The 141944-nt window shown below is 37.9% G+C and overlaps 11 protein-coding genes, 1 long non-coding RNA gene, 1 other non-coding gene and 2 pseudogenes across 22 annotated transcripts; 9 read left to right on the top strand and 6 right to left on the bottom strand.

Annotated features, from left to right (window-relative positions):
* Window positions 1–367: 367 nt before the first annotated feature.
* LOC147923600 (small nucleolar RNA R71) lies at window positions 368–473 on the bottom strand. The gene has a single exon (XR_015587861.1). It is a non-coding gene; the product is annotated as a small nucleolar RNA R71 (small nucleolar RNA).
* Window positions 474–11374: 10901 nt separating this feature from the next.
* On the bottom strand, window positions 11375–12932 carry LOC104757762 (uncharacterized). Of its 2 annotated transcripts, none has more exons than XR_762517.3 (4): window positions 12584–12932; window positions 12288–12506; window positions 11936–12098; window positions 11375–11702 (listed from the first exon to the last, which is right to left on the bottom strand). It is a non-coding gene; the product is annotated as an uncharacterized LOC104757762 (long non-coding RNA). The 2 variants fall into 2 exon arrangements; XR_015586033.1 differs by having other exon boundaries at window positions 12288–12514; window positions 12584–12917.
* A 3191-nt stretch (window positions 12933–16123) lies between these two features.
* Window positions 16124–18448, bottom strand: LOC147923599 (putative phosphoglucomutase, cytoplasmic 2). 3 transcript variants are annotated; one of them, XR_015586516.1, is made up of 8 exons: window positions 18001–18389; window positions 17787–17899; window positions 17362–17444; window positions 17090–17153; window positions 16921–17002; window positions 16614–16840; window positions 16452–16492; window positions 16124–16361 (listed from the first exon to the last, which is right to left on the bottom strand). XR_015586516.1 is itself a non-coding variant. In XM_087494605.1 (7 exons), exons 2-5 carry the CDS (start codon window positions 17888–17890, stop codon window positions 16746–16748), a joined length of 345 nt encoding a protein of 114 aa, XP_087350731.1. In that variant the 5' UTR covers window positions 17891–17899; window positions 18001–18448; the 3' UTR covers window positions 16124–16361; window positions 16452–16492; window positions 16614–16745. The 3 variants fall into 3 exon arrangements, 2 of the variants coding, with proteins under 2 accessions (XP_087350731.1, XP_087350730.1); XM_087494605.1 differs by lacking the exon at window positions 17362–17444 and having other exon boundaries at window positions 18001–18448; XM_087494604.1 differs by lacking the exons at window positions 17362–17444; window positions 17787–17899 and having other exon boundaries at window positions 18001–18426.
* Window positions 18449–23410: 4962 nt separating this feature from the next.
* On the top strand, window positions 23411–26993 carry LOC109129924 (uncharacterized). The gene is made up of 6 exons (XM_087496492.1): window positions 23411–24334; window positions 24400–25668; window positions 25773–25969; window positions 26135–26206; window positions 26248–26806; window positions 26868–26993. The coding sequence occupies exons 1-6, from the start codon at window positions 23411–23413 to the stop codon at window positions 26991–26993; spliced, it is 3147 nt and encodes a 1048-aa protein (XP_087352618.1).
* Window positions 26994–27369: 376 nt separating this feature from the next.
* Window positions 27370–30353, top strand: LOC104759677 (NAC domain-containing protein 16). 2 transcript variants are annotated; one of them, XM_087494603.1, is made up of 6 exons: window positions 27396–27635; window positions 27728–27902; window positions 28158–28435; window positions 28537–28878; window positions 28994–29591; window positions 29828–30353. In XM_087494603.1, the coding sequence occupies exons 2-6, from the start codon at window positions 27728–27730 to the stop codon at window positions 30184–30186; spliced, it is 1752 nt and encodes a 583-aa protein (XP_087350729.1). In that variant the 5' UTR covers window positions 27396–27635; the 3' UTR covers window positions 30187–30353. The 2 variants fall into 2 exon arrangements, with proteins under 2 accessions (XP_010480881.2, XP_087350729.1); XM_010482579.2 differs by having other exon boundaries at window positions 27370–27902.
* An 11294-nt stretch (window positions 30354–41647) lies between these two features.
* LOC104757765 (NAC domain-containing protein 17) lies at window positions 41648–44325 on the top strand. Its single transcript, XM_010480547.3, has 4 exons — window positions 41648–42243; window positions 42360–42904; window positions 43015–43564; window positions 43806–44325. The coding sequence occupies exons 1-4, from the start codon at window positions 42057–42059 to the stop codon at window positions 44159–44161; spliced, it is 1638 nt and encodes a 545-aa protein (XP_010478849.1). The 5' UTR covers window positions 41648–42056; the 3' UTR covers window positions 44162–44325.
* Window positions 44326–48459: 4134 nt separating this feature from the next.
* LOC104757766 (choline-phosphate cytidylyltransferase 1-like) lies at window positions 48460–50485 on the bottom strand (annotated as a pseudogene). Its single transcript, XR_015587464.1, has 6 exons — window positions 50334–50485; window positions 50140–50235; window positions 49987–50029; window positions 49755–49906; window positions 49585–49665; window positions 48460–49067 (listed from the first exon to the last, which is right to left on the bottom strand). The product of XR_015587464.1 is annotated as a choline-phosphate cytidylyltransferase 1-like (transcript).
* Window positions 50486–51763: 1278 nt separating this feature from the next.
* On the top strand, window positions 51764–54146 carry LOC104757767 (putative oxidoreductase At4g09670). Of its 2 annotated transcripts, XM_087497063.1 has the most exons (3): window positions 51789–52133; window positions 52190–52303; window positions 52383–54146. In XM_087497063.1, the coding sequence occupies exons 2-3, from the start codon at window positions 52226–52228 to the stop codon at window positions 52977–52979; spliced, it is 675 nt and encodes a 224-aa protein (XP_087353189.1). In that variant the 5' UTR covers window positions 51789–52133; window positions 52190–52225; the 3' UTR covers window positions 52980–54146. The 2 variants fall into 2 exon arrangements, with proteins under 2 accessions (XP_010478851.2, XP_087353189.1); XM_010480549.3 differs by having other exon boundaries at window positions 51764–52303.
* A 79-nt stretch (window positions 54147–54225) lies between these two features.
* On the bottom strand, window positions 54226–55581 carry LOC147923598 (uncharacterized). The gene has a single exon (XM_087497065.1). It carries the CDS (start codon window positions 55532–55534, stop codon window positions 54290–54292), a length of 1245 nt encoding a protein of 414 aa, XP_087353191.1. The 5' UTR covers window positions 55535–55581; the 3' UTR covers window positions 54226–54289.
* A 3533-nt stretch (window positions 55582–59114) lies between these two features.
* Window positions 59115–87127, top strand: LOC147923597 (uncharacterized). 3 transcript variants are annotated; one of them, XM_087493922.1, is made up of 8 exons: window positions 59115–59575; window positions 60724–61587; window positions 61809–62390; window positions 62484–62624; window positions 62718–62858; window positions 62937–63634; window positions 63718–63838; window positions 63937–64754. In XM_087493922.1, exons 1-8 carry the CDS (start codon window positions 59573–59575, stop codon window positions 64603–64605), a joined length of 3219 nt encoding a protein of 1072 aa, XP_087350048.1. In that variant the 5' UTR covers window positions 59115–59572; the 3' UTR covers window positions 64606–64754. The 3 variants fall into 3 exon arrangements, 2 of the variants coding, with proteins under 2 accessions (XP_087350048.1, XP_087350047.1); XM_087493921.1 differs by having other exon boundaries at window positions 59278–60356; XR_015585770.1 differs by lacking the exons at window positions 60724–61587; window positions 61809–62390; window positions 62484–62624; ... (2 more) ...; window positions 63718–63838; window positions 63937–64754 and adding exons at window positions 86463–86542; window positions 86868–87127 and having other exon boundaries at window positions 59436–59575.
* Window positions 87128–100405: 13278 nt separating this feature from the next.
* LOC147923596 (uncharacterized) lies at window positions 100406–105719 on the top strand (annotated as a pseudogene).
* Window positions 105720–106261: 542 nt separating this feature from the next.
* Window positions 106262–110517, top strand: LOC104757770 (somatic embryogenesis receptor kinase 2). The gene is made up of 12 exons (XM_010480553.3): window positions 106262–106516; window positions 106607–106920; window positions 107376–107508; window positions 107594–107665; window positions 107882–108025; window positions 108193–108264; window positions 108348–108419; window positions 108683–108795; window positions 108944–109075; window positions 109166–109507; window positions 109604–109998; window positions 110083–110517. Exons 2-12 carry the CDS (start codon window positions 106821–106823, stop codon window positions 110395–110397), a joined length of 1890 nt encoding a protein of 629 aa, XP_010478855.1. The 5' UTR covers window positions 106262–106516; window positions 106607–106820; the 3' UTR covers window positions 110398–110517.
* LOC147923595 (uncharacterized) lies at window positions 110505–113835 on the bottom strand. The gene is made up of 6 exons (XM_087495832.1): window positions 113579–113835; window positions 113225–113357; window positions 113014–113117; window positions 112609–112780; window positions 112191–112331; window positions 110505–111894 (listed from the first exon to the last, which is right to left on the bottom strand). The coding sequence occupies exons 1-6, from the start codon at window positions 113626–113628 to the stop codon at window positions 110701–110703; spliced, it is 1794 nt and encodes a 597-aa protein (XP_087351958.1). The 5' UTR covers window positions 113629–113835; the 3' UTR covers window positions 110505–110700.
* Window positions 113836–117046: 3211 nt separating this feature from the next.
* LOC104757771 (protein EPIDERMAL PATTERNING FACTOR 2) lies at window positions 117047–118119 on the top strand. 2 transcript variants are annotated; one of them, XM_010480554.3, is made up of 3 exons: window positions 117047–117306; window positions 117411–117475; window positions 117718–118119. In XM_010480554.3, the coding sequence occupies exons 1-3, from the start codon at window positions 117210–117212 to the stop codon at window positions 117919–117921; spliced, it is 366 nt and encodes a 121-aa protein (XP_010478856.1). In that variant the 5' UTR covers window positions 117047–117209; the 3' UTR covers window positions 117922–118119. The 2 variants fall into 2 exon arrangements, with proteins under 2 accessions (XP_010478856.1, XP_010478857.1); XM_010480555.3 differs by having other exon boundaries at window positions 117048–117306; window positions 117721–118119.
* Window positions 118120–134719: 16600 nt separating this feature from the next.
* On the top strand, window positions 134720–141547 carry LOC104757772 (putative 1-phosphatidylinositol-3-phosphate 5-kinase FAB1D). The gene is made up of 13 exons (XM_010480556.3): window positions 134720–134943; window positions 135372–135537; window positions 135632–135665; window positions 135767–136354; window positions 136485–136629; window positions 136714–137067; window positions 137193–137948; window positions 138061–138395; window positions 138541–138667; window positions 138874–139029; window positions 139149–140444; window positions 140553–140825; window positions 140919–141547. The coding sequence occupies exons 2-13, from the start codon at window positions 135489–135491 to the stop codon at window positions 141177–141179; spliced, it is 4374 nt and encodes a 1457-aa protein (XP_010478858.1). The 5' UTR covers window positions 134720–134943; window positions 135372–135488; the 3' UTR covers window positions 141180–141547.
* Window positions 141548–141944: the final 397 nt, after the last annotated feature.

Raw genomic sequence — 141944 nt, 5'->3', positions numbered from 1 at the left:
CTGCAAAACATTGGTGATGGGGATGCACCGAACACTCATACTCAGCGTGCTGGAATCGTCCCTCCTGCCGTGCAGAACAACAACTTCAAAATCAAAAGTGGTCTGATCTCCATTATCCAAGGAAACAAGTTCCACGGGTTGCCTATGGAGGATCCACTCGACCACTTGGACGAGTTCGACCGTCTGTGTAGTCTCACCAAGATCAACGGCGTGAGTGAGGATGGTTACAAATTGCGCCTTTTCCCATTCTCCCTCGGAGACAAGGCTCATCAATGGGAGAAAAACATTCCCAAGAGATCAATCACCACCTGGGATGGTTGCAAGAAAGCATTCTTGGCCAAGTTTTTCTCCAACTCCAGAACAGCACATCTCAGGAATGAGATTTCCAGCTTCACTCAGAAGAGCTCAGAATCATTCTGTGAAGCATGGGAGCGTATCAAGGGTTACCATAGTCAGTGTCCACACCATGGTTTCAGCAACGAGTCACTGCTGAGGACTCTCTACCGTGGTGTACTACCAAAGATACATATGCTGCTTGACACTGCTTCTAATGGTAATTTCCTGAACAAAGACGTTGAGGAAGGATGGCAATTGGTGGAGAATCTCGCTCAGTCTGACGGCAACTACAATGAGGACTATGACCGCACAGTTCACGGTGACGCTGGGTCTGAGGAGAAGTACAAGAAAGACCTCAAGAATGTCAATGAGAAACTTGACCGTATCTTGCTAAGCCAGCAGAGGAGCGTCCACTTTGTATCTGAGGATGACCCTTTCCAAGTTCCAGATGGGGAGGGCAAGCAGACTGAGGTGATCAGCTATGTTCAGAATCAGGGTGGATACAACAAAGGTTACAACCCCTACAAGAAGAACCCCAATTTGTCTTACCGAAGTACCAATGTTGCTAATCCACAAGATCAGGTGTACCCGCCTCAACAACAACAGAAAGGTCAACAAAAACCTTTTGTGCCTTACAATCCGGGATTCGCTCCAAAACAACAGTTCCAGCAGGGTTACCAAGCTCCCTCAGGACCACCGCCAGGATTCCGCCCTCAACCAGTTCAGCCTACTCCAGCCCCATATCAAGAAATGAAGCAGATGATGCAACAACTTCTTCAGGGTCAAGCTAGCGGTTTCCATGGATACTGCAAAGAAGTTCGCTGACCTTAGTCAGAGGATGGAATGTTCCTACAATAATCAGAACGTCAAATTTGAAGCTCTGAATTCGAAGATAATGTATATGGAAGGCCAATCTGCTTCTACTTCTGCCCCAAAGTCTGGCCAATTCCCAGGGAAAGCTGTTCAGAACCCCAAGGAGTTTGCAAATGCAATTACGCTGAGAAGTGGAAAAACATTGCCTCCCAGGCAAGGAGTCCCAAACGTCACTGCGGACAGTGAGGAATTCGATGGGGAGGGTTTTGTTCAGGATGACGTTCAGATGGAGAACCCAGTCGAAGCAGACAAAGATCCAATCGAGCCAGTGAAGCAGTCCGAACCTGAAGCTGTTAAGTAACCTGTTATTCTTGATGACAAACCCGCGAGATTCATCCCTCCACCGTACAAGCCTCCTCTACCATTTCCAGTGAGGTTTAAGAAGCAACTTACTGAGAAATACAAAGCCTTGTTTGAAAAACAAGTTAAGGAGATTGAGTTGAGGATGCCATTGCTGGATGCATTCGCACTTGTTCCTAAATTCCTCAAGGATTTAGTGATGGAGAGATCAAAAGAATTTCAAGGCATGGTGGTACTAAGTCTTGAGTGCAGTGCAATCATCCAGAAGAAGATTGTACCCAAGAAGCTCAAAGATCCGGGATCATTCACTCTACCTTGTTCCCTTGGACCTATGTCTTTTGATAGGTGTTTATGTGATCTTGGAGCTTCAGTTAATCTGATGCCATTCTCTATGGCTAAGAGGTTGGGGTTCACAAGGTTTAAAGGTTGCGATATCTCCTTCATCCTTGTAGATAGATCAGTGAGACTTCCACATGGTATTTTAGAGGACTTACATGTCAGGATCAGAGACGTGGAAGTGCCAACCGACTTTGTGGTTCTGGAGATGGATGAAGAACCAAAAGATCCGCTGATCTTAGGAAGACCGTTCCTAGCGACTGCTGGAGCCATCATTGATGTCAGAAATGGCAAGATTGATCTTAATCTGGGAGACGACTTCATTATGAAGTTCGACATCAAGGATATTTTAAAGAAGCCAACAATAGGAGGACAAGTCTTCTACATTGAAGAGATGGATAAGTTGGCTGATGAGCTGTTGGAGAAACTAGCTGAGGAGGATCATCTCAAAACTGCTCTAACCAAGGATGGAGAAGAAGGGTTCCTGCATGGGGAGACCACTTGTTACAAGAATATGCTAGACTCCCACAGAGAAACGGACGAACCAGAGGAGTTCGAGCAGTTGTCTGACGCAGAAGAGGTATGTGTAGTTGAGACAGAGAATTCAGAACGTGAAACCTCCCACTCGACCGACGTCAAGACCCGACTCGAATCACCGCTTGAGACACTGTTCGGACCGCACTCGACCGTGACCGCTCTGACGCCCATGCTGACAACTGGTCGGAACTGAAAGCTCCGAATGTAGAACTCAAAACTCTCCCTTGCAGACTCAGGTACATTTTTCTGGGAACCAATTCTACTTATCCTGTCATTGTGAATGCTAGGTTGAATGATGATGAATTGAAGTTGCTTGTAACTGAACTTAAGAAGTATAGAAGAGCCATAGGTTATTCTTTAGATGATATCAAGGGAATCTCGCCTAGTCTTTGCACACATAGGATCAATCTTGAAAATGAATCTTATGCTAGTATTGAACCCCAAAGAAGATTGAACCCTAATCTGAAAGAGGTGGTGAAGAAAGAGATCCTAAAACTGCTTGATGCTGGAGTTATCTATCCTATCTCTGATAGTACTTGGGTATCTCCAGTACATTGTGTACCTAAAAAGGGAGGAATCATTGTTATCAAAAATGAAAAAATGAGTTAATCCCAACGAGGACCATCACAGGACATAGGATGTGCATTGATTATAGGAAGTTGAATGCTGTATCTAGGAAAGATCATTTTCCCTTACCTTTCATTGATCAAATGTTAGAAAGATTAGCCAGTCATCCCTACTACTGTTTCCTTGATGGGTATTGATGTGATCACGGGTTTGGCTCCTGACCGAGACGACCGAGACGCCCCGGACGGCCCCGAGACGCATGACCAAGACGCGCCGAGCAGGATCGAGGTTTTGCACCGTGCAAGTGACAACGTTCGGCCAACGTTCCAGTGAACCTCCCGAGAGCAAGACAGAGACACTTATTGGGTATTTCAAGACCAAGCTCCCACCCTACACACCAAGGACCCAAGTTTAGCATCACCACTAAGTAGCATTGAGACGCAACCAGCTTTGGGAAGCCATACTCGCGAGTCTTCACCACCACGCTAGTGTGAAGACACCCCTAAGCCATTAGAAGGAGCTGTACTCTTTTTCCTACATTGGGTTTGTCCCAATGGGTTTACCAAAGAGGTTTTAACGAGGCAGCAAACTCTAGTGCATCTCCACTTCGATCCCACTTGGCTCATGACTTGGAAACACTTAGTCACATGCTTGGGAGCCAAGAAAGTGAAGATTCTATTGCCACGCCTCAATCAATGACGTGGTGACCTTATCCCCCTTCCTTCTTTTAAATTTAGTCTAGACTCTTCTATGACCGTTGCTTTTGGTCATTGCTTTGATTTACTTTTGCTTTTGCTTTTGGCCATGTGTACGGTTTAGATCATGGCCACGGTTCTAGGGTTTTAGTGTCTCCATTTGTAAGCCTTCCTATATAAAGGCATTAACCCTCATTGTAAAAGCCAGACTTGTATGAAATAGAAAATTTTCCTCAAGAGAGATTCTTGAACTTGTCTCCATCCTTTCATTAGTCAATCTGGGATTGTCTAAGGGAAAGAACCCTAGCAAACCTTGAACCGGGTTCATGGTTTGTTAGTGACCGTATCAAGAGAAGAGCCAGCCCTCTTGTGTCGTCGTTCAATCCACCTCTATCCATCGTCCATCCTCTCTCGTTCCACCTTTCACAACCTCGAGTTCTCTTCCATAAGCTCTCAAGTTATCATCGATTCACCTACGCAACCTCGAGTTCTTTGCCATCAGTCCTCGAGTCTTCCATCAGTCCATCTCACACGTTTCCACCCTTGCTCCCACCGAGTCCTGCCGATTAGCCGCATCCGCTTAGCCGCATTCGTACGATCCGACAAGGCTTCACGTCCGTTCTCGCAAATTGTTCGTTGGAATCTCACCAAACCTTGTTTCTGTCATTTGAATCCTCTCTGGATTCGAATCCTTGAAGCTTGGCCGAGGAAACTTCCGCTGATCTGAACTTGACCGAAGTCCCAAGACTCCATCAAACCGCAACCGAGTCCGCGGGTCACATCAGTTAGTATCAGAGCACTAAAAGCTCCTGACTCAAACGTTGTGTCTTTTGGTTAAAGTTTGGATCTTGCGCTTTTGTGTTAGTTGTGTTAGCTTAATCTAATCTCGCGTGTGTAGTTTGTTCTTTGGGTTTAAATTGGTCTTGAGTTGTGTTGTCAGTAGGGTCGTTTGTTGTCGTTTGCTTTAGGTTGTTAATTTCCTGTTCGTTCTAGCTTGTTCTTGTTTGTTCTCGTTGCTTTTTGTTCTTGCTGTTCTTGTTGTGTTTTTGGCTTGTTTTGTCTAGATCTTTTTAGGTTGTGCTGCTTTTCGTTTTGTTGTTATAGGTTGCTAGATTCGTTGTGTTGTGCTTTTGTTGCTCTTTTGTGTTTTTACCTTGTCGTTTGGTAAATAAAAGGGGTAAAAGTCATTTGGTTAATACCACTTGTTTTTTACTCTTTAATCTTTTAGCCAAGGTTTTTGAAATTCAAAAGTGGTCAAAGCCGCGTTTGAATTATTGTGTGGTCTAGGATTAGCGTCCTTTTTGTGTGTTGAGAGATTAGCCACCTCTAAAGTGCTTTTGGTCAAGACCACAAAATGTGGACGTGGATAGCTCCCTATGCACCTTGTGGTCCATAGGTGAGTTGTCACCTTGGTTTTAGTATCTTTGCTATCCAACCGTTGGATGCTCTTTACTTTTGGCTTTGATAGATTAGGTCGTTTGTCTTTCTTAAGTCTAAGGTCTCATTCATTAGGTCGATTGCTAGTTAGGATGCATCATTTGTGTTTAGTCTGTTTCATTTGTCTTTCGGTTTAAATTGTTGCATTTGTGGTGTTGTTCTTCTTTGTCTAGGTTGTTAGCTTGTTTGTTCATCCTGTTTGTATTTTGTTCATCCTTGTTTGCATCTTGATTGAATTTGCTAGAGTTTTGTTTTGCTTTTGTGTTCTTGTTTATTTTGGTCATAAAGCAATTTTTTTCTCTTAGTGTTTTGCTTTTTGCTTTTCTTTTGCTTTTGCTTTTGTTAGTCATAGGTTTAAAATTTGATGTGTTGTCATCAATCATTGGTGAAAACACAAAAAAAAAATCTATTGTTGGTCCTATTGAACGCTGGTTCTCACGCGTTTTGTGTTTTATCTTTGTGTGCGAGGTTTATTTTCAAACCAAACCGCGTGGAGGAATCACACGCCACCAACAACCGTACGGACCAAGCCGCATCAACGTTCGAACCATTTGGGGTCGTGTAGCCGCATCAGCGGATCAACCTCTGGCCACCGTCGGCTGTTCGTCTCATCCGCCTTATCACCGTCAGCCCGTACAACCAAGCCGACCGCACCGTCAACGACTTCCGACGGCCGCCATACCCTCGACCCAAAACCGTTTCCAAGTTCTCAAACAACATGCGACGCTTAATCCTATACTGATCTAGCATGGGGTTTGATGGAGACGAGTCCAAGGTGGGATCGTGGTGTGATGAAGATCTTGGCCTGGAATCGGAGCAAGAGGCCACCAGAGATGAACATTGGTCCGAAGAGGACTACGGCGAGGAGTCAGATCAAGAAGAACTCGAACGTGGATCGCCAGACTGTTATTGGCCATCTATGTCACGAGCTACTCGCGTTGATGAGCCAAGGGTGAGTCTTTATGAAAACTCCGATAGCGATGACTGGGTGTCGAACTACAAGAAGCCAAGGCCCCAATCCGTAAGAAGAAAGGAGCCAACTCCCAAACCACCCAGCACAGCGGACGCTCTGATCTCTCTCCAACACACGCTTCGAGATCTCAATGACAGGCTCGACCGGATTCAGTCGACAACAACTCGTCAACGGGTCGAGAGAAGCTCGAGTGTCCACCAAGGCCGCAACTGAGGCATCCCTACCTGGTCTCCTAGTATGCCACGCGGAAACAGACTTCACGGCGCCAGTGCCATGAGCCACTGCCTACACCGGCTCCGCGATCACGGCACCATTCGGCCTTTGTTGAGCAACCAAGCCGGACGTATGCGCGTTCAGTTCGGTACCGTGAACCAGTTCGGTACCGTGAACCAGTTCGGTACCGTGAACCAGTTCCTATACTGGCTCCGCGAACAAGTCGTAACTTGGCCTATGCCGAGAGGTCAAAGACTTATGCGCCCCTAGCTCAATACCGCGAGCCGCCAGCACGATACAAGGAACCATCCCAGGAGGTAGTCAGCGCCGCGACCATACCAAGTCTGGGAGTATTAAGGAGTTATGTGTCGACAGTTCAGCACCGTGAGCTGCCCACACTGTGCAAGGAACCGGCCAAAGGAGGAGTTCGAGCTAAGGACAAGCCAAAACCGGAAGCGCCAAGAACGAGCATCAGGTCGTGTATCAAGCTAGCTGATGACGTCTCACCGATGAAGCAATCTGAGCATGAGTCGGATTATAAGGAGCACGTCTAAGGAGCAGGCGGGTTCGTAAAGACGCCAGCCGAACCTCCCAAACACCAATCTCATACCTTCGGAGGAGCTAGTATTGATCATCACGCGGACCGAGACCAAGTCATCACCGACTCCGACCAAGACCAGCTTGACGCTCAGCCGCCATACCCGGAGCAGAACGTGGAGCAAGAGTACTCTTTCAGGACACGTGACAATTCTCTGGGCGAGGCCAAAGAGGAGTCAGGCTGTGTGTTTAACGCCATGCTTGTTAAAAGGAGGTTTTAAACAAGTTGAAGCATTGAACACAGCCATTGAAGGGGCTAGCCACTCGATCTTGATCATGACGACGTCAAGAAGTGCACTCCACATGGGAGACGTCTATACCGCGCCATTACTCTCCACTCTTGACACCAAGGACGTTAACCCGCAAGATTATATGGCGATGTATTTATCCAGCCTTGCCGCGGACCAGACTTTCGTGTGGCATCCTAGAGAGCGCCAACAACCTACCGCGGCCTACGAAGGGAACGGCACAACGAACATCACTAGCCTTACAAGGGGAGTTCTATCTTTTTCTCTTAAGGCTTTACTATTCCCCTTTGATCCCGGTAAACTTAAAACCGCAAATGAACTTGTGATGCTACTGATTTGGACTTTCTTATGTTGATCCAGGTGAAAAGCAAAGTTTTTAGGTCAAAACTTCTACAAGAGGGAGGGAATGATGTGATCACGGGTTCGGCTCCTGACCGAGACGACCGAGACGCCTCGGACGGCCCCGAGACGCGCCGAGCAGGACCAAGGTTTCCACCATGCACGAGACAACGTTTGGCCAACGTTCCAGTGAACCTCCCGAGAGCAAGACAGAGACACTTATTGGGTATTTCAAGACCAAGCTCCCACCCTACACACCAAGGACCCAAGTTTAGCATCCCCACTAAGTAGCATTGAGACGCAACCAGCTTTGGGAAGCCATACTCGCGATTCTTCACCACCACGCTAGTGTGAAGACACCCCTAAGCCATTAGAAGGAGCTGTACTCTTTTTCCTACTTTGGGTTTGTCCCAATGGGTTTACCAAAGAAGTTTTAACGAGGCACCAAACTCTAGTGCATCTCCACTTCGATCCCACTTGGCTTATGACTTGGAAACACTTAGTGACATGCTTGGGAGCCAAGGAAGTGAAGATTCTATTGCCACGCCTCAATCAATGACGTGGCGACCTTATCCCCCTTCCTTCTTTTAAATTTAGTCTAGACTCTTCTATGACCGTTGCTTTTGGATATTGCTTTGATTTACTTTTGCTTTTGCTTTTGGCCATGTGTATGGTTTAGATCATGGCCACGTTTCTAGGGTTTTAGAGTCTCCATTTGTAAGCCTTCCTATATAAAGGCATCAACCCTCATTGTAAAAGCTAGACTTGTATGAAATAGAAAATTTTCCTCAAGAGAGATTCTTGAACTTGTCTCCATCCTTTCATTAGTCAATCTGGGATTGTCTAAGGGAAAGAACCCTAGCAAACCTTGAACCAGGTTCATGGTTTTTTAGTAACCGTATCAAGAGAAGAGCCAGCCCTCTTGTGTCGTCGTTCAATCTACCTCTATCCATCGTCCATCCTCTCTCGTTCCACCTTTCACAACCTCGAGTTCTCTTCCATAAGCTCTCGAGTTATCATCGATTCACCTACGCAACCTCGAGTTCTTTGCCATCAGTCTTCGAGTCTTCCATCAGTCCATCTCACACGTTTCCACCCTCTCTCCCACCGAGTCCTGCCAATTAGCCGCATCTTCTTAGCCGCATCCGTATGATCCGACAAGGCTTCACGTCCGTTCTCGCAAACTGTTTGTTGGAATCTCACCAAACCTCGTTTCTGTCATTTGAATCCTCTCTGGATTCGAATCCTTGAAGCTTGGCCGAGGAAACTTCCACCAATCTGAACTTGACCAAAGTCCCAAGACTCTATCAAACCACAACCGCGTCCGCTGGTCACATCAGGTATAGTGGATTCTTCCAAATCCCTATCCACCCAAATGATCAGGAAAAGACAACATTTACTTGTCCTTATGGCACTTTTGCCTACAGACGCATGCCATTTGGCTTGTGCAATGCTCCTGCCACCTTTCAAAGGTGCATGACTTCGATTTTCTCGGATTTGATTGAGGAGTCAGTGGAAGTGTTTATGGACAATTTCTCTATATACGGTTCCACTTTCTCCTCCTGTTTGTTAAATTTGTGCAGGGTATTGACGCGATGTGAGGAGACGAATTTGGTGCTGAACTGGGAGAAATGCCACTTCATGGTTTAGGAAGGAATCGTTCTTGGACACAAGATTTCTGAAAGAGGAATTAAGGTTGACAAGGCAAAGATTGAGGTCATGGTTCAGCTTCAACCGCCTAAGACAGTGAAGGACATCAGAAGTTTTCTGGGACATGCTGGGTTTTACAGGAGATTCATCAATGACTTCTCAAAAATTGCAAGACCTTTGACAAGGTTGTTGTGCAAGGAGGTTGAGTTCGAATTTGATGCAGCATGTTTGGAAGCTTTCAGCAAGATCAAGGAGGCCTTGGTTTCGGCACCCATAGTACAAGCTCTGAATTGGGACCATCCGTTTGAGATCATGTGTGATGCTTCAGACTTCGCAGTTGGAGCAGGTCTGGGACAACGTATTGACAAGAAGCTTCATGTCATATACTACGCGAGTCGCACCTTGGACGAGACTCAGGGGCGGTACGCCACCACAGAGAAGGAACTCCTAGCAGTTGTGTTTGCATTCAAAAAATTCAGGAGTTACCTTGTGGGTTCGAAGGTCATAGTGTATACCGACCATGCTGCTCTGAGACACATTTACTCAAAGAAGGATACTAAGCCGAGACTGTTGAGATGGATCCTGCTTCTTCAGGAGTTTGACATGGAGATTGTCGACAAGAAAGGCATAGAAAATGGAGTTGCGGACCACTTGTCAAGAATGAGGATTGAAGATGTTGTTCCCATAGATAATTCAATGCCTGAGGAACAACTTCTGGTTGCCCAAGTTTGTGAGCAAATGCATGACACATAGCTTGACAACCTTAGAATCAGATGCATGGCGATCACTTCTGAGCCTGCACCCTGGTATGCAGATGTTGTGAATTACAAGGTATGTGGAGAAGTTCCTGATGACATGGATCCCTACAGGAAGAAAAAGCTTTTCAGAGAGGTCAACCACTACTTCTGGGATGAACCCTATCTGTACAAGAGAGGTTCTGACGGTATGTTCAGAATATGTATAGCATAAGGGGAAGTGCAGGGAGTGCTTGAACACTGTCAAGGTTCCACCTATGGAGGTCACTTCGCCTATTTCAAGACAGCTCAGAAAGTTCTTCAAGCAGGTCTCTGGTGGCCAACCTTGTTCAAAGACGCTCACAACTTCATCACCAAGTGTGACGCTTGTCAGAGGATGGGAAACATCACAAGGAGAAACGAGATGCCCCAAAATCCAATCCTAGAAGTGGAGATATTTGACGTTTGGGGGATAGACTTCATGGGACCATTCAACCCCCATCTAATGGGAATGTCTATATTCCGGTGGCAGTTGATTACGTTTCTAAGTGGGTCCAATCCATAGCAAGCCCTACCAATGATCACAAGGTTGTTCTGAAGCTGTTCAAAAGTATAATCTTTCCAAGGTATGGGTGATCAGTGATGGTGGAACTCACTTCGTCAACAAAGTTTTTGAGAGCATGCTGAGAGAGTATGGGGTCAAGCACAAGGTGTACTGCGTATCACCCTCAGACCAGCGGACAGGTTGAAGTTTCGAACAAGCAGATCAAGGGCATCTTGTCAAGGATTGTTGGAGTTTTGAAGAAAGATTGGTCTGTCAAGTTGGACGAGGGTTCATGTAGTTTGCACATGCATATTAGGATTGCATTTAGGTTTATTCATATAGGGTTGTTGCATTTAGCATAGGGGTTGATGATGATTGTAACCTTGTTAGCATGCTGGATTCAATAGGATAGGATCAAGGCCCTTGTTCTTAGTTCTTTGATGCTTGTTGATTGAACCTCAAAAGTTAAGATTGAAGCATGTTTTGAATTGATATCATTCCCTATCTACCTGAACCTAATCCTGACTTGCAATTATCCTGTTATGCATTGAAGTCAAACTCATGGATACCATATACACACTTGGATTGTCTTTCACATTTTTAGCACCCTTGTTAATCCAAGTAGCTGATTCCCATCTTTGGAACAGTTCCCCGCACCCTTAACCAACAGTTCTTTCAAGCCAATTGTATTCTTGAGTGTCAGGCCTTTTTCCGAGTTGAGCTTGTTAGAAAGTGTTAGGTTCTAACCGACAAGATTAGGATCCTGTGTAGTTCTAGTTCGCGTTATCCGGACTAGTAGGACTAGGTGAGAACTCAATTTTGGGTATTGGGTATGGATTTTTGCAGAAAAGTGAGTGTAAAAAGAAAGTAAAGGGTAGAAAGTCTTTAGGAGGGGGATGTGTTTTCAAGGTTTACAAGTCTAGTAAATGATTTGGGTTTAGCAAAATAATGAGTTATTGGTTATGGGCATAAAACGAAAAGATTAGACAAAGAAAAGAAAGTAAAATGTTTAAGATGTCTAGATTCCTTAGAGCATCACCATTGGTTGCATTTAAGCAACGTTGTTAAAAACATTAATTTGAATAAAAGTGAATAAAATTTGAAGTTAACAAACTTCTTAAGAAACTTTCTATTTTTATTGTCCATTGGTAGTATCTAAAAATGTGGTCATTATTTTGGTCATCCTCGGGAACTCCTTCTTGAAGACAGACTTGTTAACAGAGAGCATAGGCTTGTTTTGTCTTTTTCTCTTGGTGGTTCCGAGTACCACACCTTGGTCCTTGTCAGCTGCCTGGATGGTCACTGTCTTCTTGTTGGCCAAACCTGTAATCATATCAAAAAAACTACAAATTAAAATAAAGTCTATAGATTCTTATACAAATCCAATCATAGACTTCAATTTCAATCTAACAAACCCCAACCAATTCAATAATTCACCAATTACATTTCCATAGACTTAGGCATTGACTTGTCTTCATATAAGCAACATTCTATCACACAGATTCAGAAATCAAAAATTGAGATAAATCTAGAGTGAACAAGAGTTGAATCAATACCAGAGTGCTTGTAAGAGTTGAGGTTGATGAGGTGTGTTTTTCTCTTTGCTGAACTGAACCTTGGCATTACCTCTGCCGAACTGCTTCACCAAGAAACAGTTGTTTCTCTTTACGAGATCCCAGACCAGCTGTCCTCGAACTGTTGTCATTTCGAGCTCCTTCACTAATTTTTGCAAAACGAAAATATTTATTAACATAACATATATGAAACGATCAATCAAGGGCTTAAACAGAATAAAGAACAACCTATAGCATGCAAAAACAAAATCCAACAGCTAAACATGCACATCCTATATGAAGATCTGCATAAACGCTATGTTAAAGAGAGTAAAGTAGGCTCAGCAAAAATCACCTTGTTGTAGAGTATAACTCCAGAAGAGAGTATACGACATTGATAGGTGCAAAGGTGTTGATCGGAATGATCACTCAAAGTTTGTAGCAGAGCAGGAGCAGGAAGAGGAGAATCTTCGTATATGACTATCTGCTTGCTGGAACCAGAGGCGTTGGCGGAGATTGGGCTGCCTCCAGCGTCGGACTTGAGCCTTTTTGGCGGCGGAGTTCTTTAAACAACCTAGAACTCTAATTTTGTTAACATCAATTCCCAATTCGCAATTAACAACGTAGAGAAGTGTAGAAATTGGATCATACCTCATTAAGATTAGACTCCTGCTTGGGTTTCCCGAATACTCGATTCATCATGTTCAAATTCACCGAAACCCACACGAACACAGGCCACTAAAAATTTCAGATTTGGCCATCATACTGATCTATACAAGCCAAAAATCTTCCTCAATCAAGCCAAAAAATTCAGATATTGATCTAGATGGATGTATGAAGAGTATCTTCCTCAATCAAGATGAAACTCTTTCTCGATGATGAAAGAGAAAAGATGACACCGATAAACAAAAAATAAAAACACTGCTTTTTTTTTTCTTCTAAAACTTTACTCAGAGGCTGACACGTCTTAGGTAAGCATCGTTGCTAAAATGTCTAAGCTAAAGATCGATTGTTAAGTAATTAGGATTTTTGATTTATTTTTTTAGCTTTTTAAGCAAACAATTTTGCTTAAATGCAACCAATGGAGATGCTCTTAGAAGAAAAGAAAAAGAACCTTACTGACAGTAAAGATTTCCCAATCCGCTAGAATGATAAGAAGTGAACATCTCCTAAGTCCAAGTGTAAAGAATGAAAGAATGGGTTTGAGATAATGTTTGTGATGAAGGGTAGAACCAACTTCGGTTTGGAACGTTCTTTGGGTAGACAGGGCGCTGCTCTTGTATGTATCAGTTGGTTTCAACCTTTAGCCTTCTCTTACGCTCAACTCCTTTTCGTGAGAGAAACTTGTTCTGAATTGATGAAACCACTTGAGAAGGAGACCATCTAAGTCTCTAACCTTTTACCCTAGCCAAATGAGTTCAACGACATTGCTTAGCTCGATTCACGGTTCTCTGTTAATGAATGTTAAAGGGAATGATTGATAGGATTGCATATGTAGAAAAAATATAGAGTTCCTTCACCATGCATCATAGAACTAAAAACAAGGACCTTGATTCTAACTATTTTATTTACATTTTTAGGTTCTGAGACCCCATCTTCACACATCTCTTTCATACTCTGTTCTTGATTGTTTGCTTGAGGGCAAGCAAAGAGTAAGTTTGGGGGAGTTGATATGTCTATATTTTGCCTCTCCTTAGCATATATTTATCATGCATTTAGCTAAGATAACTCATTGGTTTGCATCATTTTCTAGTCCTTTCTATACACTGTGCATGTTTAGGTAGTTCTTGCACCATCCTTACATACATTGTGCATTTTGGAGTATTTCAGGTATTTAGAAGGCGTTAGAAGTGCATTGCTCGACTCATCCGCTGCACAACACTCCCGGAACCATCTCTCGAGCCAATCTCACAACACTTCCAGGAAGCGTCAACCGAGCCATCTCCAGGAAGCGTCAACCGAGCCATCCGTTCAAGCCCTTCAACTCGAGTGGGATTTAGCTTTCGATGTCTTCATCAAAGTTTTGGAGAATTGAGTTATCTTTCTAACTCCGTTTATTTCAAGCCAATCGAAGGTATGGTTCAAGAGTTATCATCGTTTTAGTGGATGCGTATACACCACGATCGAGCCATGCTCTCCCGCCACGCACTCCAGCTTGTTTGATCGAGCCATGCTCCCCCGCCACGCACTCCAGCTTGTTTGATCGAGCCATGCTCCCCCGCCATGCACTCCATCTTGTTTGATCGAGCTATGCTCCCCCGCCACGCACTCCAGCTTGTCTGATCGAGCCATGCTCCTCAGCCGTCCGTCCAAGCCATGATGACACTGCATTCCATTCGACGCGCACGGACTCGATCGCACATATTGGGAAGAAAAACGTTTGGTTTCACACGGTTCAGGAGATTACCGAACCGACGCTTTACCTTGTCGTTTTAAGTTTTAGGGCTTTCCATATTTTCACTATAAATACATTTTGTTAAGTCTTGATTGAGACATCTTATCTTTTAATCTCGTATTGTTTCCCTTCCCAGAAGGTTTAAACCTAGCCACAAAATACGTTCTGAGACTTGCATTCCGATATCGTTGAGATTTATTGAGATTTTGCATTTGATTGCTTCTACAAAGTTGTTCATCTTATTTTTAATTATCTACCTAATAATGCTTGTTTCAATGTTTTCTGAGTTTGTATCTTTGGTGATGATTTCTGGATCTGAGTAGTTTGTTAGTTCTTGAGGATGGGATAGATTAGGTGGAGGATCTTAGGATGTAGAATGTTTAAGCTTTGATTGTATGATTCCCTTCTGGACTAGAATTAGAAATACTAGTTTCTCTCTGATCAATTGGGACTAGGTTCGAGACATTTCCACACCCAAAAGGTGTTTGATGAAATGTCTGACCAACTAGTGCCAGAGACTTACGTTCCTAGCCTAAGAGATTAGTTGTCTAGGATGTTTGTTGACGTGAATGAACTTGTTTGTCATGCCTGCTCGACCATGTTTCTCTAGCGAGAGCTAGGTATGGAAGTGGTTGAGTCTGAGTAGCTTTTGTCAAGAGATTGGATTAGCTAAGTTGTGATGTTCATTGTTCAGGGATAGTTTGCTTGTGGTATGTTAAACAATCTGTAGACTAGGATACTCCACCGACATCAATTACTCCCATCCTTAGGACTTTTATCTTTTTAATTGATATTACATTTCCGAGACTGTTTCATTTGTTCATGCTTAGAATCGTTTTCGGTTTCACTTATTCTTGTTCGCTTCTTGTCATACATTTTTGTTTCTGGTTCTGTGACTCATTTCCGTTTTGTATTTTGACCATTCTAGGATTGTTAGAAAATTACTCTTTTTGAATTGGCTTAACTTGTGACTTCTTGATTGCATCTTGAGTGACTAGCATCATCCCATTTGGATTGACACCTTAAGGACTACAACTACATAAGGTTAATTGAACCTGCTAGGATAGACACACAAAAATCTTAGTATCAATATTTGTGTTTCTTTACCCAATTATCGGAAACAACAATTACCGGAACTGGATCCATAAAAGAAAATGAAGAAGAATGAGGAAATTAATAATAATGAGTGTAATTAAGAAGTTAACAACGAGGAGAAAAACAAGGGGAAAAACAAGGTGAAGAACACTTTTGAACCAGTTGAAGAACAAGAGTCGAAGGAACGACGTTTCGTATTTCCGGAGAAGATGATGACATGGAATGCTGACATGGATGATGCGTTCGAAGTGGCAAGTCAGCCACTAAACGAACATGTAAATCCACTAGTAAAAATGTGTAGCATTGTTACAGAAAAAAATGTGGGTATAAGGCTTTTTTTGTAGCTAAAAAATGTTTGTTACAATTTTGTTACCAAAATAATTAGTAACTATTTGGTAGTAGCAAATGTTTTCAGTATAGCAAATTGTCGCAAACTGTTACAGTTTAGTTACAACTTATCTGTAACTAATTGATACAAAAAGTTACAGTTATTTGTGGGTATTTGCTACTTCTTGTTTCGGTTATTTACGTAGTAATTAGCTTCAAACACTCACAATTTGGTTGTCTTTGATTAATGACAGATAGCGACATAGTTCAGTGTCATAAACTTGTGACTAAATGTGACCATAAATTTGTGGAATATTAGATACACTTAGCTTCGAATTAAATTGAAAAGTTTTCTATCTAGCACGAAAAACAAATTATGTGAAAATATGTTAAAAATTAAATTGCAAAACATACACAATTACAATTAATGTTAAACCTTAGTTTAATATCATACATTCAAATAGAAGATATATAAATACATTCAAAAAAAGATTTTCAAACCAGAAGAGTTTTGACTTGAGCCCCATTAGTTGTGCATGTCTGCTGTTCTTTAACCTCGAGAGCAAGCTTCGAGACAACATGCTCAAGTTTGGTTCCAACCAACATGACAAGCTTAAACAACAAACAAATACAAACACATTCTCTTAGTGTTAGTCTTATTAATTTCAAGTTTTTTACTTATTCTTGCTTTTGTTTACTTACAATGGCAGGGATGAATGATAACTAAAAGTACATATTCAGGCCTGCAATGAAATCATATAATTAGTAAAGATAAGGCAGGAAATCATATAATTAGTAAAGATAAGGCTTAAATATGGAGATACAAATGGAATGCACTTTGTCTTTATGTAACCGATGACTTACCATGAACATTTATGCAGATGCATACTATAGCATAAATCCAAACTTCAGGAAGTGAAGATTGTAACTTAACCAAGAGCCCCATGATTTCTTTAGCTGCAGTTGCGTCTACATTCTATGGATGACATATTGCGTCTACAGTCTATGGATGACATATTTATTGTGAGCCAGTATGGATAACCAAGCAAGAACTGCCCAAATCCCATCTTTCTCACGGATATGATCCGAACCTAAGGGAAAAGGTTGTTTGTGAGCTGTGTAAGGTTCTTAAAGTTGTAAGACATGTGATGAACTAGCAACAGAAACTAACCAGTTCCAAAACTCTCTTCTCCACATACAGAACACATCCCAGCATCCATAAGATTGCAAAAAAAATTCCAGCCTGTTGGAACCTGGAAGATAGATATATTAGAAAAACGGACCAAGTTACGTAATTCCAGTAGATGGAAGCTAGAGAGAAGCTGCACAGTGACATGTACCTCAAAGAACTTCAGACCTAAGGTTTTTGCAACGACATCAAGGGCAGCTGAGGTCGGCATGCTCCTTAAATACAAATGTGAAAGTTGAGAATTAAATGAGAAGATAAATATTGGATAAATATTGAATTAAACGACATCAAGGGAAACTGTTTAAATGAGAATTAAACAGTTGAATAAAGAGTATTGGATAAACTTAATTTCTAAGAAACGCCTACCTAATTCCTACAATGCCATGAAACTATACAGCTTAAGGTAAAAGCATGGGAAGTTACCATCCAAATGAGAAAACGATCGTGTATAAAAATGAGTCAGTGGATTTGATCTGCTAGCAAAGATAAAGAAACTTTTGCATATTCTGCATAAAAGCATCACCACACTCAAGCGAGTTCATGAATGAACAACCTATATATACTGAACATAGTCCTAGTTTCATGTTGTTCCATAAGATAAATGAGTCATCATGTGCCCTCAAGATGAAACCCATCAAAGAAACATACACAAATGTTAATATCGATGGTTTTCCCTCAATATGTAAACTGAAGATATAATCTATCGACATATACTAAAGAGCACAAAATATTTGAGCTGAGCATTGTAAATTAAAAACCTTTACTAAGGCTTACAAAAACAATGAACACATCTGAAACTTTGAAACTAAATCTCATTATATCAAAATATAAAGGAACAGAGGACTAACCCCGCAAATTCTTTGCAATGAAATCGGAGAAAGACCTTAAACATCTGCTTAGACCGTTCTAAAGTCTCATCGCCTAAGCGGAGCTTAAACCAATAACCAAACATAGTCCCAATCTAAGAAAAACGAAGAAAACAAACAAAAACTAATAAACCAGCATCGTAAACTGAAACAAGTAACTTGAGAAGCTGATAAAGACATAGAAGAGAGAGAGAACCGTGAGAGAAGAAGGATGGCGAAGAAGAAGGCGTGGAGGCTCCGTAAGAAGGCATCGGAATCAGTATCAGTCTTAGATCCAGAATCTGAACCGGAGAGAAGCGGAAGCGACACCAGTGATTTTACCTGGAACAACGGTTGTGGTACCTGTTTCAAAAGAGATAAAGAGAGGCTAACAGAGAGACTCATTCTTCTTCTTAACTCTCTAGTCAGATCCATAAACGGAAAAGAAAAAAAAACAGAACGGGTTTCGGATGAATCGGGTGGGTTTGGTGGTAGCTGCGGCGGAGGAAGACGACGAGAAGAGAAGAGAGAGGAAATCTGGAGACGATGAGAAGAGGAGATCTGAAAAGGAAAGGAGATTTAGAGACGAAGAGAAGATATGGAGACGAAGAGGTGAAATTACAAGGAAAAAGAAAAATAAAAAATGAAAATTTTGTGTTTTGGTTAAGCCATTAAATTTTTATTTTTATTTTTATTTTTGATTAGATTCACAAAAATGTAAACCTAAATAAAAAGATGTTTTGTGTTTTGGTTCACTTAAGCAGAAAATGATGTTTTTCATTACAGATTAAAATCATAGATAAATTTTCTTTTTATATAGATTCATAAAAATGGTTTTGTGTGTTTGGTTTACACTTAAGCAGAAAAATGTTTTAAGCAATGTTTAAAATGTTTAAGGGTGAGGAAAATGCTACAATTTCCTACATTTAGTGTTGTGTGTCACAGTGTTACAAAATTTTGTGTCACTAAGTATGTAGCATTTTTTCTACAAATTATGTATGTTACTATTTGTCACTATGTAGTTACACTTAGTAACTAATTAGCTACAATAACTATTAACTTAAAATTTCTCACTAATTTGTAACAGTTTATAGATATTATTTGTTATTAATTTTTTGTAGCAAGAAAATGTAACTATATGATACAAATTTACTAGTGATCAGCCTAATTAAATCAGCCATCAAACAAGATTAAAACTCAGCCGCTTAATGTCATAACTCAACTGAAAATTTGTAACTCAGCCGTATCGTTTAATAAGTCATCCGTAACTGAATGATATTCTAGTAATTAATCTTTTGCTACTAAGTCAGCCGTAAAATGGCGGAGTTATCCGATAAGTCAGCTTATGATGGCTGAGTTATAGTGATTAACCATAACTCAGCCATAACGACATCTCATAAGTCAGCCACTGTTCATATCTCAGCCAATCGGAAAAGGTTAATTCAGCCGTGTCGTAGTGATAACTCAGCCAAAATTTTGACAATTCAACCATCGGGTAAAAACTTAGCCGTAAGTACGGCTGAGTTATAGCATAACTCAGCTAGATTTCATTAAGTCAGCCGTAACTCTTGGCTAAGTTATGCTCTAAGTCAGCTGTCCGCTCTAACTCAAATGTTTTTTCCATAAATCAGTCGCAACATACCATAACTCAGCCGTCATTACCTCTGTAACGCGTTACGGCTGAGTTATTTAATTGACGTCAGCAATTTCTGACGTGGCAATGACATTTTATTAATTACATTTTTTTTTGTAACATAAAACAAGTACACACTGGGTATTTTGAAAATATCTGAAATATCTTAGTAATAAAAGATGTTTTGTTGGTTCTGGTAATATTACCTAAAATATATAACATTTGAGTAAATCTTCCTTGTTGTATTGAAAAAAGTTGTATCATCTATGTAACCAAAGTGATTTCAAACTAACAATATATAAAAAAACACTCTCAGTTCTAAAAATGCGGTGGTGAATGAGGAAAGACTTAGGTTGTTGGTTCATAAATTTTAATTGATTTATTATTCTACATATAATTTAGAAATTCTCACATATTTTAAAATTAGTCATGTGGATTTTAAAATAACCAGATTAATTACCATCGTAATTGAGTTCACAAGCTTAGAGAGGGTGATAGGAAGGGGATCAATGCATGGTTGGGCGAGGGTGAACGGCTGATTTCATCGTTTTATATAAATAACTTTGTGTTAAGGAAAACGAGATGGTATTAAAAGCTCTACAAGACTCATTTCAAGGGGAAAGATGATCAAACAAAAACACGAGTATGGAATCTAGACCGCAAGAAGAAATCTACTTAATTTGGAGGAAGTTATAAAATGTAACATTACCACATATTATGAAGTGTAACATTGCTTCTCCATGGATTAATAGCTCCTTAACTAATTACAAGAGATGAGTTAGTGTTTCATGCTAGAGACGCTTTTCCAAGCATAGATAAGTGATGCGCTATGTTGCATTTTGTAAGCACTTTAGACTTTACAAAACCTGCATATTATCCGAGTGGTATTAATCTCAGACAATGTATCCGGCGATAAAGGCAACTAATAACCATCAGAATTGGTCAAGGTGTTATCAGGTAAATAACTAGGTTTAACAGATGGGGGGATGGTCATCGAATAGCAGTTTCTACTAATAAAGTGGCTAAAGATATTGCGAAAAAAATTTCAATATTTTTTTGTTTCACGATCAATTGTTTTTTAAAGCATCATTGTTTTTTTTTCTTCTTTGTTGTAATTTATTTTAGAGTCGATGTTTGCTTCTTAAAAAAAAAAAAAAATTATTTTTGACTAATGACCATTCTGCAAATTTTGTAATACAAATTTATTTTATTTATACCTTGCGATTATGTAAGGTGATATACAGACTCGAGTCATATTTGGTTTTCTTTAAAATGTTAGTTTGATAAGTATTCAATTAATATAGTAGGATTCAACTTAATTTAGGTCAATAAACTAGTAACAACTAACTTTAAATCTCGGCAAAAATATTCTCTCTCAAGGGCGATAGAAATGGCGACGGTACATTAGGGTTTTGAAGCTGGGGTCTGATTTCTGTATGATTCGGGGGTTTCTTTGGCATGATTTGGGGATCTCTCTGGTGGATTTAGGTATCAGATTGAATGGGATTAAGAGATTTCGATCACGAGATCCGCTGGATATCGGTGATTACTTCTTCCTCTGGGTGTGGCGATTGCTGTTTTCGGATTTGATCTTGATTATTTGGGATCTTCAGAGATCCCTTATTACCAAGTTTGATCTATTTTGGAAGGCTGGGGGCTATTATATCCCGAGGTTTCATTGTTCATCTGATTCGATCTATTGGTATTATTATGGTAGAGATATGGAATCGCTGGTGGAGCGAGATCTCGACGGCTTCTATCGGGTTGTTTTTGGAAGGTTGAGATCTGAGTTTCCTTGTCGAGAGTGTGGTGGCGATTGTTTCTCTCTGTCTCGATTTGGTAATGAAGTCCGGATGGTACTTAAAGAGGTTGTTTTGGTTTTGGGTATTTTGCATATCTCTCTTGTCTCTCTTCTTCTCGACGACCCTTCAGTTTCAGTGGTGAGCTTGAGGTTTGTTGACATGTCAGAGAGCGGTCTTGTGGGAAACGGTTCGGTCGATCATATGGCGGAGGCGGTGAGACCTCGATGGAAAATCAAAATTTCATATTTTGATAATTCGGACCTCATCGCAGGATACTCGAAGACCGTGGTGGGTCGGTGCTTCAATCCTAAATTACAGGACATGAAGGCACTGCTTATCATGATGCCAAGGATCTGGCAGGTCGAGGGTAGGGTCGTGGGTGCTGAATTGGGTTTAGGGAAGTTTCAATTCGATTTCGATGAAGAAGCTAACCTCGTTCAAGTTTTGAAGAAGGGTCCATACCATTTCGACTCTTGGATGCTCTCTCTGGTCCGTTGGACACCGGTGGTGGATCCGGCTTATCCTTCGGCGATCACGTTCTGGGTTCAAGTGTCGGATGTACCAATTCAGTTCTGGGCAGAGCCCACTTTTCGTGATATAGGTTCTGGTCTGGGGATTGTTGAGCGAGTCGATCTTGATCGTGGCAGAGTGCAAGTCACTATTGACGGACTCAAGCCGATCTGCTTCGAGGTGGACATTGAATTCTTCAATGGTGAGATTACAATTGTCAAGTTGGATTATGAGTGGTTGTATGGCTGGTGTGATCATTGCTTCAGTCTGTGTCACGACGTCTCCGTATGTCCTCTGCTTAAGAAGCCGCTGGTCCATGGGGGTAGAATGGATGTTGGGGTGGGACAAGCCCAGGGTAATGCTTTAAGTTACAAGGGAGCTGTTCAGGCTGAGGCTAAACGGGGAGGGGGTCATGGTAAAGGGGGTCATCGGGGTCCCAATTATGGTGGTGCAAAGGTTCGTCCAGAGCGTATCACGGGTTGCTCTTCGCGCACTAAGGATGCTTCTGGAATGGGTTTACCGCAAGATGTGCGGGGAAAGCAAAAAGTCTCACGGGGACAGGGTCAACCAAGTGTTGATATGGGAATAAGCAAAAATCCAATAGGTGTGATTTTGTCTAAGCGGGGTCAGCAGGAGTTGGCGAATCAGCAGTCGAGGACTGCTAAGAAGGCATTGTTTCAAGATAAGGGTGACGTGGTGGTTCAGAAGGAGTCCGCTGCAGGCGGGGAGGGGGATGCGGAGGAGGGACATCTCTTGTCTTCTCCTCTCCAAGGTAGCGATGAGGGTGATGATTCACTGCCAGTGGGTCCTGTGGTGCGGGTGCAGGGAGATACGATGGTTCTTGCTGTGGTTCCTCCGGGGGAGCAACCTGTACATCAGAGCTCAGCTCAAGAGATCTCGAGGGACAAACTCCAAGAGGTTGGTGTTATGCCGTTGGGTGTTGGTTTGCTTCCGGTTAATGTAGATTCGGTTGAGGGTAGTGTTCCCACTGCGGTTGCATCTCCAGATTTAGTGGGACAGTTTGGTTCGCAGAGACTCATTGTCAGTCCTTCAATGGAGGTTGAGGGGTCTTTGGCTATGGAAGAGGCGGAAGAGATTGGGGTGGGAGATGGTCAGACTGTGGAGGTCACTGGTGGGGAGGTGAATACTGACCAAGATATGGGAGAGGTTTCAGAGGAGGAATTGGGTAAGGAGGGTGTGGAGGGCGCCCAGACTGCCTCAGTCAAGGTCAATGTGAGTGACAAGGGAAGGAAGGGGAAAGCTGTGGTGCTGCGGGGTGTATGTGCAAAGAAACGTAATGCGGCACTGTTGTTGTCTCCGAGGACTCGTCCTCCGCAGGGTTCTGTAATGGGTACTGGTGAACAAGCCTCTAAGGCCCAGGAAGGTGTCAAGGGAGGCCCAGGTGGGGGAAAGCCACCAAAGCCAAAGCCAGTTAAATGAATGTACTAAGTTGGAATTGTCAAGGTCTAGGGAACAAAGCTACAATAGGAAACCTTAGGGATCTATGGTTTCAACATAGACCAGACTTTTTATTCATTATGGAAACAAAGCAACCTTTTTCTTTTTTGGAACAAGTTGTAGGCCATTTTGGCTATAAAAATTTAAAAACTGTGGAACCTGTTGGTTGTAGTGGGGGTTTGGCCCTTTTTTATAATAAAGATGATTTTAATGTTGAGATTTTAATGGCATCTAATAGGATGATTGATGTAGAAGCGGTTTACAAAGGAAAGTCTATTTTTTTAACATTTGTGTATGGTGATCCGGTTCCTAAGAACCGAGATTTGGTGTGGGAAAGATTGGTACGAATTAGTTCCTCTCAGACAACTCCTTGGTTTATTATTGGCGATCTTAATGAAATCACTGGTAATCACGAGAAAAGAGGGGGGCGATTACGTCATGCTTCCTCTTTTCTCTCTTTCAATGGGATGATCCAGGATTGTGGATTTATAGAGTTTCCCTATTTGGGGGATTGTCTCTCCTGGCGTGGGTGGCGGGACAAAAAACCGATAAGATGTCGTTTAGACAGGGCTTTGGGAAATGAGGACTGGTATGATTTATTTCCGGATACAATCACGGAATACTTGCCCAGGGTTGCCTCCGATCATATGCCTCTACTTGGTTGTATTGGGGCCAAACGGCCGAGGGGACGGCGGAACTTTATGTTCGACTGTCGTTGGGTCGGTAAGGAGGGGCTTATGGAGGCAATTTCCTCAGGATGGGGTGCACCACCGGTCCGGGGGTCACCGAGTTTTGTTAACAAGGTGGTTAGTTGTAGGAGAGCGATTTCCCGTTGGCGGAAAGAACAGGCACCGTATGGTAGGGTGTTAATCGAGGATATTAAAAAGGAACTGGAGGCGGCCCAGGCTGATGATGCAACATCCCCTGAGGTAATCGCTGAGTTAACGGGTCGCCTGAGGGAGGCATATAAGGATGAGGAGATGCATTGGTATTTGAAAAGTAGAAACCGGTGGATGCGGGTGGGTGACAAGAATACTAAGTATTTTCACGCCCAAACCAAACAAAGGCGGGCTCATAATAGGATTGTCGGTCTTTACGACAAGCATGATGTTTGGTCTATGGATGACGTAACGGTTAAAGAAACCGCGGTATCATATTTTGCGACCTGTTTTCCACTATCAATCCGTCAAGTTTTGACGAAGTTTTGTTGGAGGTCAAATCCGTTATTACGGCAGTGGATAATGAACGATTAACGGCTCCGGAAACGGAGGCGGAAGTCAGAAAGGCGTTATTTATGATGCATCCAGATAAAGCTCCAGGCCCTGATGGAATGACTGCTTTGTTTTTCCAGAAGGCATGGGAAGTGGTCAAGACAGATCTGGTTTCTCTGGTTAATAGTTTCTTTGAGGAAAACGCCTTCGAGTCGGGGATGAATCAGACACATATATGCCTGATTCCCAAGGTCACAAAACCGACCCGAATGGCGGAGTTACGTCCGATTAGTTTATGCAATGTGGGATACAAGGTTCTATCAAAGGTTTTGTGTAATCGTTTGAAGACGATTTTACCTCGTTTAATCTCAGAAACTCAGTCTGCCTTTGTTCCTGGTCGTTTGATCTCAGATAACATTCTGATTGCTCAAGAGATGTTTCATGGTTTGCGGACTAATAACTCTTGTAAGGGAAAGTTTATGGCAATTAAGACGGATATGAGTAAGGCATATGATAGAGTGGAGTGGGGTTTTCTTGGGGCTTTATTTCGCCGAATGGGTTTTGCGGAAAAATGGATTTCATGGATAATGTTCTGTGTCTCCTCGGTTCAGTATCAAGTTTTAATTATTGGGCAGCCACATGGTCAGATTATACCTGAGAGAGGATTACGGCAGGGGGATCCCCTATCTCCTTACCTGTTTATTCTCTGCACGGAGGTTCTAATAGCGAATATTCGAAAAGCGGAAGCGGATAAGCGGATCACGGGGATTAAGGTGGCCAACAAGTGTCCCCCTATAACGCATTTGTTGTTTGCAGATGATAGTCTCTTCTTCTGCAAGGTAGATAAGGATCAGTGTGGAGTTGTTTTGGATATTTTAAAGCAGTATGAGGCTGCTTCTGGACAGCAGATAAATTTTGCAAAGTCTTCACTCCAGTTTGGACATACGGTTGATGATCCAGCTAGATTGGAGATGCAGGGGATTCTGGGAATTTCCAATCTGGGTGGGATGGGTTCATATTTAGGTATACCAGAGAGTTTGGGGGGGTCTAAGACGAAGGTCTTCTCTTTTGTTCGGGATAGGTTACAGAGCCGCACAACTGGTTGGACGGCTAGATTGTTATCAAAAGGGGGCAAAGAGGTTATGGTTAAGTCAGTTGCGACTGCTGTCCCGAGTTTTGTGATGTCTTGTTATCGTTTACCGAAAACAATCACGTCCAAATTAACAAGTGCAGTTGCTAATTTTTGGTGGAGTACCTCTGGTCAGGAGGGGGTATACATTGGTTAGCTTGGGACAAACTCTGCAGTAGCAAACAGTTAGGTGGTTTGGGTTTCAGAAATGTTGATGATTTCAATACGGCATTACTGGCTAAACAGTTATGGCGACTGATTGAGTTCCCGGACTCTCTGTTTGCCAGAGTTTTTAAAAGTAGGTACTACCGGAATTTGAATCCAATGGAACCTTTGCGGTCCTACTCCCCTTCCTATGGATGGAGTAGTATTGTCTCTGCTCGCTCTTTGGTGAATATAGGGCTTATTAAACGGGTTGGCTCGGGAGATACCATTGATATATGGTCAGATCCCTGGATTCCAGCCCAATCCCCAAGACCAGCATTATAAAACGGGTCTCCTGTAGATCCTAATCTTTCCTTATCTCATTTTATTGATCCTTCCACGCGCACTTGGCGACGGATCGCCTTATCGAGCATTTCGATTCTGTCGATGTTCCTTTGATACAGGCAATTCCTCTCAGTAGTTATCCGAAAGGGGATTCCTTGGGGTGGCATTTTACAAAGTCTGGCAGATATTCGGTTAAATCAGGGTATGACACAGTGTGACTGGGTGTTCCCAGCTTTTTCAAAGCATTTGGGTCGGGGCCGGATATTACCACTCTCCTTGCCGGGGTTTGGCAAGTGCGGTGTCCACCAAAATTAAAGCATTTCATGTGGCAAGCTCTTACTGGTTGTATTTCTGTTTCGGCGAATCTGAGACGGCGTGGTGTTGCATGTGATGTTGGTTGTTCGAGGTGCGGGGCGGAGGAAGAAACTGTTAACCATGTTCTTTTTCTTTGTCCTCCTGCACGTCAGGCCTGGGCTCTGGCTCATGTACCGGTGGGTCCGCATCATTTTCCGACAGAGTCAATTTATGCTAATGTGGATCACTTTATAGGACGGAACAACCCGGGTTCACAGGTGGATTTTTTCCCTTGGCTTATGTGGTATATTTTGAAAGCACGCAATGCCAAGGTTTTTGAAAACCATACGGAACACCCTGATGAGGTAGTACGGTTGGCCGAAGGGGAGGCGGCCTCTTGGTTTCTGGCTCAGACAGAGGAGGGGGATTTCGTGGGACCGTCACCTCCTTCCTTTTCTGCTCGGACGCCTCGTGGATGTCCCAATTCCCTTTCTTCGGTGTTTTCTGGATATCGATGTTTTGTTGACGGCTCTTGGAAAGAGTCCGATGTTTTTTCAGGTGCATGATGGTGTTGTACTTCTGTACAACAAGTGTCTCCTCTTCTCGGAGCTACCAATTACAGGTGCAGTCTTTCCCCGCTACACGCTGAAGTTGAAGCTTTTCGGTGGGCCATGCGCTGTATGATTGGACATGATTTTCGGGAGGTGACTTTTCTCACGGACTGTTCCGACTTGGTGAAGATGGTGTCTTCTCCTCAAGAATGGCCGGCCTTTGCACCATATTTAGACGACATAAAGATGGACAGGGAGGAGTTTTCTTCTTTTTCTTTAGTTTATGTCCCGCGTAATGCTAATGTTAGGGCAGACTCTTTGGCACGCCAAGCGCGTGTAAGTGCGCACCATATTTTGTTTGTAAACGACTTTCCACCAAATTGGCTCGTTTGAGTTAATTTTCTTGTTGAAAAAAAAAAAAAAAAAAAAAAAAAGTAGGATTCAACTTGATGTTGGTAAAACATCCTAAAAGTCAAATAAATAAATAAAACTGTAGGCCACTTGGACGTATGCCAAAAAGCCCAGCAGATTCTCCGAAACTTCGTTTAGTCAGAAGCTGACACATAAAAAAAAAACCAAACCAAATCATTCCTTTTGACTCAATCCAAAAAAAAAACTTTCTTCTATCGCCGATCAAAAAAAACCCTAGAAAATCTTCATCAATCCTCGCTCCCTTGTTCCGTTCGATCGCCGCTGTTCTTCTTTCACCGTGTTATGTAGGTTTGATCTCGTTTGTCTCCACTGATAAAAACTCGTGAGAGGCGAAAGAGAAAGGGTGTGTGTGTTCTGTTTTTTTTTTTTTTTTTTTTTCTTTTTTTAAGGGTTTACTTGTCGTTGACCCCAATCGATTCTGATTGTTTATCGGAGATGGCTGATTCGTGTTTCAAAGCGGGTAAGTTTAGCGCACCTGGGTTTCGATTTCACCCGACTGATGAGGAGCTTGTTGTTTATTATCTCAAGAGGAAGATCTGTGGTAGAAAGCTTCGTATCAATGCCATTGGTGTTGTTGATGTTTACAAAGTCGATCCTTCTGAATTGCCTGGTAACTTTTTGCAACCTCTTTGTACCTAATTTATGTATCCTGATCAATTAGGTTTTGGGTTGTTGATGATTCGTTGATTATGTGATTACTAGTAAGCCTCTGTTATTGCATCCGTTTGAGTCTTCTGATTTTGAATATTATAATCATTTCCTCTGTTGTTTTCACAATGTTTGGGTTCCCAATTTGTTTCATGTTATGCAATATTTATTATGTATGTTGGAATAACTTCTCTAACACGGCTGAATATACGTACAGGTCTGTCGATGTTGAAGACGGGAGATAGACAGTGGTTCTTTTTCACTCCGAGGAATAGGAAGTATCCAAACGCAGCTAGGTCAAGTAGAGGCACTGTAACTGGGTATTGGAAGGCTACAGGGAAGGATCGAGTCATTGAGTATAATTCAAGATCTGTAGGACTCAAGAAGACTCTTGTTTTCTATAGAGGTCGGGCTCCTAATGGTGAGCGGACTGATTGGGTGATGCACGAGTATACAATGGATGAAGATGAACTTGGGAGATGTAAGAACGCCAAGGTATTATCATATATCTGTTGCTCTTTGTCAAAATTATATCTTCTGGCCTCAGTTCATTATGAATTTGTAGTTAACTAAGCTTCTTTTTCTTATTTCTTCAGGAATATTATGCTCTTTATAAGCTGTACAAGAAAAGTGGGGCTGGTCCCAAAAATGGTGAACAGTATGGTGCTCCGTTCCAAGAAGAAGAATGGGTTGATAGTGATAGTGAAGAGGGCGATAACGTTGCTGTACCGGATGATCCTGCTGTGGTCCACTATGACAACTGTCGTCGTATGGATGATCCTGTGTTCAACTATGACAACTGTCGTCGTATGGATGATACTAAATTTTGCAATCCTGTCAATGTTCGGTTACAGGACATCGAGAACCTTCTCAATGAAATTCCAGATGCACCCGGGGTCACTACAAGACAGTTTAACGGGTTTACTGGTGTTCCTCAGGTCAGTTTCTTCTCTCATGCTATGAGTTATATTATGGTTTTGCTACCAACATATTATTGGCTAGGCTTTTTTTATTTTTGTGCTTCCTTCACTAACTGAATACTTGTATTTGTAGGGTAATAGCGCCGGAGAGATACAGAGCACATTGCTGAATAGTTCTTCTGGAGAGTTTGTTGACCCCCGGAACACTGGAGTGTTCTTGCCAAATAACCAGCCATATAATAGGCAGTCTAGTTTTCAGTCCGGTCTGAAGTCAGAAAATTCATTTGAGGCTACCTCTGGTATGGCACCTCTTCTAGATTTTGAGAAGGAGGACTTCATTGAAATGAATGATCTTCTGATCCCTGAACTCGGAGCTTCTTCAACTGAGATATCCACACAGTTCTTGAACAATGGTGAAGTCAGTGACATTAGTGAATTCGACCAATTGTTCCATGACATTTCCATGTCTTTGGATGCAGACCCTGTTTTTCAGGGAACTTCTACAGATATGTCTTCTCTGAGTAATTTTGCTAACAACACATCAGACCAGAGGCAGCAATTCCTTTATCAAGAGTTGGACCAGACCCTTGACATCCAGCAGAATAACTTCATGCATCCTAGTACAACTCTTAATCAGTTCACTGACAATATGTGGTTTAAAGATGGTCAGGCTGCTCTCTTTGACCAACAACCACAATCTTCTTCTGGAGTATTCACTTCACATTCAACAGGTACTTAAAAGTCTCAAACTCATGCTCATCTTGGAGCATTCACTTATGTTGTCTGCCAAGTTATTTCCCATGAAGCAAAACTGCTTTTTTTTTTTCTGCATTTGTTTTTGAATTGAACAAAGAAATGTATATACGGATTACTCATAATACTCTGGGTATCCCCTTTTGTTTAGATCTTGAAACATAGTAACCTATAGGCCTTTTCACTGATACTTTGTGCATACCAATTTGCTTAGGTGTGATGCCTGAGTCTATGAATCCTACTGTGAGTGTAAATGCTCAAAACAAGGAAGGCCAAAATGGTGGTGGAACAAAGAGCCAGTTCTCATCAGCTCTGTGGGAATTATTGGAATCGATACCTTCAACACCAGCCTCTGCTTGTGAGGGTCCTCTTAACCAGACCTTTGTGCGTATGTCTAGCTTCAGCCGCATCAGGTTCAATGGAACGTCAGTGACTAGTAGAAAAGTCACCGTAGCAAAGAAGCGTATCAGTAACAGAGGTTTTCTTCTGCTATCAATTATGGGTGCTTTGTGTGCCATCTTCTGGGTGTTCATAGCCACCGTTGGAGTTATGGAAAGACCCTGCCTCTCGTGATCTAGGCTCTTGATTCAGGATAAGTTTAGAAGAAAGCATATCGACATTAGTGGTTATGGAATCTTTGATTTATGTATAGAGTTTGAAAGAGCTAAGAAAAATAATTTTTAAAGGGGTTTCTTTTTACTTTTCCTTTCTCAATTCACGATGCCTTTGATTTGCTTGCATATCTTATGGTTTTATCATATCAAACGGCCTCGGCAGAGACGTTAATTCCCATATAGGTGTTCAGAGCCACAATAATTTGAAGTTTGTTAACTTTTCTTTGTTTTTGAAGTCAAAGTATATTAGGTGATAACCCGTGCTGTATATTAGGTGATAACCCGTGCTACAGCACGGGCAAAAACGTTTATTATATTTTTAAATTCTTAATACTGTATGAGTTACATCTATGTTAGTTATTTTATATTGATAGTATAATTTACATGAGTATTTACTTTGGAACCCGAAACCCTTCTATTCATATCTAATTACCTCTGGTCTCTATACTCCATTTCCCACCATATGTAATAATCTCTCTCATATCTAATTACCTCTGGTCTCTATACTGCAGGTCAATTGGTGGCAACTTGTCCTGTGGGAAGGTTGTTAAAGGGTGGGGACCAGGGTTCGAGGAACGCCTGGTGCACCAATAACCTACTGTGGATTTGGATGAATAGTTCCATTTGCCCAGTGAGGGGTTAGGATCGATGCCCTGCAGGGCCAGCTTGGAGTCTGTTGGACGGCTAGTGGTGGGCTAGCAGGGTCCACAGACGGTCCGTTGGGGCAGCTAGCGGTGGGCTAGTGGGGTCCGCGGGACGGGTTGTCACATAAAAATCGATTTTTATGTGACAACCCGTCCCGTGGACCCTGCTAGCCTCACTGCTAGCCCGCTAGCCTCACTGCTAGCCGCCCAAACGGACCCCAAGCTGGCCCTGCAGGGCATCGATCCTAGCCCCTCACTGGGCAAATGGAACTATTCATCCAAATCCACAGTAGGTTATTGGTGCACCAGGCGTTCCTCGAACCCTGGTCCCCACCCTTTAACAACCTTCCCACAGGACAAGTTGCCACCAATTGATCTGCAGGTCAATTGGTGGCAACTTGTCCTGTGGGAAGGTTGTTAAAAGGGTGGGGATCAGGGTTCGAGGAACGCCTGGCGCACCAATAACCTACTGTGGATTTGGATGAATAGTTCCATTTGCCCAGTGAGGGGTTAGGATCGATGCCCTGCAGGGCCAGCTTGGAGTCCGTTGGGGCGGCTAGCAGAGAGGCTAGTGGGGTCCACGGGACAGGTTGTTACAATAACCAAACAGAGTCCGTGTTTTTTTCACGTGTATACTAAACTATTAAAAATATTTCTCACAGTTTGTTTAAGGGTGTTAACCCAAATATCATATTTGAGTTTGGAAACATATTTTATGCCCATAACTTTACTATTTTAAATAATTTTCGATTCGACAATATTTTTTAAAAAAGTTTGGCTAAAAAAAGTAGAAGAATTACATAAAATCTTTATTTGAATATTTAATTTATATATAGTTAGTAGATCATAATTCTCAAAAACTCTCAAAATATTTTTAAAAATACACAAACTCTCAAAATACCCATTTTAAAGTAGTTTTTTACATGTCATATAGTCTCGTCCTATCCCGTCTTGTCCATTTCATACTGCCAAAAATTTTGTGTCCTATAACCGTTCTTTTTGAAATAATTACCTTTTAAACAATATTTATTAAAACATTTTGGTTAAGAAATTCTCAAAATTTTCAAAAGTATACAAAATTCTCAATATACCTGTCTCAAAGTAATTCGTTATTGTCATATTTCATTTTTAATATGAATCTGATAATTGAAAAACTTATAAGATTTATTTTAGGAATATATATATTTTATATTTAAATGTTGAAACTATCCATATCTATAACAAAATAGCTGGTTGAAAAATGTCTAAATAATGTAGGCTAGTCAAAAGAATGATCTTTGATTCCTGATTTTCAGAATATACGAAAACAGTGTGTTTAAATATAAATTAATATTTATTTTCTTAACTACAAAATCTACAAAATCCCATTAAATGCAAATGTGTTTTTAAATTAATTTTAAAATTTTAAAAGTTGAATTATTATTAAAATAGTTAAAAGACATTCACCCATTCGAAAATAAACATCGATAGAATTGGATGCAAAGATAAAAAAAAAATTATATGAGTCAGTTAGACCAGCGCGTTAATCTGAATTCAAAAAATAGCAAATATATGTGTTTACCTTTTGTAGATTAATTAAATAGTCATGATATCAACAACATTAACATGCAATTATTTACGAAACAATGTCATGTTTTGTAAAGTGAATACTCATAATTAAATAATTAAATTAAAAGTTAAAATTAGATTCCAACTTCCAAGTACCCTACAAAATAATGTGATAATTTGAAAAAGGATCTTTGCTTATTCAAATTAACCAAGTGAGTCAATTAGATTTTAATACTTGGAAGATAATTTGAGATAATTTGAAAAAGATCCTTTTAACTAAATTATTTTGAATAAGCAACTCACTGAAACAATGTCATGTTCTTGATTTGATCCTTTGAATAAGGATGTGCAAAGATAATTTGAATAAGCAAAGATCTAACAAAGCCAAATAAGCCAACTTTTACATAAACTTTTGTTTATTGACTCACTTGGTTGTTAATTTGTTATGCGAATATATATATTTATTTGCTTACGATAGATACATGAACTAAAATTTAATAAGTTAATTTGTTACTACAGACAAATATTATTAATACCCAAGAGATAATAGGGGACAAATATTATTAGTGTTTATAGAACAAATGCACACACACTAAGCAGGAAGAAGATAAATTTATTGATAAATTTGCTTAATAAATAGTTGACTAAATTTGATATATGATTGGAATGACCAAATTTTTGGCAGAAGCAACATCAAAGGCATCCGTCGCAATTACTATCGGGGGAACATTTGGTGTGACAAAGGTTGAAATAGTTATCTTCCCTCACGACTCACCTTAAATTTTTGGCTCCTCGACTCACACATCCCTGCTTTCACAGTGACAGCATACCTTAAAAATCATATAAACCATAATAATTTAATTTTTTTATATATTATTATAATTAGCAAAAACCTTGTCCACGTTGTTGACGTTTTTTTGTTGTTGTGGTCTTCATCTTTATCACCTCTCGGTATATTAGGCTTTTTCATGAATTTTGTCTGCTTATGTTCAAGAGAAATACAAAGAAATAATAAGAAAAATATAACCTAAACAAAAAAAACTACCAACATAGTTTTAAATAGGAAATGAAACTTAACTACGTTTATGCTTTTTGTTGTCACCTTGTTTGCAATCTTTTTTAAAATGTTGGGTTGCTTAGTTAGTTTGTACTTGCCAAATAAAATACTAAAACCACATGCATTCATATAAGATATCATTAGAGTTATGAAAACATGTTTCTGTCTAACTATGAAAACATTTGTATATATATGTTTCGATAATTGAAACCGAACCTTTCTAACTCATGGTGTTGGATATTATAATATGGTTGGACATCGACAGCAACCATTTACCATTTACCAAGTTACCTGCACACACACAATAACATATTATTAAAGATAATCCGGACAATGTAAAAGCATGATTATGTGCTAATGGTTGAATGTCATAACATACAATAAAAAAAACCTGATCTTACTCACCATTTTTTCACATTCGCATATAAGATCAACATCTGTAAATTGCTAATATGATATAAGTAGAGTAGGAAGTAAATTGCGAATGTGAGCCGGTGATGGAAGAGTCAGGAATAGGAGGGTATATATAGATTTTAAATAAGGGGTAGGTTTTCTAATTTTTTTCAATAATTTGCACACGCATTTAATCCAGTTTATCAAATTTGGAACTGCTACCAAGTTAAGCGGGATTATGAAAATATATTTTGATAGGTAATTAATGAATTGATTGAATGCAAAGCTATACTACAACAGATTTCTCGAAATTTTAGAGGCATATGAAATCGAATATATATACCTTTATAATTTGAGTAAATAGTCAACGTATATATATTGTTAGTTAAAGAATATCTTACGTATATGGAATGAAATCACTCATACGAATCAATCATGAAAATAGGATACAAATTTAATTTGAATAACAAATAAAAGAAAAATCTTATTTACTTTAAAACGTTAAAATATAGAAATGAAAAATGGGATAGTATGGAAATATTAGTAACAACTTACTAAAAAATGCCTGAATCTGTTATGCGTGAAATTTCAGGAAGATATCTAAATATGAATGATAAAACAACTAATCACGGAATCAGTTATATTCGGGATTTTGAAATTATATACATTCCTATATTTTTGTAAGAAACTCAGATATCAAGATCAAATTTAAAGGTAATATTATGGGAATATGGTAATTTAAATAATTTAAATTATATTTGGAAGCATACATGGAAACTATAATATTCATGTTTTGGAAGCATATATGGCAAGTGCTATATTTGATCTGTGTAATCCGCTTATTTGTGGAAATAAGATTTTCTCACTAATTCTCAAAAAAATCGTAGTGGGATAACTATTGAAAACAACAAAAATTGTAGCTAAGGTGCATCGAACTTGGCACCTTCCGGAATATTTGAGCTTCATTGGACCAATATACTATTAGAATTTTCTCAGCAAAATACACAATGTATTGCTTTTATTTATTATTTAGACGTGAAAAAGCCATTTTAAAAGATCCGACCCGGGATCCGCGTGTTTATCCGTTTAGGATATGAACAAAATTTCGTTTTTACCCTTAATGAAGATATATTATTTGGTTATAGTTTCAATGGCATACCCTTGTAATTTTTTACAAAATGAAGGTTTAGTCCATAAACTGTGTTTCAAAATAATAGTAGGGATGTGAGATGACAACCTCAACCTATATGGTATATGTGAGATACTGAGATGTCACTACATTACGGTATATACGTCCCCACATTAGATTGTCATTGAATTATTCAAGAGAAGCCTTCTAAAACTAATGTCCAATTTCTTAACTCTTAAATTATCAATACGTACACCTCTGTTTCACAAAAGCACTTTTTGACATATTGCGGACGTTCAAGCAGAGTGGAGTCCAAAGATGACAAATATGAAATATGCAACGATTTAACGCATTAATTTAACTCCCAATTTTTCTTCAAAGCAGAACATCACTTGATGACAGTACTTGAGAATGGTCCCTGGTACAACCTCTGGATGGTAACGATGGATCGATGGTCAAGACGGTATTTACCAAACTTCTTAACTGAAATCTCTTTTTGGGTTAAAATACTCAACATTCCAGATGATTATAGATCTGAAGCTGTGGTTAGAGAAGTAGGAGGAGTTATTGGTCATATCGATGAAGTCAGATTTCACGAAGCTTCTGAAGACTCTAACGGCGAGGTGTTTGCACATGTTAAACTGAATATCAATGATCGACTAATATTTGTCAGGTATATTGAGTTCGATCCCAGCAAACCGCCTGTCATGATCAGATTCATTTTTCTCAAGCTTGGCAAGTTCTGTTTTCGTTGTGGTTCTTTGAGGCATGATCAATCGGTTTGCGAGTTTGCTGTCCCAATTCCACAGATTGATGATGAAGCAATCCGACAAGCTTTAGAACCTTTGAATGAAGATGAAAATATGCTTGAAAACAATGAATCTTCATCCATAGCTAACAGAAATAGGAGACAACAAGTCCAGCACAGACCAAGCGAATATGATGACATGTCTGTAACCCCGGATTTTCTTCCCATTACGATCAAAGAGTATGGAGCAACCTCTAAAATAGCAACAGAGGATAAAAGGAAAACCACTGCAGAGGATACTGATCTGGAAGATGAAGTATTTGATACAATCATCAAAGAAGCACCTTTAGTCACTCAATCGCAACTACAAGAGGATATTCTAGCCCATCGAGATACAGAAACCCCAAAAGCTACTGTGAACCAGGGTGTCCCAGCTGCTAATGAAGAAATAGAAGAGGCAATTATTCATACAGAACGCGGTCAAAAGAGGAAGGGAGATGATATATTGGCAGAAGATCAAGCATCAACATCTAAACCAAAATTTTCAGGAGAATTTACTTTCTAAGGGGAGGGTGGATACCCCGAAACCACCCCAGCTAGAATGAGAATACTGCATTGGAATTGTCAGGGGCTAAAGAGGAACCCTCTGACAATTCCTTATCTAAAAGATATCAGGAAGTCTTCTAAACCTGATATCTTGTTCCTCATAGAAACAAAGAACGGCTTTAAGTTTGTGAATACCCTATGTAAAGATCTTGGTTTTCCAAACAGTTTCATTCTCCCTTCAGAAAATTATACAGACATGTACATCTCACAGCCGGGTTCACCAACTTTCTGCCTAACTTATGTTTATGGCGACCCGGATCAGAAGCACAGGAACACAATGTGGGACACAATGTCATTTTGGGCAAAAGCAGGTTTGTACAGAAGTAAGCCAAGGTTAGTAATAGGAGATTTTAATGATATCAAGAGTAATGGTGAAAAAGAAGGAGGCCCTCTGCGATCTGAAAACTCGTTTAAAGCTTTCCGTCAAATGTTAAACACATCTGGTCTTCATGAATTAACGACGATGGGTGGAGTTTTTACATGGTGTGGAAATAGATGATACTCACACTCAATCCGATCAAGAATTGATAGAGCAGTAGCCTCCGCTGATTGGCAAGATTTATTTCCAATGGCCTATGTACAACTATTGGACTGGGTTGGATCTGATCATAGACCGCTACTAATCCATACAGGTGACAAGAAATGGAAAGGTTGTACATTATTTAGATATGATAACAGATGGAGGTTCAACAAGGAGATCCAAAAAGAAATTATAAAAACATGGAACTCTGACTGTTATTATCTTTCAGGTGATCAATTCCATGAGGCTCTCAAAAGATGTCGATCCTGCTTATCCAGATGGAAGACGAAGAATAACAACAACTCAGCCAAGAAAATACAAGATCTTAAGAGCAAGTTGCAAAAAGAGTATAACTCCAGTCCCCTTGATCTTAATCAAATTAACCTGTTAAAGTCTGCCTTAACACATGAATACAGGATGGAAGAGGAATATTGGAAAACAAAAAGCAGGATCCAATGGCTTCAAGCAGGAGATCGCAATACGAACTTCTTTCACACAAAAACAAAGCAAAGAAGAAATCATAACAGAATCACAGCACTTGCTGATGCACACGGTAAAATATGGACCACTGAAGAAGGTATCAGTAAAGTGATTATTGATTATTTTAATACTCTATTCAGCTCGAGTGGAAACAAAAGACACATTGATGCTATTTTGAAAAATATCAAACCTCGAGTCACTGCTGAAATGAATAGAGATCTAACCAAACCTATTACAGAAAAAGAGCTCTATCAAGCGGTTCACACTATGGCAAGAGAGAAGGCACCAGGACCAGATGGATTCAATCCAGGATTTTATCAAGATCATTGGGCTACAATTCGAACAGGTGTGTATAATTTTGCAAAGCTATTCTTTGAAGAGTGTAAACTAGATCCGCAAATGAACAAGACTCATATATGCTTGATACCAAAAATAGAACAACCTTCTCAAGTCAAAGACTATAGGCCAATCAGTCTTGCAAATGTAGCCTATAAAATTTTATCAAAAGTTTTAGCAGATAGACTTAAACCTTGGCTAACTAATATCATATCTGCAAACCAATCTGCTTTTATTCCAGAGAGATTGATCACAGATAATATTTTAATAGCCCATGAGCTAATTCACTCTCTGAATACGAAGAATCTAGTCCAACCTTATATTGCAATCAAACTGGACATCAGTAAAGCTTTTGATAAAGTTGAATGGCCTTTTGTTGAAGCAGTTATGAAGCAGATGGGCTTCTCTGAAGTATGGTGCAATTGGATCATGAAGTGCATCACCACAGTTTCATACTCGGTGCTCCTAAATGGCAAACCAACTGGACTAATATATCCTTCTCGAGGCATACGCCAAGGTGATCCCATATTGCCATATATTTATTTATTATGTACTGAAGCTTTATCTGCAATGATTCAGGAAAGCATTAGATTAAAAAGTCTCCATGGTTTCAAGGCAAGTAGGAACGGTCCAGCAATCTCACATTTACTGTTTACAGATGATTCTTTGCTCTTCTGCAAAGCCACAGACCAGGAATGCACAATAGTACTCAACATCTTACAACAGCACGAAAAAGCTTCAGGTCAGAGCGTTAATTTTCAAAAATCTGCTATTATCTTTGGTAAAGGCTTAGATTCGGGAAGAAAAGAGGAACTTAGTAGCATATTAAAAATTCAAAAAACTAAAGGTTTTGGCAGATATTTAGGATTGCCTTAATTTATTGGAAGAAATAAAGCTAATGCATTCTCTTACATGGCTCAGAGGGCAGAACAGAAAATGGACAACTGGTACACCAAGCTTCTCTCCCCTGCAGGCAAAGAGGTGCTTCTCAAATCAGTTATTACTGCGATCCCCTCTTACAGTATGTCTTGTTTTCTCCTACCTTCAAAAATCATTAACCAAATAACTCGGGCAATGAGACAGTTTTGGTGGTCAGCCACAAAGGATAAGCATAAGATTCCCTGGATTGCTTGGAGCAAAGTTACTGAATCTAAGAAGTTTGGAGGCCTAGCGATCAGAGACTTAAAGGACTTCAATATAGCTCTTTTAGCTAAACAAAGCTGGAGGATCCTCCAACATCCATCCTCACTAATGGCTCGAGTTTTCAAAGCAAAATATTTTCCAAAGTCAAACCTACTAAACTCTACATCCAAAGCGAACTCGAGCTATGCTTGGAAAAGCATCTACCAAGGTACAAAACTTATATCTCAGGGAATCAAATATATGGTAGGCAATGGTAAACAAATAAGTGTTTGGCATGACCAGTGGCTTCCAATAGACCCACCTAGAGCTGCAGAAGGACCAGGAGCTAGTATTTATCCAAATTTAAAAGTTAGTGATTTATTATCACAAGGTAGCTGGAACAATAGTTTGTTACATAGCATCATTGATCCTGAAGACATAACGCATATCAAAAAAATTCTTCCTTCTGTAACAGGAGCAAACGACACTATCACTTGGATTCATAACAAAGAGGGGCATTACACAGTGAAATCTGGGTATTACATTCAGCGTAAGTTCTCTCAAAACAATTCTTCCAATCATAATAATGCTTCTTTCTCTACTGCACCATTTGAGAAACTGTGGAATCAAAATCTGCCTCAAAAAATCAAACACTTTTGGTGGAGATGTCTACATAATGCTATACCAACTGCAGAAAAACTAAAAAAGAAGAGAATACTATCAGATGATACATGCCAGAGATGTGGTGAGGATGTAGAAACAGTCAATCATCTCCTATTCCATTGCAGAATAAGTAAGGAGATTTGGAACCTGACCACAAATCCACAAAGCACAGGTTCTTTATTCCCTTCATACTCTGTTATTCAAAATATTGAGCAGATGTTGAGCCTAAATAAAAACCATAGAAAGGATGTAAGCTTATTCCCTTTCATTGGTTGGCGTATCTGGAAAATGAGAAACGATCTCCTTTTTAAAAATAAAAAGTGGTCCATCCCAGATACTATAAATAAGGCTATGATTGATTTGCAGCAATGGAAACAAGTTTCAACTCCTAGCAATGAAGTTCTGCCAAATCTGCAAACTACAAACCATAGGAGTTATACAACATTGTTACAAGAAAGCCCCACCCAATCCATCTCTCACCAAAACAGCGAGTACTGCTGTTTAGTTGATGGATCATGGAATTCACAAAAGGATAATGCAGGAATTGGATGGATTTTATACAACAAAAGGGCTCAGATTATACTCCGAGGAATGGCATCTATTGCTCCTATGAATTCACCAATTGAAGTGGAAGCTGAAGCTTTAAGGTTAGCAGTTCACGCGACTGGGATACGACAAGGTCATGTTTTGTGGAGATGCTGAGACGCTATATAGGAAGATAGATCGATGCTTAACTGATCAACACAGGTATTACCAAGCTGATCACTCTCCTGTAGCTACCCAAGTGCAAGATATAAAGAACATTGCTCAATCTTATGAAGGCTTAACTTTTGTAAAAATTCCACGTAAACTGAATGTTATAGCTGATAATCTAGCAAAGAATGCTAGAATAACAAAATCAAAGTTTGTAATATCTTGGAACAATGTATCCTAATCTCTATCAATACAATGTTTTATTGCCGACAAAAAAAAAAAAAAACTCCCAATCATTTATAGCTACTCTTTCTTTATTCAATACTAGTATCATTTTCTCTCTTTCAGACATATTGATTGTGACACTCCTCTCCCATACGGAGAAGGCGTGTTACTTTCCTACAAACTCTAGTATTTAATGATCACATCCATCATCCCAACACATTCATAGTATTTAATGATCACATCCATCATCCGAACACATTCATAAACTTCTTATTTAAAATCCTTAAAAAAAAAAAAAAAAAAATTCATATAACATCTTTACCTGATAAAATTTGGGAATATAATTCCCAATAATAAACTTTTTCTTCACCAAAAATATAACGAATCGTACGTGGTAAAGTGGTTCATTACAAATTGACAACGCTATATGTTATACGTGTAAAACATGACACGTTAATTGGTTCGTTTCAAAGGCTTTTTCACATTATTTACATCCAAGTGTTGGAAGAAAAACGACCTAATTCGAAACAAAATATATCAAACTAAACCGGACCGATTCTCATTTCATATATATAGGTTGGAGTTGTCGGAGATCATGCATACGTTATATATATATATATATATATATATATATATATATATATATATATATGTCATAATGTAAATGCTGAAAAAGTATCTTTACAAGGATGATGAAATGTTGGCTAAAAATCCTGCAAATCTTAGTCCAAAATGACCTTAGGAATTTTACAAAAGAATTTATATAATGCTGTTCTCATTACATGAACTAGAGTAGCAAAATTGTTTGTCTACATGACTACATGTGTCTTATTCATAACGAGAGTCGATGGATAAACACTCGGTGAACCGTGAACATATCAAAACTCGAACGACTATACATATTTAAGCTCTTTGAATTCAAAAAATGGTATAGCATTTCAGGATGTTAGATATCATTTGAATGTTTGTGGTTTTTGAAGTAGTTTTTCGCTTTAGTTTTGCAATAACTAATTTTGTAGCCATTCATGATTTTTTAAACGTCTTGAATTTAGTTTTTGAGTGTGTTATAAAAATTTCGAAAAAACAAAAATTAAAAAACTACCATTCAAATTTTTTTAAAAAAAATTACACCAACAACAAAAAAAAATCAAAATCTGAAAACAATTTTTAAAACTACAATATTCTTCATGCAGTCAATTCATAATTAATGGGCTGGAACAAGTGTATATTGAGCCCATTAGGCTCTCAGAAACTTCGTTAGTCCAAGTGATTCGCGAAGGCTGCTAAGTATAGCACCGAAGCTGAAACATCTTCTTTCTTCTCAGATAGCCAACCAAATCTCATTTCTCCTTCTTAACCATTTTTGTTCTCTTCTCTTCTCTGCTGGCCGATCAAACCCTAGGATTATCAGACCGTTCGATCGCCGAGGGTTGTTCTCACTGTCATGTAGGTTTGATTCTTCTTCTCTTCTGGATCTTGAGCTACGAAGAGAAGAAGAGATCTGAGGTCTTCTGCGAGAGAGAGAGAGAGAGAGAGAGAGAGAGAGAGAGAGAGATAAAGATTCGCTCCCTCGTTGACCCGATCGGTTCTTTTTTGCTTTCTTTAATCATCGCTTGGGGATTTTCAATTATTTTTCGAGGGATCGGTCTCTGATTCGTTACGTAGATGGCGGAATCATCTCCTGATTCGTGTTTCAAAGGAGGCAAATTTAGTGCTCCAGGTTTTAGATTTCACCCGACTGATGAAGAGCTTGTCATGTATTATCTCAAGAGGAAGATTTGTAGGAAGAGGCTTAGAGTTAACGTTATTGGTGTCTTTGATGTTTACAAATTGGATCCTGAGGAATTGCCTGGTAAACCATTTCATCTCTTTTTTCTTAAAGCTTGATTATTTGGTTCTTGTTGGCTAAAGGAATGAGATAAAAAGTTGCATCAACTGATTTCATTTTTGTGTATTTCGTTGACACAGGTCAATCAATGTTGAAGACGGGAGATAGACAGTGGTTCTATTTCACTCCAAGGAGTAGGAAGTATCCAAACGCAGCTAGGTCAAGCAGAGGCACTGAGACTGGGTATTGGAAAGCAACGGGGAAGGATCGAGTCATTGAGTATAATTCAAGATCTGTAGGACTCAAGAAGACTCTTGTTTTCTATAGAGGTCGGGCTCCTAATGGTGAGCGGACTGATTGGGTGATGCACGAGTACACGATGGATGAAGATGAACTAGGGAGATGTAAGTACCCCCAGGATTACTATGCTCTTTATAAGCTGTTCAAGAAGAGTGGCGCTGGTCCTAAGAATGGTGAACAGTATGGTGCTCCTTTCCAAGAAGAGGAATGGGTTGATGATGATAATGAAGATGACAACACTGTTGCTGTACCAGATCAACCTGTGGTTCGTTATGAGGATGAGAGGAGACTTTTCAATCCTGTCAGTCTTCAGTTGGAGGATATCGATGTGCTTCTCAATGGTATCCCAGATGCACCTGGTGTTCCTCCAAGATGTATTCCTCCGGTCAGTTTCTTTCTCTCTTTGAATGAGAAAGATGATTTTAGTACCAAGGTCTTGTTTTACATGTTCATTTCGTTGCGGTTTGCTCACTAAATGGATAATTGTTATTGCAGGTGCACAGTGAAGAAGAGCTGCAGAGCACGTTGGTGAATAATTCTGGTAGAGATTTCTTACCAAACAGCCAGCCATACAACAGGCCCTCAAGTTTTGACTCTTTAGAGACCACTGAAGCCACGTCAGTACCTCTGGTGTTTGAGAAGGAGGATTTCATTGAAATGGATGATCTTCTGATACCTGAACTTGGAGCTTCTTCAACTGAGAAAGCCGCACAGGTCTCCAACCATGGTGAATTCGGAGACTTTAATGATTTTGACCAATTGTTCCATGATGTTTCCATGTCTTTGGATATGGAACTTATTGATCAGGGAACCTCTACAAATCTGACTTCTGTGAGTAGTTTTGCTAACAACACAACGGACCAAAGACAGCAATTCCTTTATCAACAGCTCCAGAACCAGACTCCTGAGAACCAGTTGAACAACATCATGGATCCTAGTACAACTCTCAATCAATTCACTGACGATATATGGTTCCAAGATGATCAGACTGTTCTCTTTGATGAACAACAAGCTTTTTCTGGATCAGTTGCTCCACCCTCATCAGGTACTTAGACTCATACTTGTCTCGGGGCACTCACCTTTGTTGTCTACGAACTTAACTTATTTCCACTAACCACGAATATATTTTCTGCATTTTTCTTTGACATAAATCAAGACATGTATATATTATACTCTGGCTGTTGTTATTCCTTGATTATCAAACCCTCTTGTTGATATCTTAAAACGCAATAACTTAAGACTATGCCTTTCCACTGATACATTGTGAATACTCCTCCTTTACTTAGGTGTGATACCTGATTCCACCAATCCTACTATGAGTGTGAATGCCCAAGACCAGGAACGCCAAAATGGTGGTGGAACAACAAGCCAGTTCTCATCGGCTCTGTGGGCATTAATGGACTCAATACCTTCAACGCCAGCCTCAGCGTGCGAGGGTCCTCTTAACCGAACCTTTGTACGTATGTCTAGCTTCAGCCGTATCAGGTTCAAGGCTAATGGAACGCCAGTGACTAATACCATAGCAAAGAAGGGTATCAGAAACAGAGGTTTTCTTCTCTTATCAATCGTGGGTGCCTTGTGTGCCATATTCTGGGTTTTCATGGCCACCGTTCGAGTCTCAGGTAGAAGCGTCATCTCTTGAAAGACTCATGGTGGTTTTCTTGAACTCTTAATTACACAGGCAAGCTAGAAGAAGAAATCATGGGATTATTAACCTATTTTAATATATGAAGCTTTGAATTATGTACAGAGTTTGAAAAGAGTAAAGAACCGATAATTCTTGATAAAGGAGTTTCTTTTCTTCTCGATTGTCGTTGCTTTTTTTCCTGCATATCTTCTTATCTTCTGGGTTTCAATATTGACAAAGCCTCGCAAGAGAAGTTTACAGAATCAACAGAGACCGTCTTGTTTTGGTTTTATCAAAGGATGCTCTGGAAGAGGTACTGTGAATCGTGAAGCAAACTCTTGTATTCATCCTGTTGAAGTCTGCTGTGGTTTGAAGAGCTTCAGGCTGAGCTCTGGTGATCTTTATCTTGACGACGGTGATTGTGATCCCGATTGGTGGAACTGTTACTGAGGAAAGAGAGTAGGATACGAAGGAATCTGCAAGCTTGAGAAACCAGAGAGCAGATACCGACAAGACAACCAACCGAAGTTTCCTCTGTCCTACTCATTGCAGCTCCCCAAGAGAAGGCTTAAAGCGTATTTCCTCCCGTCTCCTACCTCTTTTTGTTATTGATCGCTGAGGCGGTTTGCCTTACAATAGTCGCCGCCACTCTTGAATGAAGTTTCTAGTTGCGGAGTCGGCTACATTTAAAAAATCTCATGTGGAAATTTTATAGGATCAGATAATGTTTTAAGTGATTTAAGAAAATGGAAGTATAATGTTTCTCTTCTCGCCAATTCTTTTAAAAATGTTACGCGCAATTATTTAAATATATTTTTAATGTTATAAGTTGGAAAAATGAGAAACAAAATCTTTCTTTATCGATTTTTTACATACAATTGAAATTTATTATAGACTAGCAATTGATCCGTGCTACACGCGGTAGTTAGATTAAATTGTATTTTGGGTTTTGTTGCTTTTTTGGTTACGTAAATTCATCTTTACGTTTGTTTTTATATTTGATTTTGGTTGCTTATGTTGTTTTGTTGAATATTTTTTATAGCAATAGGTTTTGCATTAACTATAATTTAGTTTACTGTTTTTTTTAGTAGAAGAATAGGATTATTTGTATAACAATTAGCTCAATATGAAAAAAACAGTTAATATTTTTAACAGCACTAAAGTCCAATAAAAATCGAATGAGTTGGTATTTTGTCAAAATATGAAAATTGTTAATTTTTGTTAAAACTAAATAAGATTTTAATGTTGGTATATGTATAATTGACTAATTACAGTTAGTATTGTGTATAAACTGATTAAGTTTAAATATGTGTAAGAATTTTTTATTTTTTTTTGACCGTATATATGCATGTTGCTTTCTTGTTCTGCGAGGATCTTTTCAGCAAAAGACCTTCATAGTTTACACGCTGAACTTTTATCCCTTTTAAAAAATAGTATTTCACTAACATAATGTTAAAAAAAAACTAAATTGCTATATGTATAGAATAAACCTTAAACTCATTAGTATTTAGTACTTTGTGTCCCTACGTTCAAACTCGATTTTCTTTGTAATCTTATTCTCCATGTCATGAGTTTTTATTTCGCGGACGTTAACTACCTGAGGAATGATATCTACAAAATCACATTGATTTAGGAACATAAAAACTGAATTCTAACAAAAAATTATACCATTGAAATTATCATTACGAATATAAAATATTCTCAGTCAAAGCCGCATCATTTAGAACATCTTGAAAATCCACCAAATCCAAATACATGTTATTAGACAGTGACGCACATGGAATGATAAATTTCAAAACTATTAATATAAGCTTACTGAAGTATCGGATAAAATCATTTTCATAGTTTCTCCAGAGTAAGTGATGTGTTGCTTCCAAGTAAGAATGTTTTGATCTTTAATTCTCCAGCTATGAATGTTTTGAACGGTTTGATGGATTTTAAATCGGTTATTCGAGGAAGCGTAACCATCCCTTATATATTAAAAGAGAAGTATTCTCACACAAAATGCTGATGTGTCGCATTTACAGAGCTCCAGACACTATTTCCTTTATTTGTTATTAGTTTTTAATAATATTTACATCAGTTTTCCAAAAATATAACTAACACCTAAATTTAAATTCTTATATTTTATTTTTAACTTAATTATACAATATCCTTTAATTGCATTTTCATAAAATCTTTAAAATGAATTTTAAGAACTCTTTGTTCATATGATATGATAATATAATATTGATATTATAATAATTATCATGGGTTAAATTTTAGTTATTATACAAAAATTTTATATTATTTTTAATATACTACACAATCGAATTTTAAATATCAATTTCCGATAAATATTATAGATTTTGTATATAAAAACTACAGTAAAAACATTTAATAATTATTTTATACCGCACATAGTGCGGGTTGTTACCTAGTTTTCGATTGAAGTCGCAAACAAAGTGAAGAAAGTATGAAGGTATTAGCAAATACGTGATTAAGCAAGTAATTAAATCTTTACCATATATATTTTTGGATTTGAATCAGTTAAGAATAAAATTTATTAGATTTCTGCAAAGATTTCGGATTTATAATTAGTATGGTAAGTTTTTTTTTGGGGTAAACCCACGTTTTTAAACAGGTAAACCCAATAATGTCACATTTAACCTTCTCGCTGTTGATTTCTGCACATTGTCGTCGGGAGTACTTTTGTCCGAAGGAGAAGTTATACTTCTCTTTTACTAATATAGAGATATAATCTGAAGAATTTATTTTTGGAAGGAATTTATTTGGATACATTCTCAAGTAATATGAAAATTTTTTAATTTAGAAATAAATTGTATAACAGTAAATATTCTCAAATATACTTGAGAATATATACAAAATCTTTTCTTATTATTAATATATAAAGTTTTCAACACTAATAAGTAGAACTTATGAAATTTACATGTTAACATTAGACCTAAGCCTTTAACCATAAACTAAATTAAATATCGATCAAATTGTAATTCAAATAGACATAAATTTTAAAATCCAGCAATAATAGTAGGGATGATAAAGTACATTATTCTCTGCAATTAAAGGTTCATAATTACAACAACCGATTGAACATACTAATAAAAAGGAAATGTAAGATTACAAAATAAAATTAAAGGTAGCATATTTGGCCAGTACAACTACTAAGTTGAATCAATCTCTTCTTCTTCTGTTCCCTCATAATCCTCATCATCTGATGTCTCATAAAAACAAACTCTGAAAAAAAGGAAAAATAATGTATAAATTAAATCACATATGAAATTGATATTAAAATTATTCAATCAACATACTATGAACTTACAGTGCGGGATCTCTAGTAAATTCTTCGACTTCGTCACCAAGAAAAATATATGAACATCTCATTTGAGACATTAGACAATGAGTAAACAATGAAAAGTAAGATTAGATATTATATTTTAACATTTTTATCTGTTTTTTATAATAAACTTAGAATAACAGGATAATACCTTCAAACAAAGAGCTTCTCCAAAACATTAGCATACACATTATTGGTTCACTTTTATAGGTAGGGTTCGCAACTATTCTATCCCATTTATAAATAAATTCCAAACATGTTTCACCTACTGCAATATAATCAATCTCCTTGCCACTTAACAGGAAAAAAATGAGAAAATAAATACATATATTTATGATCCAGTAATGTTTTTAAAAATTGTGAAATAAAAGACTAATTATAAATAATTTTTAAGATAAGTAAAATTACTTACTCGATGTCAATAACAGTAAAAGGAATAACATTTTTCTGACCATTGTATCCACCTTCATAATCAAGAAAACTAATAAAACGACCTTCTCCTACTCGTATCACCATTCCACAAAAATCTACAAAAAAAAATAAAAAAAAGGAAGAAGATAAATCAGAAGCATACGGTGAACATTAAACAATTAAACAACAAACTCTTAAAATTTTAAAAATTGTAAAGCATTATAGGGTTTATTAATTTACCAACACAACAGTTTCTCTCATCTGGTGTAGCATTTTGAAACTTTGTTACATCTGTTAAATAAAAAAATTTGTCTTGAAGACCTGGGAGGTCTTGGTCTGGGCTATTTTAACCTTTTCTTTCTTCACAAGTTCATAGACGATTTAGCGACTGATGAGAAATTTTACTTTCTAATAAAGTCATCATATTTCTAACAACATTTTTTTTAATCTATTATTCAAAAAATAGACCGTAAAAATCTTTTGGAAATCAACTATCCCTAGTAGGGATTTGGGTAATGAGCACCCAATGGTTGACAAAAAAAAAGAACAGAAATCAATAAAAAAAATATAAAAAAACGAGTCGAGTTGGAACTTGGAAGATGATTACAACGATGTTTTTACTTCGTGGGACACACAAATCATTTGACTTATCCTGTTTCAGACAATTGCATTGTTACTTCATAACGCTTTGCCCATCATAAAAAATAAGAAAAAATACATGAAAAAACATGCGTATTCAAAAATCAACAAAGATGAGACAACTCTCACCAAAGACAACCACGCACGTTCGTTTGTTCAACACACACACATATCACACTCTCTCTCTCTCTCTTTCTAAACTTTGATATTATATGTTAAGTAGATGTATTTCACTGATCCAGAGAGAGAGAGAGAGTGACAGGCTAAAGGGAGTTCAGTAGAAGTGGCCATAAGTAACTAACCTGCGGTTTATGGAAGCCAAATTTGTTTCTTACTTGTTCTCTTTTGCATCCATCTTAACCGTGTGCTCTTTCTCTTCTTCCTTTATTTCTTCCTCGTCATAGAACTGTTCATCATCACTACCCATGTCATGGTCGAAGTATTCTTCATAGAACTGGTCGTCTGTGTCATCTCGTGACCGTTCTCCAGCCTGTCTACTGACTTTTGTCGCATTATACTGTCTACAATTGTAGTTCCCTATCAACATTTTACACATTTGTCAACTTTAATCAAAGGTTATATATAGAACATAGTATTAACTTATTAACGTATGTCTCCAGTTAATCGTGTCTTCATGTTTGTTCAGTTAAGATCATATTAATAGCTAAATCATGTTTACATGGAGATTTCAAGAGCAGCAACTACACATGATCAAGCTGCTACTACAGGGATGAAATTGTTTAACAACTTGATATTGCCAGGCACTGCTACTATACTCGGTTTGGTAATCCTTTTGAGTATTTTGAAAATTCAAACGTGATAGGATTACCAGACCGAGTATAAAATGTCCTAAAAGAATTGAATGGGATTTAAGTTTTGAGAATTTGGACTGCAAACGTGACACTGTAAGAGTGGTTTCCACACAGTCACTGAACAGTCAGAGACGAGACCTTGTACATTATGAAATACAGCTTATCTAATAGAATGCAATACAGTTCAAACGATGGACATATGATAAATCAATTAAGTAAATGGAAGTTGAGAGAAGACATGCCTTTTCTCCCACTCTTTCTTGTTGTTCTTTGACCCTCTCCTGGAGTTTCTTTAGCCTCATATTAACTCTAAGTCTCTTACCCTGTAGCAAATTAGACCTCAAAGTTGATTACTCCAAGAGAAAATTTTACAGAACAACAAAAATGAAGAGGTAAGAAACTGATGTCATGCCTTGACAAAGCTAACTCCAAGATCTTCCCTTGAATATCCTCTATCCAAGTCATGACATACTGGTTGTAGTCTTTCACTATTCTCATTATTATGTCCGAGGTTGATATTCCTTCAGTTCTCATAGTTTCCTTAAACCTCCCAACTTTCTTAACCTGCAACAGATGCTCAGTTAAACTTAAAACAGAAATATGAAAGTGCCAAAAGCAGGAGTATGATTATTCTCCAGACTCACAAATTCATAAACATCCTTTCCAGCTCTACTGGAATCAGCATACCTGTGTATGATAATTATAAAAAGAACGTTACTGTCGTTCTAGAATCATCTGTATAGAAAGAGCAGATAATAATCAAAATTGGGATTAGCAAAAAAGACATATGTTCTTACGAAAGTGCATCGTGGGCTACATAGTCAATATGGTGCTTGTCAAGAAACTCCTGGTTGACCACCCATGGTGCATCTGGGATGACTTCATCCACCCACCTGATTGATAAAACAAACGGGATCCTCAAAATCCATTATACTACCACTTCCATGGCTTCTTACTATTAAACACAAACATAGGAGAAGACAATAATTACTTGCAACGCCGAAGTGATTCATATCGCTCTTCAGCAGTCATTACAGTCCTTCCCTTGTACTTATGGGTAGTTTCATCGTTGCAACATCCAACAAGAAGGTAAGTGTTTGGAAACCTACTCAAGTAAATCCCAAAACCATTATTCGTATACATCTCTCAATTCTCAATTAACCTCAAAAAAACAAAATTGAAGCACGAGTCCAGAAACATCAGCTACCGCAAAATTTCCAATCATAAACTAAAATCATAGGCCACAAGGACTTGCACATAACATATTTATGCAGTAATATCAATCAACACAGACCAATTTATCTCCGAGACTATCTACTAACAAAGATTCCTCTAACTACACGACTTACGATGAACCCAGACTCAATAGATCGCATACAAATGACACTGAGACGGCGAATAAAAAAAAAAGACAAAATCAGGGATGCGAATTTAGAAATCAAAGAGACGAAGACAAATATATGAAGCATGACATTGGAAAGGAATACATTATATAGATACACGAATTAAAGATAGCGTTGTGGGTCTTCAATTGAAAGAGCGAGCATTGAAGGGAATGAATTACAGTAAGAGAAAGACATTACCATGGAGATCAAAGAGAGCGAAGACAGCGAAAGGTTGTGGAGGATGGAGAATTGATTTCATAAAACAGGATGAAAGAATGAGAAGGGCACAGACGGTTCAGATCCTCAGCACCGTCGTCTGTGGAGTATCGTCGCGAGTAGTCGCCGGCCAAAAAAACTGGGCTTACTCGATAATGTGTCAAAATTGAGATAACGGATTGGGCTTCAACACAAATGTTTTAGTCCGCAAAATATGGATTTGAAATGGGCTTACGAAATAAAAAGGTATGCTGATGTGGCAGCACCGGAAGGGTGAGGAAACTATACTTTATATATATAGATATTCATATTTGATGGATTTTTACACAAATAAGCAAAATTATTCAGAAATGAATTTTTATTAATTTATTAATAAATATTGATTCGTATTCCTTTCGTTTATTTTTATTTGTCGTTCTGAACTTAATTTTTTGTTTTATATTATTTATCGTTTTGTATTTACGATGCAACTTTATGAATCAAATTTTCAATTTTACCCCTAACTTTCAGCTTATTAATTACTATATCAAATTAAATAATATATTAATGAGGGATAAAACAGATAATTTAATTATTTTCTTAATACGTGTGAAATTGTTTAGAACGACAAGTAATATAAAACGACAACGTTTAATATGTTCTACTAATTGACAGGTTTACCGTTTACCTTGTAAATCGAAGAAACAATGTAACAATAGTTTAATCAAGAGGAGTGAAAGTAACAATAATTTATATGATAGATTAGAGGTAAAAAAGTATACACTTTTGTATTCACAAAACTTATTAACTATATAACAAAAATAATTTACCAATTAAAAATAGAAATTAGCCGACAAAAACAAATTAAGTGACCAGAGTCTTCTTTCACTCGTCTTGCCGGAAAAAAAAAATTGATGTAATAATGTCCGGCGACAACCCAATTCGAATCGGACTCTTAAGCTGCACCAAAATCGTCCGTAAACTCTCTCGAGCCATCAACCTCTCTCCAAACGCTACTATCTCCGCCTTAGCCACCTACACCAGCTCCATCGAAGAAGCTAAATCGTTTGCTGAATCTAACAACTTTCCTCCGAACACGAAGATCCACGGCTCCTACGAGTCGCTTCTAGAAGATCCTGATGTAGACGCCGTCTATTTACCTATTCCGGCTAGTCTCCACGTGGAGTGGGCTGTACGCGCCGCGAGGCAGGGTAAGCATATACTTCTTGATAAGCCTGTTGCTTTGAACGTCTCTGAGTTTGATCAGATTTTGGAAGCTTGTGAGGTTAATGGTGTTCAGTTTATGGATGGGACTCAGTGGATGCATAATCCTAGAACTGCTAAGTTCATGGACTTTATAAAGGATTTTGAGATTAAAACTGTAAGTCTTAAATTAGTAACTTTAAATCTTAGTTTCTTGAAATTAAGTACACAACGATGGTGTTCATATACATATGCAGGTGCATAGTTGTTTCTCATTTGCAGCAAACGGAAACTTCTTAAGAAATGATAATCGTGTGAAGCCTGGTCTTGATGGGCTTGGAGCTCTTGGTGATGCTGGATGGTACACAATCCAAGCAGCTCTTGTTGCCAACAACTTCAAACTTCCAAAAACCGTCACTGCCTTGCCCGGTCCTGTCTTAAACGATGCGGGAATCGTTCTTTCTTGTGGTGCATTGTTCGATTGGGAAGAAGAAGGGATTACCGCGACGATCTACTGTTCCTTCTTGGCAAATCTAACGATGGAGATAACCGCGATCGGTGCGAAAGGTACGGTCAGTGTTCACGACTTTGTTATCCCGTATCGGGAAACTGAGGCTGCGTTTACTACAAGCAGTGGAGGTTGTTGTCTTAGTGAACACAAAGTCATGACCGAGCTTCCACAAGAGGCGTGTATGGTGATAGAGTTTGCTCGGTTGGTTGGAGAAATCAAAAACAGAGGAGCTAAACCGGATGGGTTTTGGCTGAGCTTTAGCCGGAAGACGCAGCTGCTTGTTGATGCCGTGAAAGAGTCGATTGATAATAACCTTGAACCGGTTATTCTCTCCGGACGGTAAAGAAAGAGCTCAGATACTCAAAGAACAAGATGCGTTTGAGAAGATTTTCCTGCATTATAGTGGACCGTAAGGAAATTTGCTTCAGGTATAATAACTAAAAGGATCTCTGAGGTGATTCTCGATATGCAGAGTGCAACAGATGATGGTTGATGGGCGACAAATATTCACAACCCCTACAAGAAAGACAAAGGGAGATGCGGAAAACATTTCCTAGCAATTCTGAAAACGATCTTGTGGGGTTGGAGGAGAATGTTAAGATATTAATTTGGTGGAGGAAGGTAGCAATCAAATAATTTCTATAACTGGGATGGGTGGTATTGGTAAAACTATTCTGGCTCAACAAGTTTGTTTAATCATGAGATGGTAAAAATTCATTTTAATGGAGCTGCGTGGGTGTGTATAGCAAAAGAGTGTTTACAACGAAATATGTGTGGCAGACGATTTTTTGCAGAAGCTTAGTCCAAAACATGATGAGCATAGAGACGCATATATGACTGCACAAGACAAACTATCTCAACTGTTGTAAACCAGTAATTGTTTGATTCTACTTGATGATATGTGGAACGAAGAAGACTGGGAAGACGGTGAGGATAATAAAAAATATATCAGTCCAGAATTAGGCTGAAAAAGAAAAGAAAGAGTGAGAGAGAAGATGAAGAAAACAGAAACTCAAGAGGTTATCTTGCATAAACAGAATTCAAAGCTTCAACAAAGATGGATTGAGATGAAGGCTGATGCCAAGAACAAACTGTGAAGTGCCAAACCAAGAGGAAGAAATCTGTGCCTGAAGCAGAACAAGGAAGAAGGCACCAATGCAAGCTTGGTTGCAGCATCCAAGATGAAATGTAGGCAATGAAGCCTTGCATCAAAGAGGAAGCAAATGAAGGTGGCAGCAATGGTGTTGACAAGCTCCAATCCTTTGAACCTGAAAACGACAAGGAGAAACTGAGGGTTCAAGGAACGACTACGGTTAAGAGAAAGCCGAGGTGATGCATGGTTCAAGTCAAAAGAGTCCTAAGCTAAAGCAAAGGAGGTGATAGTTCCGAGAATCGCAAAAGAGAAAGCTATGATAAGTACATAATGCATAACCTGAATGTTAATGATTTATATATACCTTGTGATAATTAAGGTTGAAGAAGCAATTGCAGATATGAGTTAGAGATGACATATATATATATAGTGATCGAGAAGAATTTTATTAATTTATCAAATAATAAACAAACAAGAAGAGAAGTAACTTACCAACTTTACAAACATGGATTTGCGTTGGAGCAGAACGCACAATACAGCTCCAAAAGAATCAGTGGCTCCTAGCTAGGTATCAGTGATGAAGCAAACCCAAAATCTATCCCGCAAAGATCCCAAGCACCTTCTTTGTTGGTGCAAACTTCCATTGGATCCACCGGAAGATAGTCCCCGGAAGAAAACCCTGACGGATGGAGCGCAGAAACACCAATATCCCCCATCGGCATGGAGTTTTCTCTTGTTGATATACTTAACTTTTTTTGTTTGATCCCAAGTAAGTGTGATTCAAGGTTAATGAGAGGGTTCCTCAACTCGTCACCCGACAAACCCTTGAGATTCGGGAAGTCGTAGAGATCGGAGGCGTTATTCTTCCTCTTGTAATCATTTAACCCACTGAACTTTCCAACGATCTCTGGTATGCCTCGTGGGTTATCTTGAGGCTCAGGGTAGACATAAAGATCGTTGTCAGGGCCGTAACATATGAAACCGACAGAGTTGCCGCAAAGAACAGAGAGCTCTGTTGCTTTCTTCTTAAAAGTAGGAAATATCTGTTTAAAAAAGTTCTTCTTCGCCCTCTTCAGATCATCATCATCATCACCGGGCTTGTTTGGATTATCATCACGAGGAGCAATCTTAAAAGATAGAGAAGACGAACCTGACTCTGATTGGTTTTGCAGGTCGGGAGGTTTTACACGAGAGTTATCAGTGGCCGGAAAATAATCGCCGCAAGACAAACCTAACGTGAGAGGAGAAGAATCCGAAACCTTGGAAGCAGCAGCAGTAGATCCCAAGCTGGAAACAGTTTCGTGAATGCCACGGGAAACAAAACCCGACTCTCCAAACCCTAATCGATCATCCGAAGAAGGCGCCACCTTGCGGTTTGAGATGATGGTGGCGGCGTTGTCTGAAACCCTAAGATGATCATTGGGCTTCTTCAAGATTCCTCTTCTTGTTAATATACTCATCTTTTTCTGCTTGATCCCAACTGAGTTGGAGTTCAGCTTAGCGAGATGTCTAAGCAATTCTTCATTCGACAAACCTTTGAGATATGGTAAGTCGAAGAGATCGGAGGCGTGACTCATTCTCATGTGATCGCTCAACGCGTTGAACTTTCCAACGATTTCCGGTAAGGCTTGTGGGTTATCTTGAGGCTCAGGCCAAACATGGACATCGTTGTCGGGACCGTAACAGATGAAGCCAACAGAGTTCCCGCAAAGAACAGAGAGCTCTGTTGCTTTCTTCTTAAAAGCAGGAAATATTTGTTTGAAATAGTTCGAGGACTTGTTTGGTTTCTTCCCGCAAGGAGCCATCCTGAAAGAGAGAGAGAGAGAGAGAGAGAGAGAGAGAGAGAGAGAACTCGTAAGAGAGATTTAAGATGATCAACTACAGGGTTTGAAAAGTTTCGATCCTAATGTGTGAATGATGGGAAACGAAAGGTTCTGTAGTATATATAGAGAGAGACTTAACTCAATCCCATTAGATTTTCCTTATTTTTACACATTAAGGTTTTTACTATGTTTCCTTTTTCATTAGCTAAAGAATATATATAATTTCCTATTTCCACACGAATATGGACAGTATTACCTTTTACTTTTAAAGCTTGAACGCTTTTCTTTCTTTGCTATAATTCTAAAGACATTATTGTATAGTTTTTCTATAATCTCCAAAATTATTGGAAAATTGGAAATCCTAAAGATATTAGAAAATTAGAAAAACTTAGCTAATTTTTTCCCTTTTTTTTTTTGGGTCACCAGTTTAGCTACTTGTATATTTCTAAACTAGATTAGAACCTGCGGTACACCGCGAGGCAAAATTATTTATAACTCAAATATTTAAATTATAAGTTGTATTTGTTGGTTAAATATGTTATAATTATATTATAATTTTTAAATAAACCATATAATACTGCAATATAATTTATTTTTTAAATAAACTATTTATTTAATCAATTTAATTAGATATGTCTATTCTCTGATAATGACAGTATTAACAAAATAATGAAATGATATTTTACCTGTGTAACACCGAATTAATGATATTTTTTAATTTATATAAATATCGATAAAATCAGTCTCACTATATTACCCCGTCCCGAGATATTTTAACTCATACTATATCATCTTAATTTTTAATATTTATTGTGTAGCTACGGTATAACATTTATCATATTTAACTTTTTAAAAGTTTTAAATATTTTCATATTTAACCTTTTAAAAATCTTTAAAACAAAGAACCGGAATAAACCAAATAAAAGTTTTTAAAGTTTGAATGCCTGATAAATCAAGGTTTCTACTCATTTGTATTCAGAATCATTTTGGTCTCTTTTATAGTATGACTCTAAACCATTGCCCAATTTATATATTGAGTAATATATGTCCGTTTTTAAAATTTTGTATTACATCATATGAAGGAAAAAAATCACAATTTTTATTAACTAAATGTATTATAGAATAATTCAGGATAATTTAAATATAAATTCAAATAAAAATGAAAGGGAATCATATTTATGTTTGAATGAGGTAGAAAAATTTCTTTATTTTTTAAATCTTACCTATAATTAATTTTGAAGTTTTGGTAACTAATATTAAAATCAATGCATTAATAAAAACTTTTCAAAAAGTATTTTTGAGCAAAAACTGCTGCAAAAATACTAGTATAGATTTTGTGATGATGATTACTCACCGGTTAATGAGATGAAGGACACCGAATTGGTTTGCTCGAATTATTTACACTTTTGAACCAAATAAATAATAATATTTACGTATTGCCCCAAAATTGAAAAAATAAACAGAGCAGACCATATCTGATCACAGTCGTAACTATTTCTTGCCGTATTTAGGGAAGATCAATTTTCATTTTACAGCAAGGAATATTGAAATTTGGGTGACAAAAGAAAATATTAAAAATGGGGATGGAGAAGCTGTAGTGTGGGTGAATCTGATGAGTGTGTAGGTTCCTGAATGGTCGAGTTTAGATGTCAGCTACTACCCGCCAAGTAACTTCGTCGACGAAGATAAAAGTCTCATGAGCCTTGTAATATGTTGTTATAACGAGGAGGGAAAAGCTTGTATTTATATCGCCAAGGGAGATAAGTTCCGTGAAATTGAAATAAAAGATTTGGTTGGTCAGTATCGTCCTCGTCACTGTACCTACCTATTTTCCAAGTTTGGTGCAAGTTCCTACGTTCACGATAAGCGGTAGGGGTATAACCCAACAGCAGAAGGTTGAAGCTCCCGAGGGGAGTACAAGTGAGCGTTAGAGTTGGAGGCAGTGCCGGCCCACAAGAGAAGCCACCCAAGCGGTGACTTCTAGTCCGACAATTTTTTTTTTTTCTTAAGTTTTATTTAATAATAGTTTGTCCAAAATATATATATATATATATATATATATATAGAAAAGGCCCAATTTAGTAGGAAACAAAATAAATTTTGTCTCCATAATTAGATTTTAGTTTGGGTCAACATTTTTTACTTTTAGTGTAAATCGAACTAAAAAAATGCATATAATTTTTTATATATAATGTAAAAGATAAATTTTGTTTACTCTAAGGCCTCTAAACCGAGTTGTGCGTAGGGCATCCAATAATACCGAACTAGCAATGGTTGGAGAAGACGAGTGGGATGTTGGTTTCTTCGAAGATGTGAAAAAAAAAAATTGTAGATTTTAATAATTTTGGCGTCATTTTTGTCAAATTTTACTACTGCAGCGTTAACACATACGTATAAAATCTACAATTACTACTTTATAAAATTTCAGCGCACTAGTGTTAATCGAATCCCCATGAGCTGCTTCGACTATAGTTGTAGCCGAAGCAGCTTATTGGCATTCGACTGAGACTAATGCGGATTTTATACAGATTATAGCTTTTTTATTTAGTTTATTTTATTAACTTATTTTATCTTTATAACTTTATACAAAGTTTCATTACTTTATATATATAACTATAGATTATAGTTGTTGACGATGACTACATTGAAGCCCACTACAAAAAAAAATGACTACATTGAAGCCGTTGAGGGGATTTACACTGAGAGTCGCATCACCTCCATTGTGTTCCGGTCGCACAAGGGAAAAACGTCGCTACTGTTAGTATTATTAGAGGGTATGCCCTTTGTGCCTGGTGGAGGACGAGGCTCGAAGATCATCTGATTTTGTGGAAGAAGCTCTGATGTACACCTCACTGCTCTGGGCTTCCACCTCTCCCCCTTTCACTAAATTTTTTCATTTACAAGATGAATAAATGATGTGTAAGATGGGAGCCTAGTTAGTTATTTAACTAAAAAATATATTCTATCTTTACTATATAAAAAATTGATGTCTCAAACTAATGTTATAAGTTGAAATACCTTTTTGGACTTTTGAGATTGTCGAAAACTACAACAAAGATATTAGCCAATCAATATGTGGCTGAAAATAAAATAAACAAGTTATAGGAAGCATCTCTCTCGCTTCTCCAATTCTCGTGTTTGTTGATGGAGTCATGGAGAGCAAAATTATCATGTTAGAGGATATCTTCGTGGTGGATAAGCTAGAACCTGATGGCTGATGAAGATGTCAATATGGTTGCTGCACTTGTTAGTCTTAGAAAATTCCATATACTATCTCAAGTATAAGGTCTATTAATTAATCCTTGAAAATTTGTTATTAATATCCTTTTCAAAACCACTTTTTTTGGTCATTTTTATTTTAAAATTTTTAGTTTTAGGTTTAGGTTCTCTATTTTACATTTAGTGTATAGTTTTGAAGTGAGTAGAGTTTATTATTTAGAGTTTAGAGTTTACAATTTACTCATTTTGTATGTAGAAAATGATATTATTAAAAATAGATTACACGAGAATATATTTTTGTGAAAAGTATAGAAAAATGATATTTTTGCACAGTGTGACTAACGTGCTAAGACCAACTCCAACGGTGGTTCTATGTCGGTTTCAAATCCACTTTTAGAGTTTTAAACCCTGAAAATTAAATCAAAAATGCAATTAAAAGATAGAGTTGGTTCTATCTTTGGAGTTTTTGGAACCCTTTAGAAGTGGGTACGTGTCAGTGGTTTATTGGAAGTAAAATTTAGCCAAAGAGAAAGAAAAAAAAACTCACCCGCGTTATCTCTCTCTTCTTCCCGAAACGACTCTCTCTAACTCTTCATCGCCTTCACCAATTTTAATGCTGAGTTTACCTCTGTTTGATTGATATGAGAATCAGTTGATTGAGAGGAGAATCTACCGCCGGTTTCATCATCTCCACCGCCATATTGTTTAAACTCCACCGCCAATTGCACCGTCTCCATCAAATTGGAGATTTAGACTCAAAATCGGAGAGATTTCGTTGAAGGATGCTCCAATATCCATCTCATGGTATGAATCTAGTTTTTTCCTGTGTAGATTCTTGTATGCTTGTATTGAATCTCTTGGTCAAGAATAGGGTTTTCTTAAATTAGGCATGAATTAGTGTTCTTAGTGTTCTTGGATAAATGCGAAATTAGTGTTATTTGAATCAACAAGTAGGTTTCTTTATTTGTTAGTAGTCATGAATTTGATTTCGGTTTCTTTCTATTGTAAATTCTAGAATTTGATTTTGTTGTCTCAATTTTTTTGATTTTGTTGTGTCAGTTTGTTTGATGAATTAATTACTCAAATGTTATCCAAAAGTTGGTTTATTACTCATATCTATAAATCTTTTGAAAATTACTAGAATGTTTAGTGTCCTGGGTGTAATTACAATTTACTCCTTGGATTTTGTTTCTCGAATTTGAGTTAAAAATTAAAAAAAAATACACATCAGCAAATTAGAATACACATCAGATATGATTTAACACAGTCATTAAGCAATCTTTTTTAGATCGCAGTTTTTTTTTAGATCCACAGTTTTGTTTTCTTGTTTATATCAAAGAGAGGGAAAGTGAATAGGTTTTAACTGTTCACAAACCGCGAAAAAAAAAAAATATCGAAACTATCGTCGTCTCTTGTCGCCGGCGATACTCTGTTGTTGTCTACTCTCTTGCCGTCAATCTCCCGCCGTCATCTCTCACCGTCATCTCTCACCGTCTTTACTCGTTCTCTCTATCTTCGTCGTTGCACTCTCTTTCTTCGTCGTCGCTCTCTCTTTCTCTTCGTCTTCTTCGTCTTCGTCTATCCGGTATGTGTCGACTGTTTAGTTTCGAGTTTTCCGGCTGAATGTGGATTTTTCGATGATTTACCGCTGATTGTCGCCGTTGTTAATGACGGCTGATTTGTTAGATCTATTCGATTCGATGGCTGATTTACTTTTTGTTTTATGTTGCGGCTCAGTTATTTTAGGGTTTATGGCTGATTTGTTAGATTTATTCGATTCGATGGCTGATTTACTGTTTGTTTTATTTTGCTGACGGATGAGTTGTGACTAAGATATTTTGTGCTTTAGATCTGAGTTATGTGTTTGTGGCTGAGTTATGTTATGCTTTGTGTATGAGTTTGTTTTATGTTATGGCTGATTCATTTTATGATTTACTTATGAACTATAACAGATGTCGATGGTGATTATTTCTTCTGAAGAACAAGCAAGGGATTACCCCCCAAGACTATACGCTAAAATAGAGTCTAGAGATATAAACACAAATTTCAGGATGAAAGAATTCCCTCAGATTAGGGAATCAATAGGACTGGATGCGTGGGAAGAAACGAAGAAAGTACCTATTGGAATAATCTCTAAGCTAGTTGATAGCCAATTCGTCTGGTCTGGTAAGGTTGTTCATTTCCTACTATGTAACCAGTTAAGGGTACATAAGAAGGAGCTTTGGTTTGTGGTCGGCGGTCAACCTATCAGGTTTGGGTTGAATGAGTTTCATTTTCTGACGGGGTTAAACATAGACCCAATGCCTACTGAACGGTTTGAACTTGAAGAGGAGCACAAAGATTTCTTCAGACTTTTGAAAGTGCCTGGTGGGGCAGGTCCAACGCTACTTGAACTCAGGGAAGCATTAAGAGTGTGCCGGGGATGGGTTAACCTTGATCATCATAAATGGTTGGGGCTGTTGCTTCTTCAACACATTGGACTTTATGGTTTGCATCATAACTCTAGAATTCCATATGAAAGTGCCAAAAGAGTTTTTGATGATGAAGCAATGAAGACGTATCCGTGGGGTCGGTCAGCATTTGAAGCTCTTGTTGATTCCATAAAGATGTTGAACCCTACGGGAAAGTCGTACACCCTCAGTGGGTTTACACCCGTGTTACAGGCTTGGGCGTATGAGTCCATCAAATGCTTTGGAGAACGGTTTGGGAATGCATCAGCTAATGATGGTGGCATACCGATGCTTCAATGGGGTGGAAACCGTACACGTTCATCGCTGGAAACCGCAATTGCTGAAGAGATCAAAGCGCTTGGTGAGGTAAGGTTTATATCTGGTTGAGTGATTGTTTAGTAATGGATGAGTTATGATGTAGTTATGGCTGAGTTATTGTTTAGTAACGGCTGAGTTATGTTTTAGTAATGGATGATTTATGCTTTAGTGTTGGCTGAGTTATGTTTTAGTAATGACTGATTTATGCTTTCATTAGTAATGACTGAGCTAAAACTTACTGATGGGTTTCATAATCTCTTATGTTACAGCTGCGTGTGATTAATATGGTTATGAAGGAAAATGACTGCAAGCTATTTCATTCGTGGTCAGAAGAAGAAGACGACCCAGCAATCGATCGCCTGATCGAAGACATACATCTAAATACGTTTGTTAAAGGTTTTTGGGATGTTAAGGGGAGTGATAAGAAGAAAAAGAAAAAGAAAGCTGAAGCAGTTGTTGAGTCTGAATCTCCTCCTGCAAAGAAGCGGAAAGTTCAGAAGATGAAAGTTTCCAACAGTCAGGAAACTAGTGAAGGAGTTGCACAGGAGAGGAAGAAGAAAGGAAAAAAGGTAAGTGAGGAGGAAGATGATCTCTACGAATTGATCTCTAAGTTATACACAAGGTTTGACACCGTTGATAGGAACATTGAAAATGTATCGGCGAATCTGGAGAAGAAGATGGATGAAAGGATTGAAACCAGGCTTGGATCTTTTGAGACGGACCTCAAACAGATGAAAGAGCTCGTGCTTTCAAAGAGCACGACTGACCAGACTTTAAAAATGGGACAGGAACTAAATAACCTGGGACATGGACAGGAACTTCAGACATCAAAAGGTCCACCAAAAGTTCTGGTAATGTCTGGTTTATCTTTGTTTTATGGCTGACTTTTCAGAATGTTTAGGCTGAGTTATTATAATTTCAATTGTCTTCGCTATGATATACAGGAAAAGAACTCTTTGACTTCTCCTAAGAAGTCTCCAGATGCTAAGAAACCAGCTGATACGAAAACAGGGCCTTCCACGAGGAGAAATGCCAAAGAGTTAGAGACGTCAGAGAAGGCCAAAGAGTTAGAGGCGGGAGAGCCGGTAATGTCTGGTTTATCTTTGTTTTATGGCTGATGTTTCAGAATATTTAGGCAGAGTTATTATAATTTTAATTGTCTTCGCTATGATATACAGGAAAAGAACTCTTTGACTTCTCCTAAGAAGTCTCCAGCTGCTAAGAAACCAGCTGATACGAAAACAGGGCCTTCCACGAGGAGAAATGCCAAAGAGTTAGAGGCGTCAGAGAAGGCCAAAGAGTTAGAGGCGGGAGAGAAGGTAATGTCTGATTCATCTTTGTTTTATGGCTGATTTTTCAGAATATTTAGGCTGAGTTACTATAATTTTAATATACAGGAAAAGAACTATTTGACTTCTCCAGATGCTAAGAAGTCTCCAGCTACTAAGAGACCAGCTGATACGAAAAGACGGCCTTCCACGAGGAGAAATGTTAAAGAGTTAGAGGCGGTAGAAGAGGCCAAAGAGTTAGAGGCGGCAGAGAAGGCCAAAGAAGTAGCTGCATTAAAGAAGCCCAAAGAAGTAGCTGCGGCAAAGCAGGCTAAAGAAGTAGCTGCGGCTGGAGGTAGAGGTGGAGGTAGAGGTACACGTACAGGTAGAGGTACAGGTAGAGGTAGAGGTAGAGGTAGGGCGCCTACAAATCCTACTGCTGCTGTTGTGGCTGTTGGTGTTAAGCCGTTGAAATTTGTACTACCTGGAGGTTCAGAAGCTGGTGCAGAAGCTGGTGCAGAAGATATTACAGACGAGTATTTTGCTGAAGCCGACTCACTTGAACCTGAATCTGAGGATGATGAGGAGGAAAAGATTAGGCTTGATAGAATTAAAGCTTTAAGGCTGGAGAGTGTTAAGCTGTCAGCGGATGGGAGTGCATTGAATACACAACAAGATCATCCAAGCTGGATTTTCCCTAATATTGGAGACAACGGACTGACGTGCATGAGGAAGAACTGTTCACCTGGACCTGGAATATATGATCCTCTGGCACCTGTTGATCCGGTCAAGGTTCAGAAACTTTTGGAGTACCTAAAGAAAGCCGAGTATAACCCTTTAGACCCTTTTGCTTAACAAGTTAATAACAGCTTGTTAACATTATATTAACTTGTGTTTATTTGTTTGTTAGGAATATCCCATTAGGCAAAGGCGGGATGGAAATTGAATTCTATAGGGTGCTAATCACCAAACGAAAGGACTGGCCAGAGAGGCCAGACGAATATGGTAAATATGGGTGGTGTACTGATGAAGTAAGTTTATCTTAATGTCTTAGTTATTGTTGTCGTTGTCTGACTTATATTACATTATGGCTGCGTTGTTGTTTACTACTCAGTTTTCTGTTGTACAGCACTTGGGCGCGTTTATGAGAGTCCTTAGGTGTAGGTACAAACGAGATCCCTTCCCATTCCACAACAAACGCATTGCGTTTATAGACCCGTGGTTCACCAGTGAAATGGTTCACCGTCATTATCCGTTGTTCAAGTCCGAACCCAAGTTTTTTACAATGACTGGCAATTGTTATGAAGAATTAGTTAAAGGTTTGATTCCATCAGATGAACAAACTAATTTGAAGTGGATAGAAGATGTGGATCACCTGTATATTACTCCACAAATTGGAGGCAATCACTGGGTGGCGCTGCACGTGGATCTCAACAGAAGGCATATTGATTGCTATGATAGCATCGTGGGACAAGTAACCGGAGAGAGTGAGCTTAGAATGCTGAATGCTTGTAGGGCGTTTACGCGGATGATTCGAGCAATGATGAACGCGAACGTTCCTCACGAAATTCGTACACCTACTTACAAACAGTTTACCTTCAGGAGGAGGACAGTCTCCAAGGTCCCGCAAAACGTACAGAGTGGTGACTGTTGCGTGTACGCTTTAAAGTTTATAGAATGTCTAGCGCTTGGTGTGTCTTTCGATGGAATCTGTGATCAAAACATCCAGGGTATATGTGTTAAAATGGCAGCAGAAATCTTCGATGAGTCACCTGATTTTATGAATCAGTTCACGTAAAAAACATTTGTATTTCTATTGGTAGGTAGGACTTGCACTTTGGATATGTAAAAAAACCTTTGGATTTCTTTTGGTAGGAATTGTACTTGGATATGTAAAAAAACATCTGGATTTCTTTTGGTAGGAATTGTACTTGGATATTGGAAAAATTTGGATTTCTTTTGGTAGGAATTGTACTTGGATAAGAAAGTTCTTTGTTTAGTATCTTTTCAATGTTACGGCTGAGTTATGTACTTCACACGGCTGAGTTATAATTAAATATTGAATAAACATATATGTTATGGCTGAGTTATATATTTCGAACGGCTGAGTTATCTACTTCGTACGGATGAGTGAGTTATGGCTGAGTTATGAACTTGGTACGGCTTCGTTTAGTCTTTCGTGCCGTGCCTCGATATTACTAAAAGTGTTGTTGGGGAAGCCCAAACAATAATTCTGTGCCTGCTCAGATCCACACGCGTAATCAATTTATAAAGTTAGTTTTTTTCACAATATATTATACAAAATAATTAAAAAATTGAACTCAAAATTCGAATAAAAAATCTTAAAATTCCGACAAATTGACTAAGTGATGGCTGAGTTATTGACTTACACGGCTGACTTATAAAATATTTGTAAATTTACATTATTATAACTCAACATTTAAATGTAAAATTGAATTATGAATATTACAATTATTATAACCAATAAAAAGTAATAATTATAGAAAAAGATTGATTTTTACACATTCTCACCAAGGATGTGTAAAACATACAACACATGACGTTTAGGGGTTAGGGTTAGGGTTAGGGTTGGGGTTTAGGGTTTGAGATGTAGGGTTCAGATTATTTGATTTTTGGATTTGGTTCTAATGTGTTTTAATGTGTATAGTTTAAGGTGGTAATATGGATATAATAATATTATTATCATTTGAATATTTTTTAAAAAATCAAAAAATCAAAAAATATTTAGTTATTTCCGGTTATGGGTCGGTTATATTAATATCTAACCATAAATAACCCAAAATATATTGTAATTAAGTAGATTAGCCTAATATAACAGAAACTAAGCCGAATATATCCGAAATTAATTAAACATACCAATTCAAAAATATCAAATTGGAAAATTTATTTTATCAGTCGGTTCGGTTTAGTCGGTTATTTAGTCATTCTAATAAATAACCCAAAATATATTGTAATAAAGTAGATTAGCCTAATATAACCGAAATTAAGCTGAATATATCTGAAATAAACCAAACATACCAATTCAAAAATATCAAATTGGAAAATTTATTTTATCGATTGGTTCGGTTAAGTCGGTTATTTAGTCATTCTAATAATTAACCCAAAATATATTGTAATAAAGTAGATTAGCCTAATATAACCGAAATTAAGCCGAATATATCCGAAATAAACCAAACATACCAATTCAAAAATATCAAATTGGAAAATTTATTTTATCGATCGGTTCGGTTAAGTCGGTTATTTAGTCATTCTAGTTTGAGGGTTGGCTGAGATATCGTCTATGACGGCTGAGTTATAATTAATGATGACTGAGTTATAATTAATCATGACTGAGTTATTAAAATAGATTGATAAAACACCACAACATAGAAAGTTCATATCAATTCCAAAAAAAAAAAAAAAAAACAACGGAGCTTGACTAATCTCACAGATACTTGTTCAAGCTCTCAAACTTCTTCTCCAGCGCGTCATATTTCTTTTCCAAATACAAGATCATTTCTTCTTGAATCTCGATGCACTTCTTGGTTGCATCCAAGTCCTGCTTCATCTCATTCTTCTCCTCCTGAATAACCCTAAACTCTTCGCGCACTGCATCAGTCCACCACTTCCTGAAACCGTAGCCTTGACCGGGACCCTTACAAATAGTACATAATTCATATTAGACTAAAAAAAAGTCAGAAACAGAACACAAAACTCAACAATAAGAGTACAAAAATCTTTACATCTGTGATGTCATACGGACAACTGAAATAACGTTCTCCTCTCGTGGTAGGATCATTAGAAGTGGCAACGAGAAGCACCGCACCGTAATTACACCCGATTGGAACGCCCTTGTCTCGCCTCCGGATTTCGCCGTACCTCATTTTCATATTTATTTCATTACGATTCAGTTCCTACAGTTCCACAAACACAATATTAAGATAATGCTTTGAGATTTCAGATAGTCCAGAGATCTACCTCAGCTAGTGCTTCAGAAGCAGTTTTCTCATCAGCCCTGGAGTTGCCGCCGTATATATCTCTATTTGCCATCATCTTGACTCGATCTCGATTACTGAAGCAATAAATCACACCAAATCCCTTAATTTATACTAAAACAATATATCGAACGACGTCGTTTGACAGTAATATACTTGAAGGCTGAGTTGTGTTCTTTACACGACTGACTTAGGATAGTCAGTTAAATTAACAACTTTGTTATGGCTGACTTATGCAACGGCCATAATAATGGTTTTACGGCTGAGTTATCCGACGGCCACCCTATTAATTTATTATATACCCGCTCGGGAATGCAAAAAGGGTTGTTGGGGAGACGCAAACAATAATTATGTTTCTTGTTATCATCCATACGCTTAATAAAAATATTTTAAACGATTTATTATTAAAAATAAATTCAAAAATTTGAATTCAAATTTGTCATGTATTTTTATTTATTATTAAAGAAGGGGCCAGTAATTTGACTAAGTAGTGGCTGGGTTATTGACTTAAACGGCTGAGTTATGAGATATTTGTAAAAAAGGTTATTATAACTCAAAATTAAAATTTAGAATGGCAAAATGAATATTACTATTATTATAACCAATAAAAATAATAATTATAGACAAAAAGAGTGATTTTTACACATTCTGATCAAAATGTGTCAAACATACCAAAACATGTTGTTTAGGGGTTAGGATTAGGGTTTAGGGTTTAGAGTTAGATGAGGTAACATTATTTGTTTTTAATATAACAGTTTGGTTTTGGATATAATGTGTTTGGATTAAGGTGGTAATATGGATATACTTATGGTTGAACCATTTTGAAAATAATTTTTTTTAAAAAATTTTAAAATTTTGAAATTAATTTTTGGTTATTTCCGGTTATTGGTCGGTTAGATGAATATCTAACAATAAATAACCCAAAATATATTGTAATTAGGTAGATTAGCATAATATAACCGAAATAAGCCGAATATAAGAAAACTAGGCAAACATACCAATACAAAAATACCAAATTGGGAAAAATTATTTTTTCGGTTCGGTTTGGTTTAGTCGGTTATTTAATCATTCTAATTTGAGGGTTGGCTGAGATACCGTTTATGACTGCTGAGTTATCTTTCCAGCATCGACAGTTACAATGAGAGGAAAAGTGAACAGTTTTTAAAACGCGGAAAAAAAAAAACTCTCTGTCCTTATCGTCGGCGAAATCTAACCCTAATTGCGCCGGCGATAATCTGTCTTTTTCTACTCTCCCGCCGTCATCTCTCGCCGTCCTCGCTCGATATCCTCATTCGCTCTTTCTTCTCTTCGTCGGTGCTGGTCTTGTTCGTTTCCGTCTAAGCCGTCTCGTCTTCGAGTTCCGGTATGTGTCTTCCTATTTATTTTTGAGATACGGGTGATTGTCGCCGTCTTGGATGGCTGAGTTTGGACTGAGTTATCTTATGCTTTACGACTGAGTTATGTATTATGGCGGAGTTATTATATGCCTTGTGTTTGCCATATGTTATGGCTGATTTATTTTATGCTTTACTATCAGATGGCAAAGGATATTTCTAAAGAACAAGCAAGGGATTATCCACCAAGACTATACGCTAAAATAGAGTCTAGAGATATAAACACAAATTTCAGGATGTTAGAATTACCTCAGATTAGGGAATCAATAGGACTGGATGCGTGGGATGAAACGAAGAAAGTACCAATTGGAATAATCTCTAAGCTAGTTGATAGCCAATTCGCCTGGTCTGGTAAGGTTGTTCATTTCCTACTATGTAACCTAAGGGTACATAAGAAGGAGCTTTGGTTTGTGGTCGGCGGTCAACCTATCAGGTTTGGGTTGAATGAATTTCATTATCTGACGGGGTTAAACATAGACCCAATGCCTACTGAACAGTTTGAACTTGAAGAGAAACACAAAAAGTTCTTCCGACTTTTGAAAGTGCCTGGTGGGGCAGGTCCAACGCTACTTGAACTCAGGGAAGCATTAAAAGTTTGCCGGGGATGGGTTAACCTTGATCATCGTAAATGGTTGGGGCTGTTGCTTCTTCAACACATTGGACTTTATGGTTTGCATCATAACTCTAGAATTCCATATGAAAGTGCCAAAAGAGTTTTTGATGATGAAGCAATGAAGACGTATCCGTGGGGTCGGTCAGCATTTGAAGCTCTTGTTGATTCCATAAAGATGCTGAACCCTACGGGAAAGTCGTACACCCTCAGTGGGTTTACACCCGTGTTACAGGCTTGGGCGTATGAGTCCATCAAATGCTTTGGAGAACGGTTTGGGAATGCATCAGCTAATGATGGTGGCATACCGATGCTTCAATGGGGTGGAAACCGTACACGTTCTACGATGGTATCGGTAATTGCTAAAGAGATCAAAGCGCTTGGTGAGGTAAGGTTTATATCTGGTTGAGTGATTGTTTAGTAATGGCTTCGCTATGGTTTAGTTATGACTGATTTATTGTTTAGTAACGGCTGAGTTATGGTTTAGTGTTGGCTGAGTTATTGTTTAGTGTTGGCTGAGTTATTATTCCCTGATGGGTCTCATATTCTCTTATGTTACAGCTGCGTGTGACTAAAATGGTTATGAAGGATGATGTACGGGAGCTATTTCATACGTGGCCAGATCAAAAAGACGACCCAGAAGTTGATCGCCTTATCCAAGACATACATGAGGATAAGTTTGTTAAAGGTTTTTGGGATGTTGATTCTGACTCTCCTCCCACAAAGAAGCAGAAAGTCAAGAAGGTGGTAGTTTCCAACAGTCAGGGTGGTGGATCTGGTGAAGGAGCTGAACAGAAGGTGGTAGTTTCCAACAGTCAGGGTGGTGGATTTAGTGAAGGAGCTGAATAGAAGGTGGTAGTTTCCAACAGTCAGGGTGGTGGACCGGTTGGAACTCTCATTGAGTTGGTGTCTAATTTAACCTCAAGGTTTGACACCTTGGAAAAAAACATTGGAGATAGAATAGAAGAGAGGATGAATGAAAGGTTTGAAACCAGGTTTCGTTCTGTTGAGAGTGATCTCAAGCAGATGAAAGAGCACGTGCTTTCCTTGGGTGTTGGGCAAACTGGCCAAAACAATGTTGAAGACCTTGGGGATGAACTGTTGTCACAAAACACTTGTAAAAATTTCAAAATAAAGAACCTTATTGATGAACTGTTGTCACCAAAAAGTCCACCAGTACCAGCAGTTCCAGGAAAAATGCACCAAAACTACTTTGTCAACAGTCCTCCGGTAATGTCTGAATTATGTTAATCTTATGGCTGAGTTTCCAGATTGTTTAGGTTGAGTTATCATTATCTTTAATTGTCTTCGCTTATGTTATACAGGTAGTTGGCAGTGGTTTGGCTGGGATCAGTAGGAATCTGAATAAAGAGTTTGATAAAGATGAGTTTGATAAAGATCATCTTCTTAATTTCATTGAGAAGTCTCCAGCTGCTACGAAACCAATTCAACGGACTAACACGAGGAAAAATGCCAATGATGGAAAGAAGGACGAAGAATTAAATGCAAAGAAGGCCAAAGTTGAGGCGGCCGCTGCGAAGAAGAACAAAGAGTTAGCGGCAAAGAAGGCCAAAGATGAGGCGGCGGCTGCGAAGAAGGTCAAAGAGTTTGCGGAAAAGAAGGCAGAAGATGAAGCGGCGGCTGCAAAGAAGGTCAAAGAGTTGGCGGAAGAGAAGGATGGAAATAATCCGTCAAAGAAAAGAGTTAGAAAGACTACTAAGCCTAATCAAATCAATCAATTGGGATCTGATTTGAATGAGGGAGTATCCAAAGCTGGTGCAAACGCTGGTGCCGACGCTGCTGACAGCAGTATATGTGATATGACAGCCAAGATTATGGCTGAATACAATATCCTTGAACCTGAATCTGAGGATGATGAGGAGGAAAAGATTAGGCTTGATAGAATCAAAGCTTTAAGGCTGGAGAATGTTAAGCTGTCCCCAGATGGAAGTTCATTGAATAAACTACAAGCTACACAAGAGAGGACTTTTCCTTATATTGGGGACAACGGACTGACGTGCATGAGGAAGAACTGTTCACCTGGACCTGGAATATATGATCCTCTGGCACCTGTTGATCCGGTCAAGTTGCAGAAACTTTTGGAGTACCTAAAGAAAGCCGAGTATGACCCTTTAGACCCTTGTTAATCGCATCTTGTTAAAATTATATTAACCTGTTCTTATTTTTTTCTTAGGGGTACACCATTAGGCATGTCAACATCAAATATTGAATTCTATAGGACTCTCATCACCGAAAGAAATAACTGGCCGTCTGGTACATTTGGGTGGCTGTCTGATAAAGTAAGTTTAACTTGATGTCTGAGTTATTATGTTTACGGCTGGGATATTATAAGTGATGGCTGAGTTATTATGTTTACGGCTGAGATATAATACATATTGACAGTAGGTGGCAGTGGTATGATTTGTTATTGTTTACGACTGACTTATATTACATTATGGCTGAGTTGTTGTTTACTAATCAGTTTTCTGTTTTACAGCACTTGGGCGCGTTTATGAGACTCCTCAGTATTAGGTACAAACGAGATCCCTTCCCATTCCACAACAAACGCATTGCGTTTATAGACCCGTGGTTCACTAGATCGATGATTGGTGATTATACGATGTTCAATATGAAACCCAAGTTTTTTAAAATGACTGGCAATAGCTATGAAGAGTTAGTTAAAGGTTTGTTACCAAATTGGAGGCAATCACTGGGTGGCGCTGCACGTGGATCTAAAGAGAAGGCATATTGATTGCTATGATAGCATCGTGGGACAAGTAACCGAAAAGAGTGAGCTTACAATGCTGAATGATTGTAGGGCGTTTACACGGATGATTCCAGCAATGATGAACGCGAACGTTCCTCACGAAATTCGTACACCTACTGCCAGTCAGTTCGGTTTCAGGAGGAAGAGTGCCTCCAAGGTCCCTCAAAACGTACAGGTTGGTGACTGTGGCGTGTACGCTTTAAAGTTTATTGAATGTCTAGCGCTTGGTGTGTCTTTCGATGGAATCAGTGATCAAAATATCCAGGCTATACGGGATAAAATGGCTGCAGAAATCTACAATGAGGCACCTGGTTTTTTTGATCCAGATTAAATAATGCATTATGTCCTTCCTTCGTTTCGTTTCTTTTGGAATTGTACTTGGATTTGTAAAACTTTGATTTTTCTATTTTCAAAATTATGGCTGGTTTACGGTTAAGTTACGGCTGATTTACATACTTCACACGGCTGACTTATGAAATATTTGTAAATTAAAATTATTATAACTCAAAATTAAAATATAGAATGAAAAAAGGAATATGACAATCACTAAAAGCAATGAAAAGTAATAATTATAGACAAAGATTGATTTTTACACATTCTGATCAAAATGTGTAAAACATTCAAAACATGACATTTAGGGGTTAGGGTTAGTGTTAGGGTTAGAGGTGTATGTTTCATATTTCCAATTTTGAAATTATTTTTCGGTTATTTCCGGTTATGTGTCGGTTAGACGAATATATAACCATAAATAACCAAACGTTTCAAAATTAGGTCGATTAACTTAATATAACCGATAGCAAGCCGAATATAACCGTAACTAACCGAAAATAATGTAAAAATAGTTTCCGGTTTGGTTTGGTTGGTCGGTTATTTATTCATTCTAATTTGGGGTTGGCTGAGTTATGGTAAAGTTATTGTTGAGTTATCGTTTACGGTATATTAATTTATTATATACCTTCTCGAGAAGACAAAAAGTGTTGTTGGAGAAACACAAACAATAATTATGTTTACTGTTAAGAACCACACGCGTAATAAGTAAGATTTTAGCGATTTTTTATTTAAAAAGAATTTAAAATTTGAATTTGAATTAAAAAAAAAAATTTTATAAAAGTATTTCTCAAACATTTGACTGATACGGCTGAGTTGTTGACATAAACCGCTGACTTATGAAATATTTGTAAATTATAATTATTATAACTCAAAATTAAAATATAGAATGAAAAAAGGAATATTACAATCACTATAAGCAATGAAAAGTAATAATTATAGACAAAGATTGATTTTTACACATTCTCACCAAGGATGTGTAAAACATACAACACATGACGTTTAGGGGTTAGGGTTAGGGTTAGGGTTAGGGTTAGATATGTATGTTTCATATTTCCAATATTATGGGTTTTAATATAACAGTTTGGTTTTGGTTATATTGTGTTTGGTTTAAGGTGGTAATTTGGATATACTAATATGATAACCATTTTTCAAATTTTTAAAAAAATTCTGAAATTACTTTTCGGTTATTTCCGGTTATGTGTCGGTTAGACGACTATATAACCATAAATAACCCAAATGTTATCCAAATTAGGTCGATTAACTTAATATAACCGATAGCAAGCCGAATATAACCGTAATTAACCGAAAATAATGGAAAAATTAGTTTCCGGTTTGGATCGGTTTGGTCGGTTATATAGTCATTCTAAATTGGGGTTGGCTGAGTTATGGTAACGTTATGGCTGAGTTATTGTTTAGGGTCTTCTCAATAATATGAAGATATGAAAACGTATTCTTCTTTCTTTCTTGGGTCTTTTGTTCTGTCAGATTACTAATAAGTATTAAAACGTCTCTCGATATTACAAAAAGTGTTGTTAGGGAAGCGTGAAAAATCACTAATTCTGTGCCTGCTCAAATCCACACGCATAATAAATTCATAAAGTGAGCTTTTTATCACAAGATATTATTGCAAATAATTAAATAATTATTATTCGAATTTCGAATTTTATTTTTCTTAAAGTATTAAAACGTCTCTCGATATTATTAAAACGTTTCACGCATTTTTATTTTTTGTAAAAGTATTTGTCCGACAATTTAAATTAAAATTATTATAACTCAAATCTAAATTTAAAATAATTATTCAAATTGTTACGGTAAAGTGATGTCTGAGTTATTCTATATTGTGGTTGACTTATTGAACTTTATGATTGAGTTATGATTCTGTGATGGCTGAGATATTGTAATAACGACTGATTCCCTTCCCTTATATTAATATGAAAGTACTAACAAAACGAAATAAAAAAATAAAAAAACACAAAATCATAGTTCGTAGTTCATAGTTCATTAGTTCATGTAGAAGACGACACAAAAGTACAATGACAATCACTTTTTGAAACCGACGTCATCTGGGCCAAATTCTTCAAACATATCGACCAAATCATTCCAAACTAAGCTAGTCAGCATCTTGGGTTTATTGCCACCACTCGCCCATATCCTCCTGAGAGCACGTATCTGGGATCTGAATATCGTTCTAGCCACCAAATTAAACTGCGTCCAGACCGTTAAAGTATGTTTTGGATCCCACGTGTATTTACGCTACAATTGAAGGAAAGGAACGATAAGAGTAAAGAATAATATCAATATGGTTTGTTTTATTGATCTTACCGCGAGGAGGAGAAACCACCGTCTCTTAAAGTGGAAGGGAATCAAGCGGTACGTCGGCCACGCATGGTACCAGTTGTGTTGAAGTATTCCTCCGATCGCGATAGAGAGAACGTGAAGGAACTTGAACCACGTAACAGTGGTTTTGTCAACCAAGGAACCCACACCAGGGTTTAGAACCTGAATATTCTCTCGACCAGTGGCGCAGATGATCGCTTCGACATCTCTAAAAAACTGTCCATCGATGTGAGGAACAACTTCCATGTCGATAGGAAGATGTAACAGATAGACAGATCTGTGATTTAAGAGAAGATAAAGAGAAACAATAGAAACGAAGAAGAGATGAAAGAGATGAAAGAGAGTCAGACATATGAATGAGGAAAATATAAAGGAAAAACAATAGGAAAAACGAAAGGTCGCGTTTATTATTAGGTGAACTTATGGTTTCCCGCCAAAATATCGCTTGACGGCTGAGTTATAATATATACGGGAAACGAAAGGACATATTATAACTGAGTTATAGAGAGTAATGGCTGGGTTATTAAAAGAAATTTTTTAAAGGTAAATGAATGATATATATGATTTGACGGCTGAGTTATACTATTATTTACGGGAAAACGAAAGGTAATGTTACGACTAAGTTATAGTGAGGTATGGCTGAGTTATCGAAAGAGTAATGACTGATATATTCATTTTACAGCTGAGTTGTAATATTTACGGGAAAACTTTCTTGTACTCTGGTCCAACCAAATAATATAATATTATTCCATCTCTGTATATATACAAGTATTCCCGTTACTTTAGTCTATTACCTCTCAACTAAAAACTAGAATAAAATTATTTTTTACAACACTCTGTCCGCTCGAGCACCCAAGATGCCGGATCTCCCCGACGATGTTTTCATAAAAATCGTTTCCCTTGTTGCAGAAAATGCTGCAGAATATGGTGGATGGTCCTCACTTGGTTCTATTTTAAGGGCTGGTCATAGGGGGAAAAATGCAGTATACAGTGATGAAGTTCTAAAGACAGCTGCTATATATTGGCTTTGTACTGATCCATCAGAAATCAACACATCCAATGCCCCTGATGGTAGCCTCCAAAATGAAGGGCGGCACAGGCCTTTTTTCGTCAAATGCTTTGAGGCCGGCAACCCCATTGCCATTTACTACGAAGGGCTAAGGGTTGTGGCTGAGGATAGAGATATCCAGCATGGGATTGATATTCTCAGTCGTATTGTACCGGCCGACGGTTATGCCACCTTAGCATGTGGGGTACTAAGTATTTGTCAAGGGAATGAGGATATGGCCGTCCATTACCTCCAGCTGTTTGATGCGAATCATTATCCTCTGAAGTCTTCGGATGCCATGTTAACCGGTAATTATTTTATGTTTGAGTTATCTCGTTATAAGACGGCCCGAAAAAACTCATACACAGTCTCCCTTCGCTATCCTGACAACCGCTACTCCCTTCACCCGTTTGTGCTGTGATGTGTTATTTAGAAGACGGTCTCCATCATCTCAACGGTCTCCTTCCTCTCCACTGTGGAGACATCTTTGAAATCATGTGCAAAAACTGTTACCTTTGGTGGTTGTCCGTCAAAGTCTCTGAGATCCTTTAGGGTTTCCAGCAGTGAATTCCAGTTTTACCTTATCAACTCGCGACTCTAAAGTCTGTTTATTTTAAAATAATTATTTTCCATTTCTTGTATTAAAAGCGAGTATCTTTTTTCATGTATTAAAGGTCCCTATTTTCCACAATTTAGTATCTCCTCTCCTCTCATTAATGGCTGAGTTATCACAAGAAACAATATGAAAGTAAATGAGTGATATATATGACTTGACGGCTGAGTTATAATATTTACGGGAAAAAAAGGTCATGTTATGGCTGAGTTATCACAAGAAACAATTTGAAAGTAAATGAGTGATATATATGACTTGACGTCTGAGTTATAATAGTAACGGGAAAACAAAAGGTCATGTGACGTCTGAGTTATCGTCGACTCATATAACGGCTGAGTTATATTGATTTATAAATCCGTAATGGCTGAGATATCGTACCAATTATAAATCCGTAATGTAGGATTTTTATAGACTTATAGTGATTTTTACACGTTCTATTATTTGGTTAACTTATGGTTTCCCGCCAAAATATCGCTTTACGGCTGAGTTATAATATTTACGGAAAAACGAAAGGTCATGTGATAGCTGAGTTATATTGAGTTATGGCTGAGTTATCACTAGAAACAATCTGATATATATGACTTTACGGCTGAGTTATAATATTTACGGGAAAACGAGAGGTCTCGTCGACTCATATAACAGCTGAGTTATATTGATTTATAAATCCGTAATGGCTGAGATATTGTACCAATTATAAATCCGTAATGTAGGATTTTTATAGACTTATAGTGATTTTTACACGTTCTATTATTTGGTTAACTTATGGTTTCCCGCCTATTATTTGGTTAACTTATGGTTTCCCGGCAGTGGAATCAATGGGGGTTGCGTTCCAAGTTTTAGTATAAATAGGGAAAGGGTTGGAAATGTTAAGAGCATTCCAAACTAGAACGAAACTAGCAAAGATGCCAGTGACTACCCGATCTTCATGGTTGAAACGGGCCCGAGAACTGACAGCCGCTGGAACTAGTCCTCAAGAGTCTCCGTCTCGATCCCGTTACTTTAATCCTTTGCAAAGGGAACTCCGGATGTACCGAGCTCGCCGCAAGAGACTTGGCGCTTATATTAAAGCATTTCGTCTTAAATTCGAGCAAGTCTTTCGTCTCTGCCGATTGGAAGGGACTATCCGAGTCCTGGATGAGCTCATCGCCGAAGGTTTTTTTCTAGCGAAGTGGCGCATGACTCGTCTACTTGCTGAGCATGCCTCTTGCATAGAACAGGTCTCCCGTATGGTGGTGCCCAACTTACCCGAAGGTGATTACGAACCTTTGGGAAATTCTGACTTCCCGCACAACACGGAAGTCTTGGCCTACCGAGCTTGCCTGGAGAGGCTGAGGCGGTACATCAACCACTTGGAGTCAACGGACTATTTCTTCCGCGAAAGCCATGACGTAGAAGGTCCATGTGCCTTCTTGGAGGAGATGGTGTCCAAGGGCTCCGAAGTGCCGATGGAAAGGCTTGAATCCTTAAGGCGGGATTGTCAGATCTGGCGATCTGAACTGAGCAAGCTGGTGGTGGAAGAACCGTTGGAGTCCAATCTATACAGTCCGCTCCCATCCTGAGACTTCAGGACCGTACAGAATGCTAGAGACGATAGCCTTCCCATGGGAACTAGTTCGCTAATATGATGCTTGTCGCATTTATTTTTTTTATTTTTTTTATTTTTTGGCGAATTGCAGAACTGAATGTAATCAATTGCAGAACCGAATGTAATCAATTCGAATTTAATGCTCTGTGTATGTGAGACTTGACGGCTGAGTTATAATATTTACGGGATAACGTAAGGCCATGTGACGGCTGATTTATATTGATTTATGGCTGAGTTATCACAAGTAACAATTTGAAAGTAAATGTGTAATATATATGACTTGACGCTGAGTTATAAACTTTACGGGAAAACGAAAGGTCGTGTGATGGCTGAGTAATGGCTGAGTTATCACAAGAAACAATTTGAAAGTAAATGAGTGATATATATGACTTGACGGCTGAGTTATAATATTTACGGGAAAACGAAAGTTCATGTGACGGCTGAGTTATAGCGCCATATAACGTTATGGATGAGTTATAGCCACCAGAGGCTTGTAAAACCGTAATTGATTGAAGGCGTAATACGCGAAGCGTCGCTTTAGTTCGGTTATAATTACGCGTTGAAGGGCTTAGAATTATGTATTTATGTTTTCGAAGGGGTACTTTTTGTAAACCAAAGCGACGCTTCGCGTATTATAAATACTTTTTGCTCTCCACTTACACATCAAACCTTTGTCTCACGAAAAATCCTAAATCATCTCTCAGATCCGAAAAGTCTGTTTACCTTCTTCCTTCAATCCGTCAGAAATGGCCCGTCGTTCTCCTTCAAACTATATAAGGACTGATTTGAAATATCTGAACAGGGATCTTTCGCCAAACATCACAGCAGGTAAACACATACATCTTCAGATTAGATTTGTTTTACTGTTAAGGATAAATGAGACTGAGTGTTTGACTTTTTTTTAGTAACTGTTGATGACGACATTTTCCATTGGGAGGCCACCCTAATCGGACCGGTGAACACTCCTTATGAAGGGGGAGTGTTTAAACTTAGGCTTAGTTTTCCACCTGATTACCCAAGAAGTCCCCCCAAGGTATCTATTTTTTATTATACTCCTTTTTATTTTAGCAAGCATGTTTATTAGGACTCCCAACTAAATAGTTTTTTAAATAAAATTTCTTGATAATGCAGGTTGTTTTCATCACAAGAATTTGCCACCCAAATGTATCAGATAGTGGAGGCATTTACCTAAAAGTTTTGAGGACCGACCGTTGGATTCCCACTGCCTTGCCGATTGTTACGCTTTTCAAGGGATTAGTGGAGAAGTTGATTGAACCAGAGGTCAATGATGAGGAACAGACCATTGAATATCTTGCCAACCTCTACAAATCTGATAGGAGAAGGTTTGAAGCAATGGCTAGAGAGATGACAATTCAATACGCTGGGAGAGGAAACTGAAATATGAACTTAAATAGTTCAAATCTATTTTAAGAACTCTTGAATAATTTATCTTGTTTTTGTACTTTTTAATAAAATATTTCAGTCACTGCTCTTGTAAACTCTATTTTAAAAAATATTTTATTCAGAGTCTACTGTTTTAATATTAGAAACAACTTGCAAAGCTTTTAGAAAAGCAAATAAAATTGATATATATCATTATAAACAATTTGTAAAACCTTTTAAAACTTTCTAAAAACCAGATATACTCTTGTAAATGAATGATATATATAACTTGACGGCTGAGTTACAGGTCATGTGACGGCTGAGTTATGGAGAATGATGACTGAGTTATCATTATAAACAATTTGAAGAAATGACCTTCGTTTCTAATGATAACTCAGCCATAATTCTCATCGATTCATGTATTGACTGAGTTCTAGTTAGTAATGGCTGAATTATCAGTAGGAATAATCTGAAAAGGTCTCGTCGATGCGTCTATTACAGGAATAACTTATGGTTTCCCGCCAAAATATTGCTTACCAATAAATTAGGTTAACTTGCAATAATTTTATTGTTTAGTTTCCCGCCAAAATATTGCTTTACGGCTGAGTTATAGTTTTACGGGAAAGCGAAAGGTCACGTCGATTCATGTTATGGCTGAGTTATAGTTTTAACTTATGGTTTCCCGCCAAAATATGCTTAACCCTAAAATCATTAGTCTATTTATTACCTCTCAACTACAAATAGAACCAAGTGTCTGAGTTATAATATTCCCGTTTTTAGTCTATTACCTCTCAACTACAAACTAGAATAAAATTATTTTTTTCAACACTATGTCCGCGCTAGCACCCAAGATGCCGGATCTCCCCGACGACGTTTTCATCAAAATCGTTTCCCTTGTTGCAGAAAATGCTGCAGAATATGGTGGATGGATCGCACTTGGTTCTATTTTAAGGGCTGGTTATAGGGGGAAAAATGCAGTATACAGTGATGAAGTTCTAAAGACAGCTGCTATATATTGGCTTTGTACTGATCCATCAGAAATCAACACATCCAATGCCCCTGATGGTAGCCTCCAAAATGAAGGGCGGCACAGGCTTTTCTTCGTCAAATGCTTTGAGGCCGGCAACCCCATTGCCATTTACTTCGAAGGGCTAAGGGTTGTGGCTGAGGATAGAGATATCCAGCGTGGGATTGATATTCTCAGTCGTATTGTACCGGCCGATGGTTATGCCACCTTAGCATGTGGGGTACTAAGTATTTTTCAAGGGAATGAGGATATGGCCGTCCATTACCTCTAGCTGTTTGATGCAAATCATTATCCTTTGAAGTCTTCGGATGCCATTGTAACCGGTAATTATTTTCTGGATGATTTATCTCGTTATAAGACGGCCTGGAAAAACTCATACTCAGCCCCCCCCATCGCTATCCTGACAGCCCGTCACTCCCTAAACCCGTTTGTGCTGTGATGTGTTGTTTGAATTATGGTTTCCATTCTCTCCGCTATGGAGACTATGAAATCATGTGCAAAAACTGTTACCTTCTGTGGTTGTCCCTCAAAGTCTCGGAGATCCTTTAGGGTTTCCAGCAGTGATTTTTAGTTTTACCTTATCAATTCGTGACTCTAATTTCTGTTTATTTTAAAATAATTGTTTTCCATTTAGTCGTATAGTTTCCCATCTTTTTCATGTATTAAACGTCCCTTTTTTTCTTCGGCTAATTCTATGTATCCACCTTTCATGCTTCCACATTTTAGTATCTACTCTCATGTATTGGCTGAGTTATAGTTTTACGGGAACACGAAAGGTCACGTCGATTCATGTCACGGCTGAGTTATAGTGAATAACGGATGAAATATCAAAATGAACAATCTATATGGCTGAGTTATCAAAAGAAAGGTCGCGTCTATTATTAGGTTAACTTGCCAAAATATTGCTTAACGGCTGAGTTATAGCTTTACGGGAAAACGAAAGATATAGTCGATTCATGTCATGGTTGAGTTATAGTGAGTTATGACTGAGTTATCGAAAAAGACAATATGAAAACAAACGACTAATCTATATGGCTGAGTTATCAAAAGAAATGTTTTTGTAATTATTAGGTTAACTTGCCAAAATATTGCTTAACGGCTGAGTTATAGCTTTACGGGAAAACGAAATACGCGTTTCATTAAATGTGTTGCACGGTCTTTTATAGTTATTCTCGGGACACAGCGGAATTTTTGCTGCAGTCTGATTGGTGGACTCAGCGGCGGTTACATCCCATGACTCTATATAAATAGGGATGAAGGTTTGGGGAATAAATCATTCGAACTTCCACCAGCGTAAGAAATAGAAGGATGCCAGCAAGAACTCGCTCCGCATTGCTGAGACAGGCCCGGGAAAGGATAGCCGCCGCATCCGGCAATCGGGAGCCGGAAAATCCCATTCCACAGGAGGTAGGAGAGACGTCCCGATCTCGTGAGGTCGCTCCAAACTCAAATACTGTCGACCCTGGTGTGTCTCCCCTTCAGCTAGAACTCCGAGAGTACCGAGCTCGGCGAAAGAGGATGGGCGCGTATATTCGGGCGCTTCGGCTGAAACTTGACCAGCTCCATCGTTTTTACCGTTTAGAGGGAACCATTCTAGTCCTGGAAGACCTTATCGTCGAAGGTTACTTCTTGGCACACTGGCGAATGGTCCGTCTACTTGATGAGCACAAGGCGTGCAAAGAACTGGTCGATCAGATGGATGTACCCGATCTCCAGAAAGGCGATCGCGAACCCTTGAGGGAAACCGCCTTCCCGTTTGTGACGGATGTCTGGGCCTATCGAGCTTGCTTGACTAGGTTAATCCGATACGTCAATTTCCTGGAGTCGTCGGGTGAAGCCTTCCGCGAGCGCCATCTTCTTGAAGGCCCATGTGCCTTTATAGAGGACATGATGTCCAGAGGCTCCGGATTGCCAATCGAAAGGCTAGAGGCCTTACAATGGGTACGAGATTTCTGTCGAATTGCGGTGAACGAACTCGCAGTGGAGGAACCATTGGAGACTGACATATCTGGCCCAGCTCCCGTTCTGCGATTGCAGGACCGTCCAGAACGCTAGAGGGTTGGTGGCGAAACTTTTCGATCGGGCTCCCCCGACCAGAGATCTCTCGTTTAGGCGTTGTTATTATATATATTTTTTGTTGTTGTTTGGATGAAGTGTAGTGGAAACTAATCAAAACGATTTTAGTGAAGTTTAATGTCATGGCTGAGTTATAAAATTTACGGTTGAGTTATAGCTTTTACAGGAAAACGAAATATATAGTCGATTCATGTCATGACTGAGTTATCAAAGAAACAATCAAACGACTGATTATATGGCTGAGTTATAGTTTATTACGACTGAGTTATCATGATACAGGACGAAATATATCGTCGATTCATGTGATGGCTGAGTTATAGTGTGTTATGGCTGAGTTATAGTGTGTTATGGCTGAGTTATACTACTTGACAGATGAGTAATACCACAAAATAAAGTAATAATACTTTGACAGATGAGTAATAACACAATATAAACTATATAGCACAAGTTTTTGCATTGTGCCCAACTTGCTTACATCGCGAACATGCGTGTTGCTTCCTAGGGCGTTTATTTTCAGTGGCAACTTCCAAAGATGATTTAATCCTACGCTTCTTTGGTCTTCCTGGCTGGTTCACAACAATCGGAGGCAAGCACTTCTGATTATCCACAATTTCAGGAGCAGGGAATGATTCATCTGGAGGCATGATTGAACCAGCCCATCCGTTAACCAAATCGACACTCCTAAATTTCGTATCGCACATGGATATACGAGACACATCCATATGCTCTGCAGCTGCGATTGCATGGATGCATGGTATTTTCTCGTGGTCGAAACGACGGCATGTGCAACTTTTTATTTCTAAATTTACAACATGCAAAGATGATCCATATTTCACTTCAACACGTACAGCATCAATCGTTTGTACCTCCATAAGTCTTGCTCCGGTGACACGGTCCTATAAGGGAGTAGAACAAAAAACAAAACGCTTTAGGCTGAGTTATGAAAACAATTATGGCTGAGTTATTGAAACAACAATGGCTGAGTTATGGAAACTATAATGGTAATGGCTGAGATAAGGAAACAATTACGGCAGAGATATGGTAACTGTTACGGCTGAGTTATCAACATTGACGACTGACTTATGTAAAATTACCTGTAATAGTTTCTCAACACCTCGAGTGAGCGTTGTTTGCTGCGATTTCGCATCCTCTCTCCGTTCAGAAAACCATCTGGTCATCATATCCCGTATCGATTCTAGAAGTTGAACTATGGGAAGACTTCTAGCATTTGACAGTGCATGGTTCATTGATTCTGCAATATTCGTTATCATTAAATTGTACCTTTCACCCGGGAAATGAACACGCGCCCACATTCGGACACCAGCTCGTTGGAGGTATCCATGTAGTTCGGGATGACATGCTTCAATCTCATTGAAAGCCTCATTAAAATCAGTTAGCCTAAAACACTTTGCCGCTTTTTTCACCAGAGGGAACAAATGTTTTCCTTTGAACTTCACCAAGATGTTCTTATACAAATGGTAAGTGCAAATTCCACGTGAAGCCAACAGATACACTTGACGAATCGCTTTCCCTATTGACTGATGTCTGTCGGAGATTACCGCAAGATCCTTTTCGTCTGGAATGGCAACTTTGAGTTGTGTAAAGAACCAACGCCAAGACTCATCATTTTCAGTGTCAACAACAGCGAAAGCTAATGGGAAAATTTGAAAGTTACCATCCTGAGCTAGGGCTGTTAGAAGTGTCCCTTTGTAACTACCATGGAGAAACGTTCCGTCGACAACAACAACTTTGCGCATGAAAGCAAACCCAACAATACTCGCACCAAAAGCAATAAAAACATATTTGAATCTATCTTCATCACCTATTTGAAGACGCGTGACTGTACCCGGATTTTCCCTTTTTAACTTGAATATGTAAGAAGGCAACTCGCTAAAACTTTCCTCAGGAGTTCCCTGATGGATCTGCCTTGCATTCAGCAGCGTTCGATATGCCTTCCAATAACCCATCTATCGACACCAACAAATTAATAAATCAGCCATAATATATAAATAACTCAGCCGATACATTCGAATAAGTCAGTCTTAAATAATCAATAAATGAGCCGTAAAATGTAAATAATTCAGCCTATACATACCTATAACTCAGCCATTGTTATCAATAATTAACTCAGCCTATACATACCTATAACTCAACCATTATTATCAATAAGTCAGTCGAAACATAGTAATTACCTTTAGACTAAATTGCTTATTGAAAATGACTCCGACACTTTTAGGTTTAACATCCGGACCAAGATCACCAAGATAGTCCCTGTAAAGACCTGCCAGTACATCAGCTGTTGATTGACGGCATCTAGTAGAACGTTCCGTCACAGAACATGTGTGTTCCGAATCGTATACACGAACATGAAAATCCGGGTCATCCCCTTGTACAGATGCACGAACTCTCCAAATACATCCTTTAACCCAACACCTAAAAACCACTTGTCTCGGATTTGAGATTGGTACATTAAAATCAAATCCATCCCTAACCGAAATAAGTTTCACGTGATTCCTGAACTGCTTTTTGCTACTGTATCGTTGTCCTACAGCAATTTTTAGCGTTGACACCTCCAACCTAATAGCCTCCGGATTCATCTTCGATCCGGCAAAGTTATCATCTCTATGAGCTTTCTTCTGAGGAGGCGGAGTAGGTGGGTCTTCCACTGTACTCTGAGGCTCGCCCAATACAGAAAACTTCTCGTCATCAGATGACTCACCATCGGAGTCGTCGAAAACATCAAATCGGGTTGAAAATTCATCGTCTTCTTCTTCGTCAGATGCTACTTCAACAGCTTCTTCTTCGTTTTCTTTGTCAACAATCTTACCATAATCAAAACAAGTGCCTTCAAATCCCCCACCGCACACTTCGGGGGTAGATTCTGCTTTCGAGTCTCTGCTTCGCCGAATCATACTTCCTCTAGCTCCACTAGTTTCTGTAGACTCTTTCGCCGAAAACTCTACACAGAGACGTAGCTGATCGGTTTTCCATAGACCCAAAAAACATTGCAACTGTCGATCATTGGAGACAAAAACTGGTGGAGTATCATGCGCCATATGTTTCATTGCCCTGTTCAAGAACATGTAGCTCAGCTTTAGCTCATGTCTAAACGAGTCCAATCCGTAGTCTTCAAGAACAAGCTTAACAAGCTTGTCGTATGTTGTGCCTCCATCTATCTGCACAACTATACACCCTCTCTCGTCGGAGTTAAATACATATCTCTGTGTCTTTATCCAATTACCGGACACAACTAGTACCGGCACTGGATCCATGAAATATAATGAAGAACAAGGTGGAGAAGAACAAAAGTAGAAGAACAAGGTGTGAAGAAGAAAGTGAAAAAGAAGTAGAAGAACAAGGTGAATAAGAAGGTAAAATAGTTCACTTATTAACCAGTTGAAGAACCAGAGTCGAACGACGTTTCGTATTTCCGGAGAAAAAGATGATGACATGGAATGCTGACATGGATGCTGCATCCGACGTGGCAAATCAGCCATGAAACAATACCATAACTCAGCCTAACTAAAACTCAGCCACAACACGAAAAACATTACAGTAATTAAAAAGCAAAAAAAATTGCTGCCAAACTCAGCCGCTTCATGAACTGAAAATATGTAACTCAGCCGTATCGTTTGATAAGTCAGCCGTAACTGAAAAACATTCTAGTAATTAATCTTTTGCCAATAAGTCAGCCGTCAAACAACTGACTTGTCAATAAGTCAGCCTATTACGGCTGAGTTATAGTTTTTTACCATAACTCAGCCGTAACTACATCTCATAAGTCAGCCATTTTTCATAACTCAGCCAGTCGGAAAATGGCAACTCAGCCGTGTCGTTGTGATAACTCAGTCAAAATTTTGACAACTCAACCGTGTCGTAGCGATAACTCAGCCAAAATCTTGACAACTCAACCATCAGGTGAAAACTCAGCCATTACTACAGCTGAGTTATGCGCATAACTCAGCCAAATTTAATAAGTCAGCCATAACTCTTGGCTGACTTATAAGCGTAACTCAGCCAGATTTTCATAAGTCAGCCGTCCGCTCTTACTCAAATGTTTTTTTGAGTAACTCAGCCGCAACATACCTATAATTCAGCCGCAACATACTCTGTATCGTGTTACGGCTGAGTTATGGTACACGTCAGCGATTTCTGACGTGGCGTCTGACGTGGCAATGGTATTTTTGTAATAACGTTTTTTCCGGTAACATAAAACAGGGGCACGCTGGGTATTTTGGAAATACCCGAAACATTCTAGTAATAAAAAAGTTTTTTGTAGATTCTGGTAATATTACCTAAAATGAGTAACATTTGAGTAATTCACCCTTGTTTGATTTTGTATCGAATTTAATTTAAGCTGTCTATGTATTGTGTTTGAGTTTGTCTTCAATTTGATTTTGTTGTAGGCCTCTGTTGTCTTTTGTTTCTTTGATTGGTTTAGCTTATTGTACAAATATAGCTCACAGTTCTTTGTGGAATTTTTATTGCAGCTTGGTTCTACTACAATTGGAGTGAAGACTAACGAATGAGTTTGCCTGCTGTGAAGAAGCAGATCACTTCACCGTTGCTGGTATGGTTTTTAACATTGAATTCTCTAGTATGGTTTGTGTTTCAGTTTTTTTTTTTGTGTTTGTGTTTCAGTTTCCTGCAATGTGTTTGTGTGTAATGGGATTATGATTTATATAAGTTGACTGTTGGTTTTAATCTTGAATCGGTCCTTTAATGTTCTGTGAATGCTTGAAAATTTCAACTGACATGTTGGCGGATCCTTATATGTATGTTCTAATAATGTCTCAATCGGTTATTGTTTGTGTTCTCCTCTTGTGGCTCATTTTCTTGCATTGTGTTTGTTTTCTCAATCGGTTATGTTGATGTCTGTGGAATTTTTATTGCAGGGATTATCGACTGCTTCTGATGATCTCGTATGGTGAGCCATCAATGTAGAGTCCACAACACAAGGGCTATGTTTTATAATCTAGATCTCTCATCTCACAACTTTGTATGTGTTATTCACTTTGTATTACAAGTGTTGAGTTTTCAAAAATTCAAATTTTTAGAACCAAATGGTTCTACCATTGGAGCAAAAAAAAACTTTTAGAATCTCATGTATCTAAACTTACTTTTTGCATTATTTTTATTGTTTTTAACAAGAAAATTTAGAACCATTTGGTTCTACCGTTGGTGATGCTCTAAGCCAAAAAACATGGTCACACCCTTGAAGAAAGAAGATCTTGTGATAAATGATTTGTTGTCAGGTCTCTCCCTGAAGTCAATGACTATGTGGTTTAAAATAGCCAAAAATAGCATATTCTAATTGTTTCTAACCGCACAACCCTATGATAGAACAACAAGTATGCAATGGAGAGACCACCATTAGTCTTGATGTCAGATTGAGTAAACGCTGAAACATTACTATCACTAAAACAAAATCATTTGTTCTCGTTCAACTTAGTAGACGCAATATAATGATCACCAACCAGGCCACCATCCTTGTGATCACTTATGACATAAAGTTCAAAAACATACTGACTATCTTTCTTCTTTACGAACTTACGCAAATATAGATTAGTGTATTAGAAAATCTACCAATGTTTCAATATTCTCGACAATACTGATATAGGCGAACCGTTTCATGTGAAATACAACTACATGAAGTGATCTATGGAACTTGATTCTCTTCCACAATCCTGACAACCCAGATTTGATTTGAACTTACTTGGAAAACATCTTTTATCACTGAGTTGTTTCGGCCATTTGTGAGATTTTGATCAAGATTACCCAAGAGGGAAACAAGTAATTCATGTGAATCATGTTGATCAGTAAAAAGAAACAAGTCTCTCAAAATATTACCAATTGCAATCACCATACTGAACGACCATCTGCATTTATCAAATTTTATAAGAAAATTAGTGGTCGTGTTAAACAAAATAAAAAATTAGTGGTCATTTTATCACATTTTCTATTTCCATTAATGATCATTTGACCAATAAACTCTTAATATATAGTTAATTTATCATTATGATTATTTTTTGCACTTATAAACAATTAATTTTGCACTTATTAAACAATTAATATACTTATTGTATGATGAATTTTACAGTGTGATTTTTCATTTTTTATTAATAAATGATTACAATCAAATCATGGTGTGTATTAATTACTAGATTTTATTATTACTAGTTTTGATTTTAAAGTTCAAAATTAATAAATGTTAAAGATAGTTGTAGAAATTAAAAACTACATGAATATAGATGTCAAATGCATAAGCAAATTTGTAGTGTTTGAAAGAGAAATTTTTATTAAAATCATTGTAGTTTATATTTTAAATATATTGTAACATAATTATTTTTATTATAAAAAAGGTAAGGATTAAAGTTTTCATAAATAATATTTATCATGATAAGAATATATAATTCACTTTTTATATAAATTAGTAAATTTAAAAAATACCGTATGTATATATCCATAGAGTTTACTAAATTTAAAGATTTATTTAGAAGGTTTTTTGGCCAAGAAATGTACATAATATTGTCTACTTGGGTTATAAATTTTGGCAATGTAGCAAATGACTCAACCGGATCTAGATTTTTTGATCAAGAAAATCATAACTCCAAAAGAATTACTCTTTCTCTGTATATGTCAAAGTTACAATTATTTTTTGGGACAAAAAGAAAAGTTAAACTATGTTTATTGTTACATGTGTTTTTGTATAATTGGATACATGTTTTGATTTTGAAAAGAAAAGAGTCAATTATCTATACAACACAATATACTAGGTCAAAGTTACAACCATTCACCAGGTCATCTAATGATAGTTTTTAAAGAGATAATTTGTTAATTGTCAATTTCAAAGCAGCTAGTTAAAAGTGAGTGTAATCCAGTAAAATGGTAACATTAGCCCGGCCCTGTTTTCATTCATATCTATAATTGTATAAACAACCAGATAAAAGTCTCATAAAATTCATACTCACTTGGACTTGGTCTATTTTTGAGTAATGTCTCTGTCCTTAAGCTATGAAAATGAATTTAAATTGACCATGTTGGTTTACGGTCGGTTTGTACCCATGATTTGGTAGCATACCGAACCAATTTAATTAATCGGTATGATTGGGGAGTTACTTCATAAAACTCAAAAGACACTAAAGCCATTATGACATTGGTGTCTCTTTGTTAAAACTTAAAACCGTTAAAATGCTTGTCGTTACGTAATTCAATTAGGAAAAATATACATCAGTTTTCATTCATTTTCATTTTGTACTCATTACAAATATTCTAATCCTAACAACATAAACGTATACACATATGCAATTTTTAAAAAATCCTTTTCCACAAAAAAAAAGAAAAATGTATAGTGAAGTTAAATGTAAAAATATTGACGCAAATTAACCACAACCGCAACATAAACGCATTATTTTATTTACTGTTAAGTCCATGGGTTGGATTTGGATCCCTCATTCCCTCTATGGCACACACATATAGTGGAGTCCACTTGTAGTGTAGATGAAACGGGGTTTTATAACTCTCTAACGTCACTTCCCACACGTTTTCATTTATATCCAAAAGAAGCCGTTTTGACTGCTTCCGGGTAGCGACTAGCGATCAATCCCGTTCGGGTAATTAAAAGGCATAGGCTTATACAACAAAGACTACACACACCTCTACCCGAAATATTACATTCAAAAGTTCAGTTTTTTATTTATTAATGACACTGTTCTTTTTATTAATGACCTTACATTCAAACATTGTACATTAAACATAGGTAACAAATTAACAAGAACAATGTTTTCCAATTTTTTTTTTTATTAAAAGATTTTCATTAAAGAACCGTCAAAGCACTTGGAAAAACATTGTTCTTGTTAATTTGTTACCTATGTATTTCACCATTTTGCTATGTGACACCAAATCGGACAGTCATACCATCTAGTGATAATGTCCAAGTAATGAATGGTATTACGCCGTAAGACTTGGCACTAATACTCGTTATTCGTATTTGACATATTAGTTTACTACACGTATCAACCCATTTAAAAAAGTTATCTATGATTTTATGATCGAATAAAGGAGTATTATAATTTTATTACCCGTGGGTAAAAGGTCGAGTAAAGAGTAAAACCCTTCCCTGCTCAAGCAATTAGAGATAACACAATGTTAGCCAAATACTCTTGAAATTTTTCCATAAAACAAGAAGCTTAGCTAATAACTAATGCTTTTTGACCCAAAAAAAAAAAAAGCTAATAACTAATGCTTTGTCTTCTTACCCAATTATACGTTTTCCTAGATCACAAGCTATAAAAATTAGTTTTCTATATCAAATGACAAAAATTATTTGTAAAATCTTATTAAAATCCAGTTTAATGTTCAAAAAAATCATTAGGCCGTAACTAGGCTTTCAGTAAAGAGCCTAGTGCTTAAATTTAGTAATTGAGGCCCCAATGTCAACAAATTGTGTTCGTTATTTTATTAATATTTATTATTTATAAGTACTATAAAACTAAAATTCATTGTTGTTTTTTTTGCTTCTTACAAGTTTTCAACTAAAAATTAAGAGAATCAACAACGTAACCCAAAAAAAAAAATGGAACAGTTAAAAATTAAGTTAAATAATGAGCTGCCAAAACAAAGAACCAAAAATTTACTCTTTTTGGTCAACAAAAATGGAGTTTTTTTTTTCTTTTTTTTAAGCAATAAAGTTGTGATTCTAATTTTTGTGTTGTACTGAAATTAAAAAAAGTTTTCTCTATGGCGAGTCTATCGGCGAATTCCTGGTTTTCAAATGGTCGTGCTTCCGCCCTAAACCCAACGCTTCCCACTGCTGGTGAGAGCCAAACACCGCCCCTATTACTCTCCCCCCGTCCGACCCTCCTGACCCAGCCATTTCCCCTTCTCTTTCCCATTTCCCTCCCCCCCCCCTCTCCCCCCTCTCCACTCGAAGTTCCCAAAAGCCAAAACTCAGACAACAAACTGCTCGCCCCTTAGAGCTTGTTGAGTCCCTGCCCCTCTTTATCCCCAACTACTGATGTCGAGATGCATCAGGCTGAAAGCCCCATTGCGAGATCCTCAAATCTTGATTCACGAAACCCTAGATCTGGTTGTACTGTTCCTGAAGGAAACAATGTTCAGAAAAAATTTAATGTGTTATCCCCAAAATCTACTTCTCCACTCCTCACCAATACTGCCTCTGCCTCGCAGCCCCACTCCACTTCGCAACTTCACTCCACTCTCGCCCTATCCAAGCAACTCTCTTCAATAACCCAACCCTCTGCTGCTGCTGAAACGACCGACCCCTTTTTTTTTTTTAAATAATAATATAATAAATAGAACTACAACTAGTGGTCCCATACCCACTAGCCACCTAACCACAATCACAAACATCAGCGGAAATAACAATACCAACATAATATCCAATAATACTCCAATAAAAACCAATAACCATAATCATCAACAATAATCAATCCAAACAACAAGAAACAAGGAACCAGCAACCTAGCAATGTTTCTAATGACCCAACTCTAGCAACCTAGCAATGCCAGACAACATCCAATCGAGTCCCTAGAACATCCTCCTCTTCATTGCCTTGATTCCACGATCACACTTTGCCTTTACCTGCACCACAAACACAAATTGAGATGCATGAGTATTTGATAAACACTCAGTGAGGCAATCCTCCCATCTACTGGGCTATACACACAAGCAATAAGATCTCTACATGCCACAAACAACAACCAATAAAACAAACCAGGCATTATACAAAGCATGCGACGTCCATCGTAACTGAACAAGGGGTGTCGACCGACACCAGATGGTGTCGATCGATACTGAACATCTGGTGTCGACCGACACCAAACTGGTGTCGACCGACACCCTGCCCGACACTCCCGGAAACCCTAGTTTGCATCGACCGACACCTCCACATGGCATCGTTCGACGCTCGCTAAAGTCCCGAGCCGTCCTCGCGTTGGTGTCGACCGACACCCCAACTGGTGTCGACCGACACCGATGCCGAGCAGCGATTTCCCCTCGATCAGAAACTCCGAATCTCACCTCCAAGCTTCTCCAATCCGCTCCTTGCACTCCCAGAAGCCAAACCCAGCCCAGACAGCAACGAAATAACATAGAGAACTCAAAGAAACAACCACATAAGCACCAAATCACATAGAATCTAGAGATCTTAGCTTAGATAAGCCATGGTCATGCACTCACCTCTTTGCAGGAAGTTTCTGACCAATAAGGACGAATCCCTCACTCCTAGCAAGCTTCTAGCACCTTCCCAGCCTCCAATCTCTCAAGAACAGCCAAGAAATCTCACAATCTCACTCACAATCTCAAGAACACTTCTTTTCTCTCTGTTTTTGACAAAAGCGGCCAAGAGAGGAGAAAAACTCGAGCTCCCCTCTTAAAAACCCGAGCTAGGGTTTCCCTAAACCAACTCCCCAAACCGGACAATTAAAATTGAACCGACCAAACCGGCCACAACTGGTGTCGATCGATGCCTCACTAGAGGGTGTCGATCGACACCCTTACCAAAATACCAAAAATTGGTTTGCGGGTGTTACAATTCTCCCCCACCAAACTAGATTCGTCCTCGAATCTCACACAACCATCAGTCAAGGACTCCCGTGCAACCGTCTCCACGGCCCGCACTCCTCCGACTGATCTACAAAAGGTCACCTCTAGGCGATAGACTCACGCTCCAGGCGTCATTTGCTCTTGACTTTTTGGACTTTCCTTTACTCATAGGCCTAGACCTTGAGTTTCATCGGCTCATCATCAGACCTAAGTCTGCATGCCAATGTTGGCTCCTCATCAGGCCTAAGCCCGCATGCCATAATATATAAGGAAAAGCCCAAACTCGTCTCTCGGGTTGCCACCCTACAGCGCGCCCCCGGATCGTCATCCGAAGTCGATATACCAACCATACTCCCGAGCCACAAAGTCTCTGAATATAGCAGTACTAGGAGAACCTAAGTCCCCCAAGAGTCGCGAGCAAACGATTCTGAACACGTCTGAGTCCTATCCCTACCCAGGTTTCCTTCCCGTGGCTCGCGTAGAGACATCTCAATGTCCTACCAACCACATATCCCCTCACCGGGATACCTCATGACCACACAAGGATCATACACACGCCACAAGGGCCGCCACAAAGGCCATCAAAATGTCCTAACGAGGACCGCCACCAAGGCCAAAACAAATGTCCTAAAGAGGACCGCCACCAAGGCCACTCGTCCCGAAGGACCGTCACAAAGACCATCTGTCCCGAAGGACCGTCACAAAGACCGTCTGTCCCGAAGGACCGTCACAAAGACCATCTGTCCCGAAGGACCGTCACAAAGACCATCTGTCCCGAAGGACCGTCACAAAGACCATCTGTCCCGAAGGACCGTCACAAAGACCATCTGTCCCGAAGGACCGTCACAAAGACACTCTGGCTAAACAGCCCGCCACAAAGGCCAACAATTGGCTAAAAGCCCGCCACAAAGGCCACACAATTGGCTAAAAGCCCGCCACTAAGGCCACACACACTGTCTAAAAAGACCGCCACACACATGCACCCTGACTCGAAAGTCCGCCACAAAGGCCACAAAGCCCCTCCGAGGCTTCCCACTGCTAAAATGGACAAATTCTAACTTCCGTAAAACTTTCCATATTTAGCACTTTCCATTTTTGGAAACTTCTCTTCACAACCCCGCCTCACGGAAACTTTGTACCCCAAACACCACCTCATCTTGTTACTGAGTCGCACAACCAACCACCCCAAGCGACCGAGTAACAAGAGAGATGGGCTGGAATACTCCATTCCCGCTCCAGCCACGGATTACAGATGGGACCAGGCTAAACAAGCTCAAGTCGCGGCTTGCTTCTCATACCACTTCTTGAACCTTGCCTTCATCCTTGCCTCAGGCTCCCAAGTCTGCTCCTCAACACCATCACAGTCCCACAGGACTCTCATCAAAGGAATCTTCTTCTTCCGAAGTTCCTTGATCCTCCTCTCGAGAACCCTCACTGGTCTCGCCTCCAGAGTCATGTTAGGCTGAAGATCCTCAGGAATCTTAGCCAACACCTCCTCTCCTTCACGGAGACACTTCCGCAACATAGACACATGGAAAACCTTATGGAATGCACGCATCACCTCAGGTAACTCCAATCTATATGCCACTGGTCCAACCCGCTCAATCACTCTGAATGGACCCATATACCTCGGACTCAACTTAGTCTCTGACAATGACCTGTTCGGACCCCGCAACATGGCCATCTTGAGGTACACTCTGTCTCCTACCTGAAACTCAAGATCTCTTCTCCTCTTATCGGCATAACTCCTCTGCCTATCCTGAGCCTCCTTCATGTTCAGCTTGAGAACCCGAATCTTCTCTGAGGTCTCCTGAACAAAACTAGCACCAAACATGCTCCTCTCCCCCACCTGAGTCCAGCATAATGGTGTACGACATGGTCTCCCATACAAAGCCTCATAAGGAGCCATCTTGATACTCCCCTGGTAACTGTTGTTGTAAGCAAACTCTACCAGGTTCAGGTGATCTGCCCAATGGCCACCCCAATCCAACACACACATCCTCAGCAAATCCTCCAGCGTCTAGATCGTCCTCTCAGACTGTCCATCTGTCTGGGGATGATAAGCTGTACTCATATGCACCTTAGTGCCCATCTCTGCCTGAAATGCCTTCCAGAACACCGAAGTGAACTTAGAATCCCTATCAGACACAATGCTCGCTGGCACCCCATGCAACCTGACAATCTCCCTCACATACTTCTTAGCCAAGACCGCTGCTCCATCAGTCTTCTTAATGGCCAGAAAATGTGTTGACTTAGTCAACCGGTCCACAATGACCCAAATAGCATCAAAGGTCCGTGACACTGGCAAACCCACCACAAAATCCATGGTGATCATATCCCACTTCCACTCAGGAATGGGTAAACTCTTCAGTAACCCGCCAGGAACCTGATGCTCAACCTTCACTAGCTGACACACATCACACCTCGAAACCCAACTAGCCACATCCTTCTTCATCCCGACCCAATGATAGTACCTCTTGAGGTCACGGTACATCTTGGTCGCTCCTGGATGAATGGATAACTTGCTCGCATGAGCCTCTCTCAGAATCTCCTGTCTCAACTCCTCATCCTTGGCCACACACACACGACCGTGCACCAAGATAGTACCATTATCTGAGACCTGATACTCTGAATCCACATCCTTAGAGGCATTTACCAGCCCCAAATCCTTCTCCTGAGCCAACCGCACCCTACTCAGAAGATCTGCTCTATCTACTGCTTCCAAACCCAACGGTTCCTGTGAAACAGCACACAAGCTCAAAGCACTGATCTCCCCTACCAGTGACTCCATCTCCTGCTCCTGAGCCGAAGCTACCCTCTTCCGACTCAGAGCATCTGCAACCGTGTTAGCCTTACCAGGATGATAGGCTATCTCCAAATCATAATCCGCCACAAGCTCCATCCTTCGCCTCTGCCTCAAATTCAACTCAGGCTGAGTGAATATATACTTCAGGCTCTTATGATCTGTGAACACCTGCACCTTTGCATCATAAAGATAAGATCTCCAAATCTTCAGGGCAAAAACTACAGCACCCATCTCCAAATCATGAGTAGGATAGTTGCCTTCATGCACCCGCAACTGCCGCGAAGCATAGGCAATTACCTTCCCATGCTGCATCAGAACACAACCCAAACCAACTCTAGATGCATCTGTATAAACCACATAGGGTTCTCCCTGCTCAGGCAAAGCCAACACTGGCGCAGTAGTCAACATCTCCTTCAGGCTTGCAAAGCCTTCCTCACACTCTTCTGACCAGACAAAAGGAACATCCTTCCCTGTCAACTTAGTCATAGGACGTGCTCTGCTTGCAAACTCCTGCACAAATCTCCTGTAATAACCTGCCAACCCAAGAAAACTTCTGATCTCTGTGGCATTCTGCGGTCTAGGCCAATCTCTGATAGCCTGAATCTTCTCTGGATCTACAGAAACCCCCTCTGCAGAAACAATGTGACCCAGAAAGCCCATCTCACGCTGCCAGAAACTACACTTGCTCAACTTGGCAAACAACTTCTGCTCCCGCAGCTTCTCCATAACCGCCCTCAAATGCACTGCATGCTCTTCAGGACTCTTGGAATAAACCAGGATATCGTCGATGAAAATGATGACAGATACATCCAGAAACTCCTGAAACACACTGTTCATCAATCTCATAAACGCTGCTGGCGCGTTAGTCAATCCAAAAGGCATCACCACAAACTCATAGTGCCCATATCTCGTCCTGAAAGCAGTCTTCCTCACATCTGCCTCATCTATCGGTATCTGATGATAACCCGACGCCAGATCTACCTTGGAGAACCAAGTAGCACCCCTCAACTGATCCAACAACTCATCGATCCTAGGAAGAGGATACTTGTTCTTCACAGTGACCCGGTTCAAACCCCGATAGTCAATACACAACCTGAAACTCCCATCCTTCTTCTTCACAAACAACACCGGCGCTCCCCACGGTGATACACTAGGACGGATGAATCCCTTACTCAACAAATCTTCTAGCTGCTTCTTCAGCTCTGCCATCTCTGCTGGAGCCATTCTGTAAGGAGCCTTGGATAACGGTGTCGTCCCCGGTTCCAGTTCAATGGTAAAAGGATCCGACCGAGATGGTGGTAATCCCTGCAAAGTCTGAAACACATCCTCAAACTCTTCCACTACTGGAATACCGCTAACCGTAGAATTCCCCACTGACTCTGGCATAGATATAGTAACCAGATAAGCCTCACGGCCCTTCTCGATCATCTTCCCAGCCTGAATGGCTGAGATCACGAGACTCCCCGAAGTCGGTCTAATACCCTGAAAAACCAACTTCCCTCCTGGACGCTCAAACTCCACTCTACCCCGATAGCAATCCAAGTGCACCATATGCCGATGCAACCAATCCATCCCGAGAATAATATCATACAGCTCCACTGGACTGATAAGCAAATCTGCTGGCCACGACTCTCCTGCGATCTGAATATCAATTCCTCTAGCTCGACCAATCACTCTCAGGAACTCGCCTCCCGCAACTCTGACAACTCCTGCACGCTCACCAGGATCCCCGCTGATCCCCGCACACTCCGCACACTCTGGAGTAATGAAGCTATGCGAAGCTCCAGAATCAAACATAACGTGGGACTTAAACCCGCCCACCAACAAGGTCCCTACACAAACCTCATGTGTTGAGAACCTAACAATTTATCACAGGAACATAAAATCTGACCCTACAAAAATTCACAAAGATTAAGTACCAGAAATTATATCTGTGATCGCCCCGGCACTGGTTCCACCAGTCTCTACTGTCGAATAAACACGTGGCGCCTGCTCAATCCGTGCCACCTGCTGGCCTCCAAGCTGCACCTGCTGCAACGCTGCCACTGCTGCCGGCTGTAGCTTGGGACAAAAAGGCCTAATGTGCCCTGTCTCCCTACAGTGATAACATACCCGAGGCCCCGTAGTCGGAACACTCCTCTTGGGACAACTAGCAACCCTGTGATCCTTGCTCCCACACCCGAAGCAACCCGCACCACTCGGCTTCTGCGTAGCCTCCCACTTCCTCTTGGTTCCCTGAGCATGCCTACCGCCCCTGCTAGAACCACCCTGCTGCTGAGCCTTACTAGGCTGAACTGCTGGTGCAACCGGCACTGACTGTGCCCGGATATCCTCCTCAATCTCTGTTGCAGTCTCCACCAACTCTGCACGCGTAGCATAATACCTCCCTCTACAGTGAACTCTCAACTCATCACGTAGAGCTCTCATAAACCTCCTAACCTGAGCCTCCTCAGGCTCCATAGCTCGACCCCCATAACACAGAAGTCGACTGAACTCCAAGTCCAGCTCCCGCACTGACCGTGTCCCCTGAGACAACTGAAGGAACTGCACCTCCAACCGATCCAATGCCTCTCTCGGAAAATACTTGCGGTTGAACTCCAAAACGAAGTCAGCCCAAGTCATCTCCCGCTGCACTCTCCTAGCAGCCACAGATCTCCACCACAACTCAGCATCTCCAGTCAAAAAGTAGACCCCTATGTCCACCCAGAACTCCTCAGGACATCTCAAGGTATGGAAGTTGCGTTCCACCCTCGTCCTCCACGCATCCGCAGCAGTAGGATCCACACCTCCCGAAAACTGCTCGGTACGTAACTTACCCATCTCTGACAACATGCTGAGATAACGAGCATGAACTCCCACATCCGCAGCCACTGACTGCCGCTCCTCCGCCACCACTGGTGGCACTACCTGAGCCTGAGCCGGCACCACAGGTGGTAACCGCTCCAACAACTGTGCTAGCATAGCCACAACATCAGTACCAAGGACTCCACCCGCTGGGACTCCCACACCCGGGACCCTAGCATCACCGGCCACTGGAGCATCAACACCGCCCCCTCCTGCCACACTCACGGAATCCCCTGGAACATCCTGTGACTCGCCAACACCCTCAGCTGTCACGCTCTGGTCTTCGGTCTCACTAACCACTGGGGCTCTGCCCCTACCACGACCACGTCCGCGACCACGTCCGCGTCCACGACCTCGACCAGTCACAGCATCCTCTCTAACCATCTGCACTACCATGAACAGACGGCTAAGCAAACAATTTCTAATATAACACAGAAACGTAAACTCACCGTGGAATCACACACTCGGCTCGAAAAGGATGTTCTAGGACTCCATGCCACACACAATTGACTAACTCACATAATCAATCAAGACATGCAATCCCAAACATCTACAACAGAAACCTAGTGAACCCAAACCTAGAACCGTAAGGGCTCTGATACCAAAATGAAACGACCGACCCCTTTTTTTTTTTAAATAATAATATAATAAATAGAACTACAACTAGTGGTCCCATACCCACTAGCCACCTAACCACAATCACAAACATCAGCGGAAATAACAATACCAACATAATATCCAATAATACTCCAATAAAAACCAATAACCATAATCATCAACAATAATCAATCCAAACAACAAGAAACAAGGAACCAGCAACCTAGCAATGTTTCTAATGACCCAACTCTAGCAACCTAGCAATGCCAGACAACATCCAATCGAGTCCCTAGAACATCCTCCTCTTCATTGCCTTGATTCCACGATCACACTTTGCCTTTACCTGCACCACAAACACAAATTGAGATGCATGAGTATTTGATAAACACTCAGTGAGGCAATCCTCCCATCTACTGGGCTATACACACAAGCAATAAGATCTCTACATGCCACAAACAACAACCAATAAAACAAACCAGGCATTATACAAAGCATGCGACGTCCATCGTAACTGAACAAGGGGTGTCGACCGACACCAGATGGTGTCGATCGATACTGAACATCTGGTGTCGACCGACACCAAACTGGTGTCGACCGACACCCTGCCCGACACTCCCGGAAACCCTAGTTTGCATCGACCGACACCTCCACATGGCATCGTTCGACGCTCGCTAAAGTCCCGAGCCGTCCTCGCGTTGGTGTCGACCGACATCCCAACTGGTGTCGACCGACACCGATGCCGAGCAGCGATTTCCCCTCGATCAGAAACTCCGAATCTCACCTCCAAGCTTCTCCAATCCGCTCCTTGCACTCCCAGAAGCCAAACCCAGCCCAGACAGCAACGAAATAACATAGAGAACTCAAAGAAACAACCACATAAGCACCAAATCACATAGAATCTAGAGATCTTAGCTTAGATAAGCCATGGTCATGCACTCACCTCTTTGCAGGAAGTTTCTGACCAATAAGGACGAATCCCTCACTCCTAGCAAGCTTCTAGCACCTTCCCAGCCTCCAATCTCTCAAGAACAGCCAAGAAATCTCACAATCTCACTCACAATCTCAAGAACACTTCTTTTCTCTCTGTTTTTGACAAAAGCGGCCAAGAGAGGAGAAAAACTCGAGCTCCCCTCTTAAAAAACCCGAGCTAGGGTTTCCCTAAACCAACTCCCCAAACCGGACAATTAAAATTGAACCGACCAAACCGGCCACAACTGGTGTCGATCGATGCCTCACTAGAGGGTGTCGATCGACACCCTTACCAAAATACCAAAAATTGGTTTGCGGGTGTTACAGCTGCTGTTACCCAAACCATCACTGGACATCCTACTTCTGCTCCAGTCTTACCTCTGTCCCAACAAAAAGTTCCACTTAATCAATCACAAACCTTTCAAGCTCAAGCTGCTGCAGGTAAAACTTTAGTTGAAAAATTCCAAAAACGGTGGATAGGTCTCTATAGAGACTCACCCCTGTCACTGTCACTGGTCGCCCGCGAATACATATCCCTGATCAAGTTTTTGAACGTGGGGCTGAGCTCCATAAAGATTCCATCATATGTTTTTTCAAAGGTAGCCCCCCCCCCCCCCCCAATATCATCAAGTCCAGAGTGTCCTGAATCATATGTGGGGAAAAGGTCAACGTTTAGAGATCCATATGAACTATCAAAGTAGTTCAATGCTAGTCAGGATCCCTAATGAGTTTATTCGGCAGAAAGTGCTAGAGAAATGCATCTGGTATGTACGAGATTCAATGTTTCACACTATACCTTGGGCATCGACATACTCCTCTGAATCTCCTGCATTGGACTCCATCCCCATATGGATCCATATGCTTGATATACCTCTGGATCTACGAACGACTGAAGGGATCAGTTTAATATATGGTTTAGTGGAGGAACCGAAGGAAACAGATGATTATACTCTTAATATTGTAAGCCTGAAGGTGTCTCATGCTAAAGTGGTGGTTGACCTTACCAAACCTCTCCCGAATGTAGTGGAGTATACTAGAGATAATGGGCAAATTGTTGAAATTGCAGTTGAGTATCCTTGGCTTCCTCCAACTTGTTCTCATTGTAAAGAACTTGGATATGTTGCCAGGAACTGTCTCCTTCTCCCTCCAGCACAAGAACAGACGCCTAAAGTGGTTCCACCTCGCAAGAAAAACAACATGGCGTCAGTTAAGGCAGTTTACAAAGAAAAGGATAAGTCATCTACTCTTGCATCAACTTCCTCGCAAGTCTCTACCTCTTCTACCAAGGATGACTGCACTGTTGCACAAGATGTTGCACCAGCTCCGAAGGTAGTTGTCAAACCAATTACCCTTATCAAACCAATTACTAACCCGGCAAACCTCACTGCCCCTATCACTTATCTTACCCATACAAACCCATTCTCCATCCTTTCCACATTTCCTCCTAATCGTACCCCTCCTTTCCACCTAACTTCGAAACAGGCCCCAAAAAACTTACACTCCCAACATCAAACATCTTTGTCTACTCTCCCCCAAAAACCACTTCCCCATAACCTGCCAAACTTAAGTGCTAGATCTCCCACCATTACCCAGTCTATCGCCCCCTCTGGACCATATATTCTCAGTCTCCCTGCAGCTATCACACCTTCAGGCCTGCCGTATCCCTACCCCCAATCTCCAGAAAAAACTTTCCCAACATCACTAAAACGATCCCGATCCCAGCCATCTCTTCACTAGAGAATACTAGAGATAATGGGCAAATTGTTGAAATTGCAGTTGAGTATCCTTGGCTTCCTCCAACTTGTTCTCATTGTAAAGAACTTGGATATGTTGCCAGGAACTGTCTCCTTCTCCCTCCAGCACAAGAACAGACGCCTAAAGTGGTTCCACCTCGCAAGAAAAACAACATGGCGTCAGTTAAGGCAGTTTACAAAGAAAAGGATAAGTCATCTACTCTTGCATCAACTTCCTCGCAAGTCTCTACCTCTTCTACCAAGGATGACTGCACTGTTGCACAAGATGTTGCACCAGCTCCGAAGGTAGTTGTCAAACCAATTACCCTTATCAAACCAATTACTAACCCGGCAAACCTCACTGCCCCTATCACTTATCTTACCCATACAAACCCATTCTCCATCCTTTCCACATTTCCTCCTAATCGTACCCCTCCTTTCCACCTAACTTCGAAACAAGCCCCAAAAAACTTACACTCCCAACATCAAACATCTTTGTCTACTCTCCCCCAAAAACCACTTCCCCATAACCTGCCAAACTTAAGTGCTGGATCTCCCACCATTACCCAGTCTATCGCCCCCTCTGGACCATATATTCTCAGTCTCCCTGCAGCTATCACAACTTCAGGCCTGCCGTATCCCTACCCCCAATCTCCAGAAAAAACTTTCCCAACATCACTAAAACGATCCCGATCCCAGCCATCTCTTCACTACCCCCCCCCCTTTTTGTTGAAACCAATTGTTCCTTACCCCCCCCCCCCCCTCTCCTTCCTGCTTCTCAAAGTGTCACTATAGGACCTAGCTGTTCTCCTTCCTTGGAGGAAGCACCTCCTTCTCATTAATAATGAATACAAGACACTTTTTTTGGAATATTCGAGGTTTAAATGATCCGGATAAGCTTCAGCCCCTAAGTAATTGGCTTAATAGCAACAAGCCACTTTTTGGTGCAATATTGGAAACACATGTCAAAGATCGTACCCTGAACCAGATAATGGCAAAAGCATGTACGGGTTGGAAGTTTACCTCTAATTATTTATCTGATGATGATGGGCGAATCATTGTAATTTGTAAGGATCCTGCTACTATCAGAGTGATGAACCAGTCGAAGCAAACCCTCACCTGTGAAGTGAACATTGCAAACAAAATTCAGTTTCTGTTCACAGTGGTATATGCTTCAAATGTAAGAGAAGAGATCTTAGAGCTTTGGGTAGAGCTCCTACAGATCCATAGTTTATTCTCCTTCCACACTTGTCCATGGTTGGTTGGTGGTGACTTCAATCAAATTGTTCATTTTGAAGAGCACTCCTCCCCAAATGTGAACTATTTAACGCCTCAAATGACGGAATTCAGTGATTGCCTCTCTCGGTTAGAGCTCTTCGATTTAAGGTTTCAAGGACCCTTTTATACTTAGACAAACAATCTGCCTACTTCTCTGGTTGCGAAATAGCTTGATCGGGTACTGGTAATGACCACTGGCTAACCTACTTCCTCAATGGTACCGCTACCTACCTCCCACCTTTGCCTTCTGACCATACTCCTTGCCTTGTTGACCTTGCATACCAACTCCCTAAAGCTGGAACTAAGCCATTTAAATTCTTCAACTACCTCACCAAACACCCTAGCTTTCACCATCTTGTAGAGAAAGCTTGGACTCAGGCCGGAAGCTTTGCTTTTAACCTGTCAGATTTTTGTTGGAAGCAAAAGACCATTAAGAGAGACTTGAAACACATAAATAGAGAGAATTTTTCAAAGATACAAGAGAGAGTGAGTGAAACTAACCATTTGTTAATGGATGTCCAGGTACAGGCTCTGCAGCATCCTTCCCCATCAACCTTTCAGCAAGAGCAAGACCTACACACCAAATGAAAATTTTTGAGAGCCATTGAAGAGAGTTGTTTCAGACAAAAATCAAGGGTGAACTGGTTAAAAGAGGGTGATTTAAATACTTCATACTTCCATAAGATGTGCCAGTCTAGGGCTAACTATAACACCATATGATCCTTCCTGTTAGACTCTGGCGAACTACTATTAGACTCTGAGGGAATGAGCACCCATGCAATTGGTCATTTCAAGTCCATACTAGGACCAGAAAATCTACCGCGAAGCTCCATACGGTCTTCACTCGATTGGTTATAGGCTTTAAATCCTTTTAGAACCTCTAGTCATCATTCGCAACTTATGCTCGCGGTTCCCTCATCCATTGAGATCACTAGGGTGATGCATAAGTTGAATCCAAATAAGGCGCCATGACCCGATGGTTACACGTCAGACTTTTACAAGGCAGCATGGAGCATACTAGGACCAGAAGTCATCTCCTCAATCACCCAGTTTTTTCACTCCTCTTTTCTTCCCTCATCCACTAACGCCACTATCCTGGTGTTGATTCCAAAAAAACCAGGTGCTTCATCAATAAGGGACTGGCCTATCTCTTGCCTGGATACACTCTACAAAGTCGTCTCCAAGCTTCTTGTCTCAAAGATTAAGCCGATACTACCTTCGCTAATTCTTTCAAATCTAACGGCTTTTGTTAAGGATCGACTTCTTTTGGAGAATACGGTCCTCGCTGCTGAAATAGTCAATGGTTATCATAAAATCTAAGGTCTGAAAAGAATAATAATCAAGGTGGATATTGCAAAAGCTTTTGACACACTTTCCTGGGAGTTTCTTTTCACTTGTTTACAGGCACTAGAGATCCCAAACCAATATCTTAGATGGCTCCAAGCTTGTATCTGCACAACAAATTTCACAATTGGTTACAATGGAACAGTGCAAGGTTACTTTAAGGGAAGAAGAGGATTAATGCAAGAAGACCCCCTTTCGTCATACCTATTTGTCATAGTTATGAACAATCTCTCCCTAATGTTGAATAAAGCTGCAGAGGATGGGAAGTTCCGCTATCATCATAACTGTGACACTGCTAAGCTTACCTACCTTTGTTTCGCTGATGATCTCCTTATCTTTGTTGATGGATCTGTTTCCTCGGTCCAAAAAGTTCTGGAGGTTCTGAAAGAGTTTGAGGAGAGATCGGGTCTTGCTATCAGTCTTCAAAAGTCCTCTTTCTATGGTGGTGGCTTAGCCGAGGAAGAAATTAACTCAATTAGCTCTGCAACGGGTCTTTCTCATGGCACTCTACCTGTTCGTTACCTTGGTGTACCTCTCTGCACGAAAAAACTTACACTTCAGAAATGTGAGCCATTACTACAATAAGTAAAAGGAAAAATTAACAACTGGTGCTCAAAATCCTTATCCTTTGCAGGTCGCCCGCTGCTAATAAATACAGTAATAGTAGGGATTTCTAACTTTTGGTGCTCAACTTTCCTACTCCCAAAAGCTTGCACCCTGAAGATTAACTCCATGTGTAGTGCATTCTTGTGGAAAGGTCATCTGGAGGGGCCTCATACAGCAAGGGTCTCTTGGGACACAATAACAAAAACGAAGGAACAAGGAGAACTAGGGATAATAGACTTGGGTACCTGGAATACGGCATGTGTCTTGAAACTTATTTGGTTACTCTTCTTTCGATCAGGGTCGGTTTGGGTGGCTTGGTATAGGCTATACTTCTTGCGTGGATCACTGAGCAGCTTCTGGAAAATGAAAAAGTGACCAAACTACTCTTGTTTAGCAAACAAGCTCCTCAAGGTAAAAGATTTGGCCTACAACTGGATAAAACTTTGAGTGGGCAATGGTACTACCTGTAGGTTTTGGTCGGACAACTGTCGCCTTTTGGAAACCTCTCAACCTTCTTATCTCCTGTACGACTGGGTATCCGTGCTCAAGCTACACTCGATCAAATCTATAACCATGGCCATTGGCTTCTTCCAAACCCCAGATCTGCAAACTAGGTATATCTTCATACTTACTTAACTACATTACAACTATCCGAAGAAGAAGATCACTATGAATGGGAAATGGAAGGCAATATTTATCAGAAATACTCAACTCGCCGGGTTTATGATTACCTCTGTAACCAGTCTGATTTAGTGCCTTGGCGACGAGCAGTCTGGAACAAAGGAGGGATACCTAGGCACAACTTCTTAACTTGGTTACTAACCTTGAATCGATGCCCTACTAGAGATCGGATTCTTGGATGGGGGCGCCAAACAGACCCTCGATGTCTTCTATACAACTCTCACGCAGAAAGCCGCGACCATTTGTTCTTCAGTTGTGACTACTCTTGGTCAGTCTGGAACCGAATAGCCGCTCGATGTACTCTTCAACCATGCCGGAACTAGGATACAACCTTGGGACAAATGAGCTCTTTGCAAGGACCGAAGGAACGTCAACGATTGTGCTTGATGGCTTGGCAATGCTCCTTATATACTCTATGGACCGAGAGAAACACTCTCTTTCTCGGCAAAGCTTCAGATTGGTTGACTTCACTCTCAAACTCATAGACTCTACCATGAGGAATCGGATCAAATCATTTAGGGAGATAAATCCGTCTGTTTCTTCACAGATGCTTCAACTTTGGTTCTCATCTCTATGATCGATTTCTTCTACAGGATCGCTTACTATTCAATCGCCTATGACTGGTTTAACCTAGACTACCTATCTTCACTCTAAAATCTTTTACATTGTGTTTCTATTGTTGCTGGGCTTCGGCCTTATAGAACTAACTAAAGCCGGACTGGGCTTTTGTATAATTTTTATCTTCTCTTTTTTGCAATTAATAGAAAGCTTTTTTTCAAAAAAAAAAATTTGTTCCCAAAGTTGTGATAATAATTTACAAGCTGACAAAGAAAAATAAAACTAAAACCAAAAAAAATGTGATTGTGCTTACATTTCAAAGGGGGTTGTTTTGTTCTTTCTCTCTTCCTCTCTCTCCACTTGTTTACTTAAAAGACAGAGAGAGGGTAGGCTAAAAATTGAGAGCCCATCACTTTGTTCGTGTAGAGTAGGCTTTAGAGAGAGAGACGGCTGCGTTGAAAGACAAACAACCACATAACTCAAAAACTCATTCATTAAGAATGAGAAGAAAGTCCAAACCTTTTTGCTCTCAAAGTGAAAAGCAACGGAAAGATTTGAAAAAGTTTTGTTTTTTTCCCTTTAATTCTTTTTTATTTTTTTTTCTACAAACCCAAAAAAAAAAAATCTCACACCTTTTTCACTTCTGTTGTAGCTGTTACCACTTGTGTTTTCCCCTTTGGCATTTTTCTCGGTTGTCATTAATGAGAGTAATACTACCATCAAGTGTAACTTCTCTCTCTCTCTCTCTTTATCTGAAAGCTCTGCTATTTGGAGAGTTCATGGTTTGTGTTTGATTTGGAGAAGTTAGGGTTTTTTTTTATGGGTCTTACTTGGATCTGAGAAGAGCAATTTTGCTTTTCTGGAAAATGGGAAGAATAATAAAGTTTGAAGCTTTTGGTCTTGTCTGCTTCATCTCACTGCTTCTTCTGTTTAATCCGTTATGGCTTACCTCTTCTAACATGGAAGGTTTACTACTATTCTCTTATCTTTATTTATTATTTTATCTATCTAAGCACTTTAAGAATAGATATATTCATCTGCCACTGTCGCTGTTCTCAAAAAAGGACTTTTCAGCATCTGATTCTGTTTGAAAGTTTAAATCTTTAAAAGAGTTCTTCACAATTTACAATGCATTTTTACTATATCAAACGAATAATTTGTAGCTCTGCAATTGAAGAACTTGAACTGAAGAAATCAGGACAGATAAATCAACGGTATAGTTTTGGGAACTGTGTCTATGTCACTTGAAGAACTTGAACTGAAGAAATATTAAATGCTAGTGTCAAGGGTACTAAATGCATATGCAAATTCACCAGAAATTAGAGTATGCTTGTCTAAAAGCAAATATACTATGGTTGGTTTGTTTGGTAAGATTTTCCTCTTTGGGAAAAGGCTTAGGCTTTTGCTTTGTATGTTAACAGGTGATGCACTGCACAGTTTGAGAGCTAATTTAGTTGATCCAAACAATGTCTTGCAAAGCTGGGATCCTACACTTGTTAACCCTTGTACTTGGTTTCATGTAACGTGCAACAACGATAACAGTGTTATAAGAGTGTGAGTATCTCTCTCTCTGTGTGCATTTAACCCAACCAGTGTTCTTTTTAGCTTATTTTAATCTTGTTTGTTGTTGCTTCTTCAGCGATCTTGGGAATGCAGACCTGTCTGGTCAATTGGTTCCCCAGCTTGGTCAGCTCAAGAACTTGCAGTACTTGTAAGTTTTTGCTTTTATATCAAAAAAATTGAATTTATAAAATTGACTCTGCGTCACTATTTTTGCTCAGGGAATTGTAATTTCTCACACATGGTAGCCAAATGCTGTTTACGGGCAATTTGTTTTTGTCACTTTAGTTACGACTTATTTATGTAAATATGCATTTGTCATTAGATTGTTAAGTTTCTTCTGAGGATGTGATACTCTTAATTGCAGGGAGCTTTATAGTAATAACATAACCGGTCCGGTTCCAAGTGATCTTGGGAATCTGACCAACTTAGTAAGCTTGGATCTTTACTTGAACAGCTTCATTGGTCCCATTCCAGATTCTCTGGGAAACCTCTTCAAGCTGCGCTTTCTGTAAGTACATCTTAGTCTTCTCTTCCTCATCATGCACTGGCCAAATGTCTTGCTATATTAGAAGTTTATTTAGGATAAAATCTCGAGTACAACATATTCGTAACTTGTTTGATTGAACTCTGAATGGGAAGGTGGTAATGTGGTATGAGTTTTTGTTGCAAGGATAGCCGGCTTAACAATAACAGTCTTACCGGACCAATTCCCTTGTCATTGACTAATATCACGACTCTTCAAGTTTTGTAAGTATCACTAATTCAATGCTCTTTTGAACTTCCACTCTTAATGGATCCTCTGAGTTTTCCTTATTATCTTGCAAACGCAGGGATCTGTCGAACAACCAATTATCAGGATCCGTTCCTGATAATGGGTCCTTCTCGCTTTTCACTCCCATCAGGTTTGAACTATTAAACATTAATCACTCGCATTATGGGAACTGAGGCTATAGATTTCTCTAATTCATTGTGTTCTGCATACTAGAATAAAGCTAGGATCAAACACAAGAGGCTATTATATTTAAAGTCTGAACCAAAGATTCCTTTAATCATCTTAACCATATTTTATCAATAGGCATACATACATACATACATTTTGTTACTTGTATTGGTGGATATAAAAATAATTAGCAGTTGACCTCACAATTTGTGTTCTTCTGCGCAGTTTTGCTAATAACTTGGGTTTATGCGGCCCTGTTACTAGCCGTCCCTGTCCTGGATCTCCCCCATTTTCTCCTCCTCCACCTTTTATACCACCTCCCACAATTCCTACACCAGGTAATGAGATGAAGCAGACAGTAAAGTTAGATCTTTAAATTCACTCATTCTTGGAAACATATTGGATTTTGATTGGAAATAGGTTAATTTCTCTGGTAGCCTAGGTCTTTGGTTGTTGACTATTTTGTTGCTTAAACTTCTGTTAAAGGTGGATATAGTGCTACTGGAGCCATTGCAGGAGGAGTTGCTGCTGGTGCTGCTTTGCTATTTGCTGCCCCTGCTTTAGCTTTTGCTTGGTGGCGCAGAAGAAAACCTCAAGAATTCTTTTTTGATGTTCCTGGTTAGTCAATGAGTTTTTCATTACCAAGCTTTGTTTCCTTTTAGAATTAGTTTAGTAAGTAAGACTTTATTTTTCGGTTCTGTGATGCAGCCGAGGAGGACCCTGAGGTTCACTTGGGGCAGCTGAAGCGGTTCTCACTACGAGAACTGCAAGTAGCGACGGATAGCTTCAGCAACAAGAACATCTTGGGTCGAGGTGGGTTTGGAAAAGTCTACAAAGGCCGTCTTGCTGATGGAACACTTGTGGCAGTAAAACGGCTTAAAGAAGAGCGCACCCCAGGTGGTGAGCTCCAGTTTCAGACAGAAGTGGAGATGATAAGCATGGCTGTTCACAGAAATCTCCTCAGACTACGCGGTTTCTGTATGACCCCTACCGAGAGATTGCTTGTTTACCCTTACATGGCTAATGGAAGTGTTGCTTCCTGTTTGAGAGGTAACCTTTGAATCTTGACTGTTTTTTCCATAAGATTTCCACAATAATGTATGATATCTCCATGCAATCGAGTGAGCTTTCTTGAAATGATTGCAGAACGTCCACCATCACAGTTGCCACTAGCCTGGCCAATAAGACAGCAAATCGCACTAGGATCAGCGAGGGGTTTGTCTTATCTTCATGATCATTGCGACCCCAAAATTATTCACCGTGATGTGAAAGCTGCTAATATACTGTTGGACGAAGATTTTGAGGCGGTGGTAGGCGATTTCGGGTTGGCTAGGCTTATGGATTATAAAGATACACATGTGACAACAGCTGTGCGTGGGACTATTGGACACATTGCTCCTGAGTATCTCTCAACTGGAAAATCTTCAGAGAAAACTGATGTTTTTGGCTACGGGATCATGCTTTTGGAACTGATTACAGGTCAGAGAGCTTTTGATCTTGCAAGACTGGCGAATGACGATGACGTTATGCTCCTAGATTGGGTATAGCACAGGTCTTTCAGCACATATTTGGGTATCTCTGTCTACTCTCAAAGCTAATTTCTCTGTTTTTGATGATCTTCTCAGGTGAAAGGGCTTTTGAAGGAGAAGAAACTGGAGATGCTTGTGGATCCTGATCTGCAGAGGAACTACACAGAAGCAGAAGTTGAACAGCTCATACAAGTGGCTCTTCTCTGCACACAGAGCTCACCTATGGAACGACCTAAGATGTCTGAGGTTGTTCGAATGCTTGAAGGTGACGGTTTGGCTGAGAAATGGGATGAATGGCAGAAAGTAGAAGTTCTCAGGCAAGAAGTGGAGCTGTCTTCTCATCCCACTTCTGATTGGATCCTTGATTCTACGGATAATCTTCATGCTGTTGAGTTGTCTGGTCCGAGATAAAAGAAATTGTAATTTGCCTAACAGAAACGATTAAAGAATAGAGAAAATTTAAGAAAAATCACTTCTTTGTATTCTTTGGTTGAAGAAAAAAAATGTAGTCTCAGTCATTTCTTGAGCAAACCAAGGCCTTTAATTTAACAAAATCACGCACACCAAGTTCTATACATTACATATGTCTTCCACTGAATAAAGAGGAAGAAAAGGCTGTTCAAAAAACGTTTTGAGTTCTTTGTTCCGCAAGAGAAGGAACAGCACAGGCAGACACACTGAAAAACACCAAGCTTGCATTATAACATGTAAGAGTTAATCATGGGCAGGTCTTGTATTGTCTGACAATGAATGAGAACCAGATGAGCGATCAGGATTCTGCGATGAGAACAGATTCGGGTATGAGTAATAGGGGTCATCTTCCATGGAAGGCAGTCTCATTTGCTGGTGGTCCTGGTCAGGGTTGAGTCTGTCAAGTAATGAAGACTCTGGCCTTTGGAACTCTGTAAGATCACCATAGCTGCTGACTGATGAGTTCTGATGATCAAACTGCGGTTTTTCCATTGAAGGAAATCTCTGTGGCGTACGATCACCATAGCTGCTGACTGATGAGTTCTGATGATCAAAATGCGGTTTTTCCATTGAATGGAGTCTCTGTGGCGTAAGATCATCGTAGCTGCTGAATGCTGAGTTCTGATGATCAAACTGCGGTTCTCCCACTGAAGGGAGTCTCTGCGGCTGGTGGTTGCTCTGCCCAGAGTTGAAAAGTGATGGAGTTTCTGCTCTCTGAAACTCTGTAAGATCTCCGCTACTGCTGGCCGAAGAATGCGAATGCTGATGATCAAAATGTGGGTTTTCAATTGAGGTAGCATGGAAAGGGTTCTCTGACGGACTTTCTGGATACTGATCAGAATTCTTCTTGGTTAGCTCAGAGATTCTGAGTTGTGCAAGACTTGCAGCTGAACGGGCAGATGCTGCTGCACGTTCTGCTGAGTCAGCAGCAGCTTGAGCAGCCGTTAGGACATCCTGCAAGTCTCCATCGGATATTTTCCTTATAGTATCCCTCGATGTACCACTCTCTTTTGTAGGGAAGGGCTCCACTACATCAACGGATGGTGGAGAAGGTGGAGAAATATTTTTCCTTTCGAAAGATTCCATCACAATGGGTGAAGATTGTTGGCCTTCCACGGTAGTTCTGCTAGCTTTTGCAGGATGTTCATCCCTTTTCGAAGCCGGTTTTTCGGCTCCTGCATTCTCTGAATCAAAGGGCAAGTTGTGAGAGGTATGTTCATAACTAGCAGATTTCGGTGCATCCGGTGCATTTACAGGGGTAGCACCAGGAGTTGGCCGCAGCACGACATTTGGAACCTCGGGAAAGTCCAATATATCATACTCTGAGTCAGAATCAGATTTCTCTTTTGGCGCTGAAACGGATGTCAAATGTGTCCCTTCAATTTGTTCATCCGGTAGTGGAAGCTTAGATCCCCCACCAAATTGTTTTGGTCCATCCTGAAAAGAAATATGACAATTTAGGATAAACAGAGAGACTGTGACGAAAAGAAACTCAAGGCCAAGGATATCTGGACACAGAGGTCCAACAAGGGAAAAAAGATCTTTGGGGGGATCATTTTTATGCAGACCAAAACAATTGAAATGTGAGTTCCGAGAAACAATTAGATACATTGAAATGCAGATTCAATGCCTAACAATAAATACTGGGTTGATGCAAACACAAATTTAAAGCAATTAAACACATTATATGTAGAGAAGAGATAGAAAGGAAAAACGAAGAGAGAAGTACTGACAAGGAGATCTTCATGCGATTTGAAGAGATCGGTTTCTGTGGAAGCAGGGTCCCAATCAAGTTCATGTTCTTCAGCAATTTCCTTGAGAAGTTTCAGTTTAGTTTCTGGGGAAGGTGCACGCACAGAGAGCAACTCCACCAACTGTAAAATTGATTTGGGAAGATATGAAAACATGAACAAATATATTGTTTCTACTAGACTGAACCACGCAATGGATGTAAGTGATTCCGTATGCAAGATAGATAAAGAATACTAGTTAAAACTAGGTCTAGAAATGGACAATGTAATTCTAAGGATTTACAGATACTAAGTTAAGGATTCATATACATTACTTTCAGCATCATACATCAACCTGTGCTGACTTTCTACATGATAGCCTCATATTAGCAATTAACAGCACAAATGAACACTGATTTACCTTACGATTGACACCGGAATCCGGCTTGAGCTCAGATGCAGCGGCAACAAATTCCTTTCCATACTTGGATACAAACAGTATCTGGACCTGCTGCAGCTCTGTCAGGTCAGAGCACCTCGGGGCAGCAAAACATATACTTGATATTGCTTCTTTTAGATCTAGAGGACATTCCCTAACAGATTATCAAAAAAGGAAGGATTCAGAAGCGCAGCAACAATGATTGAACAGAAAACTTCGAAACAAAACAAAAGACATAATCTTTGCATGTATTCCAATCAAATTCCAAACTATCATCTAAAAAGAAACTAACGAATGCAAGACAAGGAAGACTTTAAAGTGAATACGAAAAAACAAACTGAACAACATCAATGGGCAGACCAAAGATTTTCAAAAAAAAGTTAGAACCTTTGTGCCTCAATAATGGGAAGACGAACAGCAATGAGTTCACAGAAAAGCTCAAGGATCTCTTGAGCAGCCATCATCTTCTCTTCCCTTATAATATGCTCAACCTAGTAGAGAAACCAAAGAGTCAGACCAATAGACAATGTTCACATAAAACCCATTTAAACTAATAACGAGTCCATGAATAATAATAAATAAAATAAAAAAAGCAAACCCGAATACGAGCAGTAGCTTCTTGACCAGTCTCAAGAAGCTTAGCAATCTCACGACGCATTTGCTTAATCTGAGCTTCTCTTCTATTCCTGATTAGCTTAATCCTAGGGATCGTCAACTTGAGCAAGGTTTTGCTGTGTAATATTAAAAAAAAAAAAAAAAAAAAAAAAAAAAAAAAAAAAAAAAACACAACACATGATTGAATCAGAGCTTACATCATAAGAAGAATTGGGAATACAACAAACTCATCCAATTTTTACAAACAAACAGAGAAATCGTCTTCTTCTTAGTTTCTGAGATTGATAATTTTAGGCAAAATCAGAAGAGATGATTGATTGAAATCAGAGATAAATACCATTTTGCAGCTTTGAAACCCTTATTGAAGAAGGAATCTAGCATCGACATGATCGATTGATCACTGAAGATCGATCGCAAAGACCTGGGAACACAGATAAGAAGAAGAAGAATATTACAATTTTTTTTTTTTTTTTTGTTTTAATTTGCTTCTCAACGAAGGATTTTTTTTTTCTTTTCTTTTTTCCTTGTTCAGGAAAAAAAAAAAAGTTTGGAAGTTAAAACGGTACGTTTTGAGTGATTTACAACCAGTCAATCAAGTTTATTAAAGTGAAGTTGGTTTAATCAACTAAACCACGTCGGTGGAAAACGGGTTTTTGATTATATGGGCCTATACGCTACGTACTGGATCTCCGTTAGACCTGCATTAGTCTTTTGTTACATAGATTGGTCAATGCGATAAAGACTAAACTAAACCTTGTACGTCGAGGATGTTAAGATTATAAAGAAGTTTTTTTTTTTTTTTTTTTTGGTAAAAAATGCAGGTCTTTTAGAGTTTTGGACTGTAGAAAGTATGAACATAAGGATGCATGTCTTTTAGGTTGTAGTCTAGTTCCATACCAATGGATCCTAATATTCATATTACTAAAGATATGGGAACTCCATTAACTAATCTTACTTTCCTACTGAGAACTTAGTGGTAGACTGTTTTATCTCCCAATCATCATGCCATATATATAACATTTTCAGTCCACCAATTAAGCCAGTTTTTTCTGCTTTATTAGGCCTTCACCTTCAACTTGCAAGTAAAGTGTAAATGTACATTAAAGCTAATTCTGGTAAAGGTCTAATGTTCTATGCATATACATAATTTGTGTTTGAATGGATTTGATGATGCTGACTTGATGGTTTGCAAAGCTACTAGAAGATCAGTTACATGTTTATGCATATATCTTGATAATTCATTTATTTCTTGGTCGAAGAAGCAAGTTGTTGTTAGTCGGAGGTGTTTTGAAGGAGAGTATCAAAGCTTGGCTCATGCTACTTGTTAGATGATATGGTTGCATCAGTTACTTAAGAACTCACATATTACGGTAAGTTATCCGCCAAAGCTTTTATGGGATAACGAATCTGTTTTTCATCTTGTTATGAAGTAAGTGTTCCATGAGCATACAAAACACATTGAAAGTGATTGTTAATATCAACTCTTCATGTATATACTAGTAATCAAATATGCTAACATACTAGGATTTAACCCGCGGGATTTTAAAAATTAAAAATTTATATTATATTTATTTGTTATTTTAATATTGTTTTATTAATTTAAAAAATATAAAATTTTACAGGTATTTGATATAAATATTTAAAGTATAGGATTTCTGTAGTGTTTTCAAGGTTTTAACTCGTTTGATATATGTATAGTCTAGTAATACATTTATCTCCTGGTACACATCTAAAAGTGTTTAAAAAAAAAACAATTCCACTTAACTCTCTGTATGTGATTAATGCCAACTCGTCTCACCAAATCAAAATAAGTTTTTGCGTAAAAAAAAAATTAATCAAAATAAGTTTTTTTTATCAAGTTTAATTATGTTAATTGTTTTACCAAATTAGCATATTTCTATAGTTTATAATTTTTCCATGTCAATATATATAGTTTATGATAATTAATATAATTTTAATTTTTTTGGTAATTCCTCAAAAAATAAAAAATAAACCAATTTTTTTTGTCAACCATTGGGCCACAACTGACCGGCCCATTAGCCAAATTCCTACATTCGTAGGAAGCAGAACTCGATCCCTGGTGTGATGTGCCTTCTACAAATGGACTTACCTCATGCCACTGTACTAAGGTCACTTCACAAAAATAAACCAAATTATATGGGGTTTTCAACATATTTAATGTGACATTTTATAATTGGATTTTCGGTTTAGGAAATTTATTAATGTTAATATAATTATGGAGATTGTAAACTTTTGTTATGGAAAATCTCTTGTATATCATTTAAATTTGAGAGATTATAGCATCCATAAAAATAGTTTTGGAGATTTAATGGGTTAAAACTTTAATGGGAAGAGTTGTTTTTGGAAAAATCGGAATGTATAGATGTTGTTAAGATTTTATGACAATAAATGTAACAAATGTTGGTCAATTTAAAAAAATTTAGTATTTGAGTTTCTTTGCAATGTTATTTATGGAATTGTTTTAGGGGTTAATATTGTAAAAAAACATTAAATAAGTAAAAATTAAATAAGTAAAACTTAAAGGGCATAAACCAAAATATACTTCAAAAATGTTAATATAGATTAAATTAGCTTTTTCATTCATATTATTTCCATAGTTTTGCTCAAGAAAATGTCTTTGTCAAATCTTTATCTTCCTAATCAGATACTTTGAAACTAAAGACTTAGCTTGAGGGAGTGTATTAGTTACGAGAGTTCGCTGATAAAACGCATCCGCTAATAGATTATTATTTTTATATATTACAAATACATCAAGTTTACAACCCATACAAAGTAACATAAAGTCTTTGAAGATGATAAATAAAAACATCCTAATTAACCAAAGACTTGACTTTGGAAACACGTTAAAATGCTTTCTAGACCAAAGCACGCATTAATCAACGAATTTATTGAACCTAACTGAAAAACTGATCGAAAGTATATGTTACCAAAAACGAATTGAAAATTATGTTAACAAACTCATTCTTTAGTGCTTTTGGGAAAAGGTCATTAAAACCAAGGGCAAGGTTCACGTTTGCTGCGACAGGTTATTTTCAAGATGTCTGAACACTTTTTTGGCTGCTTCTGTAGTTCTCTGCCCTCTCTCATATTGTGAACCTTATGACTGCAATTATTAACTATTGTTACTATTCCATTCGTTACTCCTTTTTTGGTCCCACGCACGCCTTATAAATTTATACCTTATCTATACGTATAAAACTTCTCTCTCTATACATCATACATACATACCACTAACTAATTAACACCTACAATTAATGCCTGCATGTGTAAATCATACATTGCTCATCCTTGGTTTATAATATGATTATGAAATTATGGGATCTTCATTACCCACTAATTTACACATGAAAAACTTTATGAGTTACCAAGACATTTTTTCACTTATGTGAATACAGAATACTTATGGCCGCTTCCTAGTCTTTTAAGTTTTAAACGGTAACACTTTGTGGCTTTGTGCATACTTAATTACTTATGGTATAATACGATGTTCGTTATATCCCAAAAGATAAGTACGACGGTAATTTTGGTTCATAATGCCCTTCCCTACCATATCTCAATTCTCAGGCTTTGTTGGTACGTACGTGTACATATGAACAGTTCACATATTCAAATTTATTCATAGGGCGCGAAACCTGTTCATTGATAACTCTAAACGAATAAAATCATAATGATTTTTTATCAGAAAATCGACGAGAATCATGTGACCCTTCAAACAGGTGTACCTCTTTTCATCATTTATTATCATAAACACATACCAATTCTTGTCATCTTTTCCTCAACTATATATATCACTTGTTCCACCTTTGTATCATACTTCACACACAACATATACGGTACTAGTTACATTGTCTTCTCCTCTCATCTTCTAGAACTTCTTCTTTAAAACCCCTGTCTCAACCAGAAAGTTTCTGTTTTTGCTTGTTAAAAGAAAACAAATAATATAAAACATGGCAAAGAAGTTTCTCCGCACGTTAATGTTTTGCGTCGTCCTAGTCTTCGCAGCGTGTTCTTTGATCGTTAACTCCATTCGCACGCCGCCACTAAGTACGTCACATCAATCTCTTTTTTTCTTTTTTTTAATCATTTTATTTACTTGGTTATGATTTATATATATTAATATAGTTTACATTCTATATGCTTTTTTGTAGAAATTACGGTCAATGGCGGAGATAAGAAAAACGCCGATATAGAGCAAGCTCAAACTCACCACAAGGTAGGTTTGGTCCACCACCTCGGTGCACTTTACCAAAAAAAAAAAAAAAAAAAGATATTTTTGTATCATACAATCATCTTTTTTCTAAACATAGCAACCGCCTTTGTATTTTATAAATAATTAAATAGCAAACCGTGTTTTGTTTTTTTCCTCCATTTACTTAATTATGAATTTATTCTGTTTTTGTGGTGAGAGAAAAAAAAACAAGAATTTATTTGTATTTTTATTTATTTGTGGTGAAGAAGGAAATAAGCAAAAAAGGAGGGGTAGAAATGGAAATGTACCCAACAGGATCAAGCTTACCGGATTGTTCATACGCGTGTGGTGCGTGCTCGCCGTGTAAACGTGTGATGATTAGTTTCCAATGCTCCGTCGCCGAATCGTGTAGCGTCATCTACAGATGCACGTGCCGAGGAAGATACTATCACGTGCCTTCTAGAGCTTAAAATATCCGCCGTCTATTTTTTTATTGGACGTCTGTGATTAAAAAATATCAGTTTTGGCGGCGAAAATAAAACTCTCTTTTTTTATTGTACAATTTTGTTGGGAACATTAAATTAAAAAGCTATGGGCCCTTTTATTATTAATATTGGGCTTTTTAGGCCTTTCTAAAAGAGAGTTGTATGAATGACACGCTCGAATCAGATGCCTGAGAACCGTCACAACTCAAAGTCAAATGTTTCGGTTGGCTTTTTTTTTTTTAGTATGTCCGGATGTCCCATCAGACCGGTTGAACCAGAAGTCAATGTAAGAGTATACACTTTTTTTAATCCTATGAACAATTTTGAAATTTATATATTTTTACATTAATCTAATGTAACACAAATGAATGCTAAATTTATATAGTTAAAGGCTTAAATCAAACATTAGAATATTTTTTTGCCATTTTCCTATTTGTATGTATTTAAATTGTTTTACCCTCACCTTTTAAAGTTAAGACCAGGCTATGTTATTTGACTAAAACTAAGCTTTTTTAAACACAGAAATGATAATAAAAACTTAAATTTGGCATTCCAATTTTGAAAAAGAAAGCTTGAAGAATATCCAAAAAGACATGGTCAATAGTCGAAGAAAGAAGATAAATGGATGCAACTTGCAGGATTCTTAAATTTTATGATTGACCCAAATTAATGACGTTAATTTTATTTTACATATAGTATTAGAGACTGTGGAAATGGCACAAGATATTTTAAAAAGTCAACATAAAACATCTTAATCTGGAATTTCTGATTTTTTCACTTTTAAGAAATCCGAGTTGAAATACTGTTGTTATCCTATCTTCCTACGCAAAACGTTTGATTTTTTTTTTTTTTTAATTAACTTTAAAAGATATTTGTTGTTTCTCTTTTTGGCATGAAAAAAATAAATGATAATTTTAGATAATGAAACTGCCTAAAATTGGAAGGCGGGAAACGAAATCGAACCTAACAATGTGTTTGGTCTCGCAACTAAAAAATTCTCGAGTCGAACAATAAAATCAGTTCATAATTGTATTCACACACGTGTACAATATATATTTGTTTTTAAAAATATGTGCACAAGTATACACGAGAGAGAATCATTCGAAGGATATTCAGTTTTACCGACCAAATAAATGTGACTATGTGACTATGTGACTATGTGACTATATGTTTTTGTTTGGAGTCTTCGATTTTTTTAGCTTTTTTTTTCCCCAACTACTGTTAGGTATTTTTACGCTTCACAAACAAAAAAACAGAAAACATAAATGTAACTTAGATTTTACGCATTTGCAATGTCAATTTTTCCAGAAATTATCTAAATAGTTAATCTGCTTTTATGACTTTCAGTAACCACTACAACTAATATTTTTTACAGAAAATAAAATATAAAATGATATAATTTTCCTAGTTATAACTAATAAATATACCATACATCGTTCAAATCATAGAAAAACATGACTAATAGGCTATTAGTAATAGCTATCAATCTTTAGTTATATTAAGACCACTAACAAATTTTAATATCATTTTTAGAATAACCAATCGTATGATTATTTTCTGATTGAGCATTAAATAGTCGAAAAATCTTTGAATTCACTTCTTCTGAATATTATCTCAAGCAGTTATTTTTTTTTTTTTTTTTTACCTTATCTCAAATCCATCTATGTTTCTATACTGCATTAACAATCTCTTCCACTGATGCTAAAACATAATAGGAAAATCCAAACATAAAATTTTGATGTTCTAATAAGATTTGCTTTGTTAGTCTTAATATATCAAGTTTAAAAAATAAAAAAATTTTGTAAGAAAAGAAATTAATCAATTTCATTTCAAATTCTTATTATTTCAAAGGCAAACATAATAATAACATAAAATCAACTCCTACTATAAACATGTGATTATAAATATGCATATATTTAACAGAAATTTGTTTCAATTTTTCTTATTTAACATGTGATTATAATTATGCATTTATATTTAACATGTGATAATAAATATGCATTTATATAGAAAACTAGAAACAAATGCAGAAAATCTAAACAAAATTCAAACATTTTTAAAAATTCTGATTTATTATCATCGTTCAAGTGCTAAAGTATGGGCGTGTGTTATATAGTCTTATAGAGATTATGTAGTTGTTTTTTCTACCACGAGAACAAAAATGATTGAAACTATATATATAATAAGGACCGAGAAAAGACAATAGTTTTGTCTTGAAGTGTGACAAGAATTATAAAATTGGCGTGATGGGTAACATGGCTCCATTTTTTTATGTTGAAGACATGAATCTCCAACATTTTCGGATTGTAGCAAAAACTTAAAAATTCCGAATTCTCGTTAACACTTTTCCTTCTTGTCACACATCAGCAACACATAATTCACTTGTAATGTGGTTCAACCGAAAATGAATGTGTAAGAATATAGATGTATCCATCTTTACAAATTTAACTAGGATATATCCCGTGCTTTAAGCACGGGTCAAAATTTTTATAAAAAAAAATTATATATAATAATAAAAATTATTGTTTTATTTTTAAAAAAAGTTATTTTGTTTGAGATAATATTTATTTTTAATTGTTATGTAAATCTATTAGTCTATTTGAATAATAATTATTTTAAAATATTATAGTATTTTATTTTTGACGTATTATTACACTTTTATATTGTTTGTTTGTTGTATTTGCATCATTATTTTGTGAAATATAAAATAGTAATTTTAATATTATAATTGTGAGCAAATAAAAATTATTAATTTATCATTTATATAAATTTAGTTTTACCAACCTGCCAATGTGGAAATTAAAACACACATTTTCATACAATGAGTAAATATATATTCGTTTAAAAAAATTCAAATCACAACATATGAAGAAAAAAATATGCATTTTAAATTATAAGTATTATATGAAAATTCCAAACAATTTGTAAATAAAATAAAATAAAAGTGATAGGAGAATCATAATTTGAAAACTTAACAAAATCTTCGAATTTAGTTTTAAAAATAATTGTATTGTATACTTGGATATAAAATCTTAGTTTTTAAAATTCTGATTGGTTTATATATTTTTGAAAAAATAATTAGTAATTTTGTCCATAATTTATTAGAGAGAGAAAATATTTTTTTAGATTTTTTTAGATTTTTTAATATTTGATATGTGAGTGTTTTTTATTTTTAATTAATTATATTTATTTAAATTAGTTAATTAAGCTTAATTATAAAATTGGCGTTATGGGTAACATGGCTCCATTTTTTTATGTTGAAGACATGAATCTCCAACATTTTCGGATTGTAGCAAAAACTTAAAAATTCCGAATTCTTGTTAACACTTTTCCTTCTTGTCACACATCAGCAACACATAATTCACTTGTAATGTGGTTCAACCGAAAATGAATGTGTAAGAATATAGATGTATCCATCTTTACAAATTTAATGGATTATCCTATTTCAAATTAATATATATATATTAGCGAATACAATACAATACAATACAATATATTTTATGAATCCCTATACTAAGCAATGGAATTAACAATCTAAGTGATTGTAGTTGATATTTTCTAAAATATAATATGAAAAGCTTTGTTCTTTAACTCTGATTCACAATAACTTTCGTTTTTAAGATAGTTTCATGTAAATATAATGTCATTTTGATGTATTTTTAGTAAAAGAAAAATTATTTTTCTTCCGTTAAAAAGCTGATAATATATATAAGATAAAAACATATTTTAAAATATATAAAAATATATTTAAGTCACTTTTTCATGTTTTAATTAATTAATTTATTTCTTGGAATGAAAGTTATTGACACGAGGATTAACAAACGGATGACATAATAATCTTTTATACGTAGTTTACCAAAAGTGTACACTCTAATATTGGACAAAACGAGAAACATAAATACAAAATATTCAATATTGAAGTTTCCGTCTATGACACGGACCAATAAGCCAAGGCTACAAATGACGACGTGCAATCATCGGTCTGCCACGTGTTGTGCTAATAGGTAGTCGTGTTCTTCTTCTCCGTTTCAACCATTGATCTCTCAAAACCATCCGAGTCAGTCAAGCTACGTGGTGAGATCTCTATGGACCAGCTACGTTCGTAATGGATCATGGTCGTTCCCCTCCTCAAAACGTATATTCACAAATCACATATCAGTGAATCACCAAACCAATGATTGAATTTATTCTGCATTTGATTTTTTTTTTGTTAAAAAAAATTATTTATTCTGCATTTGATTGTAACGATTGAATCATTGCTCTATAAAATAATTTTTGTTGTTGAATATTTGTTGTATATACATGTCGTGATTGATTATAAATTATAATATAGATATAGGATAAGATAAATAATTATTTTTTCTTAGATAGAAACATTTAAAATGAAAATTTGGTTAAATAGATAATGTGTATTTTCTTTAAAGATTTATCATCAACCTAGAATAGTTTTGCACTTTTTGCAGATCCGTTTAATTTGTTGATATTATTTTCTGTTTTTATATATATAGTTAAACGATTTAAAAAAACATATATCTTAATTGCAGGAGATGAAATATAGCTTATACTCGATAACATATCTCCTTTGCATTAAGATGGTATCAGTTTTGTTAAAGGTTTATGCAGCAAATCCAATAACACCCCTTTATATTTCAAAATCTCAGGTTAATATAAACTTGACACATATCAAAATCTTGTTAATGACTAATTTTCAAAACTCAACTTTATATAATAAAATTTTATTTACATAATTTTCAAATTGAATAGTTTTCGATGCATTAATCATATTCATTAGTATACAATTATAAGCTTGTATATATATGTAGTCTTGTCAGACTACATCACACAAAATGCACACTCTATATATGCGTTCATGAGTAGTAGAATCGAGGTATAAATAACGTTCTATTTGTCAGAACACTATGATAAACAATTTTTTTTGTTATGACACCAAATTCATATATATTGTTTGACACATTTTTTTTTTTCATTCACCCAAACTTATATTAGAACTAGAAACATACAAGATAGAGCATATTCAGACACACTTAAATATCAAAGTGGAAAAATAAATCAACTGAACCACAATAAACATACAGAAACAAACTTGAAAAAGCTTGATATGGCACCATGAAAAGTGTCAAGACTAACTATCACAAGAACACCCATGAAAGAAGTAGCAATCAACACATAACTATCGATTGGTAAAGAGATAGTCATCATACATTGTGACGTTAAAAGATCTGCCTCATACACGAACATGAAGACGTCAGAGAAGTGTCCAGTGAAAAACATTCGTGGGATCTGAGCAAAGATTGAACCAACAGAAATGGCTTTAGACTGGACGCAAAAAGTATGGTTACATCGGAGAAGTATCCTGTGAAACAATTCCGCCAAAATTGGACAGAAAACAAACCAACAATCGTGGTTCTAACCTGGGGACAAACTGACCTTGTCTCAACAGCAAGCAAGGACAGGCCACAGAAGTACCTGGTAAACTCGGAGAAGTATCCGATAGATCCAAGCTTAAGACAAACTGGTAATGAAACACTATTAACCACAAGCAAAGAGACCGAGCCAAGCTTCAGAGGAGTTGCGGTTGAGAGAAGGAGGAGGAGAGAATACCACTCTCCATAGAACTGTTCACATTGATAACACAAGCCAGAGGACGACAACAACCAAGTTGAAGTTTACTCGTCGAGAGGATCTGTCGGATCTGGTGGTTTCGGCGGATCAGGAGGAGACAGAAGATTCACCAGCAACACCGGATCTGGTGGCCTTGGACAAGAAGAACTCACCACTAACAACATAACAATCTTGACAAGAGAAATGGAGATGGGAACAAGGGTCACCAGCGTCGAAGATCTACCGACAGAAAAAGAGAAACAGTCCTTCGTGATCCTTGGACGGACCCGAGATAGGCGAGCAACTTTGATTAGGCGGCCAGGAGGAGGGTGGAAGGACACCGGTGAATGAGAAACACCATAGCATCAACGAGCGGTTGCAGATCTGGGATTATGTGGTGATGAAATTATTTTTTCTCTAGAGAGGGAAAGGTTCTTCTGAAACTTGGAGAGAGATCCCGAGAGAGAACATGGGCTTCTCACGGAAGAGGACTGACGAAAATCCGGTGGAGGGTGGTCGTTAGGAGATGCAGTTGAAGGCTTGCAGCGGCCACCTTGGTTTTTGTGCCTAGGAGAGAACTAAGACCATCTCCAATGGTTTTCTCTATTTTTTTCCTCTATAATAGAGGATCTCTATAATAGAGATGAGTTTTACTCCAATGAGTTTCCTATTTATTACTCTATAAAAGAATATTCTAAATAGATACTATTTTTATTTACAATTAACACCTTTTATTTACAAAAATTGCAAATTAACTCATTTTACTTTAAATTTTGTATCACTAGGTGCTTCCCCACGCAACGCGTGGGTTGTGGTGTAGTTGGCACTTTCTTGTTTTTTTTGGTCTTTTTCATTTTCTCTTTTGTATTATTTCGTTTTAATTAGGCATATACGGGGTTTGCCATCACTTTTATTTATACACTATATGTTTATACCATTTCGTTCAGATGTGTATAATTGTGGCGTTTACTTTTTATGAATTATGAAGATGTTGTTTCTTACTTTTGAGGATCCAATCTTATCATTGTATAATATTGTTTCCAATACATTTATTGTATTATATATTTTCTAATTAACTGCTTATGTAAACCCTTCATACGTTGATGTTGCAATAATAAGTTATTTTTTTAAAATATCTTCCGTGTAAGTGATTATGTTTGTATGCCCATGTTTTGGTCTAATATCAATAAGATCGTTTCTGTTTTTCTTTAGTTGGCTTTGAAACCAATATTGAGTTAAGCAAATAAAGGGTCGAATTATGGTGTTAATAAGTAATATAAATTCTTATGTATATATATTGTATATATGTGACTATAAATTTAGGTAACTAAAAATTATGTAATATTTAAATACAATATTACAATAGGAGGAATGAATTAATGTACAATTATTGGATAGGAGAATGTTTACTATAAGATGGTAATCCAAATTAGATAATGGAGATGAATCTTTAAAAAATAGAACAATGTAATATCTATATATATATAATACTTTCTAAATTAAAATATAGAATCAAACTCTTACAACACATATGAGATATAACAACATTTGATATTGGTGGGAGAGGAAGAGAGAATGATTACTTATAAGATAATAATCCAAATTAGATAAAGGAGATAAATCTTTTAAAATAAGAACAATGTAAAATATATATCATGTAGTCTCTAAAATTAAAATTTAGCATTAACAATTTACAATGATATTTCATTTTTTTTTTACAACCCATACAACAAAAATAAGAAATCAAAAATAACCAAAAAAAATGAAAAATGATTTGAGGTATTGTTAAAGAGAATGAGAGAATGTGAAAATGAGATAGTAAAAGAATGACAATATGAGAGAATGATAGATTGAGAGAATGCTTATTTATATGATAAGAAATGATGGAAGTTACATTTAGAACTATGGAGTTACAATAGTAATTTATTGTGTTTGAATAGAATTGAGTGGTAGAATATGATTAATGCATAATTTATTTTATTTTCAGTTATAATTTTATTTTAATGTGTAAGTTAAATGTATTGTGTTTATTGGATCTTAAATATTGTTTAAAGCAATTAGAAAGCAAATAAAAAAATAAAAAAAATTAGAAAACATTAAATGAAAATCAACCAATAAGGAGAGACCAAAACCTTACTTTTATATATATGATATATTGCTTTAAACTTTGAAATGAGAAATATATTATAAACAATAATTTTACATGAGAAATATATTAATTTTCTCTTGAAAGATAATAAGTTAGTAGGAGGAATGAATTAATGTACAATTATTGGATAGGAGTTACATTTGAGTTAAATGGAGTTACATGTCTTTAATTATAAATAAATATTTTAATTTTTTATAACCTAAAATAAAAGGAATAACAAGTGGCTGAATCAAAATTCACATGATTTGGTTGTTTGTTGATATAAACTCAACACTTACACATAATATTTCAAAATAAAAAATATTACTTTTTAAGTGACAAACTAAATTAGTTTTCTTATAAAATTATATGAATTCTTCAATCTCAATAATTTTTAAAATCCCAAGGATAACTTATATTTTTTTGGTTTTCACTCATCAATTTAATTTATAGTGCTAGATTTCATACTAATGGTTTCATCTTTAGAGAATTTAGTGAAATGATATTTTTAAAATTATATTTTATTTTTATATTTAAGTTCCAGTTGAATATGTTTTGTTTTTTGGATCATTTTTTATTTTGATTAAAGACACAAAAAAACCAATTGTTTAATTATGTTCTTTTTGTTTTCAAAAACCTCGAATCATAAAAAATATATATAGATATATTATATTGATCTCTGCAGATTTAACAATTGGATCACAAAACAAAATAGTCTTTATAAATGGATAAATGAATAATTATATCGATCTTTAAATATTATATTGATCTTTATAAATTATTTAAAATGATACATGAATATGTGAGATAACCAGAGACATAATAGATAATTACATATGGATCATTTCAACTTCACGATCTTATTGTGTGGTGAATATTGTAAGGAAGTATGAAAATAATGACTTATAAGATGTTAATATAAAATAGAAAATGGAGATAAACATTTTAAAAGATTAAAATAAATATATAAGATATACATATCATACAAACTCTAAAACTAAGCTTTTACAATGATATTTGATTTGATTTTTTATAATCCATACAACAACAAAACAAAACAAAACAAAACAAAAAAAAGATTTGAGAGTAGTGGAAGAAGATGAGAGAATGAAAGAGTGATAGACTAAGAGAATAAGATAATGAGTATTTATAGGAAGAGAAATGATGAAAAATTACATTTAGAAAAATGAGAGTTACAATTCTAATTTATTGTTTTGTTTTAATACAATTGATTAATACAACTTAGTGGAGAAATAAAGTTAATGCATAATTTATAGGGAGAAGCTATAAAGATTTCAGTTTTATATTATGTGAGTTAAATGTGAAAATTAATTGTTTTAAATTTGTGTTTTAATTTAATTTTTTTTTTGTTAAAATTGCATTGCCAAGTGGACCAATAAGGAGAGACTGAAACTCTACTTTTATATATATGATTTTCATAAAATTATCTTTTGCAAATGGTAGTCTTAATATTTTGTAATAAATATTTGTACTTAAATTTATATTATTAGTTCTTAAAAATACTTATTTATTTTGGTCATAAATAAAAGAAGTTAAAATTAAGAGGACTACTTTGCAAATAAAATAGTTCAACTCTATTTATAGAGGAAAAATAGAGTTTCTCTATTTATAGAGATAAAAAATAGAATCTCTATTATAGAGATAAAAATAGAGATGGATTGGAGCAAAAATTACTCTATAATAGAGTATAGAGACAAAAATAGAAGACCATTGGAGATGCTCTAAGACGAACGGTACTTGTTTGACACCTATTAAAAATTATTTTAGATAAGTGTATCAAAAATCAAGAAAATCCATAATTAAACTAAAAAAGTTGATTAATCTCTAAATATGATATATATATCTATACACACACACAAAATATTTTTAATATTAGTTTACATGGTTACATTTAAATTATATTAGGATTAACATATGATTGATGTTCATATCAACTTTAATAATAATGCTTTTTATTTTTCTGGTGTTTATGGTATCCAAATTCAAGACAAAGACATTTTTTTGGAATTACTTAGAAAACTTGAGAACAACTAGAAGTGGCCCTTGAATGAAATAAGGTGATTTCATTGAGATCACTTGTAACTCAGAGAAAGTTGGAGGACCTCCAAGAGAAGAATGAACATTTAGAAAATTTAATCACATGATTTTTGTATGTGATTTAGTTGACCTCAAGTCAAAAGGAGATATGTTTTCTTGGGTAGGAAAACGACGTAATTACACTATCAAATGCTGTTTCGATAGAGTTATGGTTAACTCTGAGTGGGCCTCTCTTTTCCCTACTACAGAAGCTGAATTTTTGGAGTTCAATGGTTATGATCATAAACAAATCCTTACAACCATCAGTCCTCCACAACAACCTATCACAAAGTCTTTCCGTTTTGATAAACGACTCACTGAGATTGATAATTTCGCTCAAATATTCGATAGTGGTTAAAACTACGGTAAACAAAATAGCGATTACTTCATTTGTGACCAAATCAATATTTGTAGACGAGTGATGACAAAAGCGAAACATGCTGCAAAGATGAATTCTGCAAAGATGAATTCTGCAAAATGAAGAAACTACTATCAAAAGGAATTAAATAGAGATATGAAAAGCATCCACAAAAATCATCGACGCCACATACCAAGACTTCAAGAAGAACTTAGCAAGGCTTATCGAGATGAAAAATATTACTGGCATAATAAAAGCAGAAACCGGTGGTTACACTTGGGTGATCGTAACTCAGGTTTTTTTCATGCTAGCACGAAAACTAGATATGCTATGAATTGCATATCTATTATACAAGATTTAGACAACAATCTCCACATTGGAGACCAAAAGATAGGCAGTCTCGTCCAGCCCCACATTCCCAAGATACAAAAGTATTGGGCTTCTATTTTTTTTGTTGAAATTTTTAGTAAAAAAGTTAGGCCCAATTAAATATTTTCATTGCAAATAATAGGCCCCATTTTTCAAAAAGTTTAAGATTTGGTCTCAATTTTTAATCTTTGTCTGTTTATTATTGCAAAAATAGGCTTCTATTTTATGAACATTTAAGATTTTGTCTCAACTTTTAAATTTACCTATAAAATCTATTTTAAAAACTGTTGTGTATTGGGTCCCATTTTTTGCTGGGCCAGCACTAAACATAGGTGATCATGCTCAAACGTACTTCAAAAGCGTTTACACTTCCAGTAGGACACCTGTGTTGCCGGTTGACTTTGGCAACTTCCCCTCTAGACTAACACACAAGATAAATGTTGGATTGACTAAGGAATTTACAGATGCAGAGATATATGAGGTGGTATCTTATATTGGCGACGATAGAGCACTAGGGCCTGCTGGCCTCATAGCTAGATTCTATGAACATTATAGGGATATCATTAGTCCATATATAATAAGAGAAGTAAAATATTTCTTTGCCACTTCCTACATGAAATCTGGTATAAACCACACCAACATCTGCATGATGCCAGAGACTACTGAACCAACAACCTTATCAAATTATAGGCCTATTACACTTTGCAATGTCTTATACAAAATCATTTCTAAAATGCATGGTCAATAGGTTAAAAAACCATTTAAATGCTATTGTTTCAGATACAAAAGCTGCCTTTATACCAGGAAGATTAATAACATATAATGTTATGATCGCCTATGAAGTAGTGCACTTTTTAAAATCAGGAAAGCATATATCAAAGAATGATGTGGCCATCAAAACAGATGTTACCAAAGCATATGATATGGTCAAATGGAATATCTCAGAGGTTACAATGTATACTTGGTTTCTCAAAAAAATAGATAGAGTGGATTATGTCTTCAGTTTGATCTGTTAGCTATTCAGTTCTAATTAGGGTATGAATGGTTACAACAGTCGGGATGGACAAATACGTCTGCGGATTAGTCCGCTCTATTTTTAGTGTGGACAACAAACCACTGCGGTCCAACTCTATTTGTATGCAAAAGCGGTCCGTAGTTGGTTCGTTGCGGTTTTATCTCTGTTTTTCTGGACCGCATTACTGCGGAAAAGTTTAATGAATGGTAAATAAAAAGTGGTCTACTCCGCAGATGGATTTGTCTGCCCCAACCGCTGCAACCGCTCACACCCTTAATGGTTCACCCCATGGTATGGTTGTCCCTGAAAGAGGTATATGTCAAGGAGACCCATTATCACCGTATTTATTTATACTTTGTACGGATATAATAAGTCACATCATCAAAACGAGTCAAAGATGGAGACATTTGAGGTGTTAAAATGTAACAACCCGTCCCGTTGACCCCACTAGCCCACCGCTAGCTTGCCCCTATAGGCCCGAAGCTGGCCCTGCAGGGCATCGATCCTAACCCCTCACTGGGCAAATGGAACTATTCATCCAAATCCATAGTAAGTTATTGGTGTACCAGGCGTTCCTTGAACCCTGGTCCCTACCCTTTAACAACCTTCCCACAGGACAAGTTGCCACCAATTGACCTGCAGATCAATTGGTGACAGCTTGTCCTGTGGGAAGGTTGTTAAAGGGTGGGGACCAGGGTTCGAGGAACGCCTGGTGCACCAATAACCTACTGTGGATTTGGATGAATAGTTCCAATTGCCCAGTGAGGGGTTAGGATCGATGCCCTGCAGGGCCAGCTTGGGGTCCGTTGGGGCGGCTAGCAGTGAGGCTAGTGGGGTCCACGGGACGGGTTGTTACAATAAAATAAGAATGGAGTTCCCCACCATCACTCAAAATTGTAAAGAAAGAAAATGGCCTTTCGAAGTTTATGTATACTACTCAGGACAAAAGATCAACACCAACAAATCACTGATAACATTCAGATCAAGGGTGCCAAGACAATTACATAGTAGGCTCAAAACTATACTTGAAATTCCAAACCATGGTGGAGGTGGTAAGTATCTAGGCCCCCTAGAACAGTTTGGTAAAAAAAACTGTGTAATGTTTCATTATATATAGACAAGGTCAAACAAAGAACAACTTCCTTATTTATCCTCAACTGGTAAAGAGATTCTAACCAAATTTATAGCACTAGCAATGCCTGTCTATTCAACGTCTTGTTTGAAGTTACCGATGGGAGTTCTATCAGAAATTGAATCTATCATTCAAAAAATTTGGTGGGGAAAACGCATACCAAAATAGAGAAATCCCATGGTTTGACGGTAGTACAAACACTTTCAACCGAGGTGTTTTTTACTAACAATATTTGACTGTAGTACAAACACTTTCAATTCGGGGTATTTTTTACTATCTCTTTGGCTTTCAAGCCAATTGTATGCCGATTACATTAATTTATCAATATAATTCATTTTTGACGTTAAAAATAATTAACATGGTTTTTGAATTTTTTGTGAAAGAGTGAATTTTGAGAAGAAAAATTAATATCAATAGATGTTATATTTATATTAATAATGACAAGATAATTACCAATTTTATAAAAATAATTAAATTACAAAAATTAACAGAAACTTCAATTAATCTACAAAAATAATAATAACTATTTGTAGTCTTTAACTTTGTTTCACAACTACATTTAATAATTTTAATTTTTAGCAAAATTAAGTTTTATGTCTGATAAAATTTACTAATCATAGAGAAATTATGTTAATAGATGTTAGTTTAGATCTTCGTAATGTTTTTAATATTTATAAAAGTTATGCATGATGTTAAATAAATATACAATCTTTTTTTTTTTATGTTTAGCATTGTATTTGTAATCTCTTTCTTACAACGTTAATCTTTCTTTGTAAGATGTTTATAATGGAATAAACATATATTGGACTTTAACCAACAAGATAATAAAACATAATCCATCAATAATGATAATACAACAAAAATATATTCTTCTCTACAAAAATTTTATGTTTGAAACATCTTTCCTAATTATGAAACTTACGCATGCTATAGAAAAAAATAATTTAATTTCTTGATATCTAAGATTTTATGTAGACCTTATACTTTTTTCCTTGATATTTAGGATTTTGGATTTTACACATTCTTTTACAGTAATCTCTCAGGGAATGCAAACAAAATAATACAAAGTAACAACTTGTACAAAACATGTTTTTTTTTAACGACTGTTTTCATTTAAGCATAATGTAATGAAGAGCACTTCTAAGAAAATGAGGAACATAATAATGAAAGTAAAACCTACTATTTATTCAAAAAAAAAAGAAAGTAAAAACTACTATTATTTGTTATAGCATTTCTGGCTAGTAGATTAGCATGGCGATTATTTATTACAAAACATGTTTATAGCTTAAAACGCGTTACAGATATATAAGTGAATGTAATTAGATAAATATTTTTACTACCTATTTTGCATTGGTTAAAGAAAAAAAGCTAGAATAAAATGATTCCAAATACAATATTAAATCCCAAACAAAAAAAGATATTTTTCAGGTATAATCCGTGATTTTAACAAAGAATAAAGACGTTACAAATATAGAAAATTATCATCATTAAATAGAATTTTGATGTATGGTTAATTTTTCAACAAAGTAATCTATATATATATATATATATACATATAAAGGTAATATAGATGTTGGTTTAAAAACTATCTGTAATTATATATATATATATATATATTTGTGTTGATTTTTGAATTTCTTTACTGTAATTTTTGTATTTAGAAAATGTGAAAATGTAATGCCTTATATTAGAATATAGAAGTGACCTTTCATCTCCAACATATCTCACACGTGATTCTTCCTTCCTTTCTTTCCTTGTGAGATATTTCTTTCTTCTAGATCTTTCTTCCTTTCCTTATGAGATATTTCCTTCTTCCTTTCCTTATGGGCCTCTTTTTTATAAGGCTTTTGCTACTCTCATATTGCACTCACAGCCTTCTTTCATTCTCCATACGGCCCACACGGCCTTACCAGCCTCTCTCATTGTGTTTGCGGCCTTACTGGCCGCTCTCATTCCTCTCATGGCCTCACCGGCCGCTTCTCTTCTTCTTCCATAGTTCGGCCTTACCGGCCTCTCTCTCTTCTCCTTCTTATATTCTAATACCTTACTCTAACTTTTAACTATGTATATCTTCCAAAAATGCTTAACTTTTTAGTAGTTCAGAAAATTATAGCCTATTCATTTTCACATTCACCCATCTACTTTGATAAATAGTACATGCATATTATGTATCCATTGAAGTTTGGACAGTCATTATGATTATTTATTTGGTCAAAAGCATATGAAATATATATATATATATATATATATATACCACTTATAAAATCATGATATTGGATACTCATCTAATATACTCGTTAGTATTTATCATTGTATATAAATACTTACTATAGCATATGTTCCTATAGGATGCTAACAAGGTAGTTAAACATACTTATACATCTAAGTTTTTTTTTTGGTATTTAGCCTTTGAATTTACAAACTTTTGGCAATAAGTAGTAATTAAGAACATATGAAAACTTATTTATATTTACTCATTTATATATTTTTAACACTTTTACAATTTTATAAAATCATGTATAATAAGGGACATCCATCTAATTTTTTTTGGTATTTAGCCTTTGAATTTACCAACATTTGGCAATAAGTAGTAGAACATATCCATTAATTATGATAATACATCACAACTATATTTATACACATCAGCTTTATACACCTGTAAAAAAAATTACTATTTATAAAAATCACATATGGAGACTGACAACAATTATTTAATTTCTTATTATTTATAATTCTTCATTGTATATTTCATCTTTAAGAATGTTTAACAAAAATTTCATCAACTATGATAATTTAACAATATATATATATATATATATATATATGTTAATTAACACTTTAAGTTATCTATAAATTAATATGTGATAAATTAATAAATTATTTCGGTTATGAGTTGTGTCAAAGTAAAATTTAACATAATTCTATACGATAATATTTTTTTAAAAATTATGTAAATACATGGTCCATAAATACTATAAATTAAAGTAATAACTGTATAAATTTATCAAAATATATACATATATTATATAGTTAAGAAAATTTAGTGAATATGACTATACTCTTGTTTTGTATTTTGTCTTAAATTTGCATTATTTGTTGTTAGAGTTTATTTCTAATAATTTTGGGGTTTATTACATTGATTTTTAATACTTCTAAAAAAAATCTAAATATTTGTTTAAAAAGTAAAAAGTTAGGTAAATTAATAATTTTATAAATTAATAACATATTTTGCCTTGAAATTATAAAATCATGTAAGTTTGACTGTACATTTGTAACGTCTTATCATTCATAAAAATCACGCCATGAGTTTTGACCAACGGCTAATTTTGTTTTGGTATTTAGTAATTTAGTTCTGTAATTTGAATTTTTGCTCTGTAATTTTTGTTTTTAGGTAATACGAACAAATCTACAAAACGTAACGCCTTACATTATTAATTTATTTGTAATTTGTATCATCCAATTTTTTTTTAAAAAATTATTGATACAAATGAAAGATGCACTAGAAAAACAAAAAAATCCTAATCTACTTACTTTCTTAAAAAATATATGTATTACCCTGTAATTTTACACATTCAGCCACATACTTCATTGATCATATGTACATGCACTATGTAAATCCATTGAATTTAGGAAATTTATTTAGTCAAAAAGCATAGAAAACAGACTAGAGAGAAAGAGAGAGACAAACGAAGTACCTATTCATATAGATAGACCTAAAAAAATGTGACTACTCATCTCATTTTTTTTTTTTTTTTTTTTGTTCAAAACTCATCTCATTTTTTTATTAACTAGTAAAAATAGCCATATTAGAAATTTATTCATAAATAATCATAATCTTTTATTATAATTTCACTTTATTCATTTTTTGTGTGTGTGTCTTTTTAGATGTCTGTAAACAGATTTAACGGTCAAGACCAAAAAAAAAAATGTCACAAGTTTATTTTATTTTAATTGAAATAAAGTTTTTTATTTTATAGGAAAAGAAGAATGGTAGGAGAAAGGAGGAAAGTGGAGCCCACATGTTTTAAAATATAATAAAATGAATATTATTCTCTTCTTTCTTCCTTGTCCTCCTCCTTCTTCTTCTTCTTCTTCAAAAACTTGGTCTCTCTTCTTTCTCATCACCGTCGACTCCGTTTCTCATTTTCCTCTCAAACTCATAAAAACTTCAATTTCTCTCTTCTTGTTTCACTGTGAAGCCACAAAACTAAAGAAGAATCTGTAAATGTTTTAGGTTTCTCCAACCTCTTAAAACTCTCAAATCTCTTCTTCCTTTGCTTTCCGCGGTGAGTCATTCTCATCTCTCTCTCTCTCTCTGCTTTTTTTCCTTTCTTCGTCTTGTTTAATTTCTCCGGCGAACTCAAATTTGAAAATCGATTTCACTGTTCGCCGCGTCGACTCCTAAATTGTTGATTTATTTTTTTTTATTTTTTTTTTCCTTTCGTGTTCTTCTTCTTCAGTAGAGTTGTGTACAGAGAGATTTGAAAAATCTGAATTGATTTATGAAATTTTCCCGAAAATCTTTAGATCTTTCCCCCGAAATCTGTGCGTCTCTTTGTTTTTATGGCAAACTCGGGATATATCATCATATCATATCTCCGTCGGTCGATATTATGTTTTCCTTTTTTCGAAGATTTGTGATTTGGTGGTTGATTTTATTGATGAAGATGATTGATTTGTTTCGTTTACGCGTTTTCCTTTGGTTTCGAGTTAGGTGGCTACTTCTGGCGTTCTTGGTCCAGTGGACCGTGGTGGTGTTACTGAATCTCGTAGCGAGACGCAAGAGACTGGTTTGTTAACCGGACAAAGTGTTGTTGTTGAGACTCCATTGATGACGCCTTCTAATTCTTTGTCCAGTAGTAGTGAACGCTCTCTCTCAGGTATTTCAATGATGACTTCTCCTTGTTCTGTATCTGACTCAAAACCCGTAAATGTTGTTTCTTAATCATTTGGTTTGGGTATTGTTATTATCAGGTGAGTGTTCGGTTGATGGAAACTCTGATGATAGGTATGAATGACCAAACAAACATGACTTTCTATATTGGATTTTGGATAATGTTTGTTTAAACAGTAATGTTGATTAAGATTGTTTTGTTTATCTTTTGTTAGGGGTAATGAAGATGAGTGTTCAAGTCATACTAGTCAAGAAGATGTGGAGTGTACCAAGGAGCACAAGGTGGAGCGTTTAGAGCGTAAGTCCAAGAGTATGCCGAGTGATATTCTTAACATTTTGGATGAGAAGGCGAAAGAAGACGGTGTTGAGAATGTGCAATTCTTGTCGGATCGCGAAGATGATAGTGATGTTCCGGTTTGGGAGCCTCCTGAACCGGAAAATCCTGAAGATGAAGAAGACGGAGTTTTTGCTGACGATGATGATGATTGCTGTGATGGTTCTGAGTGGAGCAAAGCAAGTTTGTTAGGGGATTCTAAAGATGAAGCTAGTGAGAAGAAATGGTTTTATGAAGAAACCCAGAGAGTAATGCTTGAGGAGGCACATTCAAAGTTTAAGTTCATTGTGAGTCAACTTATTAAGTCGGCTGGGTTCTCTATGGAAGAAGGTGAATACTGGCTCGAGATTGTTGCTAGGTTGTGTTGGGAGGCTGCTTCACTACTGAAGCCAGCTATTGATGGCAAAGCAGTTGATCCAACTGAGTACATCAAAGTGAAATGCATCGCAACTGGTTCTTTCAATGACAGGTATTACAATTACCCGTTGTTTCCTTAGACTTTGCATTTTTTGATGTTCATAAAAATTGCTTATGTTTTTTTTTTTTTTATTCATTTTCCATCTACTGGTACTCTCCTAATAATAGATTTATTTTTGCAGTCAAGTTTTCAAAGGCTTGGTTTTCAAAAAGCATGCTGCTCTCAAACACATGGCAACTAAGTATGAGTATCCTAGTATAATGTTAGTCGAAGGAGTACTGGGACATCCAATAAGTGGATTTTCTTCTCTCCAATCAGTGAATCAGGTAGGGGAAGCAACGTAACTTGGCATTCACCAGTTTGAAAGCTTTCATTTGGTAGTTTCTGATTATACTCTTTTACGCCAACAGGACGAAGGTTATCAAGTGAAGTACGTGAAGCCTGTTGTTGATATCATAGATGCTACCAAGCCTGATGTCATGCTAGTGGAAAAGTCTGTTTCACGTGATATCCAAAAGTCGATTCTTGATAAAGGGGTCACTCTGGTGTTTGACATGAAGCTCCACCGTCTACAGAGAATTTCTCGATGTATTGGTTCACCAATTTTTTCAGTTCACTCTCTGTCTGGTCAGAAGCTAAAGCACTGTGAGTCCTTCCGCATTGAGAAGATTGTCGAGGAGCATAATGCTGTGGGTGAAGCCGAGAAGAAGCCAACTAAGACGCTGATGTTTTTAGAGGGTTGCCCTACCCGACTTGGCTGCACGGTGAGTTCCTGATTGATTGTGTAGTATGACTAATTCTTTCAAAAATTTGAATTTGTCACATTGACCTAGGAGTTTCTTGTAGTCTACCTATGATTATCTGATTTTGAAATTTTGATATGTGGCAGATTTTACTTAAAGGATGCCACAGCGATAGGTTGAAAAAGGTCAAAGAAGTAGTACAATATTCATTTATCCTGGCATATCATCTAATGCTGGAGGCTTCTTTCCTGGCTGATCGGTATACAATGTTCTCAACCATCTTTACAAAGGAAGCTGCATCATGTGTTATGCAAATAGAAAAGTTTCCACTATCCCCTTCTCCTGGTGAATCTGCCTTTGAAACAGTTGATATTCCTTTGTCTAATGGATTCGATGAACGATCTATTCTGATAAATGGGAATGCAGATGGTGAGAAAGATGAGAACAGGGAACCAAATGGAGATCATGTCTTCTCTCACGAGCCATATAATCCAGTTATTTTCACTGGTTTCTCAACTTTGTCTGCCAAATTAAGTAAATATTTAGGCTTTGTTCAAAATCAGGAGTCAGTTCCAGTTTCTGTGGATACAAATGTATCAAATATCAGCAATCTTGATACGATAAGGGAATCTGTGGAAGATACTGAAGAAAAGGATGAGACTAAACAGTCTGTGTCACTTGATCCTGAGATCCCAGTAAATGTGAGTTCAGATGATGGAGACAGATCACAAACAGAGAATGATATTGAGAGCACCTTGGAGTCTCAGAGTATATTGGTTCTAGTGTCTAAGAGGAATTCCCTCAGGGGGATAATGTGTGACCAAAGGCATTTTTCACACATTAAGTTTTACAAGCACTTCGATGTTCCCTTGGAAAGATTCCTGCGCGATATGTTTAATCAGGTTCGACTCCGTTGCTCTTGTCAGTTTAAAATAAAATGCTGTTTTGTTCTTTTGCCAAGGTTCATTTGTGTTCGTAGCTCAAAATTTGTTTATGGAACTGTTCATGATGCAGAAAAACCTATGCCAAACGTGCGAGGGAATACCGGAAGCACATCTTTACTATTATGCTCATAACAATAAGCAACTAACAGTCGAAGTCAAGCGAATTCCTTTAACAAAATGTCTATCTGGTGAGGCAAAAGGAAAAATCTGGATGTGGAGCCGTTGTGGAAAGTGTAAAACAAAGAATGTGTCTCGGAGATCCACAAAAAGAGTGCTGATATCGACTGCTGCTCGTAGCTTGTCATTTGGAAAGTTTTTGGAGCTCAGTTTTTCTCAGCAAACTTTTCTGAACAGATCGTCTAGCTGTGGACACTCTTTCGACAGGGACTTCCTTCACTTCTTTGGGTATGGTTTTTGATCTATTTTACTTCACATGTTCTAACCAAGTAGTTAAGTATCATTTTAGTTACTCTATAATATGGGCTTCGGAGATGTGACACTGCAGATTTGTATCTTTAATTATATATTTTGAAACTTGTATACACTGCAGATTAGGCTCCATGGTTGCTATTCTCAGTTACTCCCAAGTCACATCCTACACAGTGTCTCTGCCACCCATGAAGCTGGTATCTAGCGTTTTGATAAAAGCGGGTTGGCTTGAGAAAGAATTTCAAGGAGTAAGTTTCTACTCTGCGTTATTAGTGTTGTAGCTATATTCGTCATACGTGGTCGTAGAAACAAATATCGCTGATTTAATTTGGCATCATTAGCTTTCTTATCAATTTACATTTTCTGCCAAATAGCATGTCTTGCTTGAGAAGTATGCAAAATTAATACACAAGATGATCAGTTTTGTGCTGATTATTTCGATTTCCTTCTTCAGGTATTTACTAAAGGGATCTCCTTGTTCGAGGACGCTGGTGGTTTTCTAAAGAGACTAAGATCGCAATTCAAAAATTCAGATCCCAGCTATCAGTGTGCACATAAACTCCTTTCTAACATTGAGGAGTTGCTGGATCACGAGCGTCGCGTATTTGAGGTTAGCTAGCTTTGTAACAATTGCATATGGTATTACAACTATCTATGTTAAGTTCTAGAGACAAGCTTACTTATATCTAGTCATCCTTTTTTGGACACATCCTTATTGTCTACAAAAAGGAAAACATCAGGAACTCGTTTGACAAGGCGAAAACCATAGATGATGTTTCGCACAGACTGCTCCGCTTAAACCGCATGAGGTGGGAGCTTCTGCTTCAAGCTCTCATCTGGAACTACCGGTTGCAGTCGCTGGTTTTGTCTAATCGTTTGCTACCTTCAAATGATGAGAAGAAGATAAGTGAACAAGGTGTGAAGACTGTTTCAGAGGCTGGAATGGCCAGATATGAAAATGATGACAAATCATCTGATTCTGGTAGCAATGAAGTCATGGACACTCCAATTGTTGAAGATAAGGAAATACCAGTCGTTGGTGCGTCTGTTGGGGACAGTAGTCAAGTGGAAGAATCGTATGTGCCTGAAGACAGTGAATTGCAAACTTTGAGCAGCTCCATGCCCGAGAAAACATCTCCCAACAACAATCATTTTGACACCCATTTGGCTGTTAGTATCCATTCAACCAATGAACAGGAAGAAGATAAATCAGTTCCAATTACTGGAGATTCACTGGATGGCGAGGTTGCTTCTGCCTCTAATGGGCCACACATAGTAGGTTGGGATGAATGGTTTTGGCTTCCATTTGAAGAGCTACGCTCGAAGCGCATTGTCGATGTTGAGAAGGAATACTTGTTGAAATTTGAGTATGTAAACAATTTCACCCAAGAAAACCTTCAGACGGTGAACCAGATAATCACTGAGGAAGGTTCACGTTTGCGCATCTCTTTGAGGGATGATGATTTTATTGTGTCAGACTATGAAGACGAACTCTCCAGCCTAATCGCTTGTGCGCTTGCCCACCTGAACATTGATGAGAACAAATTGCCTCTGTCAAGGTGTATACATGGGTCTCTTGAAGGGTTCTTAGATAAAGATCAAGATTCTAAGCAAACTGCTGACCGTGAGGCTTCCCGTTTCGGGAGTGAGAGTACACATCGGTTGGAAACACTACCCCCTCCGGAGGTCCTTGTTACTTTTGGGTCACTCAAATCAATTGGAAAACCCAAATACTCTATCGTGTCCCTGTATGCAGATGATTTCCGTGACCTCAGAAGACGCTGTTGCTCATCAGAGCTTGATTATATAGCTTCACTAAGTCGCTGTAAGCCATGGGATGCCAAGGGTGGTAAGAGCAAATCTGTGTTTGCTAAGACTTTGGATGATAGGTTCATCGTAAAAGAGATCAAGAAGACAGAGTACGAATCATTTGTGACATTTGCTCCGGAGTATTTTAAATACATGAAGGACTCTTATGATCTAGGCAACCAAACTTGTCTTGCCAAAGTTCTTGGGATCCATCAGGTAATGACTCTACAATCAGTTTTTGATCATTAGACCACTATAATTTTCCTTGATTCCTTATAAAATGAATAGGACTTAGTTTGAAGGATCTTTGATCGCTATTTTCAGGTAACCGTAAGGCAGCCAAAGGGTGGAGGGAAAGAGATACGACACGACCTGATGGTCATGGAGAATCTTAGTTTTGGCAGGAAAATAACTCGTCAGTACGATCTCAAAGGCGCTCTGCATGCTCGGTTTACAACCACTTCTGCTCATGGCGCAGATGATGTTCTATTGGATCAGAACTTTGTCAACGACATGAACAAATCCCCGCTTTACGTTAGCAAAACATCAAAACAAAATCTCCAAAGAGCGGTTTATAACGACACCAGCTTCCTAACGGTGAGTTTTTTTTGTTTCATCTCTCTTTCTCTATTGGTATACTATGAAAAATATGTTCATTTAGTCAGTTTCTATTGTGTAAACAAATCGCAGAGCATAAACGTTATGGACTACTCGTTGCTAGTTGGAGTTGATGATGAGGATCATGAGCTAGTGTGTGGAATCATCGACTATCTAAGACAATACACATGGGACAAGCAACTAGAGACGTGGGTGAAATCGTCTTTGGTGGTGCCAAAGAATGTGCAGCCGACAGTGATCAGCCCGATTGATTACAAGACGAGGTTCAGGAAATTCATGAAGACGCATTTCTTATGCGTCCCTGACCAGTGGTGCGACCAAGGAGACTCTTGAGGACAAGAAGTATATGATTTATAGTTTGGGGACAGATGATATTTGATTATACCCGGTCTAAATCGCCCATCCTCTACATGATGACCAAAAAAAAAAAAAATCTATTATGATTCTTTTATTTGATTATAGCTTCACTTGTGTATATAGAGACAAGTCCAGTTTCTATTTACCCCGTCATTGTGCAGTTTTTTAGCAAGTTTATGGGGTGGATTTAGCGATTGAATTGTCTCTGCCTTTGTTTTTATCCATTTCATTGAAAGGCAGATTCAAGCAAGTGAAGTTTGTACCTAAAAAAAAAGTCAGTTTGTGGCATATGAAAGTGTTGTTTTTGTATTAAAAAGAAGAAGAAAAAAAAGTGATTATTGTTACATTTGTTTGTCAAAGCATTTAGTGTTTACGCAAGTCACTAACCTAACCGCTACAACTTTCAATCCGTAAACGATCACTTGATCCAAGTAAATACAGACATATGAATCTAAAGCGAACTCAATCTGTTTAGTCGAACAATTCAATAATCATGATCAATAGATCCACACCGCATGGACAACAAGTCCGTCTTACCATCCGTTTTTGCCTTGTAAAATAATTGGGCAAGTTAAACGTAGGTTCGGATCCGGTAGGATTGGGGTTATCCATTTTGACCTCCCACAGTTCTGAGTCTTTGTATATTCAGGTGTGGAGAAATGTATAAGTGCCACTCAAAATTAAGTGATATTCACATTAGTTGAATTTTTCTAACAAACTTAGGATGGAATTATATTAGCT

This window comes from Camelina sativa, chromosome 17 (genome assembly GCF_030686135.1).
Source record: "Camelina sativa cultivar CO46 ecotype springtype chromosome 17, ASM3068613v1".
Taxonomy (NCBI): Eukaryota; Viridiplantae; Streptophyta; class Magnoliopsida; order Brassicales; family Brassicaceae; genus Camelina; species Camelina sativa.
This window is presented reverse-complemented; position numbering and strand designations above follow the sequence as displayed.

What these genes read in the sequence shown, in the direction of transcription:
- LOC104757772 (XM_010480556.3), top strand. Translation starts at nt 135,489, where the DNA reads ATGACGCCTTCTAATTCTTTGTCCAGTAGTAGTGAACGCTCTCTCTCA. An exon ending in TTGAGAAAGAATTTCAAGGA is followed by an intron (nt 138,668 to 138,873) that starts GTAAGTTTCTAC and finishes TTCCTTCTTCAG; the next exon opens with GTATTTACTAAAGGGATCTC. An exon ending in AAGTTCTTGGGATCCATCAG is followed by an intron (nt 140,445 to 140,552) that starts GTAATGACTCTA and finishes CGCTATTTTCAG; the next exon opens with GTAACCGTAAGGCAGCCAAA.
- LOC104757767 (XM_010480549.3), top strand. Translation starts at nt 51,845, where the DNA reads ATGTCCGGCGACAACCCAATTCGAATCGGACTCTTAAGCTGCACCAAA. An exon ending in AGGATTTTGAGATTAAAACT is followed by an intron (nt 52,304 to 52,382) that starts GTAAGTCTTAAA and finishes ATACATATGCAG; the next exon opens with GTGCATAGTTGTTTCTCATT.
- LOC104757765 (XM_010480547.3), top strand. Translation starts at nt 42,057, where the DNA reads ATGGCGGAATCATCTCCTGATTCGTGTTTCAAAGGAGGCAAATTTAGT. An exon ending in GGATCCTGAGGAATTGCCTG is followed by an intron (nt 42,244 to 42,359) that starts GTAAACCATTTC and finishes TCGTTGACACAG; the next exon opens with GTCAATCAATGTTGAAGACG. An exon ending in AGTTGCTCCACCCTCATCAG is followed by an intron (nt 43,565 to 43,805) that starts GTACTTAGACTC and finishes TCCTTTACTTAG; the next exon opens with GTGTGATACCTGATTCCACC.
- LOC147923598 (XM_087497065.1), bottom strand. Translation starts at nt 55,534, where the DNA reads ATGGCTCCTTGCGGGAAGAAACCAAACAAGTCCTCGAACTATTTCAAA.
- LOC147923597 (XM_087493922.1), top strand. An exon ending in AGATCAAAGCGCTTGGTGAG is followed by an intron (nt 61,588 to 61,808) that starts GTAAGGTTTATA and finishes CTTATGTTACAG; the next exon opens with CTGCGTGTGATTAATATGGT. An exon ending in ATGGGTGGTGTACTGATGAA is followed by an intron (nt 63,839 to 63,936) that starts GTAAGTTTATCT and finishes TCTGTTGTACAG; the next exon opens with CACTTGGGCGCGTTTATGAG.
- LOC104757771 (XM_010480554.3), top strand. Translation starts at nt 117,210, where the DNA reads ATGGCAAAGAAGTTTCTCCGCACGTTAATGTTTTGCGTCGTCCTAGTC. An exon ending in CATTCGCACGCCGCCACTAA is followed by an intron (nt 117,307 to 117,410) that starts GTACGTCACATC and finishes GCTTTTTTGTAG; the next exon opens with AAATTACGGTCAATGGCGGA. An exon ending in AAGCTCAAACTCACCACAAG is followed by an intron (nt 117,476 to 117,717) that starts GTAGGTTTGGTC and finishes TTTGTGGTGAAG; the next exon opens with AAGGAAATAAGCAAAAAAGG.
- LOC104757770 (XM_010480553.3), top strand. Translation starts at nt 106,821, where the DNA reads ATGGGAAGAATAATAAAGTTTGAAGCTTTTGGTCTTGTCTGCTTCATC. An exon ending in CTCAAGAACTTGCAGTACTT is followed by an intron (nt 107,666 to 107,881) that starts GTAAGTTTTTGC and finishes TCTTAATTGCAG; the next exon opens with GGAGCTTTATAGTAATAACA. An exon ending in TCCCACAATTCCTACACCAG is followed by an intron (nt 108,796 to 108,943) that starts GTAATGAGATGA and finishes CTTCTGTTAAAG; the next exon opens with GTGGATATAGTGCTACTGGA.
- LOC147923599 (XM_087494604.1), bottom strand. Translation starts at nt 18,218, where the DNA reads ATGGATCTGACTAGAGAGTTAAGAAGAAGAATGAGTCTCTCTGTTAGC. An exon ending in GCCATCCTTCTTCTCTCACG is followed by an intron (nt 17,154 to 18,000) that starts GTTCTCTCTCTC and finishes TTTGTATTTAAG; the next exon opens with GAGCATGCCGACCTCAGCTG. An exon ending in AGAAGAGAGTTTTGGAACTG is followed by an intron (nt 16,841 to 16,920) that starts GTTAGTTTCTGT and finishes CTTTTCCCTTAG; the next exon opens with GTTCGGATCATATCCGTGAG.
- LOC147923595 (XM_087495832.1), bottom strand. Translation starts at nt 113,628, where the DNA reads ATGTCGATGCTAGATTCCTTCTTCAATAAGGGTTTCAAAGCTGCAAAA. An exon ending in GGTTTCAAAGCTGCAAAATG is followed by an intron (nt 113,358 to 113,578) that starts GTATTTATCTCT and finishes AATATTACACAG; the next exon opens with CAAAACCTTGCTCAAGTTGA. An exon ending in AAGCTACTGCTCGTATTCGG is followed by an intron (nt 113,118 to 113,224) that starts GTTTGCTTTTTT and finishes TTTCTCTACTAG; the next exon opens with GTTGAGCATATTATAAGGGA.
- LOC104759677 (XM_010482579.2), top strand. Translation starts at nt 27,728, where the DNA reads ATGGCTGATTCGTGTTTCAAAGCGGGTAAGTTTAGCGCACCTGGGTTT. An exon ending in CGATCCTTCTGAATTGCCTG is followed by an intron (nt 27,903 to 28,157) that starts GTAACTTTTTGC and finishes ATATACGTACAG; the next exon opens with GTCTGTCGATGTTGAAGACG. An exon ending in GGTTTACTGGTGTTCCTCAG is followed by an intron (nt 28,879 to 28,993) that starts GTCAGTTTCTTC and finishes TTGTATTTGTAG; the next exon opens with GGTAATAGCGCCGGAGAGAT.
- LOC109129924 (XM_087496492.1), top strand. Translation starts at nt 23,411, where the DNA reads ATGGCATCTAATAGGATGATTGATGTAGAAGCGGTTTACAAAGGAAAG. An exon ending in GGAGATACCATTGATATATG is followed by an intron (nt 25,970 to 26,134) that starts GTCAGATCCCTG and finishes CCTTTGATACAG; the next exon opens with GCAATTCCTCTCAGTAGTTA. An exon ending in GTCCCAATTCCCTTTCTTCG is followed by an intron (nt 26,807 to 26,867) that starts GTGTTTTCTGGA and finishes ATGTTTTTTCAG; the next exon opens with GTGCATGATGGTGTTGTACT.